Source organism: Dipteris shenzhenensis, chromosome 13 (assembly GCF_047967505.1).
Source record: "Dipteris shenzhenensis isolate YYH24624 ecotype China chromosome 13, Dip_SZ_1.0, whole genome shotgun sequence".
Classification (NCBI taxonomy): domain Eukaryota; kingdom Viridiplantae; phylum Streptophyta; class Polypodiopsida; order Gleicheniales; family Dipteridaceae; genus Dipteris; species Dipteris shenzhenensis.
This window is the reverse complement of record NC_141608.1, coordinates 47,896,213-48,018,108: the sequence shown is the minus strand read 5'-3', so window position 1 is coordinate 48,018,108 and position 121,896 is coordinate 47,896,213. Positions and strand designations below refer to the sequence as shown.

General features: G+C 44.2%; 1 protein-coding gene across 1 annotated transcript; it reads left to right on the top strand.

The window, feature by feature from the left end:
• Positions 1-868: 868 nt before the first annotated feature.
• On the top strand, positions 869-106,405 carry RAE1 (Transducin/WD40 repeat-like superfamily protein). Its single transcript, XM_087384320.1, has 13 exons — positions 869-972; positions 1,052-1,161; positions 7,369-7,455; positions 7,587-7,655; positions 7,744-7,937; positions 15,685-15,826; positions 24,789-24,869; positions 24,963-25,091; positions 40,892-40,969; positions 45,659-45,730; positions 92,649-92,729; positions 105,696-105,906; positions 106,039-106,405. Exons 2-12 carry the CDS (start codon positions 1,099-1,101, stop codon positions 105,747-105,749), a joined length of 1,050 nt encoding a protein of 349 aa, XP_087240446.1. The 5' UTR covers positions 869-972; positions 1,052-1,098; the 3' UTR covers positions 105,750-105,906; positions 106,039-106,405.
• Positions 106,406-121,896: the final 15,491 nt, after the last annotated feature.

Here is a 121,896-nt window from a genome sequence, read left to right as displayed (position 1 = left end):
ACATAGTGTAATGTAACTAGCTTCAGTTTTGTGATGGACCATTTAGTATGCATTTATTAAAATATCTATAAATGTATTTTGATCAATTACATTTTCTTCACGTTTAAATTGAAACCTTCATTTCTCTAACTTTCTTAGTGCATTGATTTCATTGCAATAGATGGCACCACTTTGCCTACAAGGTTTTTTTAATTCTAACTTCTTCTTTTCAAAGTTCATATATGCCTTATTTTACAAGCAAGAATATCCAAGTTGACCTCCAAAACCTTACTCTTTACATCTCACTTAAATAGCTATTGAACTTTCTCCTAATTATTCAAATTTGTTACTTCTTATAAAGCCTTATTCAATCTAATTTGAAGAGGAATTGTGTACTTTGATATCATATCTTCTTAATGCACATTCAAAATTTATTCGTTTCAAAGTACAATTGCAAATGTGTCGACACTTTTTGAGCTTCCTCCCTATAAATCTATTTATTATATGGTCTTATCTATAGACCATGCAATGCCTCCTAGTATAGTGATAAAGCAAAAACTTTTGGATGCACAAGAAAAACCAAATAATATTTTAAAGGACATTGAGTTATTAAAAGGCAATTTTTGTAAGATGATCTCTACAAATGACAATTTTAAACAAATAGGATTTTGTAAAAGATACACGTGGAAATTCACAAAAGGAGTTTATCCTCCTTTATCACATTCTTCTTGAGGAGGCATTGCTAGCAAACAAAACAAGATAGTGGGTAGCGCCTCATGGTTTGGGGAGAGAGAGAGAGAGAGAGCGCACAAAAAAGAATTTTTTAGTAAATTTAGAAACTACACGTGGAAATTCACAATTTCGAAATTAGCACTACCGCTTAAAAGAAACAAAAAGGAGAATTGCCAGCGTGTCAGCCAAGGGCCTCTAGAAGTAGCGTGGAGAGTGAAAGAACGCATGCTTTTCGCATCAAGCTCACTCCTAGCATTTTTGGTAAGATCGAAACTTAGCTTGTTTCACGAATCAAAATTTCCCCATTTGGCGTAATCTTGATGGAAATTCTCGCTTTCAGGTTGAGGCTTGTGGTTTTAGGTTTCGTTCGAGTTCTGGATCGCTAACATGTCTACTACGTTCGGTACCATTACTGCCACGGCACCTCATAATCCAAACAAATCAGTCGAGGTTGGTATCTAATTCGAGAAGATTGAAGGTGGCCTGGCCATGCGTTTTGGAAGTTTCTTTTGTCTGGCACTCCGTCACGTTACTTATGATGTCACATTCTTCCTTGTATGCTTCCTTAACAAGCTGAAGTGCTTGAAAGGAGGAAACGAAATTTAGGCTCCACATTTTGCAATTGCACCTTTTCCTTCAGGTAATCCGGTGACATGGGCTTAACGATTTTAACTGAAATGAAACGCAGCATACGAGTCACCTTTTGGCATATAGGAGATTGAAAAAGAGAGGGAGACAGAGAAGTTCAAATAGCACGAGTGAGAAGGGTAAAGGAGGAGATGGGCTGGCCCCCCATCTCAAGGAAATGTTACGTAGACAAAAGTATACACGTTTAAACCTCATCTCTCAACAACAGTTTGAATGTGGTGCCCTTTACATCTTGGTCTGAACCTTTAGGACGTTTACAAATGCTTAAATCATCGTGAAACCGTAAAGTCTCTTTATTGCTTGTCGTAAACTTAAGGACTGTCCAAAGATGGAGTACGGCTTGCCAAAGATGATGACACCTTTTAAAGATGCATCGAAATTGCACCATAACATTTTGGTAGCTTTGAGTTACCCCAAGCCTTCCTGCCATGTAGGTGCCTATGTTGATGGAGGAAATGTCCATGTGGCAGTCTTCTATTATGCAATATCTTGCAATTGTGACGCAGTTAACTGAAGAAATCTCACGAAACAAAATTTCTCTAGGTATAATTAGCAAGAGGGTAAACGACATGCAAAGGATTAAATAGATAAGAGTCTGGCCACATACATAGCAGAATGGAGGTCAATACCTATGAGAATTTAATGTGACACCTCCAAGCAACTCATGGAGCATGTCAACTATTATAGAAGACTCATTGTGACTTTGGAATCCTTGCAAAACTTCTCTATAACCTTCTTGCTTGTGGGACAAAGTCATTGTCTAGTCAATGGAGTCCTTGTTAATTTTGTGGCGTCAAAGGAATCCTCTACACAAAGATGTGCACAAAAAAAAGAATGGCAATTGTCGCTTTTGACTGATGAGGAGGTGGTAGGTGTATTATTTTTGAGCTGCAATTGCTTGGGGAGACGAGTGTGGGAATGGGGCATTGAAGGGATGTGAACCCTGTTGGGAACTGAAATGCCAGGCTACATTCGCATGCAATTCTCGTAGAGTCATCCCCTTCTATTTCCAAGGCGGCCTCAGCCTAGTCTTGGCCAAATTTAGTCGAAGCTTTCCTTGCTGGGCTCTTTGTGAGGTCCCTTGCCAACCTAGACCTTCGACTTGCCTTTCCAAATTTTGTATTTTAAAATCTTTATTAAAAGATGAACTTGTAGTAACAATGATGAATTTGTAGTAACGATGGTCAAATGAGGAATATGGGATTTCTGAGCCTGAAGCCTCAGCATAGAAGAGGAGTGTATAATCTTAATGTTGATAAGACTTTCCAATCTGCTGCGGTTATCTCATAAAGCAGCTCCATGGGTCTTTGGGCTCGTCTTGCTTCTTCCCATTTAATTTCGTGACAGGGAAAGATTGCTTGCGAGGAGATATAAGCTTGCTTTGGATTTGCTGCTTATGTATGCCATTCGCTCGTTTCAATAGGGCGTTGCTCACGAAGGACATGACTGGTGGGTTAGCTTTATATTCCTCACTTCTGACGAATTGTTGTTCTTGATAAAGAAACAAAATTAAAATAAATAGTGTCGCTTCCTAGTTTGTTCTCGTTATATATTGGTGTGCTAGACATATATTGTTCCCCTATGTGGGGTGTATGTGTATATGAATTATTTCAGATGTTGGTCTCATATGTCTTTTGCAGACAGTTAATAGATCTTTCTTTCTTTTCTTTCTTCTGAAGATCCCTCCCTCTCTTCCCTTTCCTCCCTTTCCTTTTCCACACATGGCAAATGCAAGGTATAGATTTGCTTTGTTTCAATGTGAGAAGAGCAGTGTTAGGTTTGTTCTTTGAAGTTAGAGAAGTAAGCGAAGAGCCTTATTTGTCAGCTAAGAAATAATTGTTTGCCAACTTCATGTTTTGTGAAGTTAGATGCCATATCTTTGTGGAATCAACATGTGTCAAAGTCGTGCTTACATAGAAGCATGATTTTCAGTCAAATAACTTAATAAACCTAGAATTTTAGAAATTTATAAATTCCACATAAAAATGCCACAATTTTAAATGCATTCACACCACATATCACAGGAAAATAAAAGAGATAGAGACAAGTACGCCGGCACCCGACTAGGTGAGAATGAGGCCGCTCCCCCCAACTGGGTAAACCCAGTTGTATTTTTTTATATATTCAATGATGCTTAGCCTCACTACAATGGTAGTACAGATCTTTATAAATTCCACATAAAAATGCCACAATTTTAAATGCATTCACACCACATATCACAGGAAAATAAAAAAGATAGAGACAAGTACACCGGCACCCGACTGGGTGAGAATGAGGCCGCTCCCCCCAACTGGGTAAACCCAGTTGTATTTTTTTATATATTCAATGATGCTTAGCCTCACTACAATGGTAGTATAGATCTTTGGACAAAACGCCCTCTGGGAAATCCAGAGTTCTAGACCAAGACTCAAATATAGGACTATTACAATGATCTTTCTTTTCAAAGTGGGACTCAGATGTACATATGACTGACAATCATCCAAGATAGTAACCACTGGCAGCCGCTGGCCCGGTACCAGGGGGAGAAAGCCACATAAAATGGTCTTTGTCCTCCTTATCCCTGAAACACGAGAAACTCAGATTCTACCCGGTAGGGTTAGAATAGAAACCTTAGACTTGTTGGAAAGGTCACCTCCCCATGTGTAAGCCCCCATATGAGGAGAGCATGGGGGAGGGAGACCTAGGGCAGTACCCAACAGGAAATGAGAGAAAGGGGCTGCCACATAGACAGCATCATGGCTGGCATGTTGGCAGCACATCTAGGACTGTTAAGGGCAGGACACAGGGCCAGGAAAGTACGGAGCAGAAGTAAGACAGTCTGGGACAGATTGCGCAGGTTCTAGGACATGGAGGCGCACTGTTTGCAGAGGTGCAGACATGGCAGGGAGTGCAGGCTCAGATCTGCAGCAAGGAATGTGACTGGCAGTGGGGAGGTGGCAGGCCTTTTATAGGCTGCATATTTGCCTTGAATGGAGGGCCAAAAGCCCTGGAAGTTTGGGCCATAAAAGGCCTGAATTGTGAGCCCTTTAAGGGCAGTTTTTCCCAAGCAGTCTGGTTGGTTTTCATACAGACTGGGTCGGTTTTTGTACAGACTGGGTCGGTTTTTTTGGCCAGGCCCTTGAGGGCTATATAAGGGGGCCATTCAGGCCTCATTTCATCATCATCTGGAGCAGCAATTCCACCAGCAGAAGGAGCAGCAGCAGGGCTATCTTTGGGCCTACAGTCAGAAGGAGAAAGTAGTACCTTGTGCTGCAGACTTAGCTTGCAGGAAGCTGCCCACCTAGACTGGTTTCCAGACAGCAAGGTGGAGAAGATCATTCTAGACGGAAAGTCTACTCACGCTCGAGGTGGAGCACGCGGACTCTAGTCTAGAGATAGCCAGCAGATAGGAGAAGGACTTTTGTGGTTAAGATCAGAGGACCACACCATTGGTGGGACTCTGGATCTGTCTCTTTTGTATTGTGTCCATAGTTGTGGACGGAAATATATTATTTGGTGGTTTCTCTATCTGATTGGTTCATTGTCTATTAATGAGTTTGCACACCTATTGAATGCACATAAGTAAAGAAGTCTGTGATTCTACACCCACACCACACACTGTGTGAGCTCCTGGGCATAACTATAAGTCTTCCGCTACGTGTACCCTCTGTTGGGTATTTTCTAACAAGACTCTGGAAAACATAGCCCACAACAGAAGTAGCTAGTGTTTTCAGGTTAGAACCCTTTTGAAAACAAAGGGAATAGGTTCAGTATAAATAAAATCAGTTTTAGAAAGCCCTATAAAAACGGAATTGAATACGAGACAAATAGCGCGTAAAAGAAAGTGTAGTGGGTGATAAAAGTGAAATACGTGATACTTGCCCTGTGACTTGTCTTGGGCACTGGAAAGGAAGAAAGGCAAGGCTGAAGAGCAGTTGGAGGGTGGGCAGGGCAGCTAAGGTAGAGCGCTAGGGTAGCACTGTCAGTAGTGTAGCAACTTGGAAGAGCCCTGGCGGCAGGCTGGGATAAGGTGTTCAGCAAGAGAGAGGAGATGGCAGCGAACTGGAGCAGTAGCAGCAGCTTGGAAGGCTATGGCGGCAAGGTGGAAGCTGTTGTGCAGCAAGAGGAAGAGGAGATGGCCTAGCTATGGAGAATTTTGAATGAATTCGTGTGGGTAGGCTAGGCCACTATTTTATAGGAGAGCTAGGGCTAAAAAATAGAGTAGCTTTTCTAAAGATAAGAAAAGTAGAAAAGCTAAAGTAGCTTTTTGGAAAAGCAAAAAGCAGAAAAGCTAAACTAGCTTTTTGGAAAAGCAAAAAGCAGGAAAGCTAAACTATCTTTTTAGAAAAGCAAAAATCAGAAAAGCTAAACTAGCTTTTTAGAAAAGCATCAACTTTCAATAACTTTATGAATATGGTTATTATTATTATTATTATTTTACCCTTCACCAAGGTTAATTAATCTAGAGGCCGAGGAGTCAATTAACCCTAGAACCTAGACAACTTGTATCTAACTCTAAATAACTCAGAATTCTACCAAAGTGAGACCAACTTTTACCACCCAAGGCCGTCGAAGGTGTCAGGGAGGAATGATTGAGTATTGAGAACCCTTGTGGATGTGCAAAGCGTCATCAGTCTCGTACGGCATGTTGGTAATTTAATACCAGGTGGAGGGTGATCCGGTAAGATAGTCAATTGACTTGTAACTTCACTGGTGTGAAGTCCATCCCATGCACTCGCTTCCGACATCCTATCATTGGATGTGACTATGATGGATGTTGAAGATCCATGGCCATGCTGAAGATGGCAAAGAGAGAGACTGTGGTGAAGACAATAAGAAAAGACCATACTGAAGATGATAAACATAGGCCATGCTGGAGATGGCAAACCAAGACCATATTGAAGACGGTAGATCACACTGAAGGTGATAGAGCCACGTCGAAGGTAACTGGTCGCGCTGAAGGCGATGGACCGCACTGAAGGGGATAAGAGCTCTAATGTGTGGAAAGGGTCACACTGAAGGTGACAAGTGCTATACTGGAGATAGCAATGCATGGTATCAGCCATGAAAAGAGAGTACCCTGAACTGCCGATGAAGATGTGCACATGGTAGTAGAATATGCCCGGCCGGGATGTGTGCTCCTGTCACAAGAATTCACATAGAAGAATACACACATGTGGTCAGTAAAAATGAGATCTCAAGAAAGTAAAAATAATGATCCAATATATGGCAGTGAGATAGAGCCATGTTACAACATGTATGCAACTTTTAAATTTCCACAGCACAAAACAAGAGCTAAAAAGAATTTAACGTAGATATGGTTTATGAAACATGATATTTTGGAAGCTTTTAAGGCCTTCCACTTATAAATTGGAATATATTAACAAAAATAGACTGGTGCTAGACTTTGTCATGGCTGAGTCTGCCTTTCACCTCCGGAGTGTTGATAAAACTCCGTATGAAGAGCTTTATATAAATGGATGCGCATGTATGTGCGGGTGTTTGGGTATGTATGTGTGCTAGCATATGTTTATACTATGGTCTACACCCTCTATTGGTGATGTCTGTGGGGATGTCATATAGCTAGTCCCTGCTATGCGTGATAGAGTTTATGGATGAGTTTGGGCATGTTCCTGGATTCATATAGATATATATATACGAGTAATCACTTTTTAGTAAATTTCAAAAATAAATATTACAAGATTTGTTATAGAATTCTGAAATTGGTTTATTTAGATGGAAGGAAAGAGGTATTCGTTTCTCAACTCAATATGTAGAAATTGTGGCAACAATGTTGCTCCAGGTCATATGGGGTTTATGACTTAAGAGGAGTTTGTGAAACAGTGTCTGGGACTTTATACAAGCTTGTCACTCCTGATAAGTTGCAAAGTGGGAGCGATTTGCTTCTTCTACAGACGCTTCAGTCACTGTGGCTTTTGTGTGGAGCATAACTAACGCTAATAAAACATCCAAGGTATCTGTAAAAGTTTTCTTGTTGCTTCATTTACTGTGATTTCCTTTTTGTTGCAGGTTGTACAACCTCCTTCAGATGGGATTTCAAGCCTTAGTTTCAGTCCCAAAGCAAATCATTTAGTGGCTACATCGTGGGATAATCAGGTTGTGTGTGTGTTTTGGCCTGCTCATTGAAAGTTTCACAGTTTCTACTGTCTTTTTGTAGAGCTCAACGATGAGAATCACACGTCTTTGAACATCATGTCATCTTCTTTGATTGCTTCTGTAAATTTCAGGTTCGCTGTTGGGAAATACAGCAATATGGAGGAAGCGTCCCAAAGGCAGCTATATCACATGATCAACCGGTAGAATTGATTTTGAAGGAAGAAGAGCTGCTTGCAAGACTGACATGGACACTTCATATGGTCTGACTTTGTTTCTTTCTATATTCAGGTACTGTGCTCTACTTGGAAAGACGATGGCACGACAGTGTTCTCAGGAGGATGCGACAAGCAGGCAAAGATGTGGCCTCTTCTTTCAGGTGGTCAGGCAGTGACAGTGGGGATGCACGAAGCACCCATAAAAGAGATTGAATGGATTCCAGAGATGAACCTTCTTGTTACAGGCAGCTGGGACAAAACACTCAAGTAGTCTGTCCATCCTTTCTGTCATACATCTAAGGATGTCACCATGCATTTACAACTAGGAACAAATTGCCTGTCATTGCAGGATCTGACAGTGTGTGTGTGTGTGGTAACATTTGGACTAGTTGCGTATGTAGCATGGTTACGATGAAGGAGTACAACAAAAACTCTCAAATGGTTATGCAGTCTTGTTATCATGAAGGAATAGGATGTGGTCATGCTAGTAGCCTTTTATTTTGTTTGCATTTCTTTTGATTGTGCTGTTAAAGACTGACAATCACACACAAGTTTTGGAATGGTTACGCGGTTCACATGTCATATTTTCAGGATACTATATGATTCTAAGCTAAATTCAGTTTTTAATCGTTCTCTAAAATCAAATGCTCTTTTATTATCCTTTGATATTCTTCATTAAGTTTTTCTGAATTCTTGTGATGGATATTCTAATTTCTCATGTAGCAATTGCTTTAATGTATTCTGAAATTACACCTGCCTTAATGAAATGGGTGGTGGACGAGAGAGGGAGAGGAAGAGGAACAAGTAATAGAGATGATGGACAGGAAGGGGGAGATTAGGAGCAGTAGTGTGTAGGGATTGACATATATTACAGTAGAGGTGACGAGGAGAAAGAAAGAAAGAAAGAAAGAGTTTATTAAAGTCTTCGGAAGACCGATGGGTCTATGAGACTGTGAAAATCCTGATACAACAAGCTGTGGTAGACCGTAGTGGAGCTACTAAACGAGCGTCCATACCAATGCAAAATGCAAAAATGCAAAATGGCAGTACTAAGTCCTAAGTACAACATAGTCATGTCGATGGTCGACTATATATCAATCTCAGCATCGTCATCAATATCAATATCATCATCATCATCGGCAGCAGCGAGATATCAAGATGGATGAGGCAGTGGAGGCATGAAGTCGGCAATAGAGTGCTGTCGGCCACTCAGAGGTGCGGTCCTGGCACGTCTCTTGGTAGTAGCTCTGTGTCTGACCAGGGCTACTGTGACCCCCGTTAGTCGGGCTACGACTCTAAACAAGGAGGGGATGTCCCTAAGTGTGATTTGTGTGTCGACCCTGTGTCTGAGCTGTCGGGTCACAGGCTCCGGGTCACGGTCATGTCGAGGCCTCGTCTCGTGGGGGTCCATGTGTTCTAGCTGAAAGAACTCCGTGATAGAGCTCTGGGAGGGATCAATCAAGGAAGAAGTCTACTCCTGTCTCCGTGCTCGGAGTATCCTCTCACGGTGTCTAAGTGCCTCATGAATGAAACCTGCCAAACACCGCTGGTCTGGTTAGGAGAGGAAACAGGCCAAAATCCCATAACTATCCCTGAAGAGGCAGTGGAAACGCCCTCGGATCTCATAGTACACAAAACGCCTGAAGATGAAATGCTTCTCTGTCTCAACCTCCTGCATGTCACATAGTGTGCATATGTGCCTCTCCTTGGGTAGTCGCTCGGCTCTGCCGCTCTCGATGTGAAGTCTGTGTGAAGAGACCCTGAACCGCCCAAGAGAGATCCTCAACGAGTGGGGTAGGTGAATCTGCGTGTATCCAGGTGGGTCAATGAAACCCTCCGCTGTGATATGTAAGAAGTGATCTCTGTAGAAGCTAAGCTTCACTGGGAGTTCACTCGGTCCCAACCAGGTCCGAAATGTGTGTAGCTGTAGTAGATCCTCACGGATAACCTGGTTGACCTTGTGTGATAAGAGGGGAGAAAACGGAGCATCCATGCTGTACTGGAAGGGAGGTAGTCTATCCATGTGGAGCCCCAACCATCTCTCTGTACATGCATACCAGCACCTCTGGTCTCCTCCTGCAAGTGCCATAGAAGAGGATAGAGCTATCCATGGTAGCCTGCTACGCCCCGAGGTATAATCCCCATATTCCCTAACTCGGTACAGATATGTGATGACCTGAAATGCAGCATCTAGCTTTAAAGGGGGTGACCAAACTCAGCCTGAATGATCTGGTGAGGAATGGATGACTTACCACTAATCATCCGTGATAACATTAGAATATGTAGCCGCTCCACATGGCCCACTCTGTATCCGACAAGTCTGGCCCCCAACAAGGGCTGCCGTACATCCCTGCTGGTCGAACCAAGGAGTCAAAGCAACCCCTTTGTGCGTGGATCCTGAAAGTGCGAGTGGAAGCACTGCCTCTCTAGTTTGGCCAATGAAGCATACCCTCTACTTAAGCGTGCCTGCATTGCGGGTCTCATAGTGAAGCTGGGTGCGGAGAAGATAACCCCAAGATAAGTGTATGATGAAACTATCTCAACTGATGAAACTATCTGAAAGTGCGAGCGGAAGCTCTGCCTCTCTAGTCTGGCCAATAAAGCATACCCTTTACTCAAGCATGCCTGCATCGCGGGTCTCATAGTGAAGCTGGGTCCGGAGAAGATAACCCCTGAAACTATCTCATCGCAGGTCTCATAGTGAAGCTAGGTCCGGAGAAGATAACCCCAAGATAAGTGTATGATGAAACTAGCTAAAGTGTATTTTATGAGTGAATGGGATTAATTGTGGAGGTGACATATATTACAGTAGAGGTGAAGAGCAGGGGTAAAGTGTATTATATGAGTGAGTGCGATCAGGTGTGGAGGTCACAGATATTACAGTAGAGGTGAAGAGGAGAGCTACAGTGTATATAATGATCCGAATGTGTCCATACAATGGGAGGGTTTGGTTTACATGGCTTATCCCAAACTTGTTTCACACTGCCAAATCCAACCTACACCTGGGTCCCCAATTCTAAGCTAAACTAATTGCAGTTGTCTAGACCCAACTTGTCTTTGCCTGGATCAAATGAAATGAATGTCTAGATGCCTTGAGCTTTCCTTGGGTGGTAAGCTGTGACAATACGTTAAATACATTACGTTCCTATGATCAGTACTATATAAAAAGTGATTCCTATATAAGTAATGATGTTGATGGCATGGATAATTGCAAGCATTGCTTGGTCATGAGTAGAATAAGCCATCTTCTTTTCTGAGAGCTTCCTACTTTCATAAAATAATCCCATGCTGTTGTTTGAGAATGGCATCTATGTCTCTCCGGCTTGCATCTGTTTCTACAATGAATGGCTGAGGGAAATCGGGACATACCAGTAATTAAGGCTTGCTTTAGGTCTTCAATTGCTGCTTCGGCTTTGGAATCCCAAATGTGAGCACACCTTTTCAGCAAATCTGTAATTGGAGCTGCTCTCTTGGCGTGCTGTAATTGGAGCTGCTCTCTTGGCGTAATGTTTGATGACCATTCTGTAAAATGAAGCTCACCCAAGAAATTCTCACAGTTGGGTAAAATTCTTAGGCCTTGGCCACTCCTCTACCACCTTAATTTTAGCTGGATCCACTGAAATACCATTAGGTGTAATAATGTGACCAAGATACTCCACCGTTCGCTTCATAAATAGATACACCAAGATTAATGATGATACTATGGCAACAGGGAGTTCTTTTACCACGAATTCTGAGTGGAGAGGCATGCTGGACGACCCAGCCTTAAGCCCCAAGTCATTCACATGAAGAAGGCCGAAAAGACCCTTTAGTAACTTCGGGGCAAGCGGAATAATGCTACTTTGACCGAAGTCAAAGGTAATGCTATCTCTTCTGTTCATACCACAGTCTTAGGTTAGAGGGACTACTCATGATGTACACAAGGTTATTGCCAAAGAATGTCCCTTGCAAGAAAGGTACTACTATGAACATGTTCAAACCAAATGATCTTGTACGTATATATGGGTCGATCATGGGTAGAACTTTGACTGTGGAAGTTCTCATAATTTCTTGAATGCTAAACGTGTGAAGAAATTGGGGGTTCCAATGCAGCCGAGTGTCCATGTCTACGAGGTGGACATGGTAGTGGGAAAGCACATATTGGATCGATGTACGATGCAGATTCCCCTTACTATCCATAATGACTCCGAAGATCTAGACTTTATGTTAGTGAATGTACAGAGAGGGGCTGTAATTCTAGGGAAAGAATGGTTGCATAAGCTGAATGTATAAAGTGACTGGTAGAGTCATAGGATAACTCTTGTCAAAGGGGAGTACCCTAGGTATTGCAGGGTGATTTTGATGTCCCACTTTACCCTCTTGTAAACTCTTTGGAAGTAATAATTATAAAAGCAAGTTCTGCGTATGAAGTGTATGAGTGTGTGACATGCTATTTTGCAATTGAATTTAAATAATGTTAATGAATCACATGCACTTGCTGAAATAAACAGAATTTGCTGATGTATTTACATCCGAGTTGCCGCTTGGTTTACCACCCGTTAGGATGGGAGAGCATCGGCTAGAGTTGTTCCAAGAGCTCAGCTTATAAACATGGTGCCTTATAGGATGAGCCAAATGGAGGAAGATGCGATGTTTCGACAATTGTCAGAGTATCTACACTTAGGAAAGATTAGGAAAAGTAGATCTCCCTTGGGTGCTTGAGGACGGAAGTAAAAATTTGCATAAAGTTATAATCAAGAACTGATATTCGCTTCCTAGAGCGGATGACTTGATTGATAGGTTGCAGGAAGCTGCCTATTTTACGAAGATTGACCTTCATATGGTCACCACCGAGATACGGATAGCTGAGGAAGACGTTTATAAGATGGGATTCCGAGCTAGGTATGGCCATTATGAGTTCTTAGTACTCCCTTTTGGACTCACGACTGAGGATTTCACCTATGTTCTGTGTGAACGTGTAAGAGTTATCGATTTCAGGGAAAGGGAACTTAGGAATAAGTTAGTTCCAGAGTCAAAGGTAAGTGGAAGGATAGGTTTGTGGAGGACTCAACTAGGGAGTCGATTACTAATTTGCACAAGAACTTTTACAATTTCTTTGAAGAGTAAAAGAGGGACACAATGTTATTTACCTAAACGCTAATCCTCGGATTGTGAAGGATAGGTTTGTGGAGGACTCAACTTGGGAGTCGATTGCTAATTTACAAAAGAACTTTTACAATTTCTTTGAAGAGTAAAAGAGGGACAGGATGTTATTTACCTAAACGCTAATCCTCCGATTAGTGGACTTAATCTAGCACGCTTAAGGGACAGCAGGCTGACATGGGACTAGAGGACTTGAACATTAGCAAAGTGCCAGTCGGCTATATCCCGAATGTTTTCCATAAAGCAAGACACTCTTCTATATGGAACAACCAAGGCTATTGTGTTACTATTCAATGTGGACACACCACTAGATGGTCTGGTCTGCTCTTGAGCATAGACTCGTGCCTTCTACATGGCGGATCACAATACGTTGAAGGCTCCTTGCGGACGGGTTCTGGTGGTATATGGAACGCCAAAGCTATGGGCAGAGGTTTGTGGAAGTTGATTTCTAGCCCACGTGCTTAGGGGTGGCTAGAGGTGAGTGATTTTGCTGATCTTTATTATGTATTGCTGATTGTGTTTGGACCGTGCTTAGGATTAGATTCTAGTGGGGAGGCTCTCTTTTAGGAGGCAATCGTGTATATCTTCAAACTTTTGCAAAATCCTTGACAAATGGACATCTTTCACTTGTAACCCTTTGTTGTTGGTACAACTGACATCAATCTTCGGTATATAAGCTCCCACATGCCTTTTTGGGTCTCTATTCATTTTCTTACTTGAAACAAGTGCCAATTCATTAGGCTTCACAGCTTTTAGGCAAACCAGCCCACCTTGGTAAGCAAAGGACATCCTCAAAGGATTCAGATTCATGGTGAACTCCCCTAAGTTTCTCAATCATTCACAACCCAAAATAATGTCAATGGGCTCCAAATCCAACATATAGATCCCCATGGAAAGAGTAATGCACATGAAGCTTAACAGTAACACCTTGGCGAGACTGCATAATCTCCATTAGCTACCTCCACTCTCAGGCTGTGTTCCAAGTCTGTATTCAACTCCGTAGTTCCTTGTAGAGTAGGAGAGTTAATGAAGCATTGTGTTGCCCTGTCCACACGCATATAGACATTTCAGCCTTGTTTCCCCAATATACTTCCTCTTTACCCTCTGATGAGTTTCCTTGTGAGTCGTGACTCTCTACCCTCCATAGAAGTGATTTGTGCAACGCCCTGAACAAAATCGCCCTACCTCCTGGCACCTAGAACAGCCATAATCCAGCCCCAAAAGAAATCGCCTATTCCCAAGATCAACTCACCTTGGCCAGATCTGTGCCTCGGACCAGCCTGAAAACATCAGAAAACCAATCGCAATCTCTCCTTGCAGCCTTCTGCACACACCAGAGTAGGCGAGTTCTCTCTTGGATGCTTTTTGCATGTAATTGACCTGACCTAACCCTTGATTGCACTTGAATTGGGGTGGTTTTTGCCCCTGCACACAATTGGCTGATTTTAAGCTAGCAAATTAATTTTTACCACGATCACCAGAAAACTACCCCGAGGCACAATTAACACGAACACGTGCACAATTTGCCTAGGATCACTAGGAATTAATTCCCCAAGCCTGATTCATGTACCAGGACTCCCAGAATTCCCGTGCCACCAAGGCCCAAGGTATTCACGCGTAAATTCAATTACATTAGAATTCACGTCCTCGTGACACAATGTTGCTGATTCTAGTGCCAGGGAAGAAAAGCGATTTCACTAGGAAGGGAATCCTGCTGTTCCATCGGCTAGAAGGCTGGGCGTTTTCATCTGGAGGTGATTCTTGCTGATTTTCAGGTCTGGTAGATAGCAGGCTGTAGGACGAACTGGCTCTAGGAATGTGCAAGTGCTCCCGGAGTGTGCCAGGTCAGGGGCAAATTGATCCGTGGCAGTTCTGGGCTGTTCCGGAGCTCCTATAGGCTGGATGAGTTACTTTTGGGGCTGTGTTTTTGCTGGCTGGCCTGTCTTTTGCTGATTTCTAACAGAGACCAGGCTGTGGATGCTGTGGTTGGTCTGTTGCTGGGCAGTAGAAGCCTGGTTGTTGAGATTTTTGGCTGATTCCAGGCTGGGATTGCTTTCCAGGTGATTGTGCGGTGAGATTACTCACAATTGGTCAGCTAATGTGCCTTGCTGCGCATTGCAATCCACTGGCTGTTAGTCGAGGGGCACCGTAACGGCCAAGGGTGAGTGCTGGCCTTGCTTTCCAAGGGGTTGATGCCGTAACAGCTCGGCGGGGCTGAGATTGTTCGGCGATCTCCATGTGGGAGCTGGAGACAGGTTGTCAAAAGGGTTCTGCCTTGGGATTGGATGCCTATATTGTTATGATTGGTTGAGTTTGCTGGAAGCAGAGGTTATGCTGTGATTTGGATGCCTACAGGAAGGATTTAGAGCTTGTTGTAATCTGTTTTCAGTGAAATAAGTAATAAAGAAATAGCGCAATGGGCGCCGGTTGATTTGGGGCCAATCGGTGTACTGTGTATTTGAGCAGGAGCATTCTAGCTCCCTTGCTAAGTTGTGATTTTGCCGCCCTTATTTTATCATAGACCGGTTGTATAATGTTTCCAAACTATCAGTACTCAGGCAGTCTGCTGTGAATGAATCACACTGATGAAATATACGGATTGCTTTAAAAAAAGGGATTGCCAAAAGCTTCTCTACAAATACATGTATACCATGCAGTGTGCTGTGAATGACTCACACTGATGAATATATTGCTTAAAAGAGAGGGATTGCTAAAAGTATCCCTACAAAAACATGTTTACTGGATAATTTGATTGTGTCGGATGTGATGTTAGGTGCAGTGTGATTCAATAAACTAGAGTTTGGCACAAGTGGTTTTGGTACTTTTAAAGTGGGGTTGTGCTTACAATTGATGAATGTAAGGTATGCTTCAGGTACTGGGACTTACGTCAATCAAATCCAGTTCATACACAGATGCTTCCAGAAAGATGCTATGCGATGAGCATTCGACATCCTCTCATGGTGGTTGCAACTGCTGACCGGCATGTTGTTATATTCAATCTCGCGAGTCCTCAGGTGTGGAACTTTCTTTATTATTTGACTCGGTTATTTGCTCAAAGAAAAGTAACCATCTTTCGAAAGAAGATGAAACTCTTCTTCGAAAATTCCATAGGAATTTTGTCATTTCTTATGTGGACAAATGTTCCAATAACTTTGTTTTTATTTGCAAAAAGTTTTACTTAGAATGTCTTTTGAGAGAAGTGAACTCGTCTGCCAAAACTTACGCCCCCGCCTTAGTTTCTCAAAAAGATTTGATCTCAAAACATCAGAGTTTTTGTAAGTCTTCTGGGTTTGTTTGCAATCCAAGCATACCTTTTCTTTGTGCTGCTTGGAAGTTTCACAAAACTCCAAAAAAGCCAAGATTTATTGCAGCTGCTTGTGAGACTACTTTGACGAATATCTCTAAATGGCTAAGCTACTGCTTCAAAGCCATGTTGCCTAGTGTCCATGAACTTTGGAGGGACTTATTAAAAGAGGCAGATGTCCCCTCGAACTCAAGCTGGATTTTAAATGACTCTGTAGGAGTGATTCCTGTTGTAAAATTTTTTAATTCCTCTCGAAGCATTCAGGAAAAAGAGTCTCCTATTCTCCTTCAAACCTATGATTTTACGACGCTTTACACAAAGATTGAGCTGGAAGACCTAAAGTTTAGAATTAAAAAGCTAGTGGCTGAAGTTTTCAAGCTGAGATTTGACAAAGATAGATGCAAAGTGCTAAAAGTTGAGAAAACAGCCTTATGCTTTGACTTTTTGTGGCTAAAAAATAAAGATCATGACATAGGTTCTAAAAAGAAAAGATACACAAAGGTAGTAAGTGTAGAAGATGTTTGCTCTTGGATAGATTTTCTTTTAGATAATCTTTACATCACAATAGGTGATTCTTTGTTTCAACAAGTTATAGGAATCCCCATGGGCACTAATTGTGCCGTCTTTTTAGCAAACTTTTATCTTTTCACTTATGAATTTGAGTTTATGCAACGTCTTATTTCTATCAATACCTGCCCTATCATTTTACATAAGCTTAGTCAAGTTAGGCGTTTTATAGATGATTTATTTGTACCAGATGTTCCTAACTTTCAAGACTTTATGTACAAAGACGCTAGAGCTTTTGGAGAAGGAATCTATCCTCGTGACTCTTGTGAACTGAACTGCACTTCAAAAGGGGATTCTTGTGTTTTCTTAGATCTTAGACTTTCTCAATCTACCATAGGATTAGAGGTTGATATATACGATAAACGTGAACAACCTGAATATAGTGGTTTACACATTATAAAAATGCCTCACATTGACTCAAACATTTCTGATTTGGCAAAATATGGAGTCATTTCTTCCCAATTCCATAGATTTTCCCGCCTTTGTACAACTAAGGAGTCTTTTATCACTCATTGTAGTAATTTGATCACTTTACTATTACACAAGAGGTATAATCCAAGGAAAATAATGAAAAAAGTTCGCACATTCTTAGATATGAAGTCTTTTATCTATGGTGTTTCGGCCTTAGGTTTGTTTAGAATGATTGAACTTAAGCTGAAAACAAAAAGCGGGGAGCTGAATAGCCCGTTTTTCTTTTAGTTTCAAAAGAGAGTTTGCTTGAGTATACTTGTGCTTTCTAAGTTAGAAATGTATTTTTGCCTCTTTGCAGAAACGAGACATAAGTGTAAAGTGCCTTTTAACTTTTTGTGTTTTAAATAAGAGAGAGAGAGAGAGAGAGAGAGAGAGAGAGAGAGATTCTAGTTTTTTGGAAGTTTTTGTTTCTTGACTTGCTTGTTTATTTTTGCTTAAGTCACCTGCTTCGTTTCTTCTTTATTTCTTGTTTTCATTCTCTTTTGTTTATTTGACGTATTTTAGCAAGCACTGGGTTTGCCCAAGAGACTCCGCGGGTCTTTAGAAACCCAGTATAGCTGCTTATGCTTGGGCACTGATGACGACATAAGTGTTGCTTTGCTTGCTAAGTATGTCTTCCTTTTGCTTTTCATAAAAGTTTTTGTTTACCTCTTTTTTCTTCTCTTTCTTTTTCTCTTTTATTTTTTCTCTTTTATTTTCTTTGTAGATTTTTGATCTTTAGAACAACAAAAAATTCTAAATTTGTATGATTGGACTTATTCTAGTCTTACAAAGGTATATTGTTAATAAATTTCAGACTGCAGAATTTCAGAAAGCAGGGGAGTTTTTCCAAAACAATTTGCAGGCATTTATTCTTTTAGGTTTTTGATCACTGCATGTCTATTCGTTAATTTCCAGTGCACTCTGTCTTCAATCGTTGGATAGATTTTATTCACTGAGGCTGATAGGATGGGGAATTAATAAAAGAGAGCTAAAAAACAATGTAAACATACTATTGAAGATTTACATTAGTTTAATCATATATACATAATAATTATATTACACTATACATACACACATACTTTTTTTTTAGTAAAATCCAGTGCTGTGTATTTATAATGTCATAACTTTACAAGAGGGAAAGTCTCCAAGATGGAGAGTATTCCACAGATCAGAAGCATAAAAAGAAAAGCTCAATGCAAGATGCATGTATATCACCCTCATGGCAGGCATCATATAAAGATTGCCGCAATGAGGCTCTAAAGGATTCATATGACTTTTGAAACTGACGGCCCAAATATGCCAAATTGTGTTCTTCCCAGATTGTCTAAAGAGCCCAATATCTCACCCATGAGAAAAAGAGTGAGTATTGAGATAAAGACGTCCTAAATCTGCCAAATAACCAAAAAAGTTTCCCAAATATGTGACTCGGGAAACGGAGGCGAAGATGATCTGAAATTTTCCCCAGGAGGTTCCGAGTAGACTGACAATGCCAAAGTAGATGAAGGACAGTCTCTGAAGGAGCGTGACACCGTAGGCAAGTGGGTGAAGCAATGTGACGTTTAGCAAGTGTGATTCCCACTGACAGTGTGCCAGTCAAGCATCTCCAAAGAAAAAGTCTTTGTTTCAAAAGCATTTTACACCTCCATATTAGTCGGAGATTCTTCCGCCACCATGAAAGGGGCCGCCTGATATGCCACAGAGTATTAGCATATTGATGAATCCAAGGGGCAGGCTGAAGAAGCTTGTAGACTTTGATGGAGGTCAAAACGGACAGAGGAATAGGACGAGAGCATGTAGCAGTGGGGTACAATTTCCAATCCATAAGCCTGTCTGTGTCAGCCACAGGGGGAATAGGTAGAAAAGGATGCAAGAGATGAGCAATTTTCTTCCATATCAACTTGTGGTGCATTCCCAATGCATAAGTGGCAGTGGCTTGAGGAAAAGATAAAATATGGCCATGATCATCTACCACGTCATTGATGTATCTGATTCCCAATTTCATGAGATTATATGTCCTAACCGGTTCCTGTAAAGCAAGTGGAGTGTCAAAAATGGCACTCCAATGAATACTTTCTTTCCGCATTGAGTTTGTTCCCGAATGATTATCAGGAGTCCATTTGACTTTAGAAAGCACTTGTTTCCAGTCCAATATCAGAGCAGTAGAGAAAGGGCATCCAGGAATCTTCCCTACAAATCTCCCAATGACAACCTCCCAATGATCAGTAGTCCAATGGCCATAAGCATTTGTCCTCATGTTGAAACACATGGATGCTATCATACAAGTCCATGGCTGTTTTTGACGGAAAAAGGTATTGAGCATAGTCGCCTTCCTTGCAAGTACATGAAATCTGATATTTAGAACATTAAGTCCTCCATGCATCTTAGGGGAGCACACCATTTCCATCTTCAGCAGTCTCAATGCTTTCACAGCAGTTTTTGTCTTCCATAACAGCTCCATAGCTTGAGACATAAAAGCTGAGATATCTCTAAAGGACCAATGTAGTAAAGGCAAGAAGAACTGAACATAAGACATTACAATAGACTGGACTATTCTGAGCCTAACATGAAGTGGCCAAGTAGAAATTTTCCAATAGTCCAATTTATGTTGAAGTCTTTGGAAGATCCATTTTAGCGGCTGCTTCCTGGTGATATGCCATCCTATAGGATATCCCAAATGCCTGACAACCTCTTTGGAATGCACTATCTGACCAGGCCAGAGAATAGAATGCCAGTCACATTGTTTCAGTGGAAGCAATTTGGATTTGTCAAAATTGATATGCAATCCCGCTGCTAATCCGTACAATGATAATGTGGCCATAAGCATGCGGACTTCCCGATGACAGTTCTGTGGCATAAAAAAGGAATCATCAGCATATGCCTGTGCCAAAAAGGATGCAGCCCCAGGGATTTTAAGACCAGTCATCTGTCCTGTGCTTGTAAGGTGATCAAGATACATCAGGAGGGGATGAGTCGCAATGGCATAGAAAAGAGCACTAAGGGGGCAGCCCTGTCTGACTGATCTACCCAATGTCCATGACCCAGATAGATGACTTCCGAGAATGCACTGGGAAGTAGAGCCAGAATAAAGCCAATAAATTGCATTTGCGATCTTGGGACCAAATCCCAACTTTGTCATGGTTTGAGAGATAAAATCCCATTGTACAGTATCAAATGCCTTAGAGATATCTACCTGCAATATGAGCACATCTTGATTCGAGTACTTAGCATATTCAATTGCAGTCAATGCATTGGAGATATTGTCATGAATTTGTCTTCGTGGCACAAATCCATACTGATGAGGATGAAGGCCCGCATTCAGAGTCCCTTGAAGCCTATACACAATCATTTTGGCAATGAGTTTGTAAACTACAGGCATCAAAGTAATAGGCCTCCAATCTGACATATGATCACAAATATTTTTTTTTGGCACAAGTTTGATTATGCCATGCTTCCAGAGGTGTGGCAATTGATTTTCTTGCCAAGCAACATTGATCATTTGTAAGAGAACATCTTTCAAATCATCCCAAAAAGAAATATAAAATTCCACCGTAAGACCGTCCCAGCTAGGGGACTTGTATTTGCCGAGATGGGACAATGCATTCTCAAGTTCTGTGTCAGTAAAAGGTCTGTCAAATAATAGAGCATCATCCATTTTCACTATCCCAGAAACATATTGAAGAAATTCAGTCCTTGCAGCAGTCATTTGATTTGATGGGGAGCCAGGGGTAGAGAACAGTGTCTGGAAGTAATTTTGGCATTCATCTTGGAGATCAGAGAAAGAGTGCGTCCAAGATCCATCTAGTTTCCTGACCCTTAGACATGAGTTTTTCTTTCGAGTGGCATGCAGGCCCTTGAAGAAGGCTTTTGATGAGCAGCCCTTATCCATGAGGGGTTTCATTCTTGCTCTAATCTGCCATTTGTGCAATTTCCGCTGATCATTGTCAGTCAGTTTAATCCGGGCTTGTGAGAGGGAATCGTTTTCTGATTCAGAAAGAGGCCTTAAATGTGAAAATTCAGTCAGCTGTTGTGCTGTCCTTTTTGCTCATTTGACCTCATTCCTCCATGTAGCCATGTGCCATTTTCCATAGTCCCTAATGACATTCTGTATACGAGAGACAAAGCTGTCCCAAGCATAATTCATGTCCTCCTGAGCATGCAAAAGCAAGGGATAAATTGCAACTCTGATCATTTGCTGGAAATATTGATGTCGAAAATAAGCCTGATTAACATGCAGTAATCTGCTGGAGAGAGTCGGCAAATCATCCAGTGGCATACCAAATTGCAGATTTAACCATAATGGGGCATGATCTGACAATCCCAATGAGAAATCTATGAGGAGATGAAGGCTGAAATCTGCATATTGTTGTGGATAGAATAGATACCATCTGTCAAGCCTTGTCCAGTATGTGGTAAATGCATTATGATGGAAAGTATATCCGGGCACTGACCCTTGTAGAAGAAGCCATAAATCTTCAGCCTGCACAGAGAGAAGCATGCTATCCCATTTCTGTCTTTCCGATGAAAGCATATGAGATCGTGAAGTGGTATTATCTCTCAGCAGAGGAGAATTGTTAAAATCTCCACAGATAAATGCATTAGATCTCCATGGATATTTGCTTAAAGATTCCCATAGAGAAGCCCTCATGGCAGAAGTCTGGGAGGCATATACTGATGCAAGCTCAAGAATGTCTCCATTGACATTACATTGTATGACTATCCATCGGCCACTGCTGTCATTGAATGCTAACTGAGGGTCCAGCTCATGTCTGGCCATAATGCATACATCTGAGTAGGTTGTGGTACCAGCATAATAAATATCATAGCCGCCAAAGTGATCATGATGACCAGCCTTAGAGTGTTGATTATGCTCTTGCAAACAAACACACATACATACATATTGCATACACACATACATACATATTTCATATCATATATAATACAATTGTACATAGCCATAGATACAATGTATAAGCTATTATCAAGTTATTATGGAGCACGTTGAAACTTTTAAAATTTCACACACTGGAATTTGCACAACCCGAACACATGTTATTTGACATGAATTAAAACGGGCAAAACATTATTCATGGATGACAAAGCTCAAACAGATTATTATGAGTAAGTTAACCGAATATTTTAAGCTAAAAAATATTAAAGGCTTAAGTACACAGTCACTGTATTGTAATGTAGACGTTTTACTAGTTGTTTCTTATAAATTTTTAGAGGTGAAAAATCTTCTACCCCCGAAACATCTTGGGGTAGGACAATGCCCCACGTGTAAGCCCCCATGCAAGGAGAGCTCAGGCACTTGTCACCTATATAAAATGTTTGAGTGAGTGGAGTGTCACACGGGCATGTCAGTGTACCCCGTGGTCTGCCATGCGGGCAAAAACACAAGGTGCCACACGGGCACATCAGTGTATCCCTGGGTATGCCATGTGGGCAGAAACAAACAGGCTGTCACCTGGGCAGAAAGGGCCGCAATGTGGCTGCCACATGACAGCACAAAGAGCAGCCATGTGTGCTGCAGCAGATAATGCTTATATATGGGAGCTTGGAAGGGGGCAGATCTGATGCATGCCAGTGGCTATGGACGGCCATGTCGAGGGTGGAATAGGGCCCAGCATGGGGCTGGAAAGGTAGACACATCAGATCTAGAGAGAGTATACTCAGAAATACAGCCAAGAGAATATGTATTTGTAGGAAGAACCAAGTCAAAATCTCCCAATACATATCAATAAGCATCGATATGAAAGGAGAGTTCAGCAGATTAATGCAGCCATACCCTTGGATTGGGTTATTGCAGGTGACAGGCCTTGCTTTCAGTCTACTTAGCTAGGGGCCTTTATGAGATTAGGGATCCCTCTTCAGTTCATAGGATTACGAGGAGCAAATAGGGATGCCTTGGTCTTTGATGTTCATTCTGGAGGTAGATTGACTAGGTCTACGAAGGCTATACTCACGCATTTTCCATATCAGCCTGGCAGGGTTGTAGGTCATGTGGCACAATGTTCTTTGGCTTCAGGATGGTATCGAGATCCTAATCCAAATCACATTCCCTTGGGTTCATGGAGCATTTGGCTCTGTGGAGGTGTCCTCATAAAGTATTTGCAGTGGGATCCCGGGCAATGGAATGGATTGATGCAGGTTACTCCCATTGGTCTTCCAAGATGATGTCCACTGCCTATGTGGATAATGAGATTGTGTCGGTCTTGTCACTGCGTCTTTCATGTGCATGCAGATTTTTTGCATATTCCACTCCTAACTTTGATATCAAGTCTTATGAAACAAATGCAGCATTCATGATTGATTGCACACAGGATACATATATTGCAAAACCACAAAAATGGCTCACACTAGATTGGAGGGAAGAGTGCACTCGCAAAAATGATCTTTATTTGCTTAAATGCCTATACACAAGAATGTGAGAGGTGGGAATCAAGCTATGTGTGCATGCAAGTGTGTGCGAGATAGGGAGAATGATTGATTCTATGTGTGCATGCAAGTGTGTGCGAGAGAGGGAGAATGAACATTAACACATGCAAGTGTGTGCGAGAGAGGTAGAATAAAGAGCGCTCTCGCAAAAATAATCTTATTGGCATGCAAGCATGAGGGGGCGGGGGGCTATCAAGCTATGCATGCATGCAAGTGAGAGGTTGGCCTCCAATATGGGGAAGAGTGCACTCACAAAATGATCTTTATTGCCTTGATGCCTACGTGCAAGAATGTGAGGAGAGGAGGAAATGAAGCTATGCATGCATGCAAGTGTGAGGAATGGACCCTTGCCTTTCCTATTTCCCTAGAGTGTAGACATGTGAGTAAATATTGGCCAATGTGGCAACATGTGTGGGACCATGAGACTTGAGTACCTTTTGGTCCCATCAAGGCTTTGGGTTCCCATCAAAATCATAATTTAGATCTAGGCCACAATTTTAGGCCATCCGAATAAATGGTCCTTATAAATGTCTCAGTATTACAAGTGACCACACAGCCATAGCAATATTATTCTAATGCACACGTAATGTACACAATATGTGCATCTGGTGTTACATATGATGTGCGTATCCAGTAAGCATTGATTAAAACCGTGGCTTTGCTAAAAGATTTTTCTAGCTCTTCCTTGTGGTTTGTACCTTCATAAGAGGTCTTCATGTTTTCTTTCTCCATCTGAGTTTGCATGTATTCAAGAACCTCCAAGAAACAGGTACCAATGCCTTTGTTGCTATGGCAGTTTCTATAACTAAAGTTCTCCTTGACTCGGTGTCCTATTTCTTTGTGTACTCTCTCTTCAAATATGTACTCACAGCTGTGCATCTTTATGAGGTTTTGGAATAAGTCCGTTCGCTCTGCACTTGCGAAACCACTTCCTGTTCTTCATGGTCTATTAGTCTGCAGGGTTTTGCATGGAGACACTTTTGCAAATTCAAGACTTTTCCACCACGAGGGAGCTATGATTCTTATATTGTTAGAAGGAGTGCTTTATGGCTTTCTAATTTGGAACATGGCTGGTTTAATTCTCTTAAAAGTCTTTTATAGTGTGAATTGGAAGTGTTTTCTTGTTTTGTAAACCATTAGACTAAAGCATGATAATACATTTGCGTACTTTTTCTTGTTTTGCTGATTAAGTTGAAATCCGTGCTCTCTATGTGCAGACAGAGTACAAAAGAATTCAGTCACCACTCAAGTACCAAACACGATGCATTGCTACATTTCCGGACAAACAAGGTTTTTTGGTGGGCAAACTTACCACTCTCCGTGGGTAAATAGGGCTATTATAGAGAAAGACCTATGATATTATTTTTAAACTTATCATGCATCTTTTTCAGTTGGGATCAATTGAAGGAAGAGTAGCTGTGCAGCATATTGAGGAGTCACAACAGAGCAAAAACTTCACTTTCAAATGCCACAGGGATAATAATGACATCTATGCAGTGAACGCCATCAATTTTCATCCTGTAAGTGTTTACGAGAACTTTTCAAGTTTACATGCCTTCTTGGCTATCTAGCTTTATGACGTGATATCCTGCAAACAAGGGCATTTTTGAAAGATGGAAATGTTTTCTTCCCAGATTTCAAATGAGAAATCGATTTGTTTGTTAGGAGTTCTAATCACCATTACCTTTGTTTTTGCTATGTTGACCTGGATACTTGAGTATTTGTGGAATGCATCCAAGTGTGCTTGCATGTCCTCCTTATCTTTTGCAAAGAAAACGTTGTCATCCGCAACAATAAGGCATTCTAATATGTGTCTTGCCTCAGGGCTTATTATCACGTAGTCGATCACGCACCTTGAGGGGTGTTGCATGTGTAATCTCCCCTGCCTCGGAAAGATGTTGTGCCATTACATATTTGTGGCCCAAAGCAACTACATAGGGTGAGTAGTTGTCTCCCCTTGTGGGTAATGTCTCCCGTGTGTGACCTGTTCCATCGCTTCATTTTCCTCAGTTTCTTCTTCTATCTCTTCCCTCGATATGGGATCTCTTCCCTCTGTTGTAATGATACCTTTGATCCCGTTCTTGCATTGAAAAATTGTGTGTTCTTTGGCTATGTTCTTCCCCAGATGCATGAGATGCTTGTCCCGTGATATGTGGGTGTTGTGCTTGTAGATGGGGTCGGTTGCAAAATAGCCGATCGAATGTTTCCCCACTATTTGTGCTCACATGTATTTCTTGTGTGAGTCTTACTTTACAATCTTGGCCGACTGCCCCCATGACTTGCTGATGTAGAACACAATATCCTCGTCTTCCTATGTATCTCTTGGCAGAGGCGCGGAGAGAGAGAGAGAGAGAGAGAGAGAGAGAGAGAGAGAGAGAGAGATTATATTAATGTCTTCAGATGCCCTCACGGGACTATGAGACAAAGTACACACCAAAAAAGAGTAGCTACTACATTTATGAAACTCAGACAGTCAAGGAGTGCTCATGGCATCTCAGCTCGAGATTATTTAGCACACATCTAAGTTTTAGTCTGATATCAAAAGTGGCCTTCATTACATCAGTTTGAGATTGAGGGTCTTTAGGTTGAGAATTAAAGTCTCTAATTAGAACCATTCCATCACGGTAGACTGCCCATTTTCCTGCTTTGCGTGCATCCTTCACTTTAGTAAGTTCAGCATTCTTTTGTTTGTTTTTTGTTTGTTTGAGAGAGAGAGAGAGAGAGAGATGTATTAACGTCCGCGGAAGACCTCACGGGCCTATGGGACAAGGTACAAAGTACACCAAAAGGATGATTTGCTACAAGCCTCAGTGGGCTGGAGCAAAGGGTGCACTAAGGCCCTTGCTGGCTGCTAAGACTACTAAATTGATAAACGGATAAGCTGATAACCTGATAACTCTACAGAGCTCAATAGCTCGAGCAAAATCAGATATATAACCCGGAGACTAGCAACTAGCAACTATTAGAGAGCTGCAACATGCTGAGATCTAAGAGACTCAGGCTCAGAAGCCAAAGCCCGGCACCCTGGTAGCTTGCCTGTGAGTGGTGAACATGTCTCGGATCTGCGTTTGTCGGGCTGTGTCATGCTGTGGTGGCGGAGGGGGACGTGGTCTCCTTGATCTTTGAACCCGTTGGGCTATGTTCAGAGAGAGAGAGAGAGAGAGAGAGAGAGAGAGAGAGAGAGAGAGAGTTTATTAAAGTCTTTGGAAGACCGATGGGTCTATGAGACTCTGAAAATCTCGATACAACAAGCTGTGGTAGTGGAGCTACTAAACGAGCATCCATACCAATGCAAAATGCAAAAATGCAGAATGGCAGTACTAAGTCCTAAGTACAACATAGTCTTGTCGATGGTCGACTATGTATCAATCTCAGCATCGTCATGAATATCATCATCATCATCGGCAGCAACAAGATATCAGGATGGATGAGGCAGTGGAGGCATGAAGTCGGCAATAGAGTGCTATCGGCCACTTTGAGGTGCGGTCCTGGCACGTCTCCTGGTCGTAGCTCTGTGTCTAACCAGGGCTACTGTGACCCTCGTCAGTCAGGGTCCGACTCTAAACAAGGAGGGGATGTCCCCAAGTTTGATCTGTGTGTCGACCCTTTGTTTGAGTTGTTGGGTCACGGCCATGTCGAGGCCTCGTCTCGTGGGGATCCATGTGATCTAGCTGAAAGAACTCCGTGATAGAGCTCTGAGAGGGATCAGCCGAGGAAGAGGTATGTGTTAGAATTATAGATATAATTCAGCAGTGACCAATGTAATTTAATAAGCTAGTTAGGGGCACTTTTCCCTCTTTAAGAGGTTTTTCCCCCTAACCGCAGTTAGTTCACTAACTATGGTTAGTGACTACTAAGGTTTTGTCACTAGGACAAAACCTTATCTCTCACTCTTTCAGTTGTACTCTTACACTCTTCTATTGCAACCAAGCTATCAAGCTTTCAGCTCTCAAGCTCACTCTCTTGCTCTCTCTCTCTCTCCAAGACTTTCATTTGGTATCAGAGCCTCGTTGAGCTCCTGCTCCCTGCCCAAGCCCCTCCTCCTGCTGCATTCTCATTGGAGCACGCCATCCGTACCTGCACGTACTCGTCCGTACATGCCGTACTCTACCGTACCTGTCGTACTCCGCCGTACATGCACGTACTCGTCCGCACTTGGGCGTACTGTATCTGCCATACCTGCACGTACCGTACCTGCTGCTTTCGTCTATGCACTACAGGTTGTACAGCAGTCGTTGTCCGTACTGTAGCACCGTACCAGCCTTACCTGCATCAGCGCCGTACCAGTCGTACATGCCATAAGTTGCCATAATTTGCCGTACCTGCTTTCGTACAGGTCGTTGTACCTGCTTCCGTACAGGCCCTGATTCCGTACAGCCTGCAGTCGCCGTACATCCTACAATCCCGTCCGTACATGCGATCGTACGACCTGCTTATCCGTACAATCTGTACTTGGTCGTCTGTATTCATTGTACCAGCAGACATTTGCAGTTATTGGGGTATTTTCAGATTCACAGTTGCTTGTGAAGCAAACTTTGCAGACAGATCTGCAGATTTGGTCTGAAATTTGGGGCTTTCTGCTGAGATTGCAAAATTTGGGGCTTTCTGTGCTTTTGCCCCTTTCTGGTTGCAATTTCAAGCTCGAAATTTGGGGCTTTTGATTCTGCAGTACAATTTCTTGAAGAAATTTGGGGATTTTGTAATTACACTGCAATTTCGAAGTGAAATTTGGGGCTTTTGCAGACAGAGCGCAATTCTTGCAACATTTGGGGCTTTTGATCAATTTGCCCCTTTCCGGTTGCAATTTCGGGCCTATTTTGGGGCTTTTGTGTTGGGAGAGCAATTTTGGAGATTTCAGTTCATACTGCCTTTCTTAAAGTGTTTTGCAGCACTTTTGGCAGATTTTGGAGAGTTTTTGATGCTTGGATAGATTTCTAACAGTGCAAGTGCAGAAATCTGAGTTGCATTTACAGCCAGTGCTTGGCTGTGTTTTTTGGGAGTAGTGCATTTCATTCCCAGTAAGGGAATTCAGTTTTGTACCTGCTTAAATCTCTTTCTCAGATATGGCCCAGCAAAATCAGAATGACTTCCAGTTCGGTGGTCTTTCACAGGAAGACAAGTTGGATGGTACCAACTACTCCCTCTCGAGTTTTATGGTACGCAATATTCTGATTTCTCGCAATTTATGGGATTATATGAATGGGGGTGAGATCCGACCAGCAGGTATGGCACCTAATACCCCTCCTCAGCAAGGAGGTGGAAGAGGTCGTGCACAGGGTGCAGCTGCAGAACAAGTTGTTGGTGCAGCTATAGCCACTACTCCAAAGCAGAAGAGATGGGATTCACGGGATGCCTTAGCTTTGTCATGCATCTCTCTTTCAGTGAAAAGATTTATCATTCCGCATATCCGGTCGTGTAAGACCTCGAAGGCAGCGTGGGATATCTTAGAAAGCATGTATGCAGCCCGGAATGATGCAAGGGTATCTTTCTGGAAAAGAGAGTTAAGTAATACACATATGGAAGAGGGTGACTCCATGTCAGTCCACCTCACAAAGCTACAGGATCTCAGAGAGCAATTATTGAACATAGATGAGATTATTCCTGATTCAGAGATGATTACTACCACTTTGAATTCTCTTCCTGAGTCTTATCTCAGCTTTCATACCTCGTTGAACTTATCATTGAGGGGGGGTTGCAAATCCTCTCACTTTTCATGAAGAAAAAACTTGGCTTCACGTGCAGACGAACAAGCTATGCTCTCAAAGTTCAAGTCAAAAACAAAGGGACAGGCTAAGACATCAGTAAATCAGCCTTCCAGTGGGTCAGGACAGCCTTCACAAAAGGCTAAAAATGATGCAAGTAAGCCCAAGAAGAAGGGTTTTTGTCATTACTGCAAAAAGCCAGGTCATCACATTGCAGAATGCAGGAAAAGGCTTGCAAAAGAGAAGAAAAACAGCTCCGGCATGACTGTTTCAGATTCAGCTCCTCATGCATCTGATGTTGGGGATGCTGCAGCCAACTTTGTTGGACAGGATTATGCCTTTTTGTCTTGCATTTCAGATTCTAGGCTGATGCATTGCCTCCTCTTGAGATACCTCCTCCACATGCCTGTGAAGGGTGCATTTTAGGCAAGATGCATAGATTCCCCTTCAAAAAGGATGGTTCAGTTAAAGCTGTACGCAAATTACAGCTTATACACAGTGATGTCTGTGGTCCCATGAGGACTCCATAATTGGGTGGTCATCTCTACTTTGTTACTTTTATTGATGATTACTCCAATTTCACTTGGGTCTTTGGGCTGAAGCGCAAATCAGAAGTGTTCATGGTGTTTAAACACTTTTCAGCCATGGTTGAAAATGAAACCGGACTCAAGATACAGACATTGCGCACAGATCGAGGTGGGGAATACTTGTCTGCAGATTTTGATGCTTTTCTGAAAGGCAAGGGTATTGTGCATCAGCTCACAGTGAGGCTGACCCCTCAGCAAAATGGCAAAGCTGAGAGGAAAAATAGAACTCTTATGGAGATGGACAGATGTATGCTGGAAAGCAAACACATGCCTCACAAATTCTGGCTTGAAGGTCTGATGTGTGCCAACTACATTTTAAATCGGGCTCCCACTAAGGCTTCGAAAACAAAAACTCCCTATGAGGTCTGGAATGGGAGAAAGCCTCCAGTGGATCATTTCCGAGTCTTTGGATGCCTTGCATATGCTCATGTGCCAGTTGAATTTAGGCACAAGTTGTCAGATAAGGCAATTAAGTGCATATTTGTTGGGTACAATGCAAAAAGCAAGGGGTATTGTCTCTACAATCCTGCTACACACAAGATCATTGTCAGTAGAGATGTGATATTTGCAGAAAATTCAGCTCACACTCAGGCTGAATTTCATATGCCTTCTTCTTCAGAGGATGTTTTTGAGGGGTTACTACCCATTGCTTTGGGTTCCCCTGCTGATATTTCTGATGCAAATCAGAATTTACAGCCACCTCCCGATGCTCCAGTTCAGCCACAAATGTCTTGCCACCTCCACAGACAGTGGAACAGGTGGTTCAGCAAGAAATTGCAAACATACATGCAGCAAAAACAGTCCCAAACTGGCTGTTACAGACTCTCAGAGAGAGTAAGATTGATGCTCCATTACCTGGCAGGACTCGCAGTGGAGCAAGGCACATGGAAGGTGCTAATTCAGTGGAATCAGCATATGCAGGTACTCTTGTCGATGAGGAGGAGCCTGCAACATTTGAAGAAGCAAACGACAATGTGCATTGGATGAATGCCATGCACGATGAGTTGTAGTCCATTAAGAAAAATCAGACTTGGGATGTTGTAGACTTGCCACCAGGTAAACATGCCATTGGCACACGATGGGTTTTCAAGGTGAAAGGGAAGCCAGATGGCTCTATTGACAGATACAAGGCAAGGCTTGTTGCTAAAGGCTATGCTCAGAAAAAGGGCATAGATTATGAGGAGACTTTTGCTCCTACATCCCGGATGACCACCATCCGATCTGTTATTGCAATGGCTGCACATTTTCAGTGGAATGTTCATCAGTTGGACATAAAAACAGCCTTCTTAAATGGAGACTTGTTGGAAGAGGTTTATGTCAAACAACCTCCAGGCTTTGAAATTACAGCAAATGCACTTCAGGTATGCAAGCTAAACAAAGCTTTGTATGGGCTGAAACAGGCCCCTCGTGCATGGTATGCCAAGATTCATGCCTTTTTGACCAGCAAGGGGCTGCATAATAGTCCTACTGAGAGCACCCTCTACATCAAGATGGATGGGGGGGGAATTTTAGTCATCCTTCTTTATGTCGATGACTTACTGCTCACAGGGTCCAATGAAGATAATATTGCAGATTTCAAAGCTGATTTGCAGACCACCTTTGACATGTCAGATTTGGGGCTGCTTCACTTTTATTTGGGGATCCAGTTCTCTCAAGAGAGACGTGGCACTGTTATGTCTCAGTCCAAGTATGTGCAGAAACTCTTGGACAGATTTAACATGCATGATTGTAAGCCCATAGCCACTCCCATGGAGGCGGAGCTGAAACTCACAATGCATGATGCAGGAGAATCAGTTGATGCCACATCTTCTTACAGTCAGGCTGTTGGATGCCTCATATATCTCTGCAACACTAGACCTAATATTCAGTTTGTAGTATCTCAGGTGAGCAGGTATATGCACAGCCCAAAAACTATGCATTGGCAGGCAGTTAAGCGCATCTTCCGTTATTTGCAAGGCACGAAGTCTTTTGGCTTGTTATTTCCCAGGGGGGGTGACTTGCAGATGCATGCCTACAGTGATTCAGATTGGGCTGGTGATTATGACACTAGGCAGTCCACTAGTGGCAATTGTTTCTTTTTGGGTAAATCTTGCATTTCCTGGCTGAGCAAGAAACAATCTACAGTGGCTACCTCATCATGTGAAGCTGAGTACAGGGCAGCTTTCACAGCAACAGTTGAATGTGTCTGGCTGCGACGTCTATTTGCTGATCTTCATCTGTCTTTGGAGGGTCCTCCAATTCTCACTGATAGTCAGAGTGCCATTGCAGCGGCAAAGAATCCAGTGTTTCATGCTCGCACGAAGCACATTGAGGTTCACTATCACTACGTCAGAGAGAAGTTGCATGCAGGAGAGATCAGTATGATCTTTGTGTCCACACATGACAACGTTGTAGATATTTTCACCAAAGCACTACCACGTGAAAAGTTTGAGGCATTTCGCAGTGCCCTGAACTTACATCCGTTTGGTGATTGATCAGCCTTGTACATGACATTGGCACTGCAGGGGGGTGTTAGAATTATAGATATAATTCAGCAGTGACCAATGTAACTTAATAAGCTAGTTAGGAGCACTTTTTCCTCTTTAAGAGGTTTTTCCCCCTAACCGCAGTTAGTTCACTAACTATGGTTAGTGACTACTAAGGTTTTGTCACTAGGACAAAACCTTATCTCTCACTCTTTCAGTTGTACTCTTACACTCTTCTATTGCAACCAAGCTATCAAGCTTTCAGCTCTCAAGCTCACTCTCTTGCTCTCTCTCTCTCTCCAAGACTTTCAATATGCTCTTGTCTCCATGCTCGGAGTATCCTATTGCGGTGTCTAAGTGCCTCATGAATGAAACCTGCCAAACACCGCTAGTCTGGGTAGGAGAGGAAACGGGCCAAAATCCCATAACTATCCTTGAAGAGGCAGTGGAAACACCCTCGGATCTCATATTACACAGGACACCTGAAGATGAAATGCTCCTCTGTCTCGACCTCCTGCATGTCACACAGTGTGCATATGCGCCTCTTTCTGGGTAGTCGCTCTGCTTTGCTGCTCTCGATGCGAAGTCTGTGTGCTTCAGAGACACCTAGACGCACTACAGTCCTTTTGTGAGTCTCATGATTTGAAGGTCAACCTGGGTAAAACCAAGGTCATGATCTTCAATATATCTCGAGCCATCATGTGTTAGGAGCAGTTCACATTTGAGGGGTCATCTGTTGAGATAGTTTCATCATACACTTATCTTGGGGTTATCTTCTCCGCTAGGAGGTTAATCCCATATGCAATGAACTCAGTGCATAGCCCCTCATGATCCTTCACTTGGCCATTATGAAGTTTCATTACGACATCCTTCACGCCTCCTCTAGTGAAGAGCATGCAAGATGTGGGGCGAAGCATATGTGAGAGATTAGGGACTGGCTGATTTGGGATGTCATAAACTGTGCGTGCATAATCAAACCAGATTTGAGTGTCATTGAGTGGCGAAGGGGACCGTCCCTCTAGAAATCTCCGCCAAAAGTCCGAGTTGTTACTAAACAAAATGTTCAGTAGCTCCTCCTCGTTCTGACGAAGGAATTCTAGTTTCTTCCTCCGTACGAGTCCACGGTATACGCGTAGCGTATCTGGTGCGCTCGGAAGTCTGTTTTTGGTTTTGAATCTGAGTTGACGGCGTAAAGCCTTACACTCATCATCGTAACTATTACAGGGTACAGTTCTAGGGGGTGGTGGGCGGGTGGTGTGGGGGAAAGCGTGAATGGCAGCCTTGTGTAGTGAGCGGGTGACAAGGGCAGCACGATCCTCTAAAAGGGGTATGAAGTCAATATAAGCGAGAAGTATGTACAGATGGCCAGAGTAAGAAGGTGAGTGATCCCGATCAAAGCGTATATCGTGGTAGGTGGAGTAAGCATTAAGTGGGGTGGAAGGTGCTATGCGAAGGGAGGTGGAGATGCTAAAGAAAAGGTATGTATGATCAGCCCCTGGGAGTAATGCGAGATGTGAAGATAGGGGATCCCATGATGTAATCAACAACACTGGAGCCCCCCCCATGTGGAAAGCATGTGAAACCACCTGAAGCGGGCCATCTGTCAAGACCATTATAGATAATGAGATCATGTATCCTGCCGAGGTCTAACAGGGCTTGCCCATAAGATGAGAATGGACCTCGCCTGTCAGTTGAAACCCGTAGCATACCTGCCTTCTCAAGGTCAATATCTGGCAGTAGAGTGGAATCATCTCTGAAGTCAAGAAGTGGTACCTGACGGGCCCTTGTCCTCGCGTTGAAGTCCCCCACTAGGAGGACTTCTCCGTGGCTAGAGTAGTCAACGCTAGACTGATAAAGGGCAGCAAATGGGGATGTCTCATCATCACCTCGGATATCTCTAGCAAAGTGGGAGGATCAGGGGGGAAGTAGCAAATTGTGACAAACAGATCCCGGCTGTCCATGTGTCGAATCCGGATCCAAAGAAATCTGGAATGTGTATCTCTCTGCTCTACTGAAATGGTCCCATGAAGTGTGGATCTGAAAAGGACTGCAACTCCACCTGAACCTCGAACTCCTCCTGTACCCCTCGTCTCATCTTTGTAGGTAGACTCCCATGTATATCGGTTGACTATTGGAAGAGGGCGCTGTGGACTCTGATGTGTCTCTGTATAAAAGACTATGTTGTGGCTTGTATAGGATTCCCTGAGAAGTTCCCTGGTTCTGACCATAAGGTACCATTACAGTTCCAAACGGTGCAAGACGGTCTCGGATATCTGAGTCTCATAGACCCTGCTTCCCTATGTAGGGGAGGGGGCAGGTGTCCTACGGGGGCCTATAAGAATTCATCCCTCTCGTACCACTGCCCACTTCCCCTCCTTCTGGGCCTGATCCCGCTGCTGCAGCAAAGAGCGCCTCTCCTCAGCCTATAGAGGTGTGAGGTCCACATCCATATAGATCGCTGGCTGATCCCAAAGGACTGACGTGCGTCGTAGAGCTGAAAGTCGTGCCTGAGTGCATGGAACCGTATGATTAGGGGTTGCTCTTTGTTGGGATCTCTCCCCACCCGCCATGCCCTCTCTATCCTGTGCTCAGCCCAAGGTAGCGGCCACGAACGCAGTCGCATCTACCATCGGTGTAGCCTCAGTGCATGGGATCCCGTGTACTCTGATGTTGAGAGCCTTATTGGCTCTTTGCTGCTGCTGCATGAGGGTAGCCGAAACGGTTACCCTTGCGGGTTCCCGTTTGGCCACGTCAACCTATCTGGAAGTCTCCTCAATAATAGATTGCATGCTCGCAATCTGTGCCTCGACCACCGGGGTACTCCCTGGGACAGTGTGTATGGCTGTGATCTCCCGTCAGAGCTGCATGATATCCTATCTAAGTCCTTGAATAAGACCCTCCTGCTCCTGAATGGCCCTAGCCTGCTCCTGTATGATGTGGCTCTGCTCCTGGTTGAAGCGGACTTGCTCCCGTGCGAAGCGAGTCAGCTCCATCTCACGCTCACGGAAACTATGTAACAGGAAAGGAGGGGAAGGGAACAACAAGCGGTGCGAGAGCTGTAACAGGAGAGGAGGGGAAGGGAACATTAACTGGTGCCATGGGCATGAGTATGTCACTGATCGTAGATGTAGAGGGAGCTGAAACTGGAACTGGAGCTGAGCCTGAAGCGGGGGCTGAAGTCGAAGTAGAGATAGAGATAGAGGGAGCTGAGGCTGGAGCTGAAACCGAAACTGAAACTGTAGCGGGAGCTGAGGTTGAGGTAGAGATAGAGGCTGAAGAAGCTGAGGCGGGTCCTGCCTTTGCCTTGCTGTCTACCTCGAGTCCACTTCGGTTGTAACGTGTGTTCACATCCTCCAATTTCAGTTGTGTCGTTTGCTTTTTTTTGTTGTTGTTGTTGTCGTCTTTCTTGGCTTTGTCCCCCATTTCTCTTGGACCTTTTTTTTTGGGGGGGTTTTTTGGGTGCAGGTCTTAGTGTCCGACCGGGAGGAGCACCGGCTCCCCCCCCATAATGGGAGGCATGCCCAGTGCTAGGTGGTGGCGAGGCGGGGTGGAAGCCTGAGGTGGAGAGGCAGCCAAGAGGTGGAGAAGGAGGAGAGGCTAAGGTGGCGAGGACTTATTAAAAAAAAAAAAAGTGGCGAGCAGCGAGGGTCTGAAGCGGGAGCGGGGGGGTGGCTAGGTAGGCTGAGCATAGGGAGAGGCTGAGCGTAGGGAGCCAGGAGGTGGAGAAGGAGGAGAGGCTAAGGTGGCGAGGACTTATTTTTTTAAAAAAAGTGGCGAGCAACGAGGGTCTGAAGCGAGAGCGGGAGGAGCAGAGAGGGGGGTGGCTAGGTAGGCTGAGCATAGGGAGAGGCTGAGCGTAGGGGGCGTAGGGGTAGGCTGAGAGTAGGGGGTGCGGGGTAGGCTGAGCAGGGTACGTAGAGCGTAGGTTGAGCGTAGGGAGGGGGCGGCTAGGTAGGCTGAGCATAGGGGGCGTAGGGAGAGGCTGAGCGTAGGGAGCGGGAGAGACTGAGCGTGAGCGTGGGGAGCAGGGCTGAGCGTGAGCAGAAGGGGAGCACACAGGGAACGTAGGGAGCGGGAGCGTGAGCAAAGATCAAATGTTGCTTTGCTACACATGCAAAGGGAAGATGGTATCTGATCTGAACACTTTCATTTTACAATACTGTCTACGGAGGCCTCTTGGGCCTATGGGACAAAGTACAAAGTACACCAAAAAGGAAAAACTCATACAAGCCTCAATGGGCTGGTACAGAGGGCGTGCTAGGGCCCTTGCTGAGTGCTAAGCTGATCTAAAGAGCTCAATAGTTTGAGCAAAATCAATTGAAGTAGGCTGAGAGCTGGGACTTAGAAATCGAAGCCCGGCACTGTGGTGGCTCGTCTGTGAGCGGCGAAGTTATCTCGGTTATGCATCTGTCGCTGTCTCACGCTGTGGTGGTGGGGGAGGGCGTGGTCTCCTTGCTCTCTGAATTCGCTGGGCTATGTTCAGAGTGACCCCTCGTCTCGGGCAGTCTCCCTTGAGGAAAGCTGTGATAGGCCGGGCTCTCAACAGAGTGTGCTCTAGTCGTGCTCTGTGCTGCAGGTGGTTTCTGTGTCCCTCTCTTAGTGATCTAGGCTGCCTGCATATCAACTAGCTCCTCCTTCTCCACCCCGATGTGTCCTGGAGCTGAATCAAATGCATAAAACTTTGTGATGTGTCACTGTGCCTCCTGTCAGCCTCTATATCTTGTGGTCTGGTCGCCTATTGCTGCTCTCTAATTTGGCGTAGTAGAGTCTCGTGTGTCGGCGCATCTCAAGCAGATAGAGGCCAATGCAGACCTGGTCATGGAAGTGGATTAGTCGTGAGAGTGGGCCGAAGTTGCTCCCCTCCTGGTATAGGTGGTGGTATCATCCCCTGATCTCATAGTAAGCTGGGCAAGCAACATAGGAAATGCTCCTCTGTCTCAAACTCCCAATGTGCATGGCATACAGATCCCGTGTTCTCCCCGTCTCAACCTTCAACTGATGGGATGAAACACTTATCTATCCAATGGCTATCCTCAATGCATGGGAGACTCCTCTGTCCTCGAGATACTAGGGTCCAATGATGAATCCCTCCTCTGATACTTTCAGGAAGTGGTCGCGATAGAACTGGGACTTGGTGGAATGCTCCTGATCCCCCTCCTAAGTCCGAGATGTATGGAGCTGGAGGAGATCTAACGGTATGATACAGTTAATCTCATCTCACGGGACCAATTGAGGGGGTGCATCCATGCTGTATTGAAAGGGAGGGAGCCTGTCCATATGAATACTGTGCCTGGCAAACCATGTGGAGATATATGCATACCATGTGTCTACTCCGCTCTCTGCTAGTCGTTTGGATGACTCTAGGGCCAGCCTCGGGAGTCTCCATCGAGATAACTCCCAGACTCTATGGTGAGGGGGTGCGTCCATGCTGTATTGAAAGGGGGGGAGCCTATCCATATGAATACTGTGCCTGGCAAACCATGTGGAGATATATGCATACGATGTGTCTACTCCGCTCTCTGCTAGTCGTTTGGATGACTCCAAGGCCAGCCTCGGTAGTCTCCAGCGAGGTAACTCCTAGACTCTATGGATGAATGTCACTGTTTGAAAGATGGCATCAACCTATAGAGGTGTCGTGGCGAACTCTACCTGTTATATCTCATGTGGAACCGAGGGCTTACTTCGAATCATGTGAGACCCCATAGTCATCTGTAACCGTTCAAATTTCCTCCACTCTGTCATCTCCCCCAGAAGGATGCTGCATACGTGGTAGTCGGTCGCACTAGTGTATCGGAAAGCCAGCTCTTCGTCGGTGGGTCCTAGAAGTGCTGGAAGCAGTGTCTCTAGTCGAACCAAATCACTCCGTCCCCGTGTGAGTCGTGTTTGGGCTGCATGGATTATTGTGAAAATGGGTCGTGTGAAGACTACTATCAAATATGTGTAGGACTGCACTATCTCCACTGTCTCACCACGGTAAGTGAAGCTGAGTCGACGGGCCACTGCACGTGAGGTGTTGAAGACCATAACCTTGGTCTTCCCAAGGTTGACTGCCAGGTCTCTCTCTTTGCAGAACACCTCTAGCGCCTCTAGATGTCTCTGCAGCCCCTCCGCCGCTGAAGATGATATAAGGATGATGTCATCAACGTATAGCAATATTTGTATGATGAGGTTGGCCAGTATGATCCCTCGCCCCCTAGGCGGTCTATGAAGGATGCGATCTCATCGATGTGAAGTCCAAAGAGGGTCGGTGAGAGTGGGCAGCTCTGCTTCACCCCAATCATGCTCTCAACCCAATCCGATAACCACCTGGGGCACGAACTCTGCCTCTGACTGACTCATATAGGCTCATCACACCCCAGATCAGCGTCTTTGGAATGCGCATCTCTTGTAGTCTCTTGATCATGGAGGATTGTGGGACAATGTCAAAGGCCTTTCGAAAGTCTATAAAGCATGTGTAGACTTTCTGGTGTCTAGACCTCGCCTCCTCAATTAATGTCTCCTTGGACGAAAAGATATATGGGGACCAATAAATAGCTTGTACACATCAAATGCCCGCTTCAAGGTGCTATGAAGCATAATTTTTATTACACCAATTTAAGATTGAGAGTCTTTAGGTTTAGATTTGAAAGCTCTTATGATATCCAAATCGGAGTGTCTTTTAATTTATGACTTTGCTTTGGAATTTTTATTTTTGCTGCCATGTTTCTACAAGCAAATAGAGCATGTGATCCCTTCTCATAAACTCTGCACGTTATTAAACTCCCATTCAACAATATATATATTCTCTTTGATACTGTCAAAATTGTCTTCTATATAGTTCTCTTCATTGTACCATCCATTTGACGCCGCCCTAATATACAAGGTCAAGGAAATATTGAAACTTGTTTTATGTTTTGTGATCTTGTCACCAAATCGGTACTTCTCCCAAGACATAAAGAGGAATCTTTATTGCATTGACGATGGTCAAGAAAGTTGACTTTGGTTAACTAAAATAAGCTTTGTTTTACTTTTGCTTTGCATTGGTAAAAGAGAAATGAAGGAACGCCCACCAGGGGCTAGGATTAGTCCAAGAACTAGGAATGCATGTATTTCGCTAACCTCTAATGGGTTAAAGTGTTGGAACATGTTTGTGTAATGTGTAGGACCTAAGAGAGTGCCCCAGGAGGGGGGAGATAAGCACAAAATGTAGGTCCATGAGGCCTAAAAGCATGGACAAGGGGGCGCCTCTTTAAAAGGAGGGCCCACGAGATAAAAAAGGTGCCAAAAGCACCAGATTTAAAATGAAAGCCTAAAATGCTTGGCTTTTATGTAAAAGTAGCTTTTAGAAAGCAGCCCTTAGCTTTTTGCTAGGCCTAGTCTATAAAAGAAAGACCCCAGGCCTTCTAGATTCATTCAAGAGTTGTACTTAGCTTCATACTCTTCTCAAAGCCAGTTGTACAAAGTATTTTCTATTGCAATAAAGGTCTTCGGTATTTTTGGGCACTAGTGTTGTGCATGCTGCGTCTCCTTCTTCTCTCTCTCTATTCTATTGTGAAGAATCTTTGCGATAAGTGCTGCAATTCTGATTTTCAGGCCTTCTGATTTTCAGATTTCAATTTGTGTTCTCTAGTAAAGTTCTTGTGAAATATTGCAAAAATATTGCGTGGACGTGTTTGCTATTTGTGACAGTAGGGGAAAACAAAGCCCTTGGAAAAAGAAGCCCATCTTATTACGGAACTATTGAGGTTATTTGCAAGGAAGATGATAAGCAGAGTATGGAAAAATTGATGGATTTCTATTATTAGAGTCTTATGACTGTTTTGGAACACTTTCCTTCCTCCACCAGCTTAAATGGCAAGGGGGCGCCTCTTTAAAAGGAGGGCCCACGAGATAAAAAAGACGCCAAAAGCACCAAATTTAAAAAGAAAGCCTAAAAATCTTGGCTTTTATGTAAAAGTAGTTTTTAGAAAGCAGTCTCTAGCTTTTTGCTAGGCCTAGTCTATAAAAGAAAGACCTCAGGCCTCCCAGATTCATTCAAGAGGTGTACTTAGCTTCATGCTCGTCGTAGAGCCAATTGTATAAACTATTTTTTATCACAATAAAGACCTTCAGGGGGATCCAACCCTTATTTTTGGGCCTGAGTGTTGCGCATGCTGCATCTCCTTCTTCTCTCCCTCTAATCTATCGCGAAGAATATTTGAGATAAGTGCTGCAATTCTGATTTTCAGATTTCAGTTTGTGCTCTCTAGTTTTTATCGCGAAGTTCTTGTGAAATATTGCAAAAATATTGCGCGGAAGTGTTTGCTACTTGTGACAGATCTCCTCATAAAGCTCTACTTTCTTCACCTTCTTGTCTACTTTTGCGCACACACACACACACACACACACACACACACACACACACACACACACACTCACACACACACACACACACACACACACACACACACACACACACACATATATATATATATATATATATATATAGAGAGAGAGAGAGAGAGAGAGAGAGAGAGAGAGAGAGAGAGAGAGAGAGATTTGTTTTTTGCTTCTTTAAAGGCATTTGCTATGAATGGTTGTGGCATAGGTGCATGCAACTTTTGCCAGCTCCGGCTCTGATGGAGCATATAACTTTTGGGACAAGGAAAATAAACAAAGACTAAAGGTTAGTCTTTTGATTTTTGAATCAATTTATCATTGAGCGAAATCTTTTGTATAGTTTTAGCTTCGGTTAGAATTTAATGGTAACTAGTGTGAAACTCGTGGCAAGCCACATGCTATATTGGACAGTGAAACACATGATAGAAGTCTGAGCGTCATAGTCTTTAAGAGCCTTTCGCTATTTTCCAAGCTTGGATCTACAAGTTGCTCCGTTGCAGAGAAGAAGAACATTTGTTGGATCGCTCTCTAGGCCTTCACCATACGATACACAATCCGTGAAGAACATCTGAGCATCAAACAATTCATTCTTTGTAGCTTGAGTTTGACCTATTACATGTGCCTTTCTTAACATGCCAGCATCTTCTGCACAATAGACTTGGTTACCACCTCCAACTTGCAAATCATTACATATTTGCCTTAAATTGAGACACTATCTAGATCCCGTATATTATGATCACACCTTGGTATCCCTACCTCCCTAGATCCATCTCAGTCTCGACTCTTATGATGAGGAAAGAAGGTATCAACCCTCACCAAGTCGACCTTGATCAAAGAGCTCTCCACATTTGGAGTTGTTCTGCACACACCATTTGCCTTGTATGGTTTGTGCAGCATCAATAATTCCTTGGCTAGTAGCCAAAGACCTAATGTGTCAAGGCACATTCGCAATCGATCAATCAATCTATCCATCAAACGCTCCATTGGAGAGAAGATATGTAAACTATGCTCGTTAAGAGTAAAAGTTTGGCCTACAATGCTGAGTTGAGGAGGAATTTATGACCAAGACGTTTGTACGCTATGTAGACTAAAAGAAAATTATACCTTGCGATGCAAAAATTGCATGGCAACGTCGCTCTCCCTTATCACAATCCTTCAATCTTCCGATTTCCTAGCCTCAATGCACTTGGATTGCTGCCCTATACCCAGAAATAGTTGGAGTATGGAGCTGTAGTCCTTCACTCTTCACTCCAACTGATGTTTGTTGCTTGAATTTGACACACAGTTGCTAAAGAAATATCCAAATCCTTCTAATTTCCCTATCCTTGTGGAGGGGCTCAAACACTTTGTAGGGGTTCCTGCGTCCTATGACGCTGCACATTAAGAGAGGGATCAAGAAACTTGACCGTCCTCAAGCTGGTTGATGGCCATGAAGGCCCTTGGTCTATTACTTAACCTAGACAATTCATCCCATCCCTCAAACTCGTCGCTTGCTAGCCTTCTGCAAGTAATCATCAATAGCAACTTTCATGCCAAAGCTGTATTTGTCACCTTTGATGGGAACTTTCCTACTGAATGCGTACTGTGAACATATAAGCAGTTGAAAAAACATTAATGTTGTCTGAGGCTTTTCACAAACCTTTAAACTTGGTTCCATTTGGCGATCTCACCTTGTACATTAGGACATTGTCACTGCAAGTGGGTGTTGGAAATATCAAGGCAGTGGTTGATCATAGGTCAGTAATAAGGTTAGGGGCACCTTTGTTCTTGAAAAAAGGTCAGGGGCACTTTTTTTCTCACTGAAGTTTTTTCAGTGGTTGATCATAGGCTAGTAATAAGGTTTTTCCTCCTTAACCATGGTTAGTGGTTAAGCTAGTGTGGGTCCGAACTCCTACTTTGGGTTTCACCCTAGGGTTTTTAGGGTTTTAGCGCCTCCCTTGCAGGTTTGTTACATTCCCACCATCACTAAAAGATTTATGCTCAACTGATGATAGACTTGTTTGAGATACTCAATTTCAAAGCTTCTTCATAAGAGCTGAATAAGATGTGATGATCTCATTAGTAATGACGTTCTCTGTGAGTGTGAGAATCCATTAAGAATGACAATCTCATCTTCATCCTTTAGCCTGTAATTGCTCTTGATGCATAGGAGTAGATACAATCACCAGGCACAAGGTGACAACGGCAGTAGTCTCACCGGTAGATCTTTACAAAGGTCTCTCTTATAGGGTAGGGATTGTTACTGATGAGGAGCTTGATGAGAGTGTAGCAGCATCTCTCATGAGGCCTCCTCTCAATGTAGAGAGGAGATAGAGTGGCAACAATATCCAAAGCTACGAGATTAGGAGGGCCCTATACTGGGACAAGGCATGCGCATCAGCTAGGCACAGTGGGATAGTGGAGCGACATGCTTTTTTAGTTGAGATGGTCTCTTTGGCCAACATGTAGATGGTTTGAGTGGCATCCACCAAGACATTTAGGACTTTCTCCCAACATCTCGGTAGTTACCTGAGCTTTCGCTAGAGGATAGTATCTTGGAGACTGTTGCCAATGGAACATCTAGGTAGCATGCTGCAGTTTAGTGATGGGGGGCTAGCATGCATTGTCTATAGCTATCGTCGTCAATATGTGGCATGATACCATCTATACCACGAGCTATTTGGGAGGAAGGATCTAGAAAGACCATCGAAAGACGGGAGCACTCCTGCTAGGCATGGGCTGTGTGTACCTTTACATTTCCACTTTGATAGTTGTGCCTTCTTTCGGGATACCCTAGGCAATGAGTTGGGATCTTGAGAGGTAGGCTACATGATAACCAATACTTTCTTTTGGTCAATGCCTCATAGCTAGCTGATTTGTATTGTTTTTTTCAAGTTTCTAAGGTTTGGTTCTTTTCTTTTTGGGGGGGGGGGGGGGGGCGGAATGCAGTAGATGGAATTGGTCTCTCATAATTTTTTTAAAATTGACATGGAAAGCGTAATGAATCTTCTAATGTGATGCAAGATGTAATTGAATGAAACAGTGTTAATCTTATTCCAAATGGACCAAAATAACACAAGGCAAAATGGGCATATACAACAAGCTTCCAACTTTGGAATTTAAACTGGCCTTATTGACGTGTAATCCAATCTCCTTCTCTATACTCAACTGCCATCCATCTCTTATTTGCTCTGTTTCGTTAGTGTTCTTGAACGTGGATAAGGTGCTTCTTGAGTATGCATATGCTGACTTTTTATCTTCCATAAACTGATCGGCAACAATGCTTCTGTCTTTTGTTTGTACAACTGGAAGAGTTAAAGGCTTCCTAAAATAACGTCAACAAGCTTAATCTATTATAGAAAGTTTGCATTCCTACAACTCCCAACGTAAGTGCGTGATAATTATAGCAAAGACTTTCTTTGTTGCATCCCTTTGTCCATCTCCCTTTGAATGAAAAGATAACGTAGGAGCGTGTTTTTTCACGGATGTGCATCACATCTCCAATTCTGTATGGGAATTGTCAAATAATGCTTGCTAAGTTACTGGTGAACTTATTAATAGCCTTGGGAATACCATGATAAACAAAGATATGCTAATGAAAAGCGATGCGGTGCTTTTTTCCTTCAAAATCTTGCTTGCTAAATGCATTTTTCATTGTCCAGATCATGTCGGGACCTTGAGGTGACTTACTATACTGATCCATAATAGCCTTGGGAATATCATGATGAACAAAGATATGCTTAATGAAAGCGATACGGTTTACGTTCCTTCAAAGTATTGCTGCAAGAAATAAATGCACTTGCTTGCTAAATTTATGAATCATTGTCTAGATCATGTTAGGACCTTGAGGTGTGACTTTGGGAACCTTGTAGCAAAGTCCATAGCAGTGTGTTCCCTTAGTGCCTTCGGGAACTGACAAAGGCTGTAAAAGCTCTTCGGTTTTGAATGGTCATAGTTTGTCTTTTGACATGTAGGACATGAGGAACATATGTGGAGGCCAATAAAGGTATCTCACAAGCCTTCATACTGTTAGAGACATACTCTGGTGCTTTGAAAATGAGAATTATATTCCTCAATTACCTTTTGCAATTGATTAGAATAGTTAATATTCTTTAAAATTTTACCCCATGATTTCTCTGCCCATGCAGACAATTAATTAAACATAATGCCTAGTGTTGGGAATGTGGCGGTCACCGTATGTCCTTTAATGGAATGCAGAGTACAAGGGTCCCACACACCTGCCCAATAAATCCTAGGGGAGAGAGACTCACCGGGTGGTAGGTAATTTACGTAGCATTTTTGTATATGGGACATCTCATAGCGCTTGAGTACATGTGCGATCTAGTCTTTAAGAGGCCCATTGCCCCTCTTTCTCATGCTCGTAGGGACCCTTTAGAGGTCCCAATTATTTGCAGCTTAAGGAGGAAGGACCATGCCTTATCCCCCTTCAGCTTTCCTTTCCTTGCCCTCCTTCTCCTTTTAAGTCAAAGAAGCTGCTGCCAAATTTCGACAATGGCCATTGCCATGTGCCTAAGTTGTCACATGCATACATCTACATCTGCTTGGAATTGCAAGTACTGTCCAAAACTAACAATAACTAAGTGAGGAGAAATGCAAATAAAGGAAAGAAGTATCCATGGAGTAGATCCTTATTTGGAACCACGTTTTACTTCTTATGTGAAGATGAGTTTTGTGGTTCTACATCATTCAACAATTACTTCAGCCATGCTTTGATGTAGAAGCTTCCATGTGTATGATCTTGGTTTCCTATCTGTTTGACATATTTTGCGTGCTTTATCTCATGGTTTCATTGTGTAGAGAATGAAATGCTAGTGGTTTGATTACACATCAATAGGTTTTGATGTTGTAATTGATTTGTATGTTTCTCCTACGTTATGCAAGTTTTGAATCGAAGAGCACATTCGTAACCTTTAAAATGTTGTACTGTTAGTCAATGAGGTTGCATCTTGAAATCGTCTTTAATTTCCTCTTGTAGGCTATGCAAAGGTGTAATCAACCTATTCCTTGCAGCACGTTCAACTACGATGGTAGCATTTTTGCCTATGCGGTACGTCTTTGATCAATTAATCCAAAAATGTGAGTTTGTAGATGCAATGGGATTGTGATTGGCCATACTTAGACTTCAGCTCCTTCTTCGAATTTTTGCTTTTGTTGTGACATGTTGCATATAACAAATCTTTGCAATATTGTTGCTCATTTCTAGCCAACAAATACCATCATCAATCTTCTTCCGTTGGTTTCAATTTTCCCTTTTACATGCCTTCTTGTAAGATATAGCCATACGGAACATTCTGTACATATAGCATCATAGGTTCTGATAGGATGAATTTGATCAAGGGAAGAGCCCCTCTGCTTATCACCCAAAGTCTCTACGGATAGACTTACATTCTATTTGGTTGGGGAGATTATTACAAGTCTCAGCGCATGGCATCTAGATGCAGAGAGGCCATAGACTTTCGCCTCTTAGTCACTCACAATTATATGGCAGGATATTATCTGCACCGTCATGGCCACTTTGGGGCAAGATTTAGGGCTTTGCATGCACCATAGTGCTAGGAGAGCTTCTATAATGAGATGGTGGGATTATCATAGGGCCTGTGTCACATTTTCACTCTCCAGACAACCCAAAACCGGCCTTCGGGAAATCCAAAGGGCAGTGAACAGTTCATAACCAGCAAATACCTAGTTTCCAGCTATTTAGAACTTTCCACAGCAAACCAAAACAACTTAGAAAAACACCCAAGAGCTAGATTGCCCTCGTCCTACACGAGACACCAGATTGGCCCAAAACTTAGCGCCCCTTTCGGTATTTCTTTATCTTTTATTCAGAAGGCATCCAAATACAGGAAAAGCATGGTTGTGCGTCAGTCCAAAACAGCCAACTGAATAATCCGTTCACAGGCACTTCCGTCCTACTATGCAATCAGAGAAAGGCATTCCAGTCCAGTGCAGTATCCTATGGCAGCCTTTCTTCTGATTTTGACTGAGGGTTCTAACCTGGCAGCTCTGATACCGGTCAAGGGAGTCCTCAATCAGCAAAGTCTGTCGTGGCATCTTTGATACCCGTCTTGCATGATCTTGGGGCTGATTTGCTGATTCACACCTTGCTAGAGCTTGTCTAGGAGCTATTTGCTGATTCGCAGTTTACAGGAGCTCACCAGGCCAATTGTTTTTCAGTTTTGGGCTGCTCTAGAGTCTCCTAGCAGGACATCTAGTAGATCCGCACCTGCCAGAAGCCATCTAGGGCTTCCAGACTTGACGAATTTTTCCAGCGGGCTTCCCGAGGTTGCCTTTGTTGTCTTTTACTTGCCAGAGTGCCAGAGGACTGCTCCAGGGAGATTTGTTTTCATGCTTGCTGCTGTTTCAGGGTTCCACAACATTCAGATCAGTTGATTGCTTCTCGGAAGTTTTCCTACTGCCTCAAGACCTTCAGATCCTATTGCTTTGTTGCAGCTAGCCTTTCTGTTTGCCAGGAACAAGGGATACGAAGACCCAAGAGCTTTGCCCTTTGTGGCATGTAACTAGATTTTAGTTAGTTGATTTGACAAGTGGCATGTTGCCAAATGAATGAGGCTTGAGATCTTTGTAAAGTCATTCACGTTTGGTTTCTTGTAACTCAGCTTGCACGCTGAACTCTTGTACTGTGAATTGTTCTCTCAAGTAATAAAATCCTTCGGGGGGGTCGAGCCTGATTGTTGTCCTGGGCCCTAGTGTGTTTGCACACACACACACATACACACACACACACACAGAATGAGAGAGTGTTTGCAGTAAATGTGGTTTCAGGAAGCACTACTTGTTGGGTGCTAATTCTCATGTTTAGACGGATCATTCTTCACTTAGGTATTTTCTCACACAGAGAAAATTATCTGAGAAGCATATGCGCTGGGCCAATTTTCTGTCTATGTTTCATTTTCAGATTGTGCATGTCCCTAGAAACAAGAATGTGGTTGCAGATGCACTCTCTAGAAGGCCAGTGCTTGATGCCGTATCAAAGAAACCACACGTTTTTGCAGTTTCTATTGCGTATCATGATGAATTGGATGCCATGAAAGAGCAATATGCTACGGATGATGACTTTGCACGGATATATGATGAGTTGTGTGAGGGACAGAGAAATGATCATTATGCTCTTCGAGGCGGTTTTCTGTCCTGTGTCCTGCATAAGGCGGAACATGACTTTCAGCCATCACCTTGACCCTCAACTACTTTGTGACACACAATCTCTTGAAGCGCTATGTTTCAGAGGACAATTATAAAAGGATATAAGAAAGTTCCACCCATTTTGCACACCAAAGATAAAATCTTTGAAGTTGATAAATTTATGGAAAACCTGGATGAGGCTTAAGGAAAATCGAGATTGCTCTCCCATGTGAGTCTTTTGAAACCATTTCATGGAGATGTGCTAGAAGATATGCCTCCTGAAGAACAGCCTGAAGTTAAAGAATTGGACGAAATCTTGGTTGCGGAACAAATTCTGGCACACAAGGTAAAAGGTAGAGTTATCCGCCGCTATTTGGTTAAATTAAAAAATTATCCAGCTATAGATGCGAAATGGATGGAGGAGGGTGAACTAGCAGATTCACCTCAGTTGTTGCAGCTCTACCTAGTGGCATTTCAGCTTGAGCCGACTTCGGTTGGGGCTCATTCAGGCTCAGCAGAGTGTGTGTCTGGAGCATTGCCTGATGCTCAAGAGGAGGGTAGCACCTCCACTCCCTTGGTTCAGAGTCCAGACTGCTCTTGATATCTAGAGGTCGCTTGGTTATACTGTCGATCTCACATGGGGTACTGCTTGCTGATGGTCTCTCTGCCACGAGACCTTTGGATTAGTGTACTAGTCACTGTAAGCTTCTGTTTATATATCTGGAATGGCTGGTTATCTTGAGCTCTACCAAGCCATTCTTTGTATATATTTTCTGGTTTTTGTATGACGTTTATGCATTCTTGATGTTTCAAGCACATATCTGAACATGTACCTGTAATACTGGCAGAGTCAGCCACTCAGTATTTTAATTTTTCTGATTTTTGTGGTTGCTGTTTTGAACTAGCAAACGAGGACGTTTGCTGTGTTTATAATTTTTAGGAATTTACGGTAACTGACTTGGCTTCAAACTGATTAAAATATGAAGGACACTTCAGTGCAATTAATTCCATGGGCCAATGCAAAGGATCTGAGGGCTGGAGAGGGGTAAAAATCTAGTGACTTGCAGGGCAAGCAAAGGCTAGCTTATTCTTGGCTCAAGTGGATCGGGGGCTAAGCGAGGGCTGGTTCAGCTCCATCTCATATCAGAGTCTCATTTTTCCTACTCCCCAGCTGTCCACACACCCCTCCCAAGAGCCCGTTTCATTGATCTGCCACCAACCAAGAGCCTTGCCAGATCCCAACTTGCAAAAGGGCCATTTCCAAGAGCTATTTTATGAAATCACAATCTCTGAGGGCCATTTGAGGAGCTGTTTACTCATTCGCATCTTCCAAGACAGGCGATTCACTATTGCGCACTTTTCCAAGGCTATCTGGGAGTCCTGGCATGACAGAGGTCAGCAAAACAACCAACCCTAGCTGGTCTGCGCGTTGAGCTCCATAGTGTTTTGGTTTTCAACCCCGCTTGGTACGTGCAATAATTAACTAAAGCGCACAACCATGGCACCCATTAATGGTTAGCGCTTTGCATGCAAATAATAATACGTGGACTAATCCTAGTCATTGTGGGCGTTCCCACCAAGCAAACATGTGCACATAACCACAGGTCAACCCTCTTGGTCGTTAATTAAGGGGCTTGACCATCAATCAAAGCGCCTTAATTATTGCCAAGTGTCTCCCACCAAGCAAACAAGAGGTCAACCCTCTTGGTCGTAATTAAGGGGCTTGACCATTAATCAAAGCGCCTTAATTATGGCCAAGTGTGTCCAATCGAGGTTGGTGCATCTTGGTTAACTGAAGTTAACCCGGAGCTCTCAGAGGCACTATCACATGTGGGCTTAGAATGAGTGTCGCCTTTGTGGACTACCAGTGTTTTACTCTCTTCTTTTTTTTGGGCAGAAAAAGCTTGTGTTATATTAGAATATCATCATCATCAACATAAATATCTACATGTTCTTTGGTAAAGAACAACCATCCCCCATGGGGAGAGTTTCATCAAAACATTTCTGAGCAATAATCTTGAAGTAAAAAACAGTAGCAGCAGAGTCAAAAGAGGGGGACATAGGAGTCATCAGTGTCATATGTATTGTCATCATTGAAGTAATCAGAGTAATTGAAACTCTCTGAGTCCCCAGAGCTATCAGTGTCATCTGTTTGGGCTTCACAAGGTGAGTCCAGTTCCTTCTTGACAGTTGTGGAGGGTACCTGTTTAAGAAACTCAGTAATCTCAGCTAGCATAAGCCAAGTCTTGTTGACTGAAGTCGACACTCTTTGACCGAAGTCAGCGCTTTGGTTCTTACCGTGGTTAACCATCTTGGCCAAAACGAAGTCTTCCTAATCGGGCTTTTTTTTGCCGAAAAAACAGTGCTAATTATATTACTTCGAGAACAAGATACAAGAGGTCAGCTTATAGCTGACGGGCTGCGTTCACAAACCGGACGCAGCCCTAAAAGGTAGCATAATAAATCATACTCTCACGGAGGGATATGCTGAGTGTGAATGAACAGCCATCGGGGTGGTGAGTAGTGCCACCGAAGGCCCTGCGTAGTCTGCTCGAAGAAGAGGCCCTGTGTGTCCCAAGCCCGGAGGAAGCGTCTCCGCTTCTCCTGACCAGCCCGGGAGTCTCCCTGAATCTGGTCCCACTGGCCTCTGAGGGTATAAATAATCTCACTCCAAATCTCCGCCATGATCTGGGCAGTCGATAAGGAGGTGCCACCGAGGATCTGCGTGCAGCGCGAGGTCCAGATGTGCCATCCTGTAATGCTGCTGATAATCTCCCAGACTGGCTGCCTCTCCCGAACTCCTGTATCAGCCTCTGCTAGGTGCTGTGGGATACCCTCGAGCGGCCCCCACGTCCCCTGTGTGATAAGGAAAGTGGGGTCCTGCTGGCATGCCTCGAATAAGTGATGAAGACCAGGTGCGGTGCTGCATCAACAGAACGCGCCCCAAGTGATCACTCCTAGCTCTGGTGCTGCGCGAGTAAGAAGCCCGAAAGTCCACCTCCACACTTCCTGGGCGCGCGTGCAGCTCCACAGGCAGTGTTTTGGTGACTCCTCATCCGCATGGCAAATCTGACAGCATCCGTCTTGGCCTATCTGCCTCAACCAGCTCCCCACTGGAAGACCTTTGTGGGCAAGAAGCCACAGGAAGTATGAGATCTTCCGCGGCCGCCAGCTCTCCCACAAGGCCTTCCAGAATGCCTGCAAAAAGAACCTGGAAATACCCTGTGCGTACCAGCTGGGTCGCTGGGTGGGGGGGCGGCTCTGCATCCTCCCGAGAACTCGCCTGCCCAGAGTCGTGCTGTACGCGAAGAAGGAAGTCGGCCCCTGTCTTGTCACAATCTCTGGCCACCACCACTCTCCTGGGTCCCACTCAAGCTCTGACAAGGCCCGCCCCTCCCAGAGCCAAAGACGCCAAAGCTGCAACTGGTCCTGCTCGATACTAGGGTCGGTACGCCAGACCTTCCCCAAAAGGCCTACGACCCTAACCCTCTGCCACGGGAGTAGGGGGTCGATGAGTGCCTCCTCTCTCCTGAGTCGTCCATCCCCTGAAACCGCGAAGAAGGAGATAGAGGAGTCATCCATACGTCCTGCGACCACCAGTGGGATGCCACGGGGGGTGAACTGTCCCAGCCAGCGGGTGTCACCAGGCATGAGGACCTGAGGCTCAGGTGGAACCAACCAAGCAGCTGGGATCGCACCGTCGATCTCCGTGCGTCTCGCCTGGATTCCGCGTGCACCTCCAGCTGCGTCTGCAAGATCAGCCATCTCCAGATGTCTGTACGTATCCCTCCAAACTCGAAGGGACCGGGCTGGCCCCCTCATCCAGCCGTCCCACCTGATATGTGATCTCTCCCCCAACTGAAGGCCCTCGGTGTCTCTGACCTGACCATTCCAGACGAGCGGTTGGCGACCTAATCGGGGCTAGGCTTACTTAACCGAGGTTTAAGTATCTTTGACGGAAATCAATAATAGATATAACTCTTTGAACATGATTAAATAAATGAAGCACTCATTAATTATTATCAATAAATGGTCAACTAGAACTTTGACTTTGGAATATTTACAGCTTGGTGACATCCCCTTGGCTGCTATTTAGTTGACCTCAACTGAAAAGATTCCTTGTACATATCCAAAAGCTATGGATGATTAGACAACATGTCTTCATCCATCCACTTGGCATCCAATGCCGACGAGTAATTCTTGAATTTTACAAGATAACTATAAAATTCCTTGCCCTAAGGGCCTTTGCATACAGTATGATGTGCGATTTGTTTTGGCCGAAGGACCTCCTCCAGCTCATCCACTTCTGGTGGATCTTTTGTTATTGGCTCTGTAGGCTCCGGTCCCTGACGTCCAGCAGCAGAGTGTAGCTGTCCAGGAAGTCTACGCAGCCCCTCAAGCTCCATCTCTCTCAACGACGGCGCATCCCCCCACCTCCCTTCTCTTTCTTATCCTTCTCTTTGCCTCTTCCCATTGCTCCTCAGGATTCTACGATGACACCACTCTTCATTTCAATGTAGCATCGTTGTCGCAGCAAATGCAATGGTTTCGGCAGTACAAAGTCGAGTTGGATGGTTCGGTTGGTCACTCCAAGGCAACGGAGATTATTAGTACAGCCCTTTACGTAGTCAGCTCTGGTTCCGACGACTTTGTTAACAACTATTACGTGAATCCCTTCCTTTGATCTCGATATAATGAGACGGAATACATGAACTTCCTTACGGGTCTGATCGTCATGTTTCTCCAGGATAAAACCCTCTTCATATTTGATTTATTTGAAGGCATATGGGATGCATGTGATCATAAAGTTGAAGTCAACTTGCTGGAGGCTACTCTTTTGGTAGCATACTTCACTAAGAAAGTAGTAGGAAAACAAAGGAGCTATACCAACAATGATACGCTTGTGCTCTCGGAAACTATGAAGACTAGGAAGAAAGAACCAGACCAAGATGCTACAAATACCTCTACCATCGACCCTAAGATGAAACTAATGTCTGTGGAGAAGATAAAAGAGCAGCCACTTCCTCTTCAGGAAAGAGAGTGCGGCTTGCTATTACTGCTGCCCAAGTAATTCCAATCCCTGAATTTTCTTGTGGAGTGTTCCCACTCAAAGACGAGCCATTCCAAGTATGAGAGGGAAGAGGTCTCCTTGCTGTCACAGTTTTTCTTGGACTTTGCCAAGCTTCCTGCAAAGTTTTTTCCTTTGCTTTTAATTGAGAAGTTAAAGGCATCGAGGCAGAAACATTAGCATTTAATGCAACAGGAGCTTTTCTCTTATCCTGGGCTGCATTTACTGGCTTATTTGACTTATTCTTTACCTGAGAAGAAGCAGGAGTATCCTTGGGATGCATATTGGCATGCATAGCATCTGGAGGCATTTTGTGCAAGACCAGAGGACATTGTGAAGCCATGTGTCCAAAGTTTTTGCACTCAAAGCAAGCTCCTGCAAAGAAACCGCATTTCAACTTGTAAAATGCATTGCCCATGGCAACATTATTAACCGTAACCGAATAAGATTATCTGTATCCCACAAGATGCAAAATCTATTCGAGTTGCCATTTGGCCGTGGTTGACACACCACCTTTCCCAAAGAGGCTGCAATTTTTGGTAGCAAAGAGGCAAGACATTGAGGAAAGTCCACAACTTCCACCCACACAGGACAATGATGCCTAATCAAAGCCTAATAATCCCTGGTAGGCAACCAAGGGGGCACACGTACCATCTGCTGTCCATAAAAAAGAGGGGAGTGCTCAAGAAGCATCTGCTTATGCTGTTCATCCACCATAATGACGGAGGAATCGACTGAGGAGACTTTCATCCAGGAGGGCATTGGCCCCAAACTCTTAGATTAGGATTGTGTGTTTGGAGTCAATAAGGTGCTCTGCCATGGATAGTCCATCCTAAAATGATATGTTATTTTCATTTTAGTTAGTCATGTTTGCCTGCTTTGAGTCATATGTCCTATCGTGATACCCAAAGACACATATTCGAGGTGGACTCTCTTGTTGTAAAGTGAGGTAGCCAGATTTGGAGTGAGGCCATGGTGGAGCTAGGGCATCCACATGCCACATGTGCCTACTGCCAATGCAACTGGAGTGAGACAGGAAGGGCTACTGCCAGGGTAGAAGGTCATCAATTTAAGGGGAGGTGTTGGATAAATTGATGTTTAGGGGACACACTTATGGACATGGTCATGTGGTGTGTGTGTGCTAGTGCTTATGTAGGACATGGTGTGAGTGCTAGTGAGCACCATGGTAGGTGTGTCAGGTGACTCATCAGTTAGGTGTCACCTATGTTGGTGTGATTGAGATAAGTTAGGGGCTCGGTGGATAGGTTGATGGAGGACTTGGGGGTGTTACTGATGGAGACAATCAGGGAGATAATCATGGATCTAGCCCCACCTACTCAGGGGCATTCCACTATATCTAACTCTACTCATGAATGAAATCATACTTGCTATTGCGCTCATCTTCTCGCTTGCTCTTGCTTATGCTCAAATTCTAACCCCTTCCTTCAGATCTCACTGTCTCCTATGCTTATCTGCAGCTCTCTTATGCTTTTCTTGAGACCTTTCAATCCCTGTCCGGCCTTGGCTGAAAGATGTCTGGAGGTCTCTGACAAACTGATCAGCTGCAAATATTTCATCTTTGGTCCTCAGGATAGGAGGCAGAAACACCTTCCCATAGATGACCTCAAAGGGGGCTTTCCCTGTGTACCTGTGGACTATATTATTGTAAGCAAACTCCACTAATGGTAGGTACTTTTCCCAGTCTGAAATTTGGTCAACCACGCAGCATTTCAGCATATCCAACACTGTAGAATTTGCTATCTCACTTTGACCATTTGTATGGGGATGGAAGGAAGAAGAAAAATTCAGATTCGTCCCCATATTATCAAATAGAGCTCTCCAGAATAGACCGACCATTCTGGGATCTCGATCACTGACAATGGACTCGGGCATACCATGGTGCTTAAAGATCTGTGCCATGAAAAGCTTAGCCATCTGATCTGCCTTAAAAGTATACCGGAATGAAAAGAGCTTGCTTTTTGAATCTATCAATGGTAGTCCAAATCCCATCATTCCCTGACTTTGATTTTGGCAAATAAAAAATGTAGTCCATTGCAATACTTTCTTATGGTGCCTGATGCACGGGAAGAGGCATAAGTAGGCGAGGTGCCTTTCGTCTGTCATATTTGACCTTCTGACAGATTAGGCATTTTGCAACAAACTGATGTATATCTTTCCACATTGCTGGCCAAAAGAAATACCTCTCTAGTGCTTGAGTTGTTGCTGTAGTTCATCTATGCCCAGCATAAGGGAGGTGCATGGCATTCCTCCAAAATCTTCTTCCTCATCTCTTGGGTGATGCATAGGCAGTCATCTTTTATTAGATACCCATCTTTCAGGGAATACTGATCGGTGGACTGCCCCTCTTGTACTTGCTGTAAAATCTCCCTAAAATCTACACCATTAGCATATTGCTCCTCATGTCTTCCAGATCTCTATGATAAGCAATGGTCACATTGTTCACCTGGGGTCTTCGAGACAAAGCATCTGCCACTCTGTTCTGAGCTCCCGGAGTATGGACAATTTGAAAATGATACATTGACAGCATATTTACCCATTTCATGTGCTTTCAGAGAGCTTTGACTGAGTCAAGAAATATCGCAGAGTTTGGTGATCTATCTTAACTGTAAAGTCTGCACCTAAAGATAATGCTTCCATGTATGGATGGCATGAATTACAGCCAGCAACTCTTGCTCATAGATTCCTAAATATCTCTCTGCATCCCGGAGTCTCCTGCTCTATAGGCCACTACATGACCATTCTGATGCAATGTAGCCCCAACACATTCCCACAGGCATCAGAATCCACATCAAATGGCTGATACAAATCTAGAACTTTCAAAATTGGTTATGTGGTCAGCTTCTCTTTGAGTGTGGTGAATGCTTTCTTCTGTGGAATTCCCCATTTGAAAGCTGCATTTTTCTTGGTAAGGTTGTGAAATGGAGCGGCTATATCCGCAAAATTCCTGATAAATCTTCTGTAGTAAGAAAACAGGCTTAGGAAACTATGGACTTCATGCACAGTCTTCAGCTCTGGCCATTCTTGATTGGCTTGGATCTTTGCCGGATCCATCCGTATCCCATCTTTGGATATTATATGCCCCAAGTAATGGATTTCTTCCAGGAAGAATTCACTCTTCTTGTGGTTTGCATAGAGCTGGTGATTTTGTAAAGCTGTTCCTTGTGCTCTTCTTCGTACTTAGGGAAGGCAATAATGTCATCGAAGAAGGTTCCTGTGAACTGTCTATAGGGTCGGAAGATACGATCCATCATTCTATTGAAAGTAGCCGGGGCCTTTGTCAATCCAAAAGGCATCACTAGATACTCATACAACCCAAAAGTAGTGCGAAACGCTATCTTGTGCGCATGTTGAGGTTGTATCCTTACTTGGTGATAACCACTCTTTAAGTCAATGTTGCTGAAAATTGAAGCCCCATTTAACCGGTCCAGCACATCATCGATGCACGGAATTGGGACCTGTTCTTGATGGTCATTTTGTTCAGTGCGCGATAATCGACGCACATACGGAATGAACCATCTTTCTTCTGTACAAGCAGTACAGGGGAGCAAAATGGAGAGGAACTGAGCTGAATTAGCCCCTTGGACAGCAAGTCTTGCACCTGGGCCATAATTTCTTCTCGCTGAGTTGCACTAACTCTGTAAGGGAGCCTATTAGGTGGCTCACTACCAGGAATGAGTTCTATGCCATGATCTTTAGGTTCTCAGGAGGTAACTCTCCTGGCAAAGCATCAAAAACACAATCTTTAAAGTTTTCAAGAAACTGAATATTATTTTGATCTACCTCACTCATTTCAGCATGCATTTCAACATCTCTCTCTTTTATAAAAACCACGTACGCTGAAACTGTAGACTTTATTGCTTTTCCAATTGAACTATTTGATACAATGGGGATAGTCTCCCCTTTATTCTTGGCAACCACACGCTGTATTTTACCCCTATGTACAAATTCCAACACTCTCTCAGGAAGAGTTAACTTCACTGCCTGGGAGTGACTGGCACAGGGTTCCTACAGAACATCTGGTCAGCATCCAAAACCCAACTCCATCTTTATTCCAAGCCTCATGGCTAAACCCTCTGATATAAAGTTATCTGTAGCCCTGGGATCAAACAAAATCAGCGCTTGCTGGTCTCTGATCTTGCCCATGATAGCAGCAACTCTCAATCCTCTGGGTTCAACACATGACCCAGTACATCAGGAATTCCTCCCGCCATTGGTTTTTGCGGTCCCCGTGGCTTCTTTGCCTCTTTTTCTTTCGAAGTTGAAGGCTTTTCTTGGCACTGGGCAGCCACATGCCCCTCTTTGCCGCATCTGAAGCATCTATCCTCTTTTCTTCAATTTGTTCAAGGGTAAACTGTGGTCTTACCCTTATAGGGCTTTTAAAACTTGGTTTCCCCTTGGCTTCGGAGGCTGAAATCCCCTCTTTTGAGCAACTCTCTTGTCTCAGGCTTGGGGGTTGCTGGCTTTTTATCCACCGATATTCTTGCCTGTAATGAAGGTACAGTAGTAGGATCCTGCATATTCATGAGACTAGCCACATTGGCTGAATGCATAAGATCTGAAGTATCTTTGATATCCTTAGTGTTCACTTGGGCCTATATCTTTGGAGTGAGTCCTGCCCGATACTTCCTGAGCTGAGTCTTGTGTGAGACTTTCTTGAAAAGTGCAACCTGCAGATATGAGTCCCAGAATTTCTGATTATAAGACTCAACTGTATCTTGCGCTCTCATATGCATACTTTCCCAACCAAGGAGGACATGGTCCCGAAATTGCTTGGGTATGAACTGTTTATAAAAGGCTTTCTTGAAGCCCTTCCATTTCTTGGGAGCTGTGCGATTAGCAGTTTGGGCTGTCCACCATGCACTGGCTGTACCAGTCAAATGCAAACCAACCGTACGGAGTTTTGAAGACTCACTGAAATTTTTCGAACCAAAGGCAGCATCAAATTGCCTTATGAATTGCATTGCCTTCTTAGCTTGACCATACTGGCCATTACATGTGGCTAATTTCATTGACTTCCCACCATCTTTGAACTCTTTGGTCTTTGCTCTCTTAGCGGACTTCTTCTTCTTCTTCTTATGCTTTGGCTTTGATGATTGAGAAGAAGAAGATGATGACGAGGATGAAGAGGTAGAGCTAGAAGAAGAAGAAGAACTAGAAAAACTATGATGATGCTTAGCATTTTTCTTCTTGGAAAGAGAATCTTCTCTTTTCTTTTTGTTGCTGTCCATACTTCTTCTTACTCTTTTCCGATACATCATCTGAGGAAAAAGGAGTAGAACTCAAAGATCTCTTTCTGGTTTGCTCCAGATGGAGGCTTCTCTGGCTCTTCCTCAAAGAGAGGTTGTACCATCGTGCAAAACAAGGGGTCTCTTCTTGCCTTTGCTAGCTGAGTAATCAGTTCTCTGTAAGAATTCCGTCTGCATACCCTTTGCCTGCCAAACCTTGCCATTAATAGGTGGTCAATTCAAAGCATAAACCAAACAGTATAATGCATCTATTTACCCTTTTCTGAGCACAAAGGCATGCATCTCTATACTTGTGCAAAACTTTGAAATTTTTTTGCTGGCTGAAATTTTTTTGCTGTTTTCTGACAGGTACAAACTGTCTCTGACAGTCATGGAAAATGACAGGTAATACCCCTTTAAAAAAAAAACGGGATAACTGAATAGGTAACTGGTGGTTACACTAGCTAGACGAACTGGCTCTGGTCTGGTTGGATGGACAAATAAGTTGGTCTGTAACTAGACCACAAAGTGAACCACTAACCAAGGTAACTGAATTGGCTACAGTCTGGTTACACTAACCGGATTGGTCTGGTTAAACCAATCAACTGGACCTTTGACCGGGTCACTAACCAAGATTAGGTTAGATTAACCCCCTGGTCTGCCACGTCAACACATCTGCCATGTCAACATGTGCCACGTGTCTGCCACATCACTGTTGCCATGTCTGCCATGCCAATCAAATGCCACGTCGTCTCTGTGGTTTGCATGCCTTATGCCACGAGTCGATCATGTCAACTGCTGCTGACCCAAACATTTGCAGACTAACCAAGGTCTGACTAGCGCCGGTAACCAAGTCAGTTACTCCGAACTCATCACGTGCAACGTCGTCGAAATCTTGCGCTGGACTAACGCCGTCAGATCGCCTTGTTGCTCCCGCGCCCATTCGTTGTTGTGTGCATTCCAACCAGTGACCTGTGCAAGGTTTTACAAGGTTCTCATGCTATCACGGATGATTCGTGGTAAGTCATCTGTTCCTCACCAGATCATTCAGGCTGAGTTTGGGTCACCCCCTTTACAGCTAGATGCTGCATTTCGGGTCATCACATATCTGTACCGAGTTAGGGAATATGGGGATTATACCTCGGGGCGTAGCAGGATACCATAGCTCTATTCTATGGCACTTGCAAGCAGGAGGAGATCAGAGGTGCTGGTATGCACGTATAGAGAGATGGCTTGAGCGACTGGGGCTCCACATGGATAGACTACCTCCCTTCTAGTGTAGCATGGATGCTTCGTTCTTTCCCCTCTTATCACACGAGGTCAACCAGGTTATCCGTGAGGATCTACTACAGCTACACACTTTTCGGACCTGGTTGGAACCGAGTGAACTCCCAGTGAAGCTTAGCTTCTACAGAGATCACTTCTTACATATCACAGCGGAGGGTTTCATTGACCCTCCAGGATACACACAGATTCACCTACCCCACTCGATGAGGATCTCTCTTGGGCAGTTCCCGGTCTCTTCACACAGACTTCGCATCGAGAGCGGCAGAGCAGAGCGACTACCCAGGGAGCGGCGCATATGCATATTATGTGACATACAGGAGGTTGAGACAGAGGAGCATTTCATCTTCAGGTGTCCTGTGTACTATGAGATCCGAGGACGTTTCCACTACCTCTTCAGAGATAGTTATGGGATTTTAGCCTATTTCCTCTCCTACCTAGACCAGCGGTGTTTGGCAGGTTTCAATCATGAGGCACTTAGACACCGCGAGAGAATACTCCGAGCACGGAGACAAGAGCAGACTTCTTCCTCGGTTGATCCCTCTCAGAGCTCTATCACGGAGTTCTTTCAGCTAGATCACATGGACCCCAACGAGACGAGGCCTCGACATGACCTTGATCCGGAGCCCGTGACCAGACAGAGGGTCGACACACAGATCACACTTGGAGGCATCCCCTCCTTGTTTAGAGTCGGAGCCCGATTGACGGGGGTCACAGTAGCCTTGGTTAGACGTAGAGCTACGACCATGAGACGTGCCAGGACCGCACCTCTGAGTGGCCGACAGCACTGTATTGCGGACTTTATGCCTCCACTGCCTCATCCATGCTGATATCTTGCTGTTGCTGGCGATGATGATGATATTGATGATGATGCTGAGATTGATATATGGTCGACCATCGACATGACTATGTTGTACTTAGGACTTAGTACTGCCATTCTGCACTTTTGCATTTTTTGCATTTTGCATTTTGCATTGTTATGGACGCTCGTTTAGTAGCTCCACTACCACAGCTCATTGTATCAGGATTTTCACAGTCTCATAGACCCATCGGTCGTCCGAAGACTTTAATAAACTTTCTTTCTTTCTTTCTTTCTTTCTCTCTCTCTGTGCAAACACACTAGGGCCCAAGACAATAGTCGGGCTGGACCATCTCAAAGGATTTTATTACTCGAGAGAAGAATTCAGAGTACAAGAGTTCAGTGTGCAAGCTTAGTTACAAGAAAACCAAAACGTGAATGAATTTACAAAGAGCTCAAGACTCATTCAGTTGGCAACATGCCACTTGTCAAATCAGCTAACTAAAATCTAGTTACATGCCACAAAGGGTAAAGCTCTAGGGTCTTCGTAGCCCTTGATCACATGGACACCTTCTTTTTTTTGTGTGCAAAAAGTAGTGCTAGTTATATTACTTGAAAGCGAGAGTACAAGAAGGCCTGAAGGCCAGCGGGCTGTAATCACAAAACGGATTCAGCCCGAGAAGTCAAAATGCTAAATACAAGCCTCTTAGGGCATAATCATCGGAGAGTGGACAAACAGCCACGGTGGAGGGGCGTAATGCCACTGAAGACTCTGAGTGGAGTGCTGGAAGAATAGCTCCCGGTGGTCCCAGTCGCGAAGGAAACGTCGTCTCTTTTCCTTCCCTGCCCGGGACTCTCCCTGAATCTGATCCCACTGACCCTTGAGCGTGTGAATGATCATGCTCCAGATATCTGCTAGGGTCTGGGTAGTAGTAGTAGTCTGAGCTCCTACAGTCTGCGCGCATCTGGAAGTCCAGATATGCCAGCCTGTGATGCTCCCTATGATCTCCCAAACTGGGTGCCGAGGCGTCGCTCCTGCATCTGTCTCTGTCAGATGCCATGGGAAGCTGTCCATGTATGCCCAAGTGGCCTGCGTGATGAAAAAGACGGGATCCTATCTAGAGAACTCATAGGCCAAGTGATGTCCCGGCTCAGTGCTGCACCAACAAACGGCCCCCCAAGTGATCGGTCCTAGCTCGGGTGTAGCCCTAGCTAAGATCCCCATGATTCCCTTCCAAACCGTCTGTGCATGCGAGCAGCTCCAAAGGCAATGCTTCAGGGACGACTCCTCCTGAAAACACATCTGGCAATGCCCCTCCTGCCCCATCTGTCTCAGCCAGCTGCCAACTGGAAGCCCCTTGTGTGCCACCATCCAAAGGAAGTAGGAGATCTTCCTCGGACGCCAACTAGCCCAAAGAGTCTTTCAGAAAGTGCGAAGAAAGACCAAGGATATCCCCTGGGCATACCACCTATGTGCCTGTGTAGGTAGCCCACGCTAGAGAGCCCCAAGAGCACGCCGACCCGTGCGTGCACTGTAAGAAAAGAAGGGGGTAGGGTTCTCTGAGGTCTCCGATGGTGGCCAACGCCACTCCCCTGGGTCCCATTCCACCTCTGACAAGGAACGGCCCTCCCATATCCAGAGTCTCCAATCTTGGTCCTGCATAATCAGGGGGTCTATATGCCAAGTCTTCCCTTGCAGCCCTATAATGCGAAGGCGCTGCCAGGGAAGCTGGGGGTCGATTATGGCCTCTCTGCTCTGTAGGCGACTGTCATCAGTGATGGAGAAGAAGTGTACCGAAGAGTCCGAGAAGAGGCCTGCCACCACCAAAGGAATGCCTCGTGGAGTGAACTGTCCTAGCCACCTCTCATCTCCCGGGAAGAGCTGTCCCGGTGTCTACGGGAATCCTCCAACCTGCAGGGATGGCAACATCAATCTTCGCTCGCCGAGCCTGGATCCCACATGCCGTACCTACTGCTGCCGCCAGCTCGCCTGGGCTCATCTGACTGTAGACATCCCTCCAAACCCGGAACGAGTGCGCGGGCCCACGTGCCCAGAGCGCCCAAGGGATATGGGATCTCTCTCCAAGTTGACGACCTGTATCTGTAATGAAGGTGGGAAAAAGAAGGATTTTAAGGGGGAAATAGATGGGAGAATAGTAGGGGAAATGTGGGAACTGTGGGGGACTATATAAGTCAACCCAAAAGGATTGTAAGGGACTTTTTGATGTGACATCTAATCCTATCTACGCTCCCTCCTGCTACCTGCTGCCTACGCTCACACTCTCTCTCTCTCCCTCTTTCTATTCCCTCAGCCTTCTCTGTCTTCCTTTCTCCTTCCCCTTCTCCTCTCTTCTCCTCCCCTCCTTTTGCTATTCTCTCCCCATCTCCAAATCTGCCCCTTCCCCCTTCTCTACATTGGTATCAGAGCTCCGATCTCTCGCACCTTCGCTTCCCCTTCACTTGCAAATCCCCTTACGAGCAAGCAAACAGTACGAGCGCTCCACAGCAACCCACGAGGGCATCCACGAGACCACAGCCCAAGCGCACGAGAGCCCTCCGACCATTTTAATCTGAAGCTCCACACGGCTGCCACCGATGGCAGTCTTGCCCTCGAGCTGCAGCCTCAAGCTGCCCGTCCAACACGCCTCCATCCCCGTTCCGTGATTCGTCGGAGCCCTGCGCCTCCCGTCTCCGTTCGTGAGTCGCCGGAGCCCATCTTTGTTCGTGGCATCTACACCTTGTAGTCTCCTACGCCGCACCGCCTCCGAACCTCGTCTCCTTCCCGTCGCCTTCTGCTCTGCCAACTGCACTGTCGTCTCCTCCCCGTCGCCTTCTGCTCTGCCAACCGCACCGTCGTCTCCTCCCCGTCGCCTTCTACTCCGCCAGTTGCGCGCCATCTCTGCCGCCCTGCAAACCTTAGTCTACAAGGTCCTAGACTTTAACTAGGGTTAGTTCAGTTAGGGTTAGGTTTAGGTTTGGTTGGTTAGGTTAGTTTAGGTCTGGTTAGGTCTAGTTAGGTTAGTGATCGGATAAGGTTGGGTTTAGTCAGTTTGGTTTAGTTGAGACTACCCTAGGTGTCTTAGTTGTCCTAAGCTCCAAAAAAAAAAAAAAAAAAAAAGAAGCCCTCTTTTACAGTCCTATTTTGGGCCTTTCTAAGCCACCTTCGTGGCTCATTTTGAGCCCCGTTTCCAGCCTCTTCATCGAGCTTTCTTCGAACCTCTTCAACGACTGCATTTGAGCCTCTTTACTGACACCTCGCGAGCCTCTACATCGAGCCTTCGACACTTGGCACATTTTCCTCGTGTCACTCATGGCACCCAAACGTGCACCCCGGTCAGATGAGTCATCTCAGCACGGTGACGATGTTGCTCAGCAGGAGCAGATGCCGGTCCCAGAGGGTGCATCTCCTTCACAGCTAGTTTCTGCTATGCCTACCGACACACAGTTTCTAGATGCATTGGCCTCGATGCTTCAGGGGGCTTTTCAGCAGATGGGTCAGCAGTTGGGGCAGCAGCTCACCACTGCTATGGCTATGCACGATACAGCTATCACCCAGATGGGTAAGAACCTTGGGCAACAGATCACTACCGCCATCAGTATGCACGATAAGGGTAAGCAGCCCGCACCCCAGCACGGGGATCAGTCGGATAGCCAGGGTGATTTTCCTGACCCACACAGGGGATTTATGGCTGATGGCCGTCGCACTTATGATGTTGGTTCTATGCATGCACCCCAGCATGGGGATTATGTTGATTTTGGTGATGCCTTGCCCGTGCCGCCGAGCACTTCTCTTCTTGATTCCAGGCCTCCATTTGGCTCGCATATTTCATTGGCTGAGCCGTCCATTTTGGGCCGGCCCATTGGCACATTTTTGCCAACGGCGAGCATGCCTGGATTGGGTGTTGGGTTTCAGGGCAGTTGGGAGAGGGGCCAGTCCTCTTCTCAACCTTTTTCTATGCCATCCACCCACCGAGATGTTTATGGCAGGCAGACTCAGCAGGGATTGCATGCTTCGATGACACCTCCTGTTAATACATTCAGTCAGACTCAGCCTGCGTATCAGGGAGGTAATGCTTTCAGTCAGACGCACTTTATGCATCAGGGGAGTGGTTCCCCTAACCAGCATGATGCTGGAAGTGGGCAGCATACAAACATGGATGATATGTTTTCAGATGCCTTACGTTCATATGGGGCTTCGCCTGAGGATGTTCGTAATGAGATGCCCTTTTCACAGTATGTGAGCTTCAAGCGTGAGTATGCTGGTAGTCACTATAGGAATAACACAGCCAAAGATGTGAAAGATAAAATCTCTGTGCATAAGTTTAAGGGTGACACTCGCACTCCCAATGAGTTGGAGGAGTGGCTCACTAAGCTTGAAGATTATTTCCGCTTCTACCCTAAGAACGATGAGGAGAGGATCATTTTTGCTGGTATGCATTTATAGGATTATGCACATACATGGTGGCGTTACATGCGAGAGTCACCTCAGAAGCCTACCACCTGGAAACAGTTCAAGGAGCTTATGGTCACGACCTTCGTCTCGGCCCTGATCCTTGAACAATACCTTGCTGAATTCTATGCACTGTCACAAACAGGTACGGTCCAAGAGTACTTGCAGTGTTTTTGGAGACTTTCTTTGTTTGTACAGGATATTTCTGAGAAAGGGAAGTTGCTGCGTTTTATACAAGGCTTAGATCCCTCTCTAGCTGCTGATGTGAGAGCTCACAATCCTCTAATTATTGAGCGAGCAGCCCAGCTTGCTGAGGTGTTTGAGCCAAAATATGCTGGCAAGTACAAGCATGTGTCACATAGCTTCTATGGTACTGCTTATGATGCTGACAGGAAGACAAATTCTGCTGATTGGATTGATAAGAAACCAGCAGCTGCTTCCTTCCCACGATATCGAACAGTTTCTGGAAGTAAGATGCCATATGCAAAGCCATACAGGCCCATGGATGCAAAGACAGGTGTCAAACCCAGCGCTGGTTTTGGCAAATCAGAAGTTAAACAACATTCCAGAGCCATAATGGACAGTAGGAAGAAGGCAAATTTATGCTTTAGGTGTGGAGAGAAATGGACACCTGAGCACCGAGATGTGTGCAAAATGAAGAATGTCAGCTCAGCCAAACTCAGCATGATAATTGAATTATCTGATGATGATGAAGTGGCTGAGGTAGCAGACCCCCATGATGTCTCTCATGAGGAATTGACAGGAGTTCATGATGTAGATGAGTCTCCTGACACAGATGCCACAAAGGGGACTGTTTTTCCTTTTGATCCGGGTGGGGCTATTGAGCAAACCACTCATGTGATGCATGAGATTGATATTCAGCCTACATGTAGCAGGAAAGGCCGTAAGCCAACACTCTCTGTGTTGGAGCATCAACCTACAATGCCTTTTCCTGTCAGAGGTGATGCTAATGGTAATGTTCCTGTGGATGATGAACAGATTTATTGGGATGCCCAGTCTACATTGTATACCATCTCACTACATGCCTTGATGGGTGCCAAAAGTGCTGACACAATCAGGTTAAAGGGATTGATTAATGGCAGATCTGTCCATGTATTGGTAGACAGTGGTAGCACTCACAGTTTCATTAATTGTAGAACATTGCAAAGATTGGGATTAGTTGCTACAGAGATAGACCATGGTCTGAAAGTGGAGATCGCGAATGGACAGCACATGATCAGCAGACATTGTTGCCAGGATGTCAGGATCAAGTTTTCTGATCATTATGAGTTTGCAGGTGATCTTTTGGCATTGGATATGGGACCCATAGATGCTGTCCTGGGTTGTGATTGGCTGAAATCCCTGGGGAAAATCAGTATAGATTTGAATGCTTTATCTCTTGAGTTTTGCCACAAAGGTAGAACTGTTACATTGCAGGGCATTGTAAATCAGAAATTGCAGGTCATTTCAGCAAGGCAGCTAGCTAGGGAGCTCAAGAACGAAAGTGCCATTTATGCATTGAATGTCTCTGTACCTCAGGAGGGTGGTATTTCCCATGTGGATAATTGTGAAATGCAGAAATTGCTCTTAGAATTTGGGGATGTGTTTGCTGATATGCCATCTCAGTTGCCCCCAAAAAGAGATGTTGATCATGCCATAGTCCTGGAACATGGTACTAAACCAATAAACAAGGCCCCGTACCGACTCTCTAAGGTTGAACGGGAAGAAGTGGCAACTCAGGTGCGAGATTTGCTTGAGAAAAACTTCATTGCTCATAGCACCTCGCCATTTGCATCTCCAGTACTCCTGGTGAAAAAGAAGGATGGCTCTTTTCGTATGTGCATTGATTACAGAGAATTGAATAAGACCACCATTAAGAACAGGTTTCCTATTCCCAGGATTGATGACCTGCTGGATGAACTCAAGGGTGCTCAGTATTTCACGAAGATTGATTTGAGGTCAGGTTACCATCAGATCAGGATGAAAGAGGGTGATGAGCATAAGACTGCCTTTCGTACAGAAAGAGGATTATATGAGTTCAGGGTGATGCCTTTTGGTTTGACTAATGCACCAGCCACCTTCCAGGCACTCATGAACAAGATCTTACACCACCTTCTTTTCAAATGTGTGCTGGTATTTTTCGATGACATTCTCATTTATAGTAAGGATGCACAGGAACACATTGACCATGTCCGACAAGTGCTAGAAATCTTGAGAATGCATCAGCTTTATGCCAAGGCCAGCAAGTGCATATTTATGGCAGAGGAGGTTGAATATCTTGGTCATGTTGTAAGCAAGCACGGAATCAGGGTGGACCCAGCTAAGGTGAAATGCATTAAGGAGTGGCCGCAGCCACAAAATACCACGCAGCTCAGAGGTTTCTTGGGTCTTGCTTCTTTTTACAGGAGATTCATTAGGCACTTCGCCAAAAGGGCTGCCCCTCTCACCGATTTGCTGAAAAAGGATGCCTTCCAATGGTCAGAAGCAACACAACTCAGCTTTGATAACCTCAAGGATGCCCTTAGCAATGCACTTGTATTGGTGTGCCCTGATTTCTCACGGTCTTTCATTATTGAGACGGATGCCAGTGGCAAAGGTTTAGGGGCTGTCCTAAAACAAGAGCATGGTGTGATTGCTTTTGAGAGCAGGAAGTTTAATGCCAGAGAAATGAATTATCATGTTTATGATCAAGAGATGTTGGCAATCTTGCATGCTTTTGCAAAATGGCACCACTACCTGTATGGTAGCAAGATTAAGGTCAAAACGGATCACAGGACACTCAAGTACTTCTTAACGCAGCCTAATTTATCCATGAAGCAGAAGAGATGGCTGGCTGCAGTTCAGTCCTATGATTTTGACATTGAATATAGAAAGGGGAAAGAGAATGTGGTTGCTGATGCCTTGTCCAGGATGTGGTCATGCAAACTGTCTGCCATTTCCACGCTTCATCAGGAGTGGATACTTGGGATTCAGGAGGAATACATGCAAAATTCTGATGCAGCTCCTATTTTTGTGGAGTTACAGAGTCCGTCCAGCCAAGGACATGTTCGATTTCAGCTCCGCAACGGACTGTTATGGTGCAGGGACAGAATTTATCTTGTGCCAGACTCCAAGTACAGGTTGATGGTATTACAGGAAATGCACTCATCCCCTATGTCAGGGCATACGGGTATCACAAAAACATATGAAAAAGTCAAGGAGAGCTTTATTTGGGATGGTTTGTGGCGAGATGTGGTTAAGTTTGTCAGTGAATGTTTGCCCTGCCAACAAAATAAAGTGGACAGCCGGTTACCCGCAGGCCTTCTGCAACCGCTACCCATTCCTGAAGGCAAATGGACTCACATTGCCATGGACTTCATTACAGGCTTGCCTTCTACAGATAAGGGTTGGGATAGCATATTTGTGGTGGTTGACAGGATGACTAAACAGGCCCATTTCATACCGACTAAAACTTGGTACTCCGCTTCACAGGTTGCCAGGCAATTCATTGAGTATGTGTTCAAGCACCATGGTTTTCCTCAGGAGATTGTCAGTGACAGGGATGCTAAATTTATGGGTCACTTTTGGCAGGAGTTATTCACTGCAGTTGGTACTTCCCTTGCGCCTAGTACTGCTTATCATCCACAGACGGATGGACAATCAGAGAGGGTGAACAAGTGGTTGGAGGAGTATCTAAGGCATTACTGTCATGACATGCAGAAGTCTTGGAACAAATGGTTAGCATTGGCTGAATTTTGCTACAACAGCACCAAACACCTCTCTATTGGCATGAGTCCATTCGAGGCTATGTATGGATGCAAAGTGGGAATGCCTTCCAGGGTTGCAGACTTGGCTGTGAAAAATCAGCAAGCAAGGAATGATTTGGAGAGTATGAATGCCCTTCTGCAGTTGGCTAAGAGGAATATGCAGGATGCCCAAGCCAAGCAGAAGAAGTATGCGGATGAACAAAGGAGGTACTTATCTTTTGAAGAAGAGGATTATGTGCATTTACGTCTCCATAAGAATCGATATTCCTCGCTGAAAGGTAATACCAACACAAAGCTTGCCCACAGGTATTATGGCCCCTACAAAATCATCCGCAAAGTTGGGCAGGTAGCATATCAGTTGGAACTACCCAGTACCTCCAAGATCCATAATGTTTTCCATGTATCCTTGCTGAAACCACATGTCAGACAGCATGTCCAGGTTCTTCCTGAGCTGCCTCCTATGGATGAAGAGGGCCACATAATCTATGTGCCGGAGCAAATCAAGGGCTTCAGAGATCATGTACTCAGGAACAAAGCCTACACAGAATACCTCATCAAATGGAAAGGTTTAACGGAAGATGAGAATTCTTGGCAACCTGAGAGCATTGTGCAGGACTACCCCTATCTCCTACAGAGCTGATCAGTTTCTGTTGTATCCTTCTCATCCAGGGCACCCTCTTGGAAATTTTGAGGGCAAAATTCTTTGGGAAGGGATGGCTGTAATGAAGGTGGGAAAAAGAAGGATTTTAAGGGGGAAATAGATGGGAGAATAGTAGGGGAAATGTGGGAACTGTGGGGGACTATATAAGTCAACCCAAAAGGATTGTAAGGGACTTTTTGATGTGACATCTAATCCTAGCTACGCTCCCTCCTGCTACCTGCTGCCTACGCTCACACTCTCTCTCTCTCCCTCTTTCTATTCCCTCAGCCTTCTCTCTCTTCCTTTCTCCTTCCCCTTCTCCTCTCTTCTCCTCCCCTCCTTTTGCTATTCTCTCCCCATCTCCAAATCTGCCCCTTCCCCCTTCTCTACAGTATCATCTGTCACCTGGCTGCTCCAGATCAAGGGCTGTTTGTCTGTCTCCTCTTGGCAGCTAGGGGGAACCTGGGAAAGGCTGTGTCGCAACTTCCTCCAGACCGAAATAAGGCTACGGAGGAAGGGGGAACGGGGCTGAGTCAAAGGAGCTGAAGTGAAGATCCATCGGATAGAAGGCTGCCAAACACCCCCTCTCTGGGGAGTACACCTACTGAGACCATGCTGTAGCAAGAGCTTCCACGTCTGTCCTCTTGGGGTCAGACCGCGGATGACTAGCTTGCCAAGAAGTGCCTGACTCTGCAACTCTGGATCTATGATGCCGAGGCTGCCCTCTGCCTGGGGGAGAATGACCGTCTGCCAGGCGACCCTAGCTCTGGTGATGCCAGAACCGTCTGAACCAGACCATAGGAAGTTCCGCACCAGTCTCCTCAGCTGGGCTACACAAGACCTCGAGAAACACCAGCAAGAGGCCACATACCAAGTAGTGGCAAGAAGGAACTGGTTGACCACAAGGGCCCTGCCTGCCAAGGAAAGCCGAGCCATGCTCCAGAAAGCAAGCTTCCGTCATATGGAGGCTAGGACCGGCAAGAACTACTGAGCCGGTGTGAGGTCCAAGCCTACCTGGAATCCCAGGTAACGTGTCGTCTGTCCTCTAGGGATCCAGCGAAACCCCAGGAAAATTCCCCACTGTGAGCTGGCTCCCGGATCCGTAAGAAAACCAACTGACTTATGCCAGTTGATTTTCGCCCCAGCCGCAAGGCAAAAAATCTCTAGGGACAGTCTCACTCGCTCCAGTGACTCGACATCATCCTGCACATATAGGGCTGTGTCGTCTGCATACTCGGAGTCCAGCAGGTCAGCATCCTCTCGAATAGGGAGACGCATCCCGCGAAGACGAGTGGTACGAGCTCGAAGGAAGTGTGTCATGGCCTCCGCAAAAAATAGGAAGAGGTAGGGCGCTAATGGACAGCCCTGACGCACCGAGCGCTCAAGTGTGAATCTCTCCCCCATCCTGCCGCTAATGATAACCCGACTGGAGGCCGATCTGTAAAGGCTAGCAATACCTCTGATCCACTCGTCCGGGAAACCGAACCGAGTGAGTGTACCTTCCAAGAAGGACCAGTCTACCTTGTCGTACGCCTTCTCAAAGTCGAGAAGGAGTATGGCAAGGTGCTGGCCACTGTGCTGGGCCCATTCCGTCGCCTCTGAGAAAGTGAAGATGTTGTCCAAGATGCTGCGATCTTGGACAAAACCAGTCTGGGTGTCATGAATCAAGTCGTGTAGCAGGGGGCGGATGCGACTGCTGATCATCTTGGCGAGGATTTTGTAGGCGGTCGGGAGGAGGGTGATTGGGCGCCACTGTCTGATCTCCTGGCGGTCCCCTCCTTTGGGGATAAGGCAAATCAGGCCTGTCGCAAGGCTCTCTGGCATCTGTCCATTGGAGAAGATGTGCTGGAAGGCTACGAGCAAGGGCCGGTGGATCTGCTCCCAGAAGATGATGAAGAAAGCTCTAGAGAGGCCATCCTCACCTGGGCATTTCTGCCCATCAATAGCACTCACCGCATCTTGCATCTCCGCAACAGTGAAAGGTGCGAGAAGGGTGTCGCTCATGCTGGGCTGCACGAGTCTCGGTGTAGATCTCCACACCTCCTCCCTGCAAATGCGGCCGCGAGGGTCTGGGGGCTCCTGCTGGAATAATGATCTGTAGAAGTCTGTCGCCAAGTCCCGGACCTCATCTGGATCTGTCCTGACACTACCATCCTGCGCCCTAAGAGAACGGAGCTGTTCCCCTGCTGACCTCTGTCCATGAGTCCTGAAGAACTCTCTGCACATCCTGTCGCCTTTCCTAGCCCAGAAGGACTTGGAAGCATGAAATGAAAACTCTGAACGACGCTGGGTGATCTCCTCTAGCATGGCTCGGGCCCGAACCTCCTGCTGTCTGAGCTCCTCAGAGCCTGGAGAAGACTGCTGCATCCTCTGAATCGAGGCGACATCACGTCTGAGACCCCTCTCCTGCGCCCAACACCGCTGTCTGACCTGAATCGCCTCCTATTGGCAAATGCGGCTAGACTTAGCAAGCGCCTGAGCTACCTGTGCTGCCATATCCCTGGTAGGGTCCCACTCCTTCTCCCAAAGGTCCACTATCCTGCTGTGAACCGCTGCTCTGGTGTAGATGGAATCTGGGATCCGGCATGAACGTGGAGGTGAGGACTGAGAGGCCGAGTCCAGGACTAGGATGACTGGGGCATGGTCTGAAAGTGTCGTCCTTGGAACCACTCCTGACTCTCCTCCTCTTCCAAGCGCCCAATCACTAACATAGAAACGGTCCAGCCGCTCCAGAAGTCTGCCTCCCTCCCTCCTGTAACCCCAAGAGAAGTCCAGACTCCCAGGCCATCTGCGAAAGGAAGGCTCCCTCCAACTGTCCCGACCTCCCACTGCAAAGAGGAAGGAGTACCAATCTGCCTGCTCTGCCTGAGCTATACCGAGGAACTCTGGCCCCGTCCCTGCTGATCCTCTAAGGTCTCAAGGTTGTTGAAGTCCCCTCCTACAATCCAAGAGTCCATCTCTGGCAACAGGTCTGTCAAGGATCTCCAAAAAACGGATCTACGTCTGAGATCAGTCGGGGCGTAGATATTGAGGATGCCGATGCGGGATCCCTCAATATGCAAGCCCACCCAAAGCGCACGTCCTGGGATCAAAGTGCCAAAACCAAACACATGCTGAACTAGAGAAGCGTCGATGGAGGTACAGACACCCCCGCTTCTCCCCTGCTCGCCAATCGAAGGTTCCCAGTAGGTGTGGGAGCGTCCTGTGAGGACCTTCCCACAATTACTGGTCTGTGAAGCCGAAAGCTTGTGTTCCTGTAGTAGGAGCACATCTACCTTTCCCACCAAAGCTGGCTGGAGCTCCTGTCTGAGCACCATCTTCCTGGGGCCACGGGTGCCTGATGATTGGAACCCGTTAACGTTCTAAGAGATAATGTGTAAACTCATGAGGAGGGAAGGTGGGCCACAAACAGCTGTTTGCTTGCGGTCGAAGTCGAAGTGGTCGGAGGATGTCCTGTGTGGAGACGAAGGCGCTTCTGTGAAGGTTTCGAAGGAGAGGTCGGATCATCGGACCCATCCTCTAAAACCTTAAGCAGAGGGGAAAGGCCCTTCGTCCCGTGGTGGTAAGCTCTCTCTAACCAGCTCGACGCCTCTGCCAAGGAAATGCTGTAGAAGCCCGCAACCTCTGAAGTCCTCCAGGGGCGAAGCCCTTCCGCGTAGGCCCACTCCAGTGGTGGTCTAATAATGACCAGGAGTCGGAAACGTTTGGCGCTGTGGCGCCAACGCAGACGAACATCACCCTCCTGCCACTGCTGCTGAAGAAGCTCCGTTGCTCTGCTACCAATCCAGTCCTGCACCTGCTCCTGGGTCTGGTCTCGTATCGTCTCCCAAACATTTTCATTTGTCCATTGCTCATTCCCTTCACTGGAGATAGTGAAGGAATAGCTAGGACCATCGTGCGGAGCCAGAATGGACACCTTACCCTCCGCCCCCTTGCGGAGGAAGAAGATGCTGATGTCTAGGCATGTGGGAAAGGAGCCAATACCTGCTGCATCCAAGTAGTCCCAAGGACCTGCTCGGTAAAACTCTAATGGAAGAGCTCTAGGAGCAGCCCTTGGGCTTGGGGACGACGATGAGGAGTCTGAACCGGAGGGAGGGATGCTGGCCACCTGTGGGGAAGGGCCTATCCCCGCCGTCGGGCCCGGAGGGATAGACGAGGGTGAGGTCTATGCTGGCTTCGGGGCTGCAGGTGGCGCAGGTGGAGGGGGGGATTCCTTCTGTATCATGCTCAAGGAAGAGAGTGGCGCGGAAACCACTGGTGCGGGGGGGGATCCTGGAGGGTTTGAGGGTCGGAGAATCGAGGAGGGGGGAGGGGGGGGAGGGCGGGATGAGGGATGAGGGGGAGGCTGGCTGACCTTCTCCTTTCCCTTCTCCTTCTCCTTACCGGGCTGCTAATGAGTAGGGATCATCTGAGGGGGCTCTTGTTGTGGCTGGGAAGGTTTTTTGGGGCCTGCTTTGTTGCCCTTCCGTTTTCGTTTGACTTCCGTCCAGCCTTCCCCTTCGGGAGGGGATGTCGCTGCCTGGAGCAGAGTATCGTGAGCTGCCTGAACGGGGGTCTTCTGAGGTTCTGTACCCGTGAAGCGAGGACATGAGCGAGCCTGGTGCCCGAAGCCGTGGCATCTCAGACATTAGTGACCAGAATGCGCTGTGTCACCACACCTGTGTCTGTCTCTATCTCGAACTCTGATGGGATGCTCTGTGGATCAAGGACTGCCACTTTGACACGTGGCACCCCTTGGGCTGCCGTCGCATCAATGTAGGTGTCCTGCATAGGCCAACCAAAGTGCGCCCCCAGGTCTTTGATGATCGGGCGAAGCTCGGTTGCGAGACCTGGGAAGATAAGGGTAACTGGGTGTCGAGAAATACGAAAGCGGGCATCGAAGTCCGCTACACTGAATCCCTTGTACCAAGGGACCATGAGGATGATCTTCCCACCCACAGAAGTAGGGGATCGCCTGACCATGTCGCTCGCAGCCTGAGCTGAGGAGAGCTTAAGCCAGAAAATGCCATGTCCCATGAGTGCAACCTCCTCAATGTGACTGTCCTCGAGGTAAAGGGTGGACTGCAACCAGTCCTTGATGTCTGCTCGTGAAGGGGAGTAGCCAATGACCCTCCCATAAACTGATGTCTGGGAGAAGTCCGTGGCGGCCTGCTTCACCAAGGAGACCTGGTGCTCAGTCAATGTGACGCGATAGGTTGATGGAGGGGGGGGTCCGTCTGGGCCACTGGTTCCGGGCATGTAGCCGCCATATCGCTTGACTAACTGCGAACTCCCAAGGTGGGGAAGGGGAAGAAAAAGGAAGGGTGGAGGAATGGGGAAGCAGGGAAAAAAGGAGGAGAAAGAGAGGGGGAGGTGAGGTGAGCGGAGCGGAGCAAGGCGGGGGGGTGAGATGAGGTGAGCGGGGCGGAGTGGTGCGAGGCGAGGTGAGCGGGGCGGAGTGGTGCGAGGCGAGGTGAGCGGAGTGGAGCGGAGTGAGGCTGGGTGAGGTGAGTGGAGTGGAGATGGGGTGAGGTGAGTGGAGAGGGGGTGAGATGAGCGGAGTAGGCGGGTGGTGTGGAGCGGAGCGGGCGAGGCGGGGTGGGGTAGGTGAGCGGAGCGGGGGTGAGGTGAGCGAGCGGGCGGGTGGTGAGGAGCGGAGCGGGACGAGGCGGGGTGGGGTAGGTGAGCGGAGCGGAGTGGAGAGGAGTGAGGCGGGGCGGGGTGAAGGAGCGTGGCGAGGCGAGGGGAGGAGCGACGAGCGGAGGAGCGAGGATGAGCAGAGGGAGGGGGAGCGTGGCGGAGAGGAGGAGGAGCGTTGCAGAGAGGGGGCGGCTGGCTGCGCGGCAGCAGCTAACGGAGGGAGAGGGAGGGGCCGCGCAGCATGCAAGGGGGGGGGTAGACGGGGCACGAAGGGGAGGGAGGGAGCTCGCAGGAGCGCTACTGCAACTTCTCCTTATACATAAGTCCACATGGACACCTTCTGGCCGCGCGTTGAGCTCCAAAGCGTTTGGGTTTTCAACCCCGCTTGGTACTTGCAATAATTAACTAAAGCGCACAACCATGGCACCTACTAATGGTTAGTGCTTTGCATGCAAATAATAATCTGTGGACTAATCCTAGTCACTATGGGCGTCCCCACCAAGCAAACATGTGCACATAACATAGAACAAATTCTTTGGTCGACTGAGGTCAACCCTCTTGGTTGTAATTAAGGGGCTTGACCATCAATGAAAGTGCCTTAATTATGGCCAAGTCTCTTCGACCGAGGTTGGCGCATCTTGGTTAACCAAAGTTGGCGTAAGCCAAGTCTTGTTGACCGAAGTTGACGCTCTCTGATCGAAGTCAACGCTTTGGTTCTTTGGTTAACCGTGGTTAACCATCTTGGCCGAAGCCAAGTCTTCCTAATCGAGGTTAGGCTTACTTAATCGAGGTTAAGTATCTTTGACCGAAGTCAATACTTTGACCAAATACATATAACTCTTTGAACATAATTAAATAAATGAAGAACTTATTAATTATGATCAATAAATGGTCAACTGGAACTTTGACTTTGGAATATTTACAACTTGGTGACAGCTTCCACTGTGAGAGGGCATGAATTACAGCAAGCATTTCCTTTTCATAAATCTGGAAATTCATTTCCGTAGGCTGCAACACGTTGCTCTCGTAATCAACGATGCTTCCATCTTGCATAAGAACTCCTCCAATGCTGTTCTCACATACATCACACTAGACAGTGAAGGGCTTTCTCAAATCTGGCAAGATTAAGCTCTTCAAAAGCTGCATTTTCTTTGGAAGTCCAGCGAAAAGATACTCCTTTCTTTTGTAAAGCGTGCAAAGATGAAGCAATGTCAGCAAAGTAGCAAATAAACCTCTTGTAGTACGAGCATAACCCAAGAAAGCTTCGTATGTCATGAATGTTCCAGAGTGGTGGCCAATTCTTGATTGCTTCAACCTTCGCTGGATTCATCTGAACTCCGTCTTTGGATATGATTTTGGCATGAAGAATTGACTTTTCTTCACATTAATGACCAGCTTATGTTTTCTCAACTCTTCGAACACTAGCAAGACGCTTTCTATGCTCTGCTTCCCTTTTGGAGAAAACAATGAGGTCATTGAAGAATGTGCCCACAGAAGACCTGTGTTCTCTAAAGACCTTGTCCATCATTCGATTGAATGTAGCAGGAGCATTTGTCAACCTGAATGGCATGACAAGATACTCATTAAGCCCAAAAGTGGTCCTAAAAGCGGTCTTGTGTACATTTTTTGGTGATATGCGGATCTGGTGATACTCGCTCTTCAAATCAATGCGGCTGAAAATGGAAGGCCCTTCAAGTGTGTCCAAAACGTCATCAATTTGAGGAATGGGAAACCTGTTCTTCACCGTGATCTTGTTAAGTGTACGGTAATCGATGCACATTCGCCAAGATCCATCCTTCTTCAGCACCAAAAGAACTGGTGAACAATATGGGGAGAAACTAGCCCCTTCTGTAACGATTCATTTACGTAGTTTAGTATTTCTTCCCGTTGAGCTGCGCTGATCCTGTACGGTGGTATATTCGGTGGGTTACTACCTGGCATAAAATCTATAGCTGCAGGTCTCATGGGCGTGAGTTCCCTTGGTAAAGAGTTAGAAAAACAATCCTGAAACTGAAATAAGAAATCTACTCGCTCTTTATCCAAACTAGAAAGAGGTGGCTGGTCATCTTCTCTCCCTTTTTCTTTGGCAAAAATCAGTAGGTATTAGCAATAGACTGAAGACGACAACATCATGGAATGCCCAAATCACGTCACAACCATTCAGAGGCATAATGTAAAATTCTTCGATATCCACATAACTCTGGATATGAAGGTGGAGCTTCCCAATGATCGGAGTGATGGATGTACTCAGCCCTGTAGCAGCCATGTCTGCTTGCGCAAGTGAACCCATTTTTTTTGGGCGAATACCAAGCTCTCACTCTCTCTCTCTCTCTCTCTCTCACACACACACAAACACTCACACACACACACACACACACACACTCTTTTTCTTTTTTTTTGTGAAACCAAGATACTTATATTATGAAACTTTCATTTACATCTGGGCAGTGCTCAAAAGAGAGCCAAAGCCCTATGCATCAGAAGCAGTAAAAGAAAAGTTGAATACAAGAAACATCCAAATCTTCCTCATGTAAGGCATCATATAATGACAGCGCAATGAGGCTCAGAAGAACTCATATGGATGCTGAAGGGGAGAATTCAGATATGCTTGATTGCACTGCAACCAGAGGGTCCATAAGGCCCAGTATCTGATCCAGTGGAAGAAAAGAGAATACTGTGACAAAGATGCTGATAGTTTGCCATACATCCAGAAAAACCTGTAGAACCTGTGTGGTGGAAATCTGAGAGATAAGAAATAGGAGATTCTGTCTAGAAGGTTTCTGGAATATGAACAAAACCACAGTAGATGCGGAATACTCTCAGATGTAAGGTGACATCTTGGACAAAGAGGTGAAGCTATCCGTCTTTGAGCCAATTTCACCCCTACTGGAAGAATACCAACAATACATCTCCATAAAAATATTCGTTGCTTCAATGGCATTTTCAACTTCCATATCAATTGCAATTTTCCTTTCCACAAGGCTAATGACTTGTTCAAATGCCATAGAGAATTAGCATGATGGGCAATCCAAGGAGGAGGTAATATCAATTGATAAGCCTGTATAGAAGTCAATAAATGCAAAGGCCTAGAGGAGATGCTTGTATTTGAAGACTGAAGGTGCCAATGTTGAAGCCTGTCTCTGACATTCAATGTCGGAATCGGAACCAGAGGGAGTAAGAGATCAGCAATAGCTTTCCAAATAGGTCTATGATGCATCCCGAGATTGTATTGTCGACATGCTACTGGAAAAGTGAGAAGAACCGAATACCCATTTTCATAAGATTGTAAGCTCTGATGGGTTCTTGAACAGCAAGGGGAGAGGAGAACACAGCACTCCAATGAATACTTTCCATTCTGAGTGAGGAAGCTATAGAAGTAGGAAGGGGAGACCATTTGATGTGCGAGAGTACTTGCTTCCAGTCCTGAATCAAGGAATTAGAAAATGGACAGCGAGGTATTTTACCTTGAAATTTGCCCAGTACTACTTCCGATGGATCAACTAGCCAATGTCCATAAGCATTTGTGGTCATCTGTGGTAAACTACTCGGTGCTTTCTATCAATTCAAACAACGGATTTTGCAGAGGCAATTGAATGAGATGATTGCGAGTTGCCAAACACATATACTTGAACTTAAGAGTTTGCAATTAAGCTGGAATTAAGACTTATACAGCTTAAACACAAAATGACATCATTGGAGGATGCAATATGATTGAGGGGCCAAGACGGCCCCCCCCCCCTTATCCAGGCTCACTTTATTCTTGAAAATGGAGATACAAGACCAAGGTGCAATGCACCTTCCAAACTGATGAACTCAGTGAAAACCTAGGACCTAGATACAAGACTCAAGAGCATATGTACAAGGTAGACAACAAAAAGGAGGACTCCAAGCTCAGGTTTCAGCTCTTGGCTTGCCCAATCCACAAGGAAGAAGCCTGCAACAATCACCACTTACATCCAACATTAGAGACAAGCACTAGTTTCTAGAAAGATAGTAGAAACAACATGAAATAGTGCTGTAAATGAGATAAACTTGACAATACAGGCTCCCTTCGTGACTTGACCCTTTTGTAGATGAAATCCTTGATGCCTCTGAAGCTACCTTGGGTGAGGGGAGTGTGGAAATGGGGCTGGAATGAGAACAGCTTAGAAAAACAGCCTGTAGGCTAGAGAGAGAAAGCTTTTATGGAGTGATAGCTGTAGAGAGAGAGTGCCAATGCTGATCCCAAGGGAGGAGATGTAAGAGAGGAGCTGCTGCTGTTCCAGAGGTGCACAGAAAGGCAGATTTCTGCAAGGGAAATGGGCTGGAACAGTAGAGAGAGAAATTCTGCAGAAGAGAGAGAAAGACTGCAGTAAGAGAGAGAAAGGGGCTGTGGCTGCTCCAGGCTAGGTGAAGGAGAGAGGATGCTGCTGCTGTTCCAGAAGAGCTGAGAGGGGGCAGATTTCTGGAGAGGAGGGGCTGGAACTGTAGAGAGAGAATGTGCTGTTGTAGAGAGAGAAAGTGCTGCTGAGGTGAGAGAATGGCCTGGGGAGAAGCTGGCTGCACCCAAGGAGCTGGAGAGGTTCTGCTGCATCATCCAAAAGGAGGGAGAAGAAAAGTGACGAAATTTTCATGTGAGGAATGAAGGGGAGAGGCCTTCTTTTATAGGCTCAGCCCCCCCTTCTAGGCCTAGAGTGGAAGGTGGACACTTGTCCCAGATTTTTGGTGGGCTGCAGTCCCAAAGAGAACAGCTCACAACCTGCCCCAAATCTGCCAGATTTGGGGCCAAACACTTGGCCTACATGCCCTGCCACTTGCCATGCATGCTGCCACATGTGTGGGACAGGTGGACTGACCTGCCAGCTCAGATTCCATGTGGCAGTCTGCCACGTGTCAGCTGCCACGTCACTCCCAAAAACCCTAAAATTTCAAAGTTGTCAGAATTTAATTCTGATCGCACCCACGGGTTCCTAACAGCTTAGACTATCTATTGACGTACTCTAAGGTCATAATTGAGCCATACTGAGCTCATTTGTTTGTCGTCTTATCTTGTATCTCCATTACTCTTGGCATGCTGCCAGGCCCACACCCAAAGCTGCTCAGGGAACATTCTCTTGAATGGTTCCTAGGTCGGTTGCAATCTGTGCATTTGATTGGTCCCATGTTTGGGTACTCAGGTGGGGTGTGGTTTCTAGATGTCCCTCTCAAAGAGAGGCCATCACTCTTGTGGGTCACTAATGCCCATAACCCCAAGCAAGGGGGTCCACCCTCAAATGCTAGACCTAGTCCCCATTGTCCGTAACTGAACAGAAGGAAAACATTTCATTTCTTAATAAGCATACTATTGAAAAACAAAAAGAAATAGTACCAAGCAAGTGGATACATGTTGAAGCAGGATGACACTCCCTCCGTCTTTCATTCGGTTGTCCGCAACTGAAATGCTTCCTCATAAGCATCCGGGATTTCAGGACACTCCTAAAATGTAGCTCTGTCCACCCATTGGGCATCGGTGGATGGGAGCCCTCTGAACTTCAAAAGGTACATTTTGCGAGTCGTGCCTCGACGTCCCGTAGTGAAGTTATGCAAAATAATTTGCTCTGAGATCAACAAGATCTCAGTGTCCTCTACTTCAGGTGCATCGTCCAGTGTGGGCTCTTGAGGTGGTTCCCCAATGAAGGGTTTCACCAAGCTTACGTGGAAGACATTGTGGATCTTCCAATGCTCTGGAAGTCTCAATCGGACTGAGACATCATTTATTACGTGCAACACCTAAAAAGGACCATAATATCGAAAGGATAGCTTGAAGTAGATGCGCTTTTTGCCCACTTTGGTTTTTAACCGGGCTTTCTCAAATTTCAATAAGACCCATTGGCCTTCTTTCACTGCAAACGCCCTCCGTCTTTTATTTGCAGCTGCTCTTTGTTTCTCCTGTGCCTTTTGAATGGCTGCTCGAACCGTGGCATAAGCAGAGTCATAATCCTCCACGAATTGATCAGCGGCAAAGATTTTCTCTTTTGTTTGCATGAGTAGAGTTGGTAAAGATCTTCCATATACAATTTCGAAAGGAGCTTTTCCAGTGGAGGAATGAAGTGGGCTTGCTTGCTGAATCGATCTACTATCACCCAAATCATGTCAAAGCATGTTGAAAAAATGTCTTGAGCATAGTGATCTTTCTTGCCAACACATGAAATTGGATGTTGCTTATATTCAAACCACCATGCATTCTTGGTGAACAAAGCATATCCATTTTGAGCAGCCGTAAAGCTTTTTTATGAAGCTTAGTTTTGCAAAAAATCTCCATGGCTTGAGACATAAAGGAAGTGAGATCTCGAGATGACCAATGTAATAGAGGAAGGTAGAACTGGACATAAGCTAAAACAATAGACTGGACAATTCGAACCCGTACATGCAGAGGCCAAGTGGAGATCTTCCAATATTCTAATTTGTCCTGAATTTTGTTTGACACCCATGACATTTGTTGCTTATTGCTGATTTTCCAGCCAATGGGATAGCCCAAATGTCTTACTATGTTTTCCGGATAAATAATCTGGCCTGGCCACAGGGTAGCATGCTAGTCACAATGCTTGAGAGGCAAGAGTTTTGATTTCTGAAAATTAATTTTAAGACCTTCTGCCAACCCAAAATCTGAAAGGGTATCCATCAAGAGGCGAATCCCCAAAGGACTATTCTTTGGCATGAAGAATGAATCATCTGCATAGGCCTGAGCAATGAAGGGTCGTGAACCAGAAATCCGAAGCCCCTCACACACACACACACACATTTTTTTGGTAAAATCTAGTGCATTGTATTTATATTGTCATAACTTTACAAGAGGGAAAGTTTCCAAGATGAAGAGTATCCCAAATATCAGAAGCATAAAAAGAAAAGCTCTATGCAAGAAGCATGTATATCACCCTCATGGCAGGCGTCATATAAAGATTGCCGCAATGAGGCTCTAAAAGATTCATATGACTTGTGAAACTGGCGGCCCAAGTATGCCAAATTATGCTCTTCCCAGATTGTCCAAAGAGCCCAATATCTCACCCATGAGAGAAAGAGTGAGTATTGAGATAAAGACCTCCTAAATCTGCCAAATAACAAAAAATGTTTCCCAAATATGTGACTCGGGAAAGGGAGGCGAAGATGATCTGAAATTTTCCCAAGGAGGTTCCGAGAAGACGGGCAGTGCCAAAGCAAATGAGGGACAGTCTCTGAAGGAGCGTGACACCGTAAGCATGTGGGTGGTGCAATGTGCGTTTATGGGGGATCTTGGCCTTTGACTTCTCTTGTTATGCATAATGGCCTGAGGCTTGCCTGAGGCACCATTCCAAGTGCGGGGGGGGTGGAATTCTTCGAGCAGAAATAACCTTTCTTGGGCTCTGCCAGCCATCAGTTGAAGGTTGCTTTCCTTTGGGCAAGGAATGAGTAGCAGGAGGTGAATGTGAAGTAAGATTCGCATTGGTAGCTACTGAATCTTTGCCTTTATCCTGACTCCCAGAATGCTGTTTACTGCTTTTATTTTTGTTGGCAACTGGAGTAGGAGCATCTTTAGTGGGCATGTGGACTAGCAAGGTGACATGATGCATTTTATGTTGGTTCAGTGGACACTGTGAAGCCATGTGTCCAAACTTTTTGCATTCAAAACAGGCCCCTGCAAATAAACCCCATTTGAGTTTATAAAATGTACACATGTTCACATTATTCACCGTGACTGAGTAAGAGTCCGGTGTGGGATTATCAGTATCCCAGAGAATGCAAAATCTGTTTGAATTACCATTCGGCCGTGGTGGGCAGACCACTTTACCTAAAGAGGCTGCAATTTTAGGCAAAAGTGAGGCCATGCATTGGGGAAAATCAACAACTTCAACCCAGACTGGCCATCTGTGTTGGATTAAAGCCTGAAAGTCCCTTGTGGGAGACCACGGCAAGACATGCACCATTTGCTGCCCAAAAAAGAGAGGTGAATGTTCCAAAAGCATTTGTCTGTGGATCTCAACACTATGATAACCTCGAAAAAGCCCCTGGCTGCATAATGTACTTTACGAACAAAAGAGCCAGCCAATGTGCGTGTCAGCCAGTTGCCTATTTCTGCAGCAGGTGGCATCCGGCCTGGAAAGAATAATATGACTGCATTCTTAGCATACTCTCTGACTGGATCCACAATTTCATCGACCTCAACCATGAGGCCAACTGAAGGAACCGAGTCTTTCCACTCTTTTCTCGTATCTGCAAATCCTTCATGCATTACATCATATACTAGTTGAGCCTCAATCGTGTCATGCATCGGGTCATGCTGACCCTCAACCTGCTTTTGTTTCTTGCAGGGAGCCGAACGCTCCTTTTGAAATGTTTTTTCATATGAATACTCTGCCATGACTTGGTAGGAAAAGGAGCTCGAGGATGAAGTACCTGTATAAGGGTGGTAAAAGCCAAAAAAACCAGTCCCAAAGGAAGATCAGAGGAAGCCCGCAAGAGAGAAGAGGAAGTGTAGAACTGGTAAGGAGAGAGCAAAAGGATAGGTAGGAGTTGGCTGAAAACACAGGTAGGGAAAACTCCGGTTGAAAGCCCCAAAAGTATACGAAAGCTGGACTTGTACAGAAAAGTACGGAATGTACGGACGCCGTACGGTGGCCGTACAAACGTACGGAAGAGGATGGTACAGGGTTACGGGTGAGAGACGAAGATGCTGATGGAAGACGGAACTGAAATGAAACGAAGCCTATAGATGCAGATATCGACGCACACACACGCAGGGCTGGAGCGAATTCACGCAGGATGCGCAGGCAGAACAGCGTGGATGTACCGTACTGACGTACGGCACCTGTACGGCAGCCGTACAGGTGTACGGTCAGACGGGGGAAGCTGGACGGGGCTCTGGCGACCTGTTCTCCGCTCTCTCCAAGCGCTCACGCTCCACGTACACATTCTCTCTCTCTCACACACAAGGAGAAATGAAATTTGCCTTAGCACCTGGGTCAAAGAAAAATAGAGTGGTTTGAAGCTCTACAAAGCTCCTTGTCATCTTCCTATTTCTTGTCAGTAATCATATCAGGCATAAGGCCAGCAGATGGCTTTTGCTGCTTGCTCTTTTGATCAGCTTTGGGTTCCACCTTCTGTTCATTTTTATTCTCCAAAGGCTGCTTTCTTTTCGTCTTGTGCGGGGCATTCATGCACCTAATGGCCCTCTTCCCTGCAATAGAAACATCTCTAAGGACTTGTTTCTCTTTTTCTGTCAATCTGGTAGGCCATGACCTGAGAATATGCCGTCGTCCTGCAACCAAAGTAGCTTTCAAAGGCTTACCAAAATTTTCCTTCCTTTTAAACTCTTCTTTCTTGCTGCCCTTAAAGCCACTGGTCCTGCTCTGTAGCAAAGCATAAGCTATATTGGCATTTTCTATCAATTGAGACATGTTAGACACATTGAACTTCGTGCAAAAGTCTTGAATTTCCTTCGGCAGTACACATCAATAGTTTTCTACCTGCTTTGACAATGGAACATGCCGATAGGAACTAACTGGCAATAGGGTTTCCCAATATTTCTTGTCATATTCTTCCAAATTGCGGCAACAGTGTGCATCCAATTTATGCCAAGTAGATGTCGACCTCAAATGTAGTGGTCAACCATGCAACTAAAAAGATCTGCTTAAACTCCACCCTAGGTGGTGGGTGCTCTGCCTTGCAAGAGAAGATTTTTCCCATCATTGTAAAGCATTTCCATTCAAGAAAGTGGCGGCTTTTCTAATTTTTGACGACTCTGTGAAATTTCCACTTGAGTAGGCTTTGTCAAACTGCTGCATAAAAGCAAGAGTTTACAGCTGAACCACCCTCTTTTTCGTCCTTCTGCTTCCCTTTGGGTGTGAGATTATCATAGGTAGGTGGCTGTAAATACGGAGGCTGCATAATATTACCAAGATGAGTGGCACTCTGCCCATTACTCATAGTAGGATTGACCATACCTAGTCCCGTTGCATTCATTCCAGACATTTTCAAAAATTTTCCTATCATACCAGGCATAGCAGACTGCATCCTTGGCCACATCCCAATGTTACCATACATCATGTTAGGCATGATAGCAGGCATACCTCTAAACATGTGTCCCTGATAACCTTGCATGCTATGCTGAAATTCTAAAGGAAAATTTCAAGGCATCCCTATGCCTTACTCAGGCCGTCCAACCATCGCCTGAAATAGTGACCACCTCCAAAATAACCTGTGGGCATAGAAGATGGAGGGAAAGTCTGCTGTCCTGAACTGAAAAATGGAAAGCTATGATGATTTCCACCCATACCAGATGCAGGATGCATTGCGCCTGGCTGCTATGTCTTCTTCTTCTTAGGCTTCAAAGGGGCATTCAAAAACTCTGCAAAGCGTGGATCTTGCATCAACTGTGCAAAAGTTTGAGCGGTTTCCTATAACTGTGCCCTAAACTGTGCATCAGCATTGGGCTCCTCAACTTCTTTATCTTCAGGACAAGAACCCTTAGTGGCATGTTCTGATTTAACAGGCTGTCCCTCATCTTTCTCCCACCATGCAGTATAATCAAAAGATTTCTCCTCGCTATCAATGCTATGTGCCATGGCTGAAAATTTTCTCGAGGCTGCAAATTTATAACATCAACTAGTATTTGCTATCCTGACCCAAACAAAAGCACGGGCTGTCACGGTGGGGACGTGAATTTCTAATTTTTAGGAATTTACGGTGACTAACCTAGCCTCAAACTGATTAAATTTATAAAGGACACGTCAGTGCAATTAATTCCATGGGCCAAGGCAAAGGATCTGAGGGTTAGAGAGGATACAGTTGCTGTGAAGCTGAGTACAGAGCAGCTTTTACAGCTACAGTGGAGTGTGTTTGTCTCCAGAAGTTACTTGCAGATCTTTATGCATGTCAGACTGCTCCTACCGTCATCTTCATTGATAGTTAGAGTGCTTTGGATGTTGCACGGAATCCCGTTTTCCATGCTCGCACAAAGCATATTGAGGTTCACTATCACTATGTTAGAGAGATAATTAGCAGATGATATTCAGTTGTCTCATGTTTCCACTGAAGACAACTTGGCATATATTTTTAAGAAGGCTCTACCTCGGCCTAAGTTTGAAGCTTTTCGGCAAGCTTTAAACTTAGTACCTTTTGCGACTTTGATCTGTTGTACTCTGTACAATCATAGGTTGCTATATCCCTTTAAGATGAACATGTGCAACCATGACATTAGATATTCAGGTATCCTGAGCCATGTCCAGGATACTTCAGCCCATACCATGGAGGGGGGTTTGTAGGCCACTCTATGGGCTATCCACAGGTGCCACTCATTCCTTGGTATGTGCCTTGTAGGCGTGGTTACAGTCAGTTAGGTCAATTAATACCGTTAGTGCATGTACCACTTAGGACAATTAGGACACTTAGTTTAGTTAGGGCATTTAGCCCTAGGGTTTTGTTATGTTGGCTCTCTCTTGAGCCTCCACTCTCAGTTTTGCAGCAATTCATTACAGCATCTCGTTTTTTGTCTTCTTGCCTACATTTTTGAGCTTCCATTGCTTGCCATAGCCTATAGGACTGAGGTGCAAGGAGCAGCTGAACCAAAGTGGAAAAAATGCTAAAAAAGGTGCTGGCGTTGCAAAAGTATACGGAAGGGGCGCATGGAGGATCAGGCAAACCAAGCTCTGATACCACTGTTGAGTGGAGTGCAAAATGGAGGGAAAGTAAGCTGAAATGTTGCAAGGATGATATGAAATGAAAGTATAACTCTAGCCATATAGGCCAAACTTAGTGTACTAACCCTAGATAGTAATAGTACTAATTGTATTGATTGTCTTAATCTAGCCTACAAGGCTCACTTCCTATCTTCCTTAAGCATTCATTTTGCTTCGTTGATTCCTTCTCCTTCACAATCTTCTTTTTCTTCCCATGGTGCTACCAATTGCTCTCTTTCCACAAACCTCTTTGGCTGAACGAACTTCTTTCCGATTCCGCCTGTCCAACGTTCTTGGTAACCGTCCACTTTGCTCATAAGTGCCATAGTTAATGACAATGTGAAGTGTAAATGAGGACTATCTCCTACCAAGATGCTAATGTTTATCCCTTTACTATGGTAATACATGATTATAATACAGCAAAATACAATTGAAAAGTTGACTCCAAAGATGATGAGAGAGAACCAATACATGAAGTGTCTTAAAAAATCTTGGCTCTGCCCAAAACAAGCCAAAGAGAAGCCTGAAATTAGCACATTCAAGCAATTGATATCAATCTCTCTCGAGAACATTGCCACTTGGTAGTACAAGGTCTGGGAATTCCAAACTACAAATCAATGAATGGCTGTGAAAACACACACTTGGAATTCCAAACTACAAATCAGTGAATGGGAATTCCTAACTACAAATCAGTGAAATGTTGTGAAAACACACACTTGGACATCCATCTATCCATCCAATAGTCTAGAAAGTGTTAGCAGCCATAACGATAGCTTCCGTCTGAATTGCAGATGATGGAGCAGCTGGATGCTTAAAGAATTATACTCCTTGTATTTAAGGTGCAAACTGAAATGATGCCAAGTGTCTAGTCCTGCAGATGGTCAACCAAAAGACCTAAGGTTATGCTTTCCTAGTTGCTTCAAACTGCCACTAATGTCATACAGTTTTTTTCTTGTTGCTAGGATCTTGATCCAAAGTGTCACTTAGATCTTGCTTATGCTCCACATCTTCACCTAAGCAAGCCCATATAATTTCTTTGAGTGCAACATTGCTGTTTTACTGCTTTGGATTATTTATTGATCGACCATTTTTACAACTGGATACTAAAGCATCATTTCAATTTGCACCTTGGATTTAAGGACGGAGTACAATCTGATTCCTTAAGCAACTCACTGCTCCATCACATGCAATTCGGACCTGGAAGCATCTTTTATGGATACAGACAATTTCTAGACTATTGGATGTTCAAGTGTATTTTCAATACAGATGCACTGATTTGTGGTACTGACAGTGAAGTGGCAATTGGCAGTGTTCTTGAGGGACGTTGATTTCCGTTGATTGAAGGTGTTAGAATTAATGCAATATAATTTTCCCATAAACTCCTCTACCCATGTATTTAATTAAATTGAAGGAGGTTTCTAAATGGGTCATACCCTAGGCTCATCCTCGTGAATTGTTTTGGATGAGAACTTTATACACTTTCTTCCCAAGAGGTTTTAATTTGGAAGGAAAATCAACTCTTCGTAAAAATAAAAGAACCTCTAAAAAGAACCCTTTGATGTGGAGAACTCATATCAAGCCCTTTAACATTCCTCATTACCAACATAGTCATACACCTAACATCGTATGGAAACCTAAAGTTATGTTACGAGGTTGTCCTAGCTCTCCTGCAATCTCACATGTTGTTCGTGAGTTGCCTCCCTCACTTCCTCTTCCTCCACTTCCCCCTCCTTTAGTTCCTTTAACTTCCTCAGTTCCAAGAGTTTTTGCTTCTCGAGACTATAAAAGAAGACTACTCTACCTAGATAGATTAATGTCTCTGGGTCTTTTTTCAATAAAAGTTTTTGAAAAATATAATGTCAAAGTTCTTTTTAAACTTCAATACACCTTGGAAAACTTCTCTTTTGAGGATTTGAATCTAAATAAGCTCCGTTATATACAACTTAAAACCTTGTTGGATCGTTTCTTAAAAGTAAAAGCTTCCTTTCAAAGCAAAGAAGTCTATCTAAATAAGGAACTCTTGATTTGTATTTTTACTTCTCCCTCACTTGACATGATAGGCTTAAACTCAATTTTGAAGTCTCTTGAAGTAATGGATTCTCTCCCTCATTCTGTGACAAGAATTTGGAAGCATCCAGTAGTAGCTTGGAAGTATGTAAAAACTTTAGGACAAAAGGCTTTTAACTATGGAGAGATAGGTAAAAGGCTTTCAGAGCATTCAAAATCTTCTATCCTTAGAGAACCTTGTTGTTGTAAAAGTAAGAGATTCCAAAGCTTTATTGATGCTGATTTAGGACATGTAGTCACAGCTGATACCTCAATTTTGCTTTCTAGTAACTTAAGAGACCTTTTCATGAAAGGCACGAAATTTCGATTGTACTCTTTTAAAGAGTCTTGCCTTTTAAAAGCTATCGATAAGGGAATCTCAAAGTTTGTTTTGCAATTAGAAGAATGTTTAGGAGTTCGAAATATCTTATCAGAATGGAAAGGGAAGATTTTGAAGAAAGTTGCTTTGAAACTAGAAGAAGTCCCTTCGGTTAATTGCTCAAAGCAAAGTAACCATCTTTCTAAAGAAGATGAAACTCTCCTTCGAAAATTCCATAGGAATTTTGTCATTTCTTATATGGACAAATGTTCCAATAACTTTGTTTTTATTTGCAAAAAGTTTTACTTAGAAAGGTTCTAAAAAGAAAAGATACACAAAGGTAGTAAGTGTGGAAGATGTTTGCTCTTGGATAGATTTTCTTTTAGATAATCTTTACATCACAATAGGTGATTCTTTGTTTCAACAAATTATAGGAATTCCCATGGGCACTAATTGTGCCATCTTTTGAGCAAACTTTTATCTTTTCACTTATGAATTTGAGTTTATGCAACATCTTATTTCTATCAATACTTGCCCTTTCATTTTACATAAGCTTAGCCAAGTTAGGCGTTTTATAGATGATTTATTTGTACCAGATGTTCCTAACTTTCAAGACTTTATGTACAAAGACGCTAGTGCTTTTGGAGAAGGAATCTATCCTTGTGACTCTTGTGAATTGAACTGCACTTCAAGAGAGGATTCTTGTGTTTTCTTAGATCTTAGAATTTCTCAATCTACCATAGGATTAGAGGTTGATATATATGATAAACGTGAACAACCTGAATATAGTGGTTTACACATTATAAAAATGCCTCACATTGACTCTTAACATTTCTGATTTGGCAAAATATGGAGTCATTTCTTCCCAATTTCATAGATTTTCCCGCCTTTGTATAACTAAGGAGTCTTTAATCACTTAATGTAGTAATTTGATCACTTTACTATTACACAAGAGGTATAATCCAAGGAAAATAATGAAAAAAGTACGCACAATCTTAGATATGAAGTCTTTTATCTATGGTGTATCGGCCTTAGGTATGTTTAGAATGATTGAACATAAGCTGAAAACAAAAAGCGGGGAGCTGAATAGCCCGTTTTTCTTTTAGTTTCAAAAGAGAGTTTGTTTGAGTATGCTTGTGCTTTCTAAGTTAGAAATGTATTTTTGACTCTTTGTAGGAAACAATACATAAGTGTAAAGGACCATTTAGCTTTTACGTTTTAAATAAGAGAGAGAGAGAGAGAGAGAGAGAGAGAGAGAGAGAGAGAGAGCGATATTCTAGTTTTTTGGAAGATTTTGTTTCTTGACTTGCTTGTTTCTTTTTGCTTAGTCACTTGCTTCCTTTCTTCTTTATTTCTTGTAAGCACTGGGTTTGCCCAAGAGACCTCGCGGGTCTTTAGAAACCCAGTATAGCTGCTTATGCTTGGGCACTGATGACGACATAAGTGTTGCTTTGCTTGCTAAGTATGTCTTCCTTTTGTTTTTCTTAAAAGTTTTTGTTTACCCCTTTTTTCTTCTCTTTCATATTCTCTTTTATTTTCTCTTTTATTTTCTGTGTAGATTTTTGATCTTTAGAACAACAAAAAATCTAAATTTGTATGATTGGACTTATTCTAGTCTTACAAAGGTATACCCTAGGCTCATAAAATATTCTAGAAAACTCAATTTAATTTTACATTTTCATTTACAGGTAGAGGAGCTCAAAGTGATCTATCTATTGTGCATGTGCGTGGCAATCATATAGCTCAAATCGACTAGGAAACTCTTTAAGGTCAAATAGATATTAGACGAATGGCATGTAAATAACATCAGATGGGGAGGGAGGAGGGACGAGCGTCCACCCATTCAGCTCCAGCTTTCTGCTCATGGTGGGCTCACCCTAGGAAGGGAGGCTAAGGGGGAAGAGGGGGAAAAGGGAAGCTATGGCGATGGAGATGGAGATGGAGATGGAGATGGAGCAGAAGAGGGGTTGAGTGTTGGAGCTGAGGAGAAGAAGAAGAAGAAGAGTATATGAAGGAGGTGAAGATGAAGATGGATTTATGTGTTAGTGTGGGATCATTTCCATGCTTACTAAGTTATCTTGCTTTACCCTGTCCATTTCTAACACAACAAGGCACATCCCCTGGGCTTGTTCAAGGTGTTATAAATTAATGGTTGGATATGGTAACCTTGTGGATGTGTGAAGTGTCTCGGTCTTATACAGCATGTCGATTAGGTGAAGGTGATCCAAAAATCGACTGAAAATTCCAAAAGAAGATGAAAGGATTCTAATTTCGTCCACCACATGCAGTAGCTCCAAAATCATTGTATCACCTAGGGGGACTATTTCATCTATGTAAAAAGTGTGAGATGTTATTACCTTAATGAAAGGTGCCACCACCATAGCAAAGATGTTGTAATAGCACACTGAAAACCATGGTGAGGGATAACTTTGAAGTAGATGATGACCAACACATTGAATTTGTCTAATGATGATAACGGTCGGGTGTGAGGCCTCACATAATAATAATAACATAACGCAAGGAAAAAGAATGGGTTTCATAGAACAAAATAGGGTGTTTATTCCCACAAGTTCTGGCTGATTTTGCACATGCAAGCTGCCTTGCAGTATTCTTTTCCATACATGCATTGATATCCGTTGATATCCGTTGATTGAAGGTGTTAGAATTAATGCAATTTAATTTTCCCATAAACTCCTCTACCCATGTATTTAATCAAATTGAAGGAGGTTTCTAAACGGGTCATACCTAGGCTCATAAAATAATCTAGAAAACTCAATTTAATTTTACATTTTCATTTACAGGTAGAGGAGCTCAAAGTGATCTATCTATTGTGCTTGTGCGTGGCAATCGTATAGCTCAAATCGACCAGGAAACTCTTTAAGGTCAAATAGATATTAGACGAATGGCATGTAAATAACATCAGATGGGGAGGGAGGAGGGACGAGCGTCCACCCATTCAGCTCCAGCTTTCTGCTCATGGTGGGCTCACCCTAGGAAGGGAGGCTAAGGGGGAAGAGGGGGAAAAGGGAAGCTATGGCGATGGAGATGGAGATGGAGATGGAGCAGAAGAGGGGTTGAGTGTTGGAGTTGAGGAGAAGAAGAAGAAGAAGATTATATGAAGGAGGTGAAGATGAAGATGGATTTATGTGTTAGTGTGGGATCATTTCCATGCTTACTAAGTTATCTTACTTTACCCTGTCCATTTCTAACAACACAAGGCACATCCCCAGGGCTTGTTCAAGGTGTTATAAATTAATGGTTGGATATGGAAACCTTGTGGATGTGTGAAGTGTCTCGGTCTTATACAGCATGTCGATTAGGGAAGGTGATCCAAAAATCGACTGAAAATTCCAAAAGAAGATGAAAGGATTCTAATTTCGTCCACCACATGCAGTAGCTCCAAAATCATCGTATCACCTAGGGGGACTATTTCATCTATGTAAAAAGTGTGAGATGTTATACGCTGAAAACCATGGTGAGGGATAACTTTGAAGTAGATGATGACCAACACATTGAATTTGTCTAATGATGATAACGGTCGGGTGTGAGGCCTCACATAATAACAATAACATAACGCAAGGAAAAAGAATGGGTTTCATAGAACAAAATAGGGTGTTTATTCCCACAAGTTCTGGCTGATTTTGCACATGCAAGCTGCCTTGCAGTAGGCTTGTCCATACATGCATTTGAGAATCAATCTTTTGTCAAAGAATTGTAATGGGGTTTTAAACATGATTTTTGATCATTTAATTTGTTCTCTTTTGAAATATGTTTGCAAACCTTGTTCTTGAAGGGTTAGTTTTGGGGCTCTTCGATAGTTTTATAGGAGCCTTCATCAGCTTGCCATGGTGTATATACGATGAGGACACTCCTATAGAATGTACATGCTTGTAAAATAGATTTGTTTTGCATCTTATAATCAGTTTGAATGTGCAGGTCAGTTACGATTGGAGCAAAGGTGCTGAGAATTATAATCCAACTGCTGCAAAGAATTACATCTTGCTTCATCCTACACAGGTTAGTGTTTGTAGATTTAAAAAATGTATTGTGCATTGATTGAGGGAAGGAAAAACGTAAGTCATAGCATTGGTTGCAGCTTCAAGTTGGCATAGATATACGAAACTCCTTGCAAAGTGCTCTAGCAGTTGTAATTAATAAGTCCACTAAGATGAAGATCACACTTGCAGATTGTTTGATAAGCTGTGTGTGCTCCCAGCTGAGTGCTGGCTGCAATGTGCACATGAAACTTGTGAACTCTTACACAAAAAGAGTAGCACATTGTTGTTCAGAATGATCAATAACTCGGCTCATATTGTGAAACTTGTGCTCGAAGATTGCAGTGGTATCTTCCACGGATCTCACAATATGAAGGACAATTCACCTCCTGCTTGTCACATAAGGTACAGAGTCTTGGTGGTGTCTTGTGGCATCAACATCTCGTCCTATCTCGATCTGGAAATAATGAGACGATGTCCAGAGCTAGCCCATCTGTAAGTATCTGGGTGACTGGATGAATATGTCATTTTTCAATTGGAGAAACCGCTCTTGTAAAATGCCACTTGGTGGCATGAGGAGAACCTACGCGTGATGGATATATAGACCTGCCATAAACTCATTCTGATAATCTGGTATTCACGCTGGGCAGGAAATTGTCATTTCTTGTTCCTCACCAAGCATGGGTACTCTTTGTGTTTCCGTTCCTTATCAGGATGTTCTTGTTTAGTAAGTGCCAGCATTAGCTGTTTTGAGACTTCCTGTGGACCTGACCATCTAGGGACCTGAGTGTTGTGCAGCAAGTTGGATGGACTCTGTGAGGAGCAGTGATTTGGCATCAAGGGAGGGCTGATTATGTATATCCTATAGGAATTTGGCCAAAGTTGCTATTGTATATGTGGTCTAGTGAGTTGTCAAAATCATGGTGATGAGATGAGGTTGATGGAGGTGGTGGGATAGGCTGGGCTAAGGCTAGCTGAATGGAGACGTGTGAGTGGTCTGCTCCTGGTATTGAATATGTGACACAAGTGCAGGAGGCCCCATGACATAATCCATGACACTAAGGCCACGCCCATGAGGGCTGTATGTCTATTACTTTGATTCAGGCTATCTTTGCAATGCATTGAAAGTGACAAACTTGTGGGCTGTGTAAATGTCCAGCAAAGACTGCCCATGCTGTGTCTGTACTGCACGCTCATGTGTACCCCTCAAATATGTGCTGAAAACTATGCATAATGTCTGCCTGCGGGATGAAGATGGCATCTTTCTAGAAATCCTAGAGCTTTGTGTTTAGGGTGCGCATCCTAGCATTGAAGTCTCCAAGCGTATAAATCCCTATGCTGCCCATATTTGTGAATGTCTTGTGATATTTTTGTCCTGCCTGTGGCATACTTAGATGTCTCAAGAGGAAAGTAACATGCTGCATTGTAGACATCCCTGTGGAGTGCTTCCTAAGGCTGACGATCATATGTAGTGCATATGGTGACATAGGGATGTACATGTGAGGGAACTGAAACGGCCATACCTCTTGAACCATATACCTGTCCATTTGTACGTGTCGGTGTCAGTATCCATGAACTGAGGGCGAAACCCCTCTTGGGGCAATGGTGTTTCTTACGTAGACCACTAGATCCATTCCTTGGAAGGTGTCTTAGAAATGGCTTGGTAAAGTGCAGGCTTTGTTCCAAGGAATAATTGCTAGAGTACTAGTGGTCTCACAGGCCTTGGGTGGGGGTCTCAGATGACCCTCCTATCTCTATAAACTGCCCACTTATCTTCTCCCCTGGCTTCCATGACAAGCTTGAGGCCCTCTCTTGTTGGAAATATCATAGCCGAAGAGTGTGGTGATGTGATGTGTTGGTGTGTAGTACTAGGAGTTATAGTACTAGTTCATGCGTGTGAGTGCCACGTGTCACTATGGGACTTATCCCATATGCACTTGGTGCTAGTGTGTGAGTGAGTAGCCTATATAAGGCTTGTACTTCACTTGTCATGTCCTAGTTTATGAATGAATGAAAGCCTTCATTGTGTATTCATTTGAGTATCACTTCTTCACTCCCTACCCTATCTCTCTCCCTCCCTCCCACCATGTTTCTAACATGGTATCAGAGTAGGTTCACCTTGCCATATCTGCCATGTTACCCTAGACCTAACTCTAATCCAAAACCCTAATTCTGCTTTAGCCTTTCTTTCTGCAGCCGCCTCAGCCCATGATAACCAATTTCAAATTCAATTTGCTAAAAGCTTTAGCACCTTTAAGCATATCCAATAAATCATCCACTCTTGGACCGGTTCTTAATCGTAAGTTTATTCAAAGCACGGTAATCTATACACATACGATATGATCCATCCTTCTTCTTGACCAATAATACAAGTGCTCCAAATGGAGAACTGCTTGGTCGAATCAGGCCTTTTTGCAATAGATCTTCAATTTGTTTTTCTACCTCCTCCATTTCTATCCTGTTCATCCTGTATGGGACTCTACATGGAGGAGAAGCTCCTGGCTCTAAGTCTATGGCATGATCATCTTCTCTCCATAGGCAATTCGAATGAGTCATCTCTTGAAAATCGATCCTCATAAGCTCTAAGGAACTCATTTCTCTTCTGATCTTCTTTTGAGATATGAAGATCTCGTGAATCCCGTATATACACAAGATTACAATCTACCCCTCTTTTTACCAATCTTTTTTCTTGGGTAGGAGTAATCAATGGAATTGTATACACGTCTCGATCCCCTACGATCCTTATGTTTTCACCCTTATGTACAGTATTATGAATAGCAGGGTTAAAATCATACCACCATGGTTTACCTAGAATCATGTCAACGTCTTGTAAAGGAGCTACTAGAAAATGCCTTTGATCTCTATATTTTTGTATACGAAAAGGAATATTCCGTACTATGGAGGTGTCTTCTTCATTGTGTCCCCTAAAAGCTCCTGAGAGCGACATGTTTTTAATAGGTTCTGGTTTAAGATGGAGTAATTTTACCAATCTGTCACTCACTTAGTCATAATTACATCCATCGTCTAGGAGAACCACTATTCTTTGTCCATTCACGAATCCATACACCTTAAAAAGATCATGAGGCCCAAAGGTATTGGCTGAATGGAGAGCATTCACTATTGGCTCAGCAGTCATGGTAGATTTCGAGGGTGACAAGGTAGAAGCCTCACCCTCCTGCTTGGATGCCTTAGCTTTCCCTTTTACTAAATTCGTCTTGGCAATCTTAGCCAAGAGAATGAGACACTTATGCCATACGTGCCCTGGCTTATGTTTCTTACACCCGAAACATTTTCCTTCCTTAATCAACTTCCTCTTCTCTTCGTCCTTCATAGAAGGAAATGGCACCCATCCATGACGTGATTGGCTGTTCACATTCCTTACAAGAGCTTTACCCTTCCCTTTATTATTCTTAGACCGGTTTGGTTTCCTAAAAGTGGGTATATTGTTGGTCTTAGATGATGACCCACCCTCCTTATTGAAGGGTTTACGAGGATTCAATTTCCTCTCGGCTATTTCAGCCAGCTTAGTGAGGTCCTTAAGCGTGGTCGGGTTAAACATTTCAACCTCGTACCTTACATTAGGGCTTAAGGCTGCTAAATACTTCTTTCTGCTATCTTCCTCACTCTTTTCGGGTAACTCTAGAGAGAGTTTCCAAAATCTGGCTGTAAAATCTGCATTACTCTCATTATCGAATTGCCTAAACCTCTCCCAACGGAAGGTTAGGTTCTCTTCATGCCTCGGTGGCATGAAAGTGGCACTACATAAGAGGTCCGACGCGTGGCATGAGCGAGAGTTTGCCAAATTATGTATTCATTCGATGATGGATTGCTGCCCAGGTGTTGGCCCGCTTTAGTATTGCTGACCGGGCCATGCATAGAGGAGTAGCACGATGATGTTAGATCATTCTAGTGACGAACTTATAGAGGAGTGAGGATCTTAGATGACCCTCTACCAAGAGGAGGAGCCATCACACAACGTTGGATAGTAAGGATACTGTTTCATAGGATGGTTGGGCTTGATAGACAACAATGCCAAATGGATAGCACAAACCTTCAAGTTCAAGCAATTAGCCACCGCATGGCGCAGACGAACCCTTCGGGAGAGGGAGAGAGGGGGAGAAAGAAAGAAAGAAGAAAGTTTATTAAAGTCCTCGAAAGACCGATAGGTCTATGAGATTGTGAAAAATCTTGATATAAACAAGCTGTGTGGGTGGAGCTACTAAACGAGCATCCACTCCAATGCAGAATGCAAATGATAAGTGCCAAGTGCTACATAGTCATGTGAGAATGATAAGTGTTGAGTGCTACATGGCCATGTCAGAAAGCCTACACAATACTAACATCCTCATCATCAAAACGTTGAGGGGGATGAGGTAGTGAGGGCATAAAGTCAAAGATAGAGTGCTACGAATGTGGTCCTATGTCGTCTCCTGGCCGTAGCTTTGCGTCTGATAAGGGCTATAGTAACCCCTGTGGTGGAGCCCCAATTCTGAACAGAGAAGAAATATCCTCAAGCGTAATCTGTGCATCAACCCTCTGTCTGACGTGTCGTTGGCTCTCTATCACGATCATGGCGGGGCCTCGTGGCATGGTCTGGTTGGAAGAACTCAGTGATCGAGCTTTGAGAAGAGTCTATCAACGAGGTCTGCTCCTGTCTCCGTGATCGAAGTAGATGCTTGCGGTGTCTGACTGCCTCGTCAATGAAGGCGGCTAAGCATCTCTGGTCTGGAAAGAAGAGAAAGTGGGACAATATCCTAGAACTGTCTCTGAAGAGGCACTAGAAGCGTCCTCGGATCTCATAGTATATTGGGCATTTGAAAATGAAATGCTCCTCCAACTCACTCTTGGATGTCACATGATGTGCATATGCGCCTCTTTTTGGGCAAACCCTCAGCCATGCCACTCTCGATGCGAAGTCTATGTGAAGAGAGCCGTAACTGCCCAATAGAGATCCTCAGTGAGTGGGGTAGGTGGATCTGCGTATATCTTGGTGGGTCAATAAAACCCACCGTTGTGATATGTAAACAATGATCCCTGTAAAAGTTGAGCTTCACTGGAAGCTCGTTCAGTCCCAACCAGGTCCTGAACGTGTGTAGCTACAAAAGATCCTCACGAATGACCTGGTTGACCTGATGGGACAAGAGGAGAAAAAGGCGCATCAATGCTATACTGGAAGGGAGGGAGTCTATCCATGTGGAGTCCTAGTCGCTCAAACCATCTCTCTGTGAGTGCAAACAAGCATCTGTGATCACCTGTTGTTGATAGTGTCCTAGAGGAGGACAATGCTACCCACGGTAATCTGGTGCGTCCAAAAGTGCAATCTCCGTATCCCCTAACCCGATATAGGTAGGCGATAACCTGAAATGCTACATGAAGCTCTCAGCCAGAATGACCTGGTGAGGAACTGATAGCTTACTGTGAATCCTCCGTGATAGCATAGTCAAAAAGCAAGCCCTTGGTCTGTAGGTCTTGAAAATATGAGCGAAAGCACTGCCTCTCTAATATGGCCAATGAAGAGAACCCCTAGATATGTACATGACGAAACAACCTCAACCGGCAACCCGTTTAAATGAACTGCTCTCGGTGCATAGCGGCTCGAGATGTGTTGAAGATCATGACCTTGGTTTTACGAAGGTTGACCTTCAAATCATGGGAATCACAAAAGGACTGTAGTGCATCTAGGTGTCTCTGGAGACCCTCTGCTGAGGAAGGGAAGATAAGAGTTCCACATCATCTGCGTATAACAAGATCTGAATCAGAGTGCTAACGAGAGAGCATCCATCCCCCCCAGGTGTCTGTATAACTGTCTCAAGCTCATCAATGTATAGGCCAAACAGGGTTGGTGATAAAGGACACCCTTGTTTGACCCCAATAGTACTTGTGATCTGATCTGTCCATCCAGACACTATCTGAACTCTGCCTGAGACCCTCTCGTAAAGTGCCATGACAACCCAAATGATCTCCTGGTCATAACCCAAGTCCTACAGACACCTGATGAGGCGGGCTCTTGAAACCGTATTAAAGGCTTTGCTCAAGTCCACAAAGCAACAATAAACCCTCCGTTTTCATGCCCTCGCCGCCTCAATGATACACCTAAGTGTGAGAATGTGATCCATGGTCCCATGATCACGTCGGAATCCAGCCTATCCATATGCTCTAATAAGTCCTTGCATGTTTGCGAATCAACTATCCTTAGAATGAAGCATTGATTTATAAATGTTGGACGTGACATGTCCGATCATAATGGTCCTGTAGTTCTCCGGGCTCATAGGATCCCTTGCCTTGTGGATAGGTGAGATAGTGTTAATAGTCCAGGTGCGTGGGAACCCCAGACAAACAGCTTAATTAGAGAGCTTTGCTATCCCATATGCAATGAATTCGGGGAGAGAGAGAGAGAGAGAGAGAGAGAGAGAGAGGGGTTAAAGTCTTTGGAAGACTGATGGGTCCAAAAAAATGCAGAATGGTAGTACTAAGTACTAAGTACAACATAGTCATGTCGATGGTCGATTACATATCAATCTCATCATCATTAAGACATCAGGGTGGATGAGATAATGGAAGCATGAAATCAGTGATAGAGTGTTGTCGACCACTCGAGGGTGCAGCCCTATGACGTCTCTTGGTCATAGCTCTGCGCCTAACTAGGGCTACAGTAAACCCCTGTCGGCCGGGCTCCAACGCTAAACATGGAGGGAATATCCCCAAGTGTGATCTGCGCGTCAACCCTCTGTCTGAGCTGTCCAGTCACTGGCTCTGGGTCACGATCATGTTGAGGCGTCATCTCGTGGAGGTCCAAGGGATATGGCTGAAAGAACTCCGTAACTCTGAGAGGGGTCTGCCAAGGAAGAAGAAGTCCGCTCTTGTCTCCGTGATCGGAGTATCCTCTCGCGGTACCTGACTACCTCATGAATGAAGCTTGCCAAGCATCTTTGATCTGGATAGGAGAGGAATCGGGACAAAACCCCATAGCTATCTCTAAAGAGGCAGTAGAAACACCCTCGGATCTCATAGTAAAGAGGAGACCTGAAGATGAAGTGCTCCTCTGTCTCAACCTCCTGCATGTCAAATAATGTGCATAAGCGCCTCTCCTTGGGTAGGCGCTCTGCTCTACCACTCTTGATACGAAGTCTATGCGAAGAGACCCGGAATTGCCCAATAGAGACCCTCAGTGAGTGGGTAAGTGGATCTGCGTGTATTCTGGTGGGTCAATGAAACCCTCCTCTGTGATATGTAAGCAATGATCTCTATAGAAGCTAAGCTTCACTGGGAGTAAGCTCGGTCCCAACCAGGTCCGGAATGTGTGTAGCTGTTAGAGATCCTCACGGATTACCTGGTTGACTTCGTGTGATCGGAGGGGAGAAAACGGAGCGCCCATACTATACTGGAAGGGAGGGAGTCTATCCATGTGAAGCCCCAATTGCTCAAAACGATCTCTCTATGCATGCATACCAGCGTCTCTGGTCACCTCCTATTGTGAGAGTGTCATGGCAGCCTGCTGCGTCCAGAAGAGTAATCCCGATATGTGATGACCTGAAATGCAGCATCTAGCTGTAATGGGGATGACCCAAACTCAGCCTGAATGATCTGGTGAGGAACAGATGGCTTACTGCGAATCATCCGTGATAGCATGAGAACCTGTAGCCTCTCCACACGTGCCCACTCTATATCCGACATGTCTGGCTCCCAACAAGGGCTGCCATACATCCCCGTTGGGCGGACCAAGGAGTCAAAAAGCAGCCCTTTGGTCCGTGGATCCTGAAAGTGTGAGCGGAAGCACTACCTCTATAGTCTGGCCAATGAAGCGTATCCTCTGCCCAAGCGTGCTTGCATTGCGGGTCTCATAGTGAAGATGGGTCCGGAGAAGACAACCCCAAGATACGTGTATGCTGAAACTATTTCAACAGGTGACCCATCAAACATGAACTGCTCCTGGCGCATGACGGCTCGAGATGTATTGAAGATCATAACCTTGGTTTTACCCAGGTTGACCTTCAAATCATGAGACTCACAAAAGGACTATAGTGCGTCAAGGTGTCTCTGAAGCCTCTCTGCAGAGGAAGACAAAAGAGCCACGTCATTTGCATATGCTATATCCGGATCAGCGTACCAGCAAGAGAGCAATGATCCCCTCCCTGTGTCTGCATCACTGTCTCAAGCTCATCTATGTAGAGGCCAAACAGGGTAGGTGATAAAGGACACCCTTGTTTGACCCCAATAGTGCTCATGATCTCGTCTGTCCGCCCAGATCCTACTCGGACCCTGCCTGCGACTCTCGCGTAAAGTGCCACGACAGCCCAAATGATCTCCTTGTAGGCACCGTATGAGGCGGGCTCTCGGTACCGTGTCATATGCCTCGGTGAAAATCCACAAAGCAATAATAAACCCTCTGCTTCCATGCCCTCACCTCCTCAATGATACACCTAAGCGTGAGGATGTGATCCATGGTTCCATGATCACATCGGAATCCAGCCTGTCCTACTGCTCTAAGTCCTTGACACTACGCAAATCTGTTGACCTCGGAATCAAGTAATGATGCATAAATCTTGGACATGACATGTCCAATCATAATGGTTCTGTAATTCTCTGAGCTCATGGGATCCCTTGCCTTGTGGATGGGTGAAATAATATCAATAGCCCAAGTGCGTGGAAACCCCAAACAGACAGCTTCATTAAAGAACTTTGCTAAGATCGGGGCTAGGAGGTTAATCCCATATGCAATGAACTTGGTGCATAGCCCCTCATGATCCTTCGTTTGGTCATTATGAAGTTTCATTACAGCATCTTTCACCCCCCCCCCCCCCGGGCAGTGAAGAGGGTGTAGGATGTGGGGCGTGGCATATGTGAGAGGTCAAGGGCTGGCTGGTTTTGGATGTCATAGTGTGTGCGTGCATAGTTATACCAAACTTGAGTGTCGGTGAGTGGTGAGGGGGACCATCCCTCTAGAAATCTCCGCGAAAAGTCCTTAGAGTTGTTACTAAACAAAATGTTCAGTAGTTCCTCCTCGTTCTGGCGAACGAAGTCTAGTTTCTTTATACGTACCAGTCAACGATGCTCGCGTAGTGTCTCTGGTTCGCTCGGAAGACTTTTTTTTTTCCCCCTAAGAAAGGAACCTTCTATTAATGCTTGAAAGATTTTCATGCAAGACAGCAGCCCCGAAGGTGCTGAGTATGGAAAAAACTGGAAAAGGCTGAAAGAAAAACGGTCCTGTTCCAGAGAAACCTAGCTCACTGCCTAGGGGACCTCTGGAACTGGGGCTAACAGCCAAGTGGGGGGACTATACAGCCAGCGAATCCCTCACAGAGTGAAGATGTAGAAAACACCTGCAGGCGAAGCCTTGCAGAAACGAGCATGCCTCTCGATAGTCGCCCTGGAGCCTGGAGTCCTGCGCTCCCAGGTGGACCGTCGAGTGTAAATGATATCCTGCCATATGGCAACTAGGGTAGCCGCAGGTGGAATCGGGTGCTCACCCATCACAAGGCTGCAGCGAGCCACCCAAATGTTCCAAGCCGTGATGCTGGCTACCACCTCCCAGACACTGTCGTCCTTGGTAGTAGTAGGAGCCAGTTTGTCAGGGGGGATTGCCTCGTGGAGTGCGATCCTCTTGGTGCTCTGACCCTGTATCCGGTAGGCTGGAGAAATCTCATCAATCTGAAACGCATGTCTTCCCTCTGTCAACCAAGCCACCATCCCCCAGGTGTAGTTTCTATGAAGACTCTGCAACTCTGCATACGTGTCATGATCCTAAGGGCTTCCATCCAGATCCTCGATGCGCTAGGACAGCTCCACAGGCAATGCGGGATAGTCTCCAGGGCACCATCTCTGGGCAGAATTTCAACCACAATTGTAACATAGAAACCCCACTCGGAAGACTATCAATATGGCCAAACTATAGAGAGAGAGAGAGAGAGAGAGAGAGAGAGAGGAGTCTTTCCTCGATTGAAACCCAGATTTGTCATGACCAAACTAGAGCTCAGGTTATGAAGGCCTGGTGTGCAAATTTTTTGTTTCAATCTTCACGAGCCTGTTTGGTCCAATAGGAGGATAGGACACGAGGGAGGAGGCTGCTTGAGGCCTTGAAGGCCCTACCAGTGTAGAAGAGTTTGGGCGAGGATGGGCTATCATCCGTCTTCCATCGACAGTATTGTGAACAATTTTGACTCCTCTTCACCTTGATTTCTAGGAGATCTTCAACTCACGACAAATATCTTCGTTCCTTTGATGTGGCTGGACCCAAACGGGGGGAAGGGGGGGGTGGACCGGCATTCATGGCTTACAAATCCTAGCCGAGATTTTCAGCATGTAGCTTCATCCCCTCCTCGTCATCACTCATGACATGCAGATAGGGTTTGTCAAGGAGAGGAGCACCTTGGACAACATATTTAATTTCTGGAAGACCACAGGGTAGGCCCAATAGCCACTCGTGATTCTTCTTCCAGGTTCAAGGGGGCTTACGATTGTGTGGACTGGATGTATGATACAGATACAACGTTCAGGTTTTCCTGCATAGCAAGTGAATGGGGTTGTGGAACCTCCTCCCTCATGCACTTTGTGAGACAAGGTTGTGTACTAACACCCTTTCTGTTTCTATTTATAGTGGAATCCTTGAGATACTTACAAGAGGCAAGACTGGTGGGGGCAGATCTGCTAGGATCAGTAGCTCTTGGACCTAAGAGGTTACTGATGACATGACCCTCCTTCTAGAGGGATCAGAGGATAGCTCAGACAGGGTGCATGTTTCTTGATTGGCTTCCAAGATTATCCGGAAGTTTTTTCCACAATTAGAAAGGATTCTCTTACATGGGGTTGAGCCTTTGATTGGTTTGGATCTGTAGGGGGGAGAGAGCTTGGGTGGATTGACATTCGTAGAGGTAGATTGCCTTGGCCCTAGGTTGTAAGCTCCTATATTGGAGTTCTGGAAAACTCTCCTTTGTAGAGAGAGCTTTGGTGATTAACTAGGTCCTTCTAGCCATGGTTTGGTATATTGCGTCTTGTTGGTGCTTTCATAGAGGATGCATGTTGGTGCTTTTGATCCCCGATTCCCCCCCGCCCCCACCCTCTCCCGCCTTCTTTTCCAAATTATATGTATGAGAACGAATGAACGAATGGATAATGTCTATATACCAGGGGCCTCACTATGCCGAACAACACTACTTTACAACCATCTCGGACACATTCTAGTCTTACAAAGGTATATATATGTATACAACCCTCTTGGATTGCATAAAGAGCTGTCACCTCCTTGTCCTAAAGAATGCAGATACCTTCTGTGCAAGAGGAAAGTCCTAGCCAATGAATGCATCTCCTGAAAACAGATCCGACGAATACTAAACACCCTTCTTAAATCAAATCATAGCAAATTCAGGGCATTGGGGCAGATCGCAGTAGAACGCTTCCAAGAGCAATTCGCAGCAAGTCCAGGGCTCAGTGGAGGGCAGGAAATCCCAATCGCAGTAGCTGTAGTGGCTCCAGGTGGCTGGAAAACAGTTCGCAGCCAAAATCAGGCTGTGCATGCCGAGAACTAGTACATACAGTGCTGGAATCAGTCGTACAATGCCTCGGAAAGCGTGCAATAAATGGAAGAAGGGATTCGCAGCAAGAAAGAGGACGTTGGAAGGGAGAGAAGAAGACAGTACACAGCACTAGGGGCCAAAAATAAGGCATCCCCCCCCCCCCCCCCCCCCCCCAAAAGGTCTGCTTTTTGTGTTTTTCTTGCCACTCTTGGGTCCTTTTTGCACTCTCTTAGGTCCTACACCTTGCACTCTCTTGGGTCCTTTTTGCACTCTCTTAGGTCCCACACCTTGCACACACTACTGGGTCCGTTTTGCACTCTCTTAGGTCTTACACCTTGCACAAACAAGTTCCAACATTTTAACCCATTAGAGGCTAGCGAAATGCATGCATTCGTAGTTCTTGGACTAATTCTAGTCCCTTGTGGGCGTCCCCTCTTACCAATGCAAAGCAAACGTAAAACAATAAAACTTATTCTTAGTTAACCAAAGTCAACATTCTTTGACCAATGTCAATTCTAATAAAGATTATACTTTATTTCTTGAGAGAAGTACCAAATGGTGACATTTCCCATTCCCTGCATGGGTTGAATCACCTATCTAGGCCAGAGGGAAATCTGTATGGTGCGCCTATGAGTGCCCCTAAGACCCTGGATTATGATGTCCTAAGTTTGAATTGTGCTCCAACCAAATTGGCAGCTACAGTGTAGAGATTGGACCGCACACAAAAGAATCATTGGAATTTTTGGTAGTTAATAAATGAATAATGTGAGCGAATTTCTCTGTTTTCTTGTGAATAATGTGAGCGAATTTCTCTGTTTTCTTGTAGATTATGTACTCCATGATAGATCATATGGCGTAGATTTGACTGGTTTGACCCACAGATCCTTTTGGGTCTTCGGAGGACATATAATAGATCATTTCATTTCCATTTCCCCATGTCAGCATGCTTCTAAAAATATTCCACTAATGTCGTTTGGTTGGTCTACTTCATTGTTGATCGATATTGGCCTGCTCTGCCCTGAGATATAGCAATACAGGCCCCTACTTTTAGGGCGTCCTAGCATAAGATTGTCCAAACTTTTGCATGGTTTAGAGAGCAGGCAAGGTAACGTGCAGCTAGTATTGTAATAATCTTCAATTTAGTGCACCTAGTTTTGTAATAATCTTCAATGTAGCAAATTCTGAATCTGTTTAATCTGATGAATGCTCTCGTCTTTAAATAAGGTTTTATGCTTTTTGGAAAACGGTCTTTTTTCTCGTTGATGAAAGGCCATTTGCCGCAGTCGAATAAGTGCAACAGTAGCCATGTTGAATGCCTGTAAAAAAGAATGGATCTGGCTAGGACTTTTATGCCGTTTGTTATTTGGGTCAGAATAAAGATGCGAGCAATGGTGGAGGTCTTGGACCATGGTCAATATATAGTTACTTAGTGTGTGTCCGGTGCTTAAAGTGATTTTTCCTTGTTATATTGTGTACAGGAAGCTGAGATCAAAGCTAAACCACGGGGCGCACCCTCAGGTGGAAAGAAGTGAATGAACTTTGGAAACACCAGGCAGCCAGAGTGTTAAAAGTGTTAAGATGCGGCTGTTATCCTGTAGAAATTCTGTTTGACTGTATAGGACTGTGGAGTTACAGCTCAGTGCAAACACAATGAAATAGTTGTGGTTTGACAGTGAAGCAATTGTCCAGGTTTGTAAGATAATTTCAGTCATTACATTTTTTTGTTTGTCCATACGTCTGTATCTGGTTAAGTCAGGAATGAGGAATGACATGAAAGGTAGCAGACATTAATACCAGTGGGCGTCTGTTTCTTGAAAACAGGAATTCATATGTGACTGAAGCAATCAATGGTTAGTGTTTTGTCCAAGAGCTGCTGAATCTGTTGGTAAGCGGTAATGTAATCTGGAAGGTGTATTTACTATGGCCTTCCACACAAGTAAAGCATGGAGCCGCCTTTTAGTTCTTCCACGTTTCTGCATCTGCAACTTGTGTAAGGGGTAGCTACCCCATGTGACGGTCACGAAACCTCTTTACACCTCAACTATAGTTTTATGAATTTACAAGGACTCTCATGCATGTTTTCTCTTCATCCTGCTATCCAACATTAATATTGAAAGCAAAGGCTGCCTAATAACTGCTTGTGTGGTTCGATATAATTTCTTATGCATTCATTCAATTTGTGAGTACCTTGTTTCCTACTTGGAACGCTCTTTCGCAAGTCGAGGTTAATCTATAATCATGTAAAAACATGTGCATAAAGAGTCTTCTCTTTTCAGAAAAATGAACCTCTTATATTATGCAAAGACCATACAAAGATCAGCTGTCCACTTTAAGTGCTAAAAAGAAGACGAGAAGACCTGACTATTTGTGGCCTCAGTGTTTGAACTCGCTGTCCTTGAGGAGATGGTAACTGCCAGATGTATAACCAGCCAATTCCGTGACATGAGAGCATAAAAAAGGTGCTTAAGCTTTGCAAGAATTGTGGTCAAAGGTCCTAGAACCTTTCTTGCCATCCTCCCAAGTTGCCCACAGGAGTGTCGAAGGTCAGTTCTGCTTTCTAATCATCACTCGCTGCAGTGGGTGGCCATGGGGATCAATGAGACTTGAGTGATTAGATGCAACATCTAGCCGCCCGTCACTATGTATGATAAAAAGTTCTCTTCCAGTGTTTATTTATTATAGTCACCAAACCAAAGTAGAATCGTGATTCACATAGTGAACGTGGGATTAATAGGATAAAAAAGTAGCATCAACATGTGTGGGCATTTCACAAGATGACCCTTTTAATTGATAGAATATTGCAATTTATAGCCTTAACAAACAAGATGAAGATTGAATACTGAAATTCTCAATTTAATGAATTCCAATCTGTATGTTATTATTCACTCAATGGGTTGTGATTAACAGATTTGTATTTTCAATCGAGATTTGGAAATTCCACATGATAGTCCATATATTGTGGATGCAAGTAATTGAAAATGTGATGTTTTGAAATAAGTGTAAGCATCTTTTTGTTTTGTACGTTCGAGTATCTATAGTGTATGCATTTCAATCTATATTGTATGCCTTCATATCTAAGGCAATAAAAATGAGAGCGCATGTTATAGTATGAAATTCATGGGATAATAGTGTTTCTATAGATCGAAGGACCTTATATTCATTTGCCGAAAGTCTTGCTTGGGTATTGCAATTTGATGCATATTTTTTTCATATGAAACTTAAGATCACTTGTCCTAATTTCATTTACTCTTACACTTGTAAAGTGATAGCCCATATAGCTTTAGAGCTCCACCATCTATTAAATTTCTTTGAACTTGCATAAAGATGGTTCAAGATGGAGATTTGAGACTAGTATATCATGTTGATCTCTAGTTTCCTAAATATTGTTTTAAAATGGTTGTGTGCCCCCATCCTCCTCCTCTCTCCTCCTAACCTCTCTTCACCTCCTTACTCTTACTCTCAGCCTCACCCTCTTCCTTCACCCTCATCTCTATCCTAGCAGTGTTTTTAGTCGGACGGAGCTCAATAGTGTTTGACTCAGCCTTCCCACCGCAATTAGTGATGGTTTTGACCTTGTGGAGGAGGATGGTTGGACCTTTTCTCTCTTCCAAATTCCCCGGGCTTCCTCAGGTGTACCATCGACTCTTATCTTCCATTGGAGCTTCTTTCAGGATGGTCACTGAGATCCCCCCTCCCTGGGATGCCTTCTTCGGTAGCAGAGGCAGTCAAGTCAGATGGTGTGCCACGTGTTAGGGTCATTGTCTTTGACCCTAACATCATGGATGACTACATCATGCTCTAGCATCTATATGGCTCATTCTCTAGGCAAAGAGTCGAGATAGCTGGGAGACATGATCAGTGTAGGATTTGCAAGAGTCCTGGGCACTTTGCTAGAGATTGGCCAAGGAAGAGAAAAAAGAAAATGATTAAAGGCTCCACGAGTTTGGACCTTCCACCCCTCGCCCAAGACCGTCCGCTACAACCTCTCGTCTTGGACCTTCTTCTACAGCGCGACCAGGACCATCAGCACGTCTTGTTCTAGTCGTCTCTCATTGGGTGCCAGCCAGAGTTGTTGAGCCTATTCCACCTCAGGAGGCTACTGATGGCGCCATGGACCCTTCTTTGCAGGCAAGAGATATTCCTGTCCTAGTTCCTAGTGTTGATTTGGTTGCTCCTGTCCCCTCAGATATTCATGTGAAGGAGCTTCCATCTATGAAGCAATTTGTTGCCGATACCTATGCCATACTCCAAGCCAATGGTACTTATTTGGCCGAGCTTCATCAATGCTAGTCCGAGCTTCATCAGGAGCTCCGTCAGCAGCTCCCTTTCTCTTCTACTCCTCTTTCTTCACCTCTTGACAAGGCAAGGGGATTATCACTACTACTCCACCATCGGCAAGGATCCTCTGCACTCCTAGGCCAAAAGCATCATTCATGAATTCTTTTACAGTTCTGGCAGAGATAGTAGAGTTTGAGTTAGAGGAGAAGTTTGTACCTTCTACCCTTAGGGAGCAGCTTGTTCAAATCACCGTGGATAGAGCTTCCCCTTCTGTAGGTGTGGGAGTGCTTTCCCCACTTGACTTCCCTCCTCTTAATAGGAGTAATTTTTCCCAGGAGAGGGATATCTTTACTACTAGGTCGGGTAAGGTTTTTCATCCGGCCTCTTCCTCTCGCCGATGAGGATTTTCAGTTGGAACGTTCAGGGCCTCAGAGGTGTATCTCACCGCTGCCACCGTAGGTAACTGATTCGTAACCAACTTCATCCAGGTGTTATCGGGGGTCCCATTGATATTCTCATGATTCAGAAACACAAACTAGATGTCAGGGATTGTGCAAAGTCGGGTAAGCTTCTCTCAGGCTATACTTTTTGGTCACCCGCCTTGGGCACCAAGGGAGGTACTTGCATTTCTATTTCTTCTTCGATGCTAGTAGATCCTAACACACATTCCAAAAATGATGCTCGAGTTGTTATTTAGCAGCACTTACCTCTGTTGGTGAAAAAAATTAAACTCTAATCTCCTGGCATTTCTGACTATGTAACGAAAGAAGGGGATCTCTTCTCTTGGTGCTCTTCATCAACCCATTCCCACTCCCCTGGGTTCCACTGCAAGAACCTGATGGGGTAACCACCCATATAACCAAAGTCTCAAAGACCCAAGTGCTAGGAGAACAGGGTCAGGATTAAGATACCACTGTGATTCCGTGCCCCATGTAAGAGTGTCTCTGAAGCTGCCCCAAGCTTTCAAAATGGAAGCCATGAGAGGGGAAGAGGGAGATCTAAGATGGGTTGAAGTAAAAATCGCCCATCCAATCTCCCCCGTGAGAAGGTGTACAAGACTGAATGCTGTGTAAGAAAAAATATTTCCAAGGTTCCTATCCAGGCATCAATCCTCTCACCACAAACTTGAAGAGCAAGGCCATAAACTGCAAGTTCGGGTCAATAATATTGAGACCTCGTTCCCTTGTGGGGAGAATGAGGGTCTCCCAAGCCACCTTGGCTACAACATCTAAGGTGCCATCTAACCCACTCCAAAGGAAGTTCTTGATAGGTCTCATGAGCTGAGATATACAACCTCTAGATCTGCACCAACATGAGCAAACAAACCAGGTAGTAGCCAATAATACCTGGTTCACAACCACTACTCTGGATGCAAGGTCAAGTCTGGTAGAACTCCAAAAAATGAGTTTCCTCCTAATGCTCTCTAACACAGGAGAAAACTTCTATGCTGGAGAGACACCCACCCCAACCTGGCATCCTAGTGCCTCATGGAAACACCCCTCTGAATCCAAGTGAATCTTATGTCAATCTCTCAGTTTGGAGTGTCCTCATCACTCATTCAAAATCCATTGGATTTGTTCCAATTTGTATGAGCCTTCACACTAAAACACTAAATTCTTGCAAGCCTCTTTTGGGATAAGATGAATGAGGCCCTTCGTAAGTGAGTCTGGCATCTCCCCCAAGTCCCAAACACCCTGTAGGGCTGAGGTAATGTGATCCCCAATTAGATCGGAAAACTAAATAAAGAAAGAGGGTGTAAGCCCATCTGAACTAGGGCACTTGCCCTTGTGAAGGGCAGAAAGAGCGGTCCTCAACTCTATGTTGGTGAATGGTGCATCAAGTGAGACTAAGAGGTGGGAGGTCCTTCAGAGCTCCTCCTTGGGATAGTTTTCATATTTATGCAAAGGTGAAGAAAAACTTTTGGAGGAGGCTTTAAAAATCCCTTAGAAATAGAAACATCACTCTTTTCTTTTGGCTTTCTATTCATGGAGGGATTGCAGTGAACCTGTGGAGATCCACATTCAGGGCTGACCCTACTTGTCCTCGATGCCACACAGCAGTTGAGTCAACTACATCATTGCCTTTGGGAGTGCAGACAGGCGAGGACGATCTGGAAGGGTATTGCCAGGATTCTTTGCATATTTCATAGAGCACCCTTCTTCATGACTTGGGGATCAATGGCATGGTTCTCTCTTACTGGCCCTCAGCAGGTGTTTTTCGAGAGACATGACTCAGACTCATCCTTCATTATACGACGACACTCTCTAGAGTCATGCTCTCTCCAGGATGTTCCCTTCACTCCTTTCAAAGCTGCCCATGCCTTGATAGACACATCTTGGGAGATTCTGGCTAGCATTGCAGCTTGGCATATTTGGAGGGCCAGATATACAGAGGCGATGGAGGGTTCACAGGTTCACCCTTTCCAATCTATGGACTGATACTATACACACACTAATGGCCATCTGGGCGAGCATGCAAGGATCCTCTAGAGCAACTACAACCAAGTGAGAGACTTTTTTCAAGCTAACTCCATTACATTAGACATGTTGATTGTAATGACAGCTATAGCTATCCCTCGACTATTTACATAGAGAAGATACATAAGTAACACCACTAAGCAGCTCGTATCAAGAAAATTACTCGGAGCCCCTTCAACATCTTAATAGGAAAACTTCATGCTCTCATGAAGCCCACAATCAATAAAAAACCCAACAAACATCATCCCAAATCAAACAAAATGGAGAAATCCCCCCAACTAACTATTCCATCCATCAATAAGAAAGATTAAGCCCAAAAAGTCTTTTTTCAAATTGGCTACATGGCCTCAACAAAGGAGAAGGTGAGGGCCTCTCAAGAGTGAAAGTCTATGTGACTTTTTATGTGCAGGTGTTGCAACCAATACAAGCACTTGTCAAACAATCCCAACCTTGGGGACACAAATAAATCCTTTTTACTCTCATCTAGCTTGAGAAATACCTCCCCAATTTCTATGGTGGAAATTAAGATGTCTTGCTTGACTAGGATGTTCTTGCAATTGATGGTGTAGGATGTGGTCCTTGAGTATATAAAGTGACTCAAATAAATAATATATATCATTTGGAATTATTCCCATGATGTAAACTTACTATCAATCAGTGACATGTCTGATCAATGCTGAGAGGTAAATTTTGATAGAGGGAGGTGTTGCTTTGGTAAACAAAGGAAAAGCCTTGTTGAAGGCAAGAAGGATTTGGGGACTCCACATGTTGGAGGGAAAGGTGTTTGTAGAGTTGTGAGAAACAATTCAACCAAAATACTTAGTCCCACTAGGGAGTGTTTGGAAAATAAGGATCGATTGAAGTTCAAAAAGTGAATCATATAAGGAGTTAAGATGATGTCTCACAAAAAAGATGGTTAAGCCATGCTTGTGGCCTTATATCGAGACGCCTATATTTTCTTCCTTTATATAAGGTGGTATTACCATGATGTAAGTAATATAAGGTGATGTGCATTCATAGTGGTTATTACATACAGTCTTGGTAGTAATCTTATAGTGGTGGTTCATGCTACATATGGTGGATGGAGGAGTATGACAAGATGCAAGTATGTATTATACTTATTAGAGGGTGAGGCAATGGCATAATATTGTAACATGTACGAAATATAGTGGCATCATTGGATATTAAAGACAACTATGTAGGTGATCCTAGTTTCCATGTATTATGTAAAATAGGTACAAATCATTTTCTTTACATATATTTTACATTGGTGACAAAATCATGGATGCTTTAGCGTTGGTTCATGAATTTTTTGCTACATAGTAGGTTGGAACACAATTATATTTGAAATTGGAACTATTATTACATGCAAAGAATATGTTGAAAGGATCCCTCAGTAGCCCATTAAAAAATCATGTTTTCATAAAGGGGTTGGGTGTGTTTTACTTTGTGAAAGTGCCTTAAAACTAGACTTTTTTTTTTTTTCAAACGGAGAATGAAACACCGTTGTAAGGACAATGAGTAAAGATCACCAAACTTCAAACTTAGAAACCAATATAATATTTAACACTATGTAACTCATATGGATGAGTCAGTTAAGTATCTACCATAAGCACAAGGGTATGATGAGTTCTTGTGAGGATGCTACATAATAATCAAACTTGATGGATTTTCCCTAGAAGAGGGAACCACAAAATTATTCCTAATTTGAAATCACCTTTCTTATCATTGAATATGATATTTTTTTAAAAAGGTACTTAGGATACAATCTAGGGCATTAGCTGAAACCTCAAAGAGCTTTAGCATTTCCTTTACAAACTTGGCACCATTTACGAGCAGATAGACTATTCTTGATTGACCCTAAATTGTAGTATATTATACAAGGCTAATTGTGCCAACTGCACAAATACCTTTGCAGAATATTTTCTAGAATTAAGACCCAAGAAGTTGTAGGCTAGGAGTTACAAGGAAATTATCACTACCCATGTTCTATATATAAGAGCTCGACTAGAAACTTGTCAATCTAGAAGAACCCTATGATATCATGTTAAATGCTTATGGGCATACAATAGCATAAGTAGTTGGGTGCATAAGGATGGTTTGGAAGAGTTTGGATGGGATAGGAATGTGGATTCTCTCTCTCTCTCTCTCTCTCTCTCTCTCTCTCTCTCTCTCTCTCTCTCTCTCTCTCTCTGTGAGAACCCATGCATAAGCCTCCTATGTTGTTTAAGATCATAGCATGTACATATTTTTCAATTATATGTTTTTGAATCACATTACCTAAATGTAGGAGTACTGCAAAGCTGGAAGTGCTACCCATGATATGTTTTTGAATCACATTACGTAAATGTAGGAGTATTGCAAAGCTGGACGTGCTACCCATGCACGAGCCTCCTATTTTATTTAAGGTCTTAGCACATACATATTTTTCCATGCTATCTTTTTTAATTACATTACTTAAATGTAGCAATAACACCAAGCTAGAAGTGATACAAAATGAGCATTCAAATTCAAAATGGATAGGTAATAAAATTCATGGAATAAAGGGTGCAATCAAGGTTAGGATGTGGTGGGGACTCTATACATGTACTTAACTCTATAGGAAAAATAATCAATATTAGGTTGTGGTGGGGATTATGTACATGTACTTAGCTCTCGAGGAAAAACGTTATGAAAAAAGGAAGACTAGAAAAATCATGTTGATTTGAAAAATAGAGAGCAGGGAGAAGAGCAGGAGATTGCAAGCAATGGAGGGGAAGAGTGTAGAAGATGGAAGATTGCAAGGTTAGAACATGCCATCACACATTGATAGTGTTGAGGAAGCATGAACACTGAGTAAGAGTGCACAAGAACACAAGACTAGAGTGAACACAAAAGCATAGTGAATACATTACCTAAAGAGTGTGGAGTGCTTTGCATCATGGTGTATTTATACATGAGCCCCAACAGATACTCTATCTCTAGAACTATCTTCTCTTTAGGTTCTAGATTTCCACACTATATGTATTTCATCAGCTTGGAACAGATTCTTCCTATTCTCAAAATTGGATGTAAATGTAAGTTCTTGATGTAAAATGTCTACTTATAAGACGAAATTGGATCTAGATGTAAGGTATTGATGTAATTTACTAGCATAAAATTGGATCTAGATCTAAGGTCTTGATGTAAAATGGCTACTTATAAGACAAGCGTTAAAAGAAGTCCCTATTAGAGAGTTCTCATGTTTTTTTAAATCCATAATGAGCATCATTATTGCACCAAATCTAATTATTCTTTTTCTAGACTATCATTTTGCAAGTATGTCCAAATCTTGTATAGAGTTTTTTTGGCTATGCCTAAACCATTAGATCTATCAATTATTCTCTCAAACTAATCTTTTTTTAAGCGGAGTAGTGCCACTAGCACCACACACATTGTTGTTCTAATGGCTTCACTTCTCACTACATCTGACTTATGGATCAAACTCTTTTGACCAAAATTAGGTACCCATCCTTGGGTATAAAGTGTTACTGATTGGATCAGTTGTTCAAGCTTGCATGACCACACCTCAAGCTCCTTCCATCCTTGACAACACATATGACACCCCATAATCCTAACTAAGGAGTAGCCGTTAGCCTACTACAATAGTTTACAAATTGGCTTGGACTTATTTAATCAAGCTTGACCAAGTACTAGGAGGGTATCTGAGTTCTTCCATGGAAATTATAATTAGACTAATAGTGGTTTCTTCCCTAGTATTATAAATAGACTAATAGTGAAATAGATGCCACTAATACTTAAACATACATACTACAACATAACTTAGGAATGATTGACCTTTGATAAGCTATGCATACACACAATTATGAGGGATTTAGATTTTCCGACATAAGCTTTTGAGTTAAATATGCAAAGATGATGTCGACACCTTATCCATCATCAATGATAACACCTTTAATGGTAGCATTTTTAAATTTATCAAGATGGTGAAAGGTTTGTTACCCAAGGTTGTCCATTGGATTTCCTTTGCAAAGCTGCTCTTTGAAGAACTGCTTACAATAAGGAGCTCTTTTCTAATAATTGTCCACCACGGTAATCTTTAGCTCTTTGAACTACTCCCAAGGCATTCATTCTATTTAATCTTCTTAGGAGGCTCCCTTGGTTCCTTTTCATCCTTGCCTATATTAGGTGGTCTTCTTGCAAGGAATTTCCCTTGCTCATGGTGTCAAAATTATGAAATCTAGGTTTTGCCTTGTCACGATCCTTACATTCGAGATACTTCATAATGGCTACATCTTCCTTCCTTGGTTTTTGCCATTGATTTCTAATATCATCGATGAAGATGTCCCCAACATTTCCACCCTTTTGCCCCTTTAGTAAATGGATGAGCTTGTCCATAATATATTTGAAGTCATCTTGTACTCCTTAGACTTGCCATCCCTTTTTGTCTTCATTCTCTATTCATAAAACTACATGCCTTAGCAAACACAATCAATTAAGAAAGGATGCGTACATCATTTGAAGAGGTGGGAAATGAGAGAACTTACAAAGAAACTATAAAATTGGCATATCTCACTAGAACCCAAGTGGGAGGCACCAGACTTTGGCAATCTTGCTAGTGCTACTACTTTTTGTTGCTTATTGGAATTTGGATTATTTTTTGGCTCCTTCTTCTTGGCCTTGCTCTTCCAATTGATTGTGCCACATGGCCATTTTTTAGATGATCTCCTTTCTATGCTTAAGTGTTTGTGCCATTTTAGTCAACATCCACTTTTAGTTCCCACCGATGTTAGTCCCTTCGGATCTACCACCAATGTGCACATTCACACATATGATGCTAGTTTAGTACTCTTGGCATTTAGTAGTTCATTACACTTTGTGACACTTGACAAGCATCTTTCTCTCAAATTTAGGAACTTTTGCACACATCTTGTACACACATATGCCACCCATGTAAAGTCACACATTGTTGATTATTTTTTGCATCGGTTCCTACACATATCCATCAGCCTTGTACAACCTCTTGGTTACTCTGACACACAATTGTCATCTTTACTTTATAAGCTTAATCTTTGGCATCCATATGTTCTCACATGGCTTGGTTTTGACCATTTCACATAAGCCCCCAACGGCAACTGTTGGGGAAGCAATGGAGACATGGTGTTGACACAACGTTGGAAAATAAGCATGTTTATTCAAAGAGCGAGTGCCATTAAATAGACACTGGTTACTTCCAATATTCACATCATATGTGAGCTCAAGAGAGCATCTCTAGATCCACAATTATCTCTCAACCTGGTAGGAGGGTCAAACATGGGTTAAGAGGGGGGGGATGGTTTGGGTGGTCCCTAGTGAAGGGGAGCAACCAATAGGGGCTCTCTACAGGCCTACCCACCCTCCACCTCAACATACCATTGCCCCACACCTTCTAGCACTCTCATTGGTACACCTTAAATCACTCTCTAATCCCTTGAAATTAGGAAACACTAATTGGAGGCCCTTTTGAGATCCCAATTCTCCACTAATGGTTTGAGAAAGTAGATAAAGCACATACGAAATTGTAGAAGAGGGTTGTTGAGAGATTCTAATTGGAGCGACACATCCCATGGAAAATTCTAAAAGGAAAATAGGACACAAATTACAAAAAGGAGTCAAGAAGCCAAAAAAGGCCTTAATGAATTAAGTGTAAGGTGGAGGCTAAACTTAACGTTTTACGCTCCATCGAGGCTAAAAAATTGCTTTAGTTTTTGACGATCAACAAAGGACTAGTAGTCGATATTTTACTTTAATTGTGAAACAGTTAATGTTACAAATGGTTTGACGAATGTATCAAAAGCAAGGATGACATCAACAAAGGACTATTCAGTATTTGACTGTCAGAGTGATAAGATCAAGGATGCAACATTCCATGAAAATGATGTGACAAATAAATCTTACAAGGAGAACTACACAAATCTAAATAAGAATGTACAGAAGGTCCCAAAACAGACACACAGATGCATGAAATGACAACGAGTCCAAGAAGATCTAGAAAAGCAACCAAAGAGAATAAGAGTAATGAATGAAGATGTTATGCTAAAAGCAATGCGATCTACATGCTGTAAGCATATATGTATGTGATCCATTAACTTACATGACATCAAGGGCTGTAGAGAACATGTTTGGCAAATGAAAGCGAGCAGAAGAAATGAATACCTACTCACACGAGGCTGTCTTGCTTTCTTGTAAATGATAAGAGAAGGCGAAGTTGAGGACAACAGATAAGGCCTCTTATAAATGAAAAAAGTGTTTGCAATAATGCATATTGCATTATTACAGAATTATCAAATGGCACGTATTGGAATTTGGCCAATAAAGCAAAGTATGGAGTTAAATTTAACATTCATGGAAACACAAGAAGGCCCAAAACAAGAGCCTCAACGGTTGCAGCAATAGCAATTTTGATGGCACTCTAAACTCCATGGGCATCACCCCTTTGTATGTAGTGTGGTACGCCCATAATGCAACAGTGAGTTTGTATTCCTAGGCACTCTATCGGGCCTCTACCATATAGGTCATAGTGAAACATAGAGTTTTATTGGAGCTCTCGGCTTGGCCGTTCGCTCTGGGGTAGTTTTCTATGGACTATTAGGAACTCACTCATAAGGATGTGAACTGTTTCATTGATGACATGAGTCCCTTGGTTGCTCACACTTTCCAGTGGGGTTCCAAAGCATGATATGACATTCTCATAAAGGAATTTGGCCGTCGCTCGAGCATCAGCCTTCCTGGTCACCTTGGTCTTTGCCCACTTGACAAAGTAGTCAGTCTCATCATGATAATATATCGAGAGCTTGTGTCCCTTTTGTTGCTAAACTAATAGCTCCTATAAAATCGATGCCCCATTTTTTAGAGGTATGGAAGCTCTTTTGCAGGGGTTGCAATGCTTGGAAAATTTGGATGCGTCTTCAAAGAGAGTAGGCCACCATAGTTTGGCTTGTAGCACCTTGTGGGCTATGAGCTCTCCTACAAAGTGCCCTCCTGCAACGCTTGAGTGGTCTTCTTCCAACACCTTAACAAATTCATCCTCACAAATGTAGCAGCACATTATGCCATCCTACCCATTTGGTATAATTGGCTAGCTATAAATTGATAAGCTGTTGTGTCCTTGATAAGTTTTTAGGCCCTACTTTCTTAAGGGCCCTGTCTAGCGGAAACCCATTGGCCAAAAAGTCACCAACCTCCTGAGTCATTCCGGTATTAGGTCTACAAGGAATAGCGAGGCATCTAGGAGATAACCATCAATGCTAGTTACAGGCTCTCCATTGGGATCTAGGACATGTCTTCTGCCATACAGTAGGTGCATCCCTTGTGGACTACAATGGTGAAATCGAACTCTAATAGTATGATCATCCACCACATGATGCATCTGGTCATGTAGGGCTTGTTCTCACTAGATAAAGAAGCGTCCAATGGTCCACAAAGAATACAAACTTGTTTGCCAACAAGTAGTGGCAGAATTTCTTAATGGCATAGAACATTGCGAGACCTTCTCTCTCTATAGTCATATAGTTCATCTTTGCATCATTGAGTTGGTGACTTACAAAGCATATGGGATAGTCCAAGTTATACTCTCCTAGATATGCCAACAAACACCCTATTGCAAACTTTGAAGCATCAATATGCACATGGAATATTAGATTCCAATCTGGTGCTCCCAAGATAGGGGTGGAAGCCAAGACAGCTTGAGAGTTTCATAGGACTTTGGCTTGAATATGAGCAATAGCTTGTATAAGTGGTGAGCACTCTTGGCATAGCTATGAATAACCTTATATAATAGCATGTATGCCTGTTTAATTGCTACACACCCTTCATGTTTGTAGGGGGTGGTAGCTCCAAAACGAGCTTGGAATTCGTGGAAATTCCAGTTTTGGTTAAAACATGGCCTAAGATCACCCTATGTTTAATACAAAACTAGGACTAAGGAGGATTGAGGTAAATCCTATAGTGGCGACACCTCTCAAAGACTAATCTAAGGTATCTGAGGTGGTCATCCCACGCAGAATGTATGGGAATACCTCTAGGAAATCCCTCAATATTCCTTGAAGATTGTGACTATCAATCTTTGGAATGTGATGAGAGCATTGGTGAGCCCAAAGAGCATCATCACCCTAGAAGCATGTAGACTCCCCTTTTCATGTGGAATGCAGTCTTATGCTAATCTGTCGGTCTATGGATACCTGATTGTACCCAAAGAATCCATCAAGGTAGTTATAAGCTTCCTTTCCCATGATTCTCTCTAATACATGTTACATGAATGGCAGCAGTGGTCCTTACATGTTGTAGCATTGACCTTTTTTAGATCCATGCGTATCCTAATTTTGCCATTCTTTTTTCCTCACAATGACTATAGGGGATACCTAGTCTGTATGCTTGATCTTGTAGGTGAATCCCGCATCGATTATCTTGTGTATCTCTTTTCTCACAATCGTTATGTATTTAGGATTCATGGGATAGGCCTTTGCCTCTGACCATTCTGATATCATCCATCATTGGGATGGTATGTTGAACGACCTCGAGAGGCACACCCTTCATAGCCATATACTTCCAAGGGAAGCAATCTTCATATTCTTGGAGGAGGGTAATCAAGGCCTCTTCTTACCCAATTTTGAAGTCATTGACTATATGAACCGATTTAGGATCTCCATCCTCAAATGCAAGTTCTATTTCCTTAACCTTACCTAGACCATCATAACCGTATTGGTTTCCCTCCTCGATAGTTCTCTTGGCTTGCTTGAGATGTACTTTGTAGTCTTGGACCATAAAGGATTTAAAGTGCTTGGAGACCTGGAGTGATCAGCCTCTTCTCCTTTGTCATCCTCCAAGCCTTTTGTTTTGGGTTGCTTCTCCTTAGGAGAAGTCTTTTGGTTCGGGTTGCTTCTCCTTAGGAGAAGTCTTTTTGTTTTTGGTCCTTTGGGACCTTATCCTTTAGTGGGGATTTAGCTCCTGATGAGGCTTTTGCCTTTGGTGGAGGGGCTTCCACTAGCTTCAAAGACCCTAATGGAGCCTTTATCCTATTTAACGTGGCTCCCTAGTTGGAGGAGAGCTCGTGGTGCACCTTAATAGTGCCAACATACCTTAGCTAGTGGAGGTCTATCTTAACCTTCCTTACCCCCTTTCCTTCTTCACATGTCCTTAATATGTTAATCATATTCAAGGGGAACTATAGCCCTTGGCACCTTAGAGTTATACATAGCCATTTGTTTTCTTGTCTTTTCAAGCAAGTCTATGGTTGCAAGGATGTGCATATAGTTATGGGAGAACTCGGGTTCTGGAAGCAGAGCATATCAATGTTCATCTCGGTCCTCTCTTGCATCCCTCTCATCTACAAGCTTGGAACACATTCACAAAGGTATTCCATTGGGTAGTGTTGGACTTAGTTGCTGTGAATAGGTTACCGGACATGGGGTGGGCCTTCCAAGTCTAAAGATCAATGCTCATGATCTTCTTGTCCTTACATAGATATATTTGGTTAGAGGACCAGTCATGGATCAACCCTATCGTGTGCATAAAGAGTCTTCCCAATATAACATCGTAACCATCCAGTCACAGTCATCAGAATCCATAACCACGAAGCACACAAGATAGGTGAGCTGAAATTCTTGTTCTTAATATCTTTTAGCACTCCTACCGGTTGAGATGTTCCTCCAACAACTAGTTTGACCACAAGATTAGTGCTCTCCATCTTGAGCCATCCCACTTAGCCTAGCACTATTTAATGACTATATGCTCACCCTTTCTCCTCCATCTAGAATCGTCATGGCACCCTTGTTCTGGTAGGTGATCGAGAGTACAATATACTTTGTATGGACCTTTCCATTGAGGTAGGAACCTTTTATCAAAAGACTTTTCAATGCAAGCATCAGAGAGCAAAACTAATTCACCTTTCTTGAAAGAATGGGGAGGTCTTTTGGACTTCATCAAGGCCATGTCATGAGGCACTTTCCTCTTAATTTATTTAGCATAATGTGCAGCACACTTATGGGCTAACCCTCATCCAATTTTGGCAAATCTAGAATCTGTACATTTGTGTTTTCATATTTAAGAGCTTCTATGTGCATCAAAATCTTCAAGTTGGGAATCTCATTTTCTAAGGGCATAATTGCTTCTAAACCTTATACAAATTTGAATGGTGAATATTTGGTTGAGACTTATGAGTGGGTGTTGTAAGCCAACAATGCATGTTTCAAGAGTTTATCCCAGTCCATGATCTGACAAATTCTCACATCATTGATGAAGTATGTACCTTTGTCAAGCACAAATGTTCTCGAACTCCTTGGCGTTGTAGGCAAGGGACAAATAAAATCTATCCCCAACTTATGGAAAGCAGCAGGAGGGAATGAGGGATGAAAAAGATTGGGGTTCAAAGAAAAAGTTCTTCGAAAGACTTTGTCACATCCCCTCTAGTACACAATGACTCTTAGTAAGAAGTTTTTGCTGTCATGGTGGCAAATCTTCTTCCTTCTAGCTAATGTAGCTCTAGTGAGTAAGAGAAGTGGGTCAAATAGGTCATTACCATTCATACAAGGTATACACAAGGGTGGGAACAAGTAGATCTTGGCCTGGCTCTTTATTGTAGAGGAGGAAATTTGCCCTAGCTCTTCATCTTGGAGGAGGAAATTCATTGTCTTTGCCCCACCCTGTTCACCCACTTGAAGGTGAAATCATATACTTAAAACCCATTCCATTTAACAAATCGAACAACCAATTGTTCACTTACAACTCTCCTTTTTATGGAGCGATCCTCGATGAGAACCACATAGGAACACCCAAAGATAATGCTTTAATGCTTAAGGAAAAATCCTAAAGCTAGCCCCATTTGTTTTTCCTTGGAATAGCATACTTTGGATGGAATTTTTTGCCTAAAGCAAATGAAGGGGGAACATTCTATTATCTTCCCTTCATG

What these genes read in the sequence shown, in the direction of transcription:
- RAE1 (XM_087384320.1), top strand. Translation starts at nt 1,099, where the DNA reads ATGTCTACTACGTTCGGTACCATTACTGCCACGGCACCTCATAATCCA. An exon ending in AAAATAAACAAAGACTAAAG is followed by an intron (nt 40,970 to 45,658) that starts GTTAGTCTTTTG and finishes TTCCTCTTGTAG; the next exon opens with GCTATGCAAAGGTGTAATCA. An exon ending in GTAGCATTTTTGCCTATGCG is followed by an intron (nt 45,731 to 92,648) that starts GTACGTCTTTGA and finishes TTGAATGTGCAG; the next exon opens with GTCAGTTACGATTGGAGCAA.